This window comes from Lycorma delicatula, chromosome 10, assembly GCF_047948215.1.
Source record: "Lycorma delicatula isolate Av1 chromosome 10, ASM4794821v1, whole genome shotgun sequence".
NCBI lineage: Eukaryota > Metazoa > Arthropoda > Insecta > Hemiptera > Fulgoridae > Lycorma > Lycorma delicatula.
The window spans coordinates 66,113,514-66,235,409 of NC_134464.1; the positions used below are offsets into that span (position 1 = coordinate 66,113,514).

General features: G+C 27.7%; 1 protein-coding gene across 2 annotated transcripts; it reads left to right on the forward strand.

The window, feature by feature from the left end:
• The first annotated feature begins 12,817 nt into the window (after positions 1-12,817).
• On the forward strand, positions 12,818-121,561 carry Fas2 (neural cell adhesion molecule fasciclin 2). 2 transcript variants are annotated; one of them, XM_075377617.1, is made up of 15 exons: positions 12,818-12,995; positions 15,128-15,285; positions 19,115-19,380; positions 22,779-22,965; positions 25,695-25,908; positions 29,962-30,130; positions 31,856-32,083; positions 34,969-35,110; positions 38,541-38,669; positions 45,223-45,491; positions 47,941-48,142; positions 97,065-97,193; positions 100,315-100,381; positions 116,464-116,544; positions 121,425-121,561. In XM_075377617.1, the coding sequence occupies exons 1-15, from the start codon at positions 12,820-12,822 to the stop codon at positions 121,507-121,509; spliced, it is 2,502 nt and encodes an 833-aa protein (XP_075233732.1). In that variant the 5' UTR covers positions 12,818-12,819; the 3' UTR covers positions 121,510-121,561. The 2 variants fall into 2 exon arrangements, with proteins under 2 accessions (XP_075233732.1, XP_075233733.1); XM_075377618.1 differs by lacking the exons at positions 97,065-97,193; positions 100,315-100,381; positions 116,464-116,544; positions 121,425-121,561 and adding an exon at positions 64,288-64,531.
• Positions 121,562-121,896: the final 335 nt, after the last annotated feature.

Genomic DNA, 121,896 nt, shown 5'->3' on the forward strand with positions numbered 1-121,896 from the left:
CAAAATCCATAGATGAAAATCATGTCTGCATATTCGGTATTAGTGAAGAAACGCCGCATTTTTCAAAACAAAACTAAACAGAATTTCACTTTTTTTAACAGACTTGATTTTTATGCGCTGTAAAATGAATACAAAATTACACTTCTTAACAGTTTTCTGAAATTTTTACGATAAGAATTCGACATAATACTGCAAACACAATTGATCAGCGAAAGGTTATTTAACACATTACCACAATTAACTGACAACAATGAGTAGTATTTAAACAAATTGTGATGAAAAAATCAGTGTTGCCAACTTGTTTTCCGTAGTTCTAAAATTATTGTACCTACTAGACACATCTGTTTTCTTTTTTTGTAACATTTTCTTCTAAGGTTTCGTTGGTTTTGTTGTTAATAAGATTCTATCGACATGTTTAAAATTTTATTTGTTTTCTGTTGACATTATTTACATCAATCTTCCTATAATTAAATTCTCTACAATTTATGTTTAAAAAATGTATGATTCATTGCCAATTTAAAACCATTATTGTACGTCAAACGTAAAAAAATGTGTTTTTTGACCCTATTTTTGGCATTTTACATGGGATATCTTAGAAATTAAGAGTGATACAGTTCTGGGACCTATTTTCTTCGATTTCCCAGCTCAAAAACCATAAGAACCAATTGAATTTTCCCCTTAATTGATCTTCGTAGAATTTCAGAAAGCCTTAATTTATTTGGAGGAACTGAAACTCGGGCGAAATCTTTTACCCTGTATAACTCACTAATGAAGCGTTTTCAGGCCTATGTTTATATGAACTTTTTTCTTAATTTTAGCCTCTAGAATGAGTTGTCAAAGTAATGCCCTATCCTCCTGTATCACCCTGTATGTATACGCGCGTGCGCGCATATACTTTAGTCTATATACGACATTAAGTAATTAATTTAGTAGTTACACTAAATTGTAACTACCAAATTAATTACTTATTTACTAACATAACTAGTAGACTGTATATAATTTTTATAATGTGATTGTAAATTATTTATTGGGTATTAATTTGGGGTTAAAATTCACTATGTTATACACAGATCATTAATAATGATTTTTTACTGCATAAATGATCAGTAGATAAACTAATTTGACTACAGATTAACGAATAAAGTCCTATGCTTTTCTGCTAACTGCATTACCAATCTTAAACAAGATGGGTTTTATTTATGTTTGTTACATCTAAACAATTCATATCTTACATTGTTTTGGGGTTATTGACATATGTAAATAACAGTTTTCCTTTAAAAATAAAATTTTAACATCATTTTTTTTTTTTAATGTTCTGGATATACTAGGGGAAAGCCTACTGAATCAGACCTTACAACCAAATCCTTTAGCATTTTGAAATGGAAATTTTCATTTGTACAGAGTACAAATGCAAAAATTTATATATTACATAGTGATCTTTACAATTAAAAAAGAAATTGCTTGAAGAATGGATTAATACCTTCAAAATTTAGAACCAAATTCCTTCAGTAGTCTATTTTCTATTAAACAGCCAGGATATTCACTGATAACAATGTTGAAAATTTATTGATTTATCATGTTCGTTTTAATTAGGCATTATTTGTTTAAATATACATTTGAAAGCATTTTCATGTAGAAATTGATTTAATTCAATATGTTAGCTAATGATTTTTCAACTTTATCAAAAATTTAAGTGATAAATGAAAATAAAGTTACGTAAATGCAGAATTATGCAATGAAGCAAGTGGTGAATTAAAAATACTGCTGTAAATAAAATTAATTATTTTTTTAAATCTAAGAATAGCTAGCCGTCCATATATAAAATCCTTTTTATTTTAGTACAAGTTTCATTACAGAATAGTAAAGAATTTTATTGTTTAGGATTGTACTATTTTTTCATTCCCTCTATGAAGGAATCTTTTTTTGTTAATTATATGGGTTTTATTATAATCATAATGGTTCTTTAAATAGTTGAGTAGTGTAGAGGTTAAACTTCTCATTGCAAAATCAGGTACTATCAATACCAGTGTTATTTGGTGCTTGGGTTTCAATTAACCATACATCTCAGGAGTGGTTGAACTGAGTCTGTTTCAGACTATATGTTTACTGGTACATTTACACTTCATTGCACTACATCTGCAGCTAAGTCAGGCCTTGCAAGCCAGTGATAGTAATTGCATTTGCCTATATACAGACTCAGCAGTAGTTGGATAACTGGCTGGATTAAACAGACAATGGTTTTTTCCTGAAAAGCAACTATTTAAAAAAAAAACTTATTTTCTAGGTTTGTTTATACTTTTATTTATATTAATTTAAGAAATACTACCTATATGAAAAAAAAATAGCAGGTATGAAATTTTGACTTTTGGAAATTACTACATTTAATAAATAGTTTAATTTTATTAAATAATTGAAAAATTTTAATGTTTTTAGTTATTCTGGTGGGATAGTATTGATTGGCAATGCAATAGAAGTTTGACTTTTGGATGGAAAGGTTTAAAAGACTCGGATTGAAAGTAAATAGGATGGAAACAGAATACATGGAATGTTTGAAACTATAGGAATAAAACTTTTGACAAATATTAGGTGATAATATTAATCCATACACAGCTGAAGTTGTGATAACGCAGTGTAATTTGTTTTTTGTTATTGTTACATGAAATTATATTTGTTTACTTTTTTAAGTAGCAATTTTTAATAATCTTGCGTATCATTAAATAATAGCAATAACTTTTTTGTTGATAATAAGTGTTTTATATTATATTATTGTTCGCTAAATTTAATAATTTTTTGTTTCTTCTGAGATGACCTGTAAATAATTTATATAAGAATAAACTCCGATGTGCAATATTATTTTAACTGTTATTACGTGCTCAACAATAGCAATCATTTTTGTATGTAAACTTATCATCAATTATTTATCTCTATATCTAGACAAAAAAAAATTAATGTTGCGTTTTCGCAACTTCAGCAGCAATAAATATTTTTAATGACTCATTGGCAGTCCATATTGATATCGTAAGGAAAGTAATGAGCCACCAGCAGTATAGAGATATGAAAAAAAAATTTGACTTACAATGATAGTTAAATTATAAAAAAAAGTGCACCCTTACACGCTGTTCTCAATAAAAACTTTGGCAGATACGACTGTTTTGTTCTTCGCCTTTCGGTAGATGAACGGATGCTACTATCCTTCGGTTGCTATTCTTGTACAATGTTTTACAACGGAAAACCTGCGCGCTTTGGCTACAAGGTTTGGTGTTTATGTTCTTCATAAGGATACCTTTTCAACTTTCCTCTTTATCAAGAAAAAGGAGCAGAAGTATATTCTAACCTTGGGTTAGGTTTTTCATTTGTTCATAATTTATTGCGCATTGTAGACAATCCTGAAAAGCACAACATTTATTTTGATAAATTTTTTAGTTCTTATAAATTGTAAAGTTTACTGAAGAGGGAAGGCTTTTTCAAAAATGGAATAGTTAATAATAATAGAATTCAAAACTGCCCTTTGGAAGATTCTTGTTGTTTGAGTAAGGAACCTTGTGTGATGTATGATTATCAATTTGATACCACCAATTCAAATTATCAGTCCATTGAACCTTTGAATAATGTCAAAAGGTATTCTTAAAAAATGAGAAAATACATTTTCTTTTCAAAGGTGTATTGAAAAAAATTAAAATTTCAACCCAACTGTTAGATCTCATCAAGAATTACGATTGCTTTATAGGTGGGGTTGATTCACTAGACAATGGTGTCAGCAACTCTTGAATAACAATGAAAGGAAAAAATGGTGGTGGCCTTTATTTGCAGGCTTGATGCAGCTTTAGTAAATTCATGGATGCTTTATCAGAACGTCGACAAAGAACAAGTCGAGTGACTTAAATTTCAATGACTTATAGTTATTGTATTGTTATCATCAAAGGCAAATGGCATGGAAGAAATTGCTATTCCACAAATGCAGAAACTTGGATAACCAACAATGTTTTCATATGCAACATCTCAGCGACACTCAGTTGACAAGCGTCTTCCTGAAAAAAATATAAACAATAGAAGAAACACTGCTGACAATGTAAAAATACAACAGTATTTTCATTGTGATAAGTGTAAAGTTGGACGTCACCCAAAACTTTTTATTGATTACCATAAAAAATAAACTATATATATTCATTTCGTACCGAAATAAAATGTAAACATTTCATTTACATTGTATCCTAATTTCTGTTCTGTCTAGTTTTTATTTAGTTTCATAAAAATATAAAAGAATATTGAGTTAAATCAGTTTGTGTTTATTTAGACACTTTTTCCTGCTGAAGTTGCGCTTTGGCAACATTTCATAAATCGATTAATAAACATACTTGAGGATCAAAACTCATATATATGATTCAGAAACATCTATAAATGTAAGAAATCATTCTACAGTCAGTGCATCAGAGCGTGGCAAAATGTGTGTTAATGAATTTATTGATGAAACAAATATATAAGATATATAAGATTGATTATCTTAGAAGATAAAAAACAAACAATTTTTTTTAACTTATACAGCGTTCTTTTTGTTATTCAGTTTCTTTTAGGAAGTAGGTTTTATGTGTATTTGTATTATATGGAACACAGATTTATGGGATGAATGCTTTCAGCAAGTTGGGGTTGCATGATGGATATTAATCGTTTAATAATGGTAGGTTAGCGTATGTCATTACAGTGTCATTTTAAACTTTTGGTGGAGAAAAGTGTGCTTATAGAAACTTATGGATAGGATGTAAAAATAATTTCTTGGGCTGTACATGTAGTGTAAGTAAAGATGATAAGGCATTTACGCAAAAGATGTTACTTGAGGGTATGAAGTGAGTTGAGCATGTACAGGCAAAAGTAAAAATTGTGTGAAAAGACGAGAAGGGTTTAAGTAAGTTCAGAGAAGGAGGATAATTGCAAGATGACAATGATAATTAAAACACTCGAGGATTTAGAATCCTGCGACTGAATCCAGAGGACATTAGGAACAGCAGAAAATGGAGAGACAACTGTTATGTTGCTTGCCCAAAAATGGAAAACAATGATGTTCTAGTAAATTAAATATTAACTTAATGAAGTAAACAGGAAAATTTTGTAACTTTGTATAATTTAAATTTAATTGTTCAGTGCACTTCATTACAATTAACACATTTATACAGTTTTATTTTATTTTGGACTGATTTTCTTTATGCACTTTGTCATCAAATATTCATATTACTATTGCATTGTAGAGTATTATTTTCAAGTATTATTATTAATTGTAATCAATTCTCAATTGTATTTATGAATTTTATATTGTTTTTATGCGTTTATGATTGTTCTTTGTTCTGTGATTTTCTTTGAGCTTTCCAGGAAAATTCAGATAAATTATTTTTTTTTATTTCACCACTAGTGTAGTATAATACTTATACATTTCTGATGTGTTCTATATAATAATGCAGTTTGTAATGTTGTGAATAAAATATTTATTTATTCATCTTTCTATTCAATAATAACTCCTAATAAATAATTCCTGATATTTGATTTTTTTACTAGGACCTGTTTCTATTTGAGTAACCTGTTCCTCTTTAATTATTACTTCATGAAACAAAATTCAAATGTTTTAAACACTTTAGAAAGATTGTGTATGAATTTCGCTGAAGATTTATTTTCACTATTCATTATTTATATTTGAATATTTTGTTTTTTTTATATCAATGTAATGAGAATTACATTTCCTAAAGTGCCTTTGGGGATACGATTTATTTCTCTAAATGTATGTTGTTCTCTTGTAAAGATTTGTCGGATACCATTTTGTAACAAATTATTTCTAACATCAACAATTAAGAACAGTAAATGAATTGCATGCTCACGTGCATGTAAGTTTGTGTGTGTATTGAATTGTATTTTGTTGAGGTGTAAGATAATACTTGTACATTTCATATAAGGGTCACAACCCCTAACTTCCTTGATAGTGGTTTGTTAGTATTGGTGTGGATGTGAAATTAGTTTGTGTAGGTGGTTATAGGAAGAGGGTGAGTGGTTTAAAACCCCACTCTGGTTATTCAGAGGGCAATTCCTGTAGTGTCCTGGGCAGAGGTCTCCAAGCGTCATAAATCTCTTGCTTTTCTCTCTCTTTCTCACAGTCATTTCTCTCTTTCTCATACAATCCCTCTCCTTTTACTCCCTTCCTTTTCCACTCTCACCACCCGAACGAGGCATAAATACAATTCGCTGGATTTCCTAATAATAATTATTACACTACTGTTATAACTGCCAATTGCCAATTTTGATCATGAATCGTCGTCGTTTTGCTGTAGTTATGTGCTAAAACTATTGGCCTCTAGCCTCTCTTCTACATAATTTGAACAGGAATGGTAGTATTAATATACCAATTGAAATTAGTCTCCTGTGTATTTTGAAGATAAATTTAACTATGTAGTTAAAAACAATTTAACCTGGTTTAGTTTAAATTATTCACTTAATAGTTTTGTATAAATGTGTTACTTAACTGAAACTGTTGGGTGATTAAATATTTTATTATCAAAATTTGATTTATTGTGTTGATTAATTTTTTTTATCTACTCTCCTCAGTAGAAGTGTGTATCAGTTTTTGTTTGTGTTAAAAGTGACTTATTAGTTAATTAATTTACAATAAAGCTCAGTTATGGTTATGATGTGCATATAGCATCTAAGGTATAAAATTCAATGTTGCTTTCCTTTACAGTTATGATGTTCACTGTTTATATTATTTTTATGAACAAAATGTGAAGCTTGTTTGGTATCATGCACATTTCTATATAAACTTGGCTTCCTGGTGTGGAACATTATATTTAGTTTGGTGAAGAATACAATGGGAAACATGACATAGAATGATTAGTTATTTTAGTTATTCTAAATACGACTTGATTATCCTGTTTATAGGAAGTGATTTGTGTCTAATGTTTGACATCTAAAATTGGTTGATTATTTAAAAATATATTTTGCTAAAACTGTATCTGTAATATGTTAATAAAAAAAAAAATAGCTATCTTACACTGATCGAATAAGATCAGAATCGTTGACAAATCTCGGTTTTCTTTTTAACATCATTCTTGATAGTGGTATTGATTAGAGATGATTCAGAAGATATAAACTACTTCAATTATTGGAGATGAAAGAAATTCTTCCAAGATTTTTAAGGAAATTATTAAAAAATAATTTCTCATTGAATTAAATTAAAAAATTATAAACTTATTTCTACTTCATTTATCTTTTCTATATCTTATTCAGTTAGCTTATAGAATTCAAGTAAACAGACTGCGGTTACAAGTGTTCAGGTGGCCGAATCACAAGCATCTCCTGTAAATTCTGAATCATATAAAAGAAACTATGCCATATTATGTTCAGTAACCATGTGGTATTATATTTTAGTTTATTATATATATTTTAAATTTAAGTAAATTAAGACATTTTATTTGAATTTTTTAAGAGTTAAATTTCACTAATATCTTTTGATTAAATTTCTATAATAATAAACAAATAATAAATTCAATTCAGTTTTTGTCATCTGATTGTGAGAAATCGTACTGTCATTTTTAAGAGATACAACTTGAAGCACAATTTTGTTTTCTATTGAACTATCAAATTCCGAATAATTTGTTTCAGTAGTATCCATTAGATATGTAATACAGTTTTTCCATTCTTTCTGACCTGTTTTATCGATGACTTATATGCATAAATTTTTAACATCATGTATTTTCAAAGCAGTATTTTCTGACGCTACATAACTTTCGATTTGTCCCTAAATTAACTCGATGAGTTGAGTGCACAGTGATAGGGAGGTAATTGAAGGATGGTTTTGCCACTAGATCTTGTTAACTCATCAATTTTATGTACGTTAAAATTACTTTTAATACGCGAAACCCTTTGTAATAACCGGACCATAAGTTGATTTCTTCAAAAATCACTCCTTTTGAACTAAGCCACATTTTGATATCATTCTTTTTTTAAGACACTGCTCTATAAGGGGTGTTGTACAAGACAGTTACTGAATTATCTCCCAGAGAAACTATAATTAATTATACGTTGACTAATATGAGTAATGATTGTTGTGTTATATATAGATATGACCGTATTGTGAATATGCACTGATGAATATTGTGAATATGCACAAGGGACATGATTCGGCAGAATCATGATGAAATCACTAACACAAATGCAATGTTTGTTCTTCATTCTAAAGGCTAACTGAATACGGTATATAATTTATAATAAAACTGATTTCGAATTTGGGAGTTCTAATATTCAAATCCTAGTAAAGGCAGTTACTTTTATATATGGAGTTGAATACTAGATCAAGGATATCGATGTTCTTTGGTGGTTGGGTTTCAATTAACCACACATTTCAGGAATGGTCAACCTTAGACTGTAGAAGACTGCACTTTCATTTACATTGATACATATGATCCTCATTCATCCTCTGAAGAATAACCTTACGGGATGGTTCCAGAGGCTAAACAGAAAAAGAAAGAGAGTATATTATTTATAGCTATAATGTTAAATCTTGTAATGAATTGTCTTAGCATAAAAAAAAAAAAAATTTGCAGTTTAGAAGCATTTTTTAAATTTTTCTACAAATTTCTTTCTTTTTTTTTAATTTTCCACAAAAGTCAAAATTTTGTTTATTTAATGGTTATGTGTTCTATATGATTTTCTTGAAGCATGTCCAATGTAGTATGCAAACTTACTTTAGCGGATGAATTGGGTGGTGGTGTGTGATGGGGTAATGGCTTACTGCTTATCGTGATTTTAGGCAGCTGCTTTTGTAATTGTTTGGTTTGTCAAGCCAAGCTGGCTCTTGAGTAGTTACTTTGGATGCATTAAGTGTTTATTTTAGGATAATTGGGTAAACACTACAAACAAGTACTTGCTAAGCTGCCAGAGTCATTCTACAAATGAGAAAATTAAAAATGAGAAATTTAAAATTAAAAATTAAAATTGATGCAAATTTATATATAAGTACAGAGAAAAATATTTAAAAACACAAAAAAAAACTGATTTTATGGTTTAGTTACAGTACATGAAAAGTTTAGTAATGTTAATAATAAACACATTGCATCTGAGCAAATTTTTAGGTATGCTTATTTGTGATTAAACTTTACAATTTTTTATAAATTTATATTAATTAATAGAAAAAAAGCAAGTTAAATCATCTAAATTAATGTTGTTATGAATACTACAAGAAATAATTAGATATTTTTAATTAGTATAGAAGATTGTTATACTTTACTGTTTGGCCACGTATTATTTATAATACAGAGAACTAAAAGATATGCAGCCCTAAATTTTAAAACATAATTGGGAAGGGAAATTCAGTTTTTTGCCCGTGGGAGTTTTTGTTCTAGTAACAGGTGACCTTGTATTAAATGAGTAGCACATGAAAGCCAAGCAATCCCTCTTTGATGACAATTTCATTGTTAAAAAGTTATTTTAAATTGCAGTTACTCTTAAAATGTCAGAAAGACTTAAGAGTATATTTCCTGAAATCATGGATGCCTAATACATAAATGACATTACTTGTCGCTCGGTTTAGAGAAACTGGTAGTGTGGATAAATGTAAACTGCCCAAATGAATGTAAACAGTCTGGCTGACCTATAGATTTAAGTGATGCATCCTTGGAAAGTATCCGCATATCCTTGCTACATAGACCAAGAAAGTCAATACAAAAACTGTCACCAAATCGGAATGTATTAGGGAAGTGTTTGCAGAGCCACAAAGAAGCTGAAATTCCATTCGTATTGTATTCTCATTGTGAATGAGGTTCGAAAACCTGATAGCGGAAAAAGACTGTGTTACTGTTAATGGTTTTTCCACTTTATTAGCAGCAGTGTTTGGGTATTGGATTATGCTTTCTATTCTGATGAAGCATGGTTTCACCTAAGTGGCGCTACGTAAATAGCCAGAACGACAGACACTGGAGTTCAGAAAACCCTCACATTTTCCATTAGACCTCGTTACATTCACAGAAAGTTGTATATCTTTTGGCTCAATGTGTCCTTTATTATATGATATACATAATCAAATTATATTTTAAGAGAAAATTGTTTGCTGTTTAGTAATAATTAGTGAAGTTTAAGTAATGCATTCTACATTATGTAATTTTCCAATAGAAAATATCCATTTTTACTAAAATAAAAAAGCTTTTTATAAATCACACAAACTGAGATGACTGCAGCATCTACATTTTTCACTTAAATTTATTCAAATCAAAATGAAAATTTGGTGCACGATTAATGTAAAATAGGAATTTTGTATCAATTATTTTGTACATTCAAAATGATAGTAAAAACTACTTTTTAAAAAAATATTTTATGATTTTTAGATAACATGTGATGATAGTTTTGTTACATTATTTATTTTTTATTGAACTCAAAATACTGCTTACATTCCCTTAACTACTAAATTTGGTTAGGTCATGAGTACAATATTTACAACATTTTGTATAGTTTTAATTGATGTTTGTCATCTGTATGTTTCATATCAATTTAATTTATTAAAAATGAGTTGTAACGTAATTTTTACTTAATTTAGAGTGGTTTTTTTTGGCTTGTATTTGCATATTTTTGATATAAGAATATCTTAAATAAATCTTAAATTTATTCCAATCATTTTGCAAACAACTATCATGATTGATTTGTAACATATTTGATTTTAAAAATATTTTTAATATTAACTTTATGTTTGAAATTGAGATGAAGTGCAAAATTTAATTACTGAAATTTAATTAATTTAGAATCCTAGTTTAGTATGCATTTTATATTAATTTTGAACAAAAGAGGCAAATGGCAGTGGCATTTTAAATAAAATAAAATGAAACTATCTGATGTTCAAGTAGGCTCCACTGACATTAAATCAACTGTTTTAAAAGCATTTTCATTGATATTAGTTACTTTTGTTTTCTATTCATCCATTTGAAATATTTATTGCAGAAGGGGCTGCATGTAACATGATTTTTATTTTCTAAAGATGAAAAAACAAAGATATCAAATCAAAATTCATCCTTGATCTTTAAAATAATATGGTAAAAAATTGTTTTAGCATTGCACATTTTTATAAGTGGATTGATCAGTTTAAATCAGACAAAATAAATGTCACCAACTTTCATTTTGTTGGAAAATTAGAGGAAGTTTTAACTGATGATTTGCAATATCACATTAATGCTCTTAATCTACAAGAAGTGATGCTAATAGTCAAAATGATTTTGGGAAATTTGTAGTGGGAGTATCGGTCACTGTCCATTCCATTATCCATGATATGTTAAGTTACACAATATGTGTTCAAGGTAAGTTTCAATACAGTTGACTGAAAATCAAAAATAAAACTGAATTCACTTTTGTACAAAACTAAATTATGGTTTTTAGCAAAAGGTAATGCATTTTTAGATCGCTTAATAATGTGTAGTGAAACTTGTTTTGTTTTTTTTTTTGAGCCATACTTGAATGTAAAAGTATGTAATGGAGTTACATACTCCAAGTTTGCCTGCTTTAAAATATTCACAACATTCTTATCAGCCGGAAGAACAGTATTTTGGTCGCATAAAGGACCAATTAATTAATTCAGTTATTTGGAAGAACGATGTACAATCAGCAGGGAGTATTGCGACATGGTAGAAAATAAGATGAAACCTCCAACGAGGAGGAAATTTCCCGATTTCTGAATTATAACACCCACCCCCATACTGGTAAAAAAAAAAAAAACAGAAAATTATTCAAAAGTTGGGTTAGGAGTTGTTGGCACATTTACCTCACAGTTTCAATCTAGGCATCAGCAACCTTTTTTATTTGGCCCTCTTAAAAGAGAATTTGTATAGCAAAAGTACTATAATATTGAACAGATCAAGGATGAAGAACAAGAATATCTTGGATACTGAGGTGAACAATTCTTTACTATTGAAGTAAGAAAGCTCACAAAAAGATGGGAGAAGTACCTAAATGTAGCCTAGGATTATGTTAAAAGTAGCACTAGTTTCATTATCATTGAATGAATAATAATTTTTTTACAGTTCACTCACTCACTCACTCACTCACTGAAGATAAACGTATTAAAACTCTTATTATACATACAAGTTTAAAGAAAATTATAATGCAATTCTTCCTTTATTTTTTAAATGATATAGTATTTTTTTTTGTCTGCTGTATTTCATTTTTGTTGTCAAAAATAGAGTAAAATGTTTTATAAAAATTTTAAAAGCTTTCTTTGTGACTTCAGTTTTTTTTTCTTTTATAAAAATCTGATGCGGATACCACATGACTTCCTTGTACGCCTATTAAATTACATATACACACATGAACATACACACATGCACATATGAACGTACAAACATCACACCGAAACTAGTCAAGATGAATTCAGGGACGGTGAAAAGGGACATTTCCGTTGAAATCTGAAAACTGAAATTATTTGTGATCACAATACTTCTTTTACTACATACAAGTAAAAATGTAATAAATTATATAATTTTTCTTAAAGGGAGTTTTTTCTTATTTTCACTTTTCCCTTGAAAAGTAAATTATATATTAGAATGTATATAATTATTCTAGTATATAATTAATCAATTATTTAATATAATTGATTAAATAAAATTTAAAATTAACAACTTGGCTGTAACTGAATGAGTTTCTATCACAAAATAAGGTATATTTTGTTCATGTAAGTATTATTTATTGCATTTACTATATTTGATTTTGCTTATAGAAATAATATTTATTTAATTTAATTAAATTTATTAAAATATTATAAGTAAAGTTGAACGTGCCTACTAATTTAGTTTGTGTATTTTTCCAGTATGGATGTCTCTGTCAAGTGCAGCAAAATTAAAGATAACGCCAGAAACAGCAATGTCAATTCAGGCAGTTGAAAAAGATTTTTTCTTAATATGTGAATTGGTTGGAGCTGATCCTAGTAGTATTACTGAGCTGCACTGGTTAACACCAGAAAATGAAAGAGTACCGGATGGAGAAGGATTGTAAGTATTATTTATAAATGTTAATTAAAGAAGTTATTTAACTAATATAGAAAACTATATTTATATTAACACAGTAGTGTTATTAAACATACATAATATGTGATATATTTTCTCGGAAGATTGTCAAGATTGCTACTTCTTCCTATATATTTTTATTTGGAAATGATGTATTGGTGAATTCATGTTTTAATAACTGATGCTGGTAAAGAATTGCATAACTTCCCATGGGGTAGTGTAACGGAGAAAAGCGGGGGAATCTGTATATAATGCATTGCACCGCCAATGGCGGGCAGTGTCTTATGAATCTTCCCGGACATAATTATCTCGGCCCTGGAAACCCAATTGATAACGGGCCCCCGGTCGACATCGATGGATCAGATCGCGCTTGAGCACGACAGCAGATACGAGTCGCCCACAGAACATCATCATATACGTGCAGCTGATAGATGGGCGATCGGCGCTTTTGCTGGGGATTTCGCTAGGACTGGCAATTGGCACAGCCTTGTCGGTGCCGCAGGTCTTTCGATCAAGTACAGAGTGGAGTCTGTTACTGGAGTAATATATCCACATACGTCGGGAAGCCGGACAGCAGACGCGGAGATGGCTGATGGACTTCCACCCGCTAAGGTAGCCAGATCAGAAGCAGAGTCGTCGCACAACGCCGGCGCGTCAGGAACGGATTTCATTCACCATCCTGTTCCTAATTTCAAAAAGGGCAAGCTGCTGTTTAACCATCACCGCTTCATGTGGACCTGCAGTTACGAGTTCAAACATATGACCGACAAGGCGCAATGGACAGCGACTATAGCAGCGTCAGGAAAGACTCCGGCGAAGCCAGTGCAGTACAAATCCATCAGATTCATTACCACACCGCTAGCCTACGTTCCAGTGGACATCATCCCATGGTACCTGTCGAAAGCCGAATTCAAGAACCTGCCTATATCGTTGGAAGTGAAATTGGTGAAGTGCAGTGTTACACCTGTGGGGTTTAGATTGCCTTTTGTTACAAACAGTGCTCAGTTAAGTAACGCTAATAGCGAACAGTTTTTATTGTGTAATGTAGGTTACGGGCTGTGCAATAAATACCAAGGCGTAAATTGTAAGTACAGCTGTACGGTGGACAACCCTATGTTGCCCACTGAATTACATTTACATAATCCGTGCGATTAGGTGCCTAACTGGTACGGCAGCACGACTACCAGGTCTAGTATAGACTATTCCAGTATTCCCTGCTCGTTCGGTAATCAGATACCGTTGCAGCAATATTATGTACAACATTATTATAATGAGTCTGAGGAGGACACCTTACCTGAAATTATGAAAGATATACAGATCTATGTGTGGGAAATGGTACAAAAAAAAAAATGACTGATTTATATACAATTAAATGTCATTCAAAAATGATTTTGTAAAATTTTGTACAAAAATGATTAATTGTAAATTAATTTTATCATACTTAGTAAACTATCAATTGAAATAATGTTGCAATAATTACTTTAAGTTGTCATTGACCTTGATAATCCTTAACTTCCCTACCACTCTTCCTCATTTCTTGCTGTAAAATATTGCTTGCTACTTTCGATATAAATTTCAAGAAATATTTTCTGTAACTTCTTCCTTTCATTCAATTTATACCTTGTTTGTCTTCTAAAGTGATGGAGACTTTTTTTTAATGCACTTAAATTTTACCTCTTAATTGCCTTTATTTTTATAAGCCTTTATTATACAACCTGTTACAATTTTAGATTTAACCACTTGGATAATGGAGAGGACTTCTGTATAAATATCTCTGTGGTTTTTTTATATTGGCTCAAAAGTATTAAGCACTTTAGTTTCAAATGTTCAAATTTTTCACATTTGTTGTTTGTAGCTGATCTACTTTACATTAAAATTAGTCGAGTAGTAGTTTTTTATATTTTAACTTTGGAATGTTGAAAAATGAACTTTGAGTTAAAATAATTTTTTAATGGATAAAATCATCTGCAATTCTGTGATTTTTTATTTTCTTTTCTATTCTGTGCTCTTCACCGATTGCAACAACAAATGTTTAAATTTTCCTGTTTCATCCATTGTAAGTTTTCGTATTTTATTATGCAATGGTATTAATTGCTGCTTTTCTTTAATTCATTTAGTTTTAGAATGGGTATGAAATTATCAACCCAGTGGTGGCCTGAAAAGAAATTAGTATTAATGTTACCAGATTTAAAAGAGACCGGTGCTGGAAATTATACATGTACTGGATTGTATGGAACTGAAAGGTTATCGACATCTGTTACTCTTAAAACGTTTGGTAAGAATAAATTATAATTCTCTCTTTTTTAATTAAGTTTAAGTTGTACTTGTATTATTTCATTCCAAAAAAGAATCTTTTTAAATAATCTGGAAGGGTCTAGTTTTACTCTAAAGAAACAAAGCATGTATGTTTAGTCTAATGATGATGACATTAAGTGAGAAGCAGGTTTTAAGAGGAATATGTCACTGTGTTATAAAGAGTGGTGAAAAATTAATATTTTTGAAAAAATCTCATTTTAGAAGAAAATATTCATTCACTCAATTTGTTAAAATATGGCATGAACATTAAGTTTGTCTCAGAATTTTTATAAAATTAAACACAGATAAGGGAAATTTCAAATATATTTTTAACATTCAGAGTTAAAACAAAAATTGTGCTCAAAATTAAAAACAAAAATACCTGAGGAAAGGTGTAGAAAATATATGTAATTTTTGTTTCTATATGTTTTTTTTTTTTACATGATTAATTAGCAAGAAAATGATAAAATACCACTTACTTTTCTTCAGTTGAAGTGAAAATTAAAAAAAAAAGATTGAAAGTTTATTAGTTTCTATGTTTAGTACATCTTACCTTCATTTTTTTTATCACTTGTTTCAGAACCACTCCATTGTCAAAACTTATTGCACTCAATTTTGACAGTGGATTGATTCCGAATCATGTCAATAAGTGATAGAAAATTGAAGCTAAGAAAGGTAAGCAGTAGTAATCAGAAAAAAACTAATAGTGATGTTAGCAGAAAAAATAAGTAATTATGATCCTAACAGTTTTACTGGTCTTAATTTTTATTCTGGTAAACTTTTTGATAGAATGTAAAACAATTGAGAAAATTAATTGTAATGAACTCTTTTATTGAAGGGATACTATGTCCAAGAGTATTTTTTAAATCTATAATCTGTCATTCATTTATATATGTCGTTTTTTTGACGGCGACAGATTTATATTGGTGATTTCTAAGATAACCGACTAAATATATAAAATTGATAGAAAACATGTAATTTTTTTTTGTCAGAGAAATTTATTTGTGACAATGTTGTGGAATACAGATTATAAAATTATCATTAAAGTCTACATTCTCATTCAGACATTTTAATTTTCTTAGTCTAGAAACTACATATTCTCTACTGAGTAGAAGACCGTAGCTATGATGTTTTCCTTTACGACTGTTGTATTTATGGTTACTAAATTACAATAAATGTGCTTTAAATTTTAATAGTAATAATATTATTTTTAAGCCTTTTATTTATAAACCTTGTAGCTGCTATTGGTAGTCAAAAACTTGTTATTGGAAGTACATTAACCAAATATGCAGTTGATATCACATTGTAGTTTAGACTAATTTTTTATTTTCCTATAGTATGTATTCTATTTCTCATTTTAACATTTTTTATTCGATTTTTTTTATACCTGTGTAGATTGAGTTTTTCAAATATATAGATTTAAAAATAAAAATAAACCTGTGGTCAGATCAGTATTTCCATGAATTTGAATACATTTCAAGAGACTTATGTCCCTTTACATTTCCTATATCTTTCTTATTCAATTTAGACTGCCATACATGTGAAAATTGTGTTTTAAAAAGATATTTATGCATATAATAGAGAACAAATTAACAAGATGAAAAAAGGTTTTGTTATGATCTAAAAGAATTGTTAACCAAGATAAAAAAAACGTATGACTACTCTATGAAGTGAAAATGAAAATTAAGTAAAAATATAATTTTATTATCCAGTTAATTATATAGTGTAGTTTTATTTAATAATTTTATTCTTAAAATAATGCCATAACAATTAGTTTATGAATGTATATATTTAAATATTCTTTAACATGGTTTTTGCTGATATATTTTAATAATAAAAAACAATTAAAAGATTTTTTAACCACCTTACTAGCAAAAAAAAGATGTATTTTCCCAAGATCTTTTGGTTTTTTCAAACGATCATCAAAAATACTATACGTCAAAAATTAAAATGAGAAAAAAGTCCTGACTTAAAAGTGTCAAAACAGTATACTCAACAGTTTGAATGGTAACAGTAAATGTCAAAGAGTGTACTGTTGACACTGTTAACAGTCATGACTGTATTCTCATTTTAATTTTTGACTTATAATATTTTAAATCTCCTGATGATGGTTTGAAAACTGAAAGATTTTGAGACAATTCATCTTTTTTGCTCTTAAGGTGGTTAAAAAAATTTGTTATTATAATTTATATATATATTAGCAAAATTTTTTCATATGCGCTGTAATAGTTGAAACTTTTTTAACATAGAACAATTTAAAATAAAATAACAATTTTTAAAAGACTAAAAATTTTTAAAAGACGTAATTCAATGTAACTTATATTCAACTGAAGAGGTGGGATGCTGTGAAAATCGATTTATGGAAATTAATATGGTAAGTTTAACTTGCCTAGTTACTGTGTTTTGTCGGCCTCTGTGGCGTGAGCGGTAGCATCTCGGCCTTTCATCCGGAGGTCCCAGGTTCGAATCCTGGTCAGGCATGGCATTTTCACATGCTACAAAAAAAAATTGTCATTCATCTCATCCTCTGAAGTAATTCCTAACAATGGTCTTGGAGGTAAAAAAAAAAAAAAAAAAAAAAAAATGGTTTGGTGATTTATATTTCATATAATATTAAATATATATATGAATGTATGTATGGGTGAAAAGTTCTCCAGATCTGGATAAGAAAGTAACATTTTACTGGGTACGTTATGATTTATTTTTCAACATAGTCACCATTAAGGTCTATACTCTTAGCCCATTGTTCCATTAGAGCACTTATGCCAGTTCAGTACATCGATTTATCCAACTCCTTAACAAAACCATGTACGATGGCATTAACTTCATTATTGGTTGAAAATCTCTCCCCTTCAAGCCATTTTTTTAGGTTAAGGAACAAGTGATAGTCACTGGTAGTCAGATCAGTCACGTCAACCATCACAAATCGACGTAAAAATTCCTCTGGATTGCATTGAAAGAAATTGTGACAACCACTTGACAGGTTTTTTGACACTGTTTTTGGTTGGGTATGAAGATACATGCCACCCATTTAGCGCGTGGCTTGTTCATGCCCAAATATTCATGTAAAATATTGTGCATGCGTTGCCTTCATACTCTGCTAACATTCATAAATTGACCAAAATGATTTTATGCACTTTTTCTTTCATTTCTGGCTTAGTCATTTGAGAAGAGCATCTACTGCAAGGTCCGTTGCTAGTGCGTTTTCAATCCATTTTAAACTCTAATCCAGCATTTAATTGTATTTGATGGAGAACCTTGTCCCAATGTCGTATCAAACTCTTCTTTAATTTCCCTGCTTTATGCCCTTCAGAAAATAGTATTTAATTGCTACACAAATTTCCAGTTTTCCATTTTCCAAAAAACACTAATTGTCCAATTTGTTACTGTAAATAAATTCTAAGTGACTTAAGTAATGCAGTAACTTGAAACCCTTGTAGTAAACTAATGAAAAATAGAATCATGCAACACCGTCGAGAAATTAAACATACTAATGCTATTTCTCTTTAGCTTAAAACTTTTCATCTCACCTTCGTATATATAATATTAACATATTAATTAATATGTTTAAATTCAGCTTTTTATAGTTGGGACTGACTAAAAAAAAAGTTTATATTTAAAGAATATAAAATATTTACGTAAGGAAATCTTTTATCAATTTTACTTTTTAAAAAGAGTTCTATTTCTCTAGTTTTTATATTATATCTCCTATTAAGCAGTGTTTTTTGGTCTTTTAGTGTATTATATCATTTGTTAGACTAATTTTTAGCTCTTTCAATATGTAATTTTTTAAAAAATCTTTATTTTAGTTCCATTATCATGGCAAGATGCACCTGTAGAACAGTCTCCTACGTTAAATAAAGATTTTAAAGTAAAGTGTAAAGTAGTAGCAAATCCAGCTCCCTTCATTGACTGGCTTAAAAATGATGAAAAAATAGAAACAGATGACCATTATGTGATTGAAGCTGATGGTTTACTAATTAAAAATGCTCAGTTAGAAGATGATGGTACTTATACTTGTAGAGCTTACATTGCTGATATCGGCACCATGAGTAAAAGGAACATCAAAGTCGAGGTTAGTATTTAATTATAAAATTTGGTTTTACACAACGAATAATTTTGATAATTCCTTTCAAGTTTCCTGGACTTTTTTCTTATTAACAAGTGCCTCAGAGAAGTTAAAATCTTGCTTTTTTTTATTGTTTATTAAATATAGAAAAATGGGTTGTTAGATCATTTTTAGCACCCATAATTATGGATTGTGTAGACCTGTATTTAGAAAATGAAATATATTAAATTCTTCTGCTTTTATATTTACAAATGTGCAGTGTTTGCTAAAAAGAATGGTTATTTATTCTTAAAAAAAATAAGAATATCCACCTTTACCTAACTAGATAACAGAACTAATTTTATGTAACTTAACACAGTACTTTGACATAAAAGTAAAGGCATTATTATACTTTTGTTGCCATTTTAAATAGTTTGCTATACATTTTAGAAAATTTTTCCCTCCAATTTTTTTAAAATACAATTTTAACGAGTTTTTTTCACAGAGGCAATATTATTCTGTCAAAAAGTTTTATTAATACTAATTAGAAGTAATAAAAAAAATTTTTATCTCCATTACGTTACATTTACATAACTATGAACTAAAAATAATTTTCAGTAGTGACTTATGAAAAATATGAGTTATTTTTTAGTAATTTTTTGTGGTTAATGGATTTACCTTAATATTATTTCATGTGTTTGTATTTAATTAGTTACTATATGGTCTTTAAAAACAATGTATTTGTTATCTTATAATGTGTATTTATTATTTATCTTATATCTATATGATCAATTTATAATGTATTATTATGTTCTGATGGAATAAAGATTTATTTTTTGTAAGGCGGAACAGATTAAAATTAATCATAGAGCAGAGTTTAAAAATTTGTTTTATGCCAGCTTCTTTTTGTATGTTGGAATGATAGAATTTAAACTATACTTGTCAAACAAATATGTTTTACCATTTTGTTAAAAAATTCTTCTATCTGTAGTGAATTGCAGATAAATTCATATTAGCATCTTTTTCTAGATAAATTGAGTACATATTCCTTTGCCAATGCTGATGGAAATATTACAGTAAAACCTTTCACTAGAATACACTTTATTTTTAATTTTTTATTTTACTCATAATTATCTCTTTTTAAGATAGGTTTTAAAATTAGCAATAACTTATCAATTTAGATAGTTTTACTTTAAATTTTAAAGTTTAATTTAGATAAGTTTGATAACATAAATAACAGATGCTTTGTTATTATAAATATAAAATAAATAATTATTTTATAATATTTTAAATATAATTTATATAATTATGCATGTTATATTTATAAAACATTAATAAATAATAAGTATCTAATCTTGTTAAAATAATCTATAGTTTCTATATATTATATGTTACTTTTTATAAAAAAATAATACCCATTACTTTATATTGTAGTATTTAATGTAGTAAAATAAATACACAAAAAATAAATATACTATTAAAATCTTAAAATCCTCAAGATAAATAATTAGAAAAAAAAGGTGAAACTAAAAAAAATATATACACTTATATTTATTGTTATCGTTATTGTGAAACAAGACTAGGAACTGAGCATTTGTAAAGTAATTAATTACATTGAAAATTACAGAGCACAATCACTAACTGGACGTATGAGGTTAAGGTGTCTTGAAAAAATATACATTTTAATTTCAGTATTTATTTTTATCCTTTAAGTTTACTTATTTTTGTGTTTAGAAATTAAACTTAGTTAAAATTACTATTTATTATATTACAGGATTTGATTACAGTTTGTTAAAAAGTCATACCTTCATAATCACAAACAATAAATTGAAATTTTTTTGTCAAGAAAACACCCATGTAAAATGTAGACACCACTGGAAATTTCCATGGACTCTTGGTTGTTAATATACATCCTTGGTCTTCCTCAAAATCTTCAAACTGTTCATTGTAACTTTATTTACTGATTTACAAGGTAAATCCTAAAAATAATGAACATTATATTGTGAGGGATAAAATTGTATTTCTCACTCTTGTCAGTGGAAGAGTCTTGGCCCGAACCCTTTCTAATCAGTATGTGAGATGACACCGTCCTAAGAGGTACTGCAAAAGGAAGCACAATGATTTTTTAATATAGGGTTATTTTCTGATTTTGGCAAAGACATGATTGCTGAAAATCATGAGCAACGTGCAGCTATCAAGTTGTGCAACTGTCAAGTTTTGTTTCCATTTTTGAAAAAGACACTGTGGACACAATTGAAACGGTTAATAAAGGATACAAATAATCTGTGATGAGCATCTGTGGTGTCCTGCCACTGTTTAACAGACAAATATGTTGAAAAAATTGTGCAGCCATCAGTGAAGATTGTTGCTGAACCAACAGTTTTAACTGGAAGTTCTCAAAAGATTGCTTGTTTTTTGTGGGGAAAAAATCGGGAATTGTGGCATACAGTGACTGAGTTTTTTATAATGAGTGTCTCGCCCATACCATGCTCATTGTGCAGAAGTTTTCGACAAGAATTGGGATGACCTCATTCCCTCATCCTTTGTATTCGCCTGATCTTGCACTTCAGACTTTTATTTCCAAGGATGAAAAGGAACCTCAAGCGGAAGCAATTTGGCGCAATAGAAGAAATGAAACAAAAAACAGCTGATACCTTGAATGGCATAAGAAGAGGAGAATTCAAAAATCGTTATACAAGAATATGTGGATTTGGATAAAATTCTCAATTTTTTTAATTAAAATGATTTTCAACTTGCCCAGAAATTCTTGAACTATTATTTTCATTTGAAAACTGAATTTTTTTATCTTGTTAATGTTGTCATTACATCTAAAATACATTCAATGGATTATGACTTTGGCTGTTAGCAGAAGACTGAATATTTTGTTAAAAGAGATAATAATAAAAAAATGACTAGGTTAAGATAAGTGAATTTTTTCAGATTGAAATGGTGAAGTTTCGGACAATCAATTTTAATATTGGAAGTATGATTGATAAAATTAAGAATAGACTTAAGAATTGTAAATATAGATTATTAAATAGTAATAGCTAGGCTTTACTGGCTGATTATTGCCAGCTAGCCTGGGAATATAGATATGAACTAATCAAAGAATTTAATTACCGGAATGAATTTTGTTTTCATTTTCTATGGTCAGTCACATTTAATTTTTATGTTTTGGTTTCATTTTTATTTTGGACACTTATCAGTACTAGAGGCTTTAGAAAATAGTTTTTAAAGACTATTGTTGCTTAGCTTATAGATTTTGTATTTTTGTTGCAGCTCATCAGATGGTCATATCATTGTGAGAAGTGTGCTGATACATTAAATATTATTTTGTAAGATTTGGAACTTAATAATGAATGCACTTTTTTTATTATTATTACTAATTACATTTCTGTTTTAATAATATTAATTAATATTTTCAGGTGCATGTAACACCCTCATTTAATAAGACTGAAGGGCTTCGTAGTTCAGAAGTTGTTGAAGGTGAAACGGTTGATGTTACATGCCATGCTAATGGTAAACCACCTCCTTCATATACTTGGATTAAATCAAGCAAAAATGCTAATCTTGGAATAGTTGGTGATAGATTTTCTGTTAATGATCAAACTGGTAATTATTATCATAATCTTACGATGCATATTCCACAGTAAAATTTTATATTTTTTACTTGTATTATTATATTTAATGATGTCACCTTTTGCAAAGTATCATTTTTTTAGCAATGTAAGCGATAGAAGAGTAATTTACAATCTCTAAAATAACTTGTTTTATGAATAGAAGTTAAAGTATGATTTAGCACTTTTTTATATGTTCAGTTTTTATTTTATGTTGATTCTAACCTATGGAGTCATGAGGCAAGGGCATTTCAAACATTGGAAAATCGAAGTAAAAGCTGGTGAGATTTAAGAACTGTTTAGGAAAAAACAAAAAGAGATATAAAGACACTTATGTGCAAGAAGATAGAGATGAAAAATAGACTAAAATGATAGAAAATTATATATTGAAATTATTTTCCCATCTATCTGCAATGAGGAACATTACTGTGAGGGTGGCAGTGTTTCAGATAAGAATGTAAACAAAAGTATCATAAGGTAGTGAAAATTAAATAAACTAGTTGAATTTTTAGGAAGAAAGCTTGGAAAAAATTGAATCTAAGTGGTGAAGATATTGTTAATCTTCAATAATACTGATGTATGTATAGGTATAAAAAAGCAAATGATGAAAAAAATATCTACTTTCATAATCCTGTTAATAACACACATTTACTTCACTTACTAAAGTAGTTGTATCAATATTTCCATTTTCAGACCTGTTTTGCACACACAATTACTTGAAAAATTTTTTTGTTTTTGTTGCGGCAAACATTTAAATTTAAGATTACTGTTGAATTTGTTAGAATTATTGTATCACACCTGTCCAAAAAAAAAAATATAGGGTAGGGGAAGAAAGAAAGGAAGAAATGGATACATGGTGGCTTAGATTATGTAATGATGACTACGTCTATGATAATAGGTTTTTTGAATTCTGAAAAACTTATAACTTTTTAAAGGTAGTTAGAAAATAACATCAAATTTAAGTAATTGATTTTGGAGCAAAAACTAATAAAACATAGTTTGTCTTAAATTTGAGGATTTATGCTATATTACAGGAGAAAAAAATAACAGTACTAGCTGCAGAATTCAGATTTTGCTAATCTTTTCATTGTCAGACCTAATAGAGTTAGTTGTACTTAAAAATGTTAATCAATTATTAGCATAAAACAAAACCGTTTGTAAAATCTTCATGATCATATAATTTTTAATATAAAAGTCTGGAAAAAAAAATCAACAATAACCTGCAGAGTTTGATGCGAGAGTTTTCATAATTTATTATTTATAATCAACTGACATATGTAGTTCTTATGTACAGTAGTAACTATGTAATGGAATTGTTCTTACATTAAAAAACAATCTCACTGTTTTCTTTCTTTTTAATTCATCCAGTGTGGGTTAGACTAGGGTAGACTATTCATAAGAGGGATTGCCTCTTTGATATTTCCTGTTCACCCTGATTTGAGGAATTTACTCCCATATTTTGGAGCAACTTCAGCAAGACACTTCCTCAAAAGGTATGTCTTCACCCTTTCCAGTTATTGTTAAGCTGAGGAAAATTCCCTTTCCCAGAAATATATTTGCCCTCTGACCCACATCCCACTATGACTGTTCTTCTTCAGGGTTGCTCTGTGAAGTAGGTAAGCCACATGTAAGCCTCTGTGCTGGAGTTTGATTGTAGAAGCTATGAGGAATCTCTTAACAACTATATTTCTTTATGCTGCAATAGCTGGAGCTGAAACTCCCCCCCCCCCATGACAATTCCCAGGGCCCATTTATACTCTGTAGTTACTAGAAACAGTCGGTTTTCTTAAGTTATACTATTATCCTAAAAAATGTAAAAGAATTTTGTTACATATTTATAAAATTACAGTTTACATTTGTGGTTTGATTTCTGTAAAATTTTGAAATTGTGACTGTAAAAATTGTTCAAAGAAAAACAGAAACTAAATTAAAAACTTACATTCACAAATAAAATAAATCAAAATAACCAAATAAATTATAACTCGTATAATTTATAAAAAGTAGAATGTACTCTATATAATAAGGATTGATTGTATATTAACAAAAAATATGTTTATAAAATATTCAGTTTTTGGTTATTAATATTTTTTTAATAAAATCTGTACTGAAAATGTACAATGAAGTATAAATAAATAAAATTGCATTTCTCTGTTATTTACCAGCTTCATAAGAAATTAATTTACCAATAAACTCAGTACTTATATTTAAAAACAGTTTTAGCATTAGTCAGGTAATGTTAGATCATTATGTTAGTAAAATAATTGATGTGAATCTTTGTCTATATCATTGCCATCAATATTAGAATCAGAACCTCGTTTTATGGCATCAATATTTTTAGAATTCTCAAATTTCCCACGCAAATTACAATCAGCCAATTCAACAACAAAGAAGCTAACAAACATATGTAATCTAAAAGAGTACGTTGCAGTTTTATAATACAATGCTGGCAACAACTTAAAAGAATGCTCAATGGTAAGAGTAAAAAATTATCTAAGACTAACAAATTACTAGTGCAATGAAAAATGTTCTTGCAGCAGACCTGAACTTCAGTCTTAGCAGAAAATCATTTCTGGGTATCATTTGTTAGTGCTGATTGAAATATTCACAAGCATAAGTAGAAAAATTTACCAGTTTTTTTTGTACTCTTATTCTTTTTTAAGTTTTTTCAATTAAATTTTTATTGTATTAATTATTACATAAAAATAATAATTTTTATTTTCACAGGTACTTTAACTATAACAAATGTAAAACGAGAAGATAATGGTGAACTAAAATGCGAGGCAAGAAATGCTGCTGGATTTGATACACAAGCAGTTAATCTAATCGTAATTGTTAAACCAAATATTTTTGATTTGAAAAATATTTCATCTTCAACTGGGGAGACAGCTACATTAATCTGTAGAGCAAGTGGAAATCCATTACCTAGTTTAACATTTAGGTAATTTTGTAGCTGTTACTTTACTAATAATGTTATCATTAATTACTGAAAAAATACAAAAGAAAAGATGTAATACATGGATTTTGAAAGTTTTGTTCCTTTCATTAAACTAGAAATTAAATTCAAAGAAAAGTTTTACTAAATACTGAAACAAATTGGAAACAAGATGTTATTTCAAAATTGTTAATAAAAATAGTACAGAGTCTTCATAAAAGAATGGTGGAGTTTGGAACATGGAAAAAAAGAAAAGAAAAACAATTAATTTATGGTGTTTATTTATCAAATTTGTTATCCTGAACAGTTTTTTACATAACTAATAAATTTTAATGTGTGCACCAGTAGTTGCTCAGCAAATGTCCAATTGATACTCAGTTTCTCCCCATACCTCAATTAAAATATCTTCTGATTCAGTTGTAATTGCTTCATTAATCTTTTCCTTTAAGTGACATAGATTGCATATTTTTTGTGAATAAATAATGTTTTTTTATATACCCCCACAAGAGAAAATTGCAAGTTGTCAGGTCTGGACTCCTTGGAGGCCAGGATATTGGTCCTTGCTGGCCTATCCATCAATATCCAAATTTTCTGTTCAAAGCCTGACTGATGCATTAAAATGCAAGGGTGCACCATCTTGTTAGAAATGAATTCGTTGTTTGTTTTCAAGTTCATCCCGTCGAGGAAAGCAGTAATTGTTTAACATATCGAGATAAAAATTTCCATTAATATTCTTTTCAGTGAAGAAAAAAGGCCCAATTATACGATTTTTCATCTCATCACACCACACCAAACATTAATTTTAGACATGTCGTGTCATTTCTAAAAAGTTACATGATAATTTCTATAAAATTATATGTACAGAACCCCATATTCGTGAATTGTGTTTGTTAACATACCTGTTTATATGGAGAACAGCTTTATTCGTAAAAATGAATTGTTTTCTTTAATTTTATGGAAAATTTCAACCGCGAAATTGAAATGTTTTTCTCCATCATCAGGTTCCAATTCTTCCAGTAGGTGGGTTTTATATGCATGTAATTTCAATCTTGTGTAAAACTGTGTGAATTATTGTTTTTGGAATATCTCGAGGTTTCAACGAGTGAAGGTTCCGATTGCAGATTCTCTAATTCATTCAACAATTTTTCCTGATACTCATGGTTAGCCGGTAGAATTTTCCTTCAGAAGAGATCCAGTTCTTCAACTTGCTTGAACCAATATTGTATATTATTTTCATGTCGTGGCCCTTTTCTACAGTCATGACAAAATACACATTGAACTAAAATTACAGACTTAATTCAGCCAGCCACAAAACACTTCTCTTTTTCTTGAACAGTGAACACAGTAACAAACTGAACACACTTCAGCAGCAGTACAAAAATTAATGTGGTGGGTTGAACTGCTGTTACACAAACTTTTGGGTTGAAGGCTATCAAGCACCAACATAACTTCTCAAAATTTCCCTACTGTCGTGATCTGAATTACAGAAACTCTACTATTCTTTTATGAAGACCCTGTATTAAATTTTAAATGGTATTTCTAATGATTTGCCCCATTAAGGAAAAACTTTTTATTTAATTCAAAAAGTTCTACTTCAAGTTTTTTATTGTGCATAAACAATACTATGGCGAAAATTGCGAAAAAAAATTTTTTAACATCAAAATATTTTTTTCTGTATTGTTTATAATTTTCTTTTATATAAAAATGTTTATTGAGTGTTAAACATGCTCTTTCAGTCTCCATAATTTACAGCTAATTTATTTGTAATTTTTTCCTTACTTTTTTTTAATCATGTTTAAATAGACATGTTTTATTTGGAAAACAATGTTGTCTTGTTTCGATGTAATACCCTGATGTCAGTGAATCTTATATTTTTAAAGTTTGCTGAATGCTGCAACAGTAGCCACAGTTCTTACAATAAATTTATAACACGTAACTTATATAGACAGTTGTGTATATAGACTAATAAATCCTTGCTTCATTTTAAAAATAAAGAGGAAAGATTCAGGGGGCATTGATGAAATTTCTGGCAGTATTTTAAACAAAATTGTAGGTGCTGTTATTATTTCTCTTATAAATTTAATTAATGACAATTCAACAACAAAGTATTTTCCACCGCCTTAAATCTTTCATTCTTATTCTCCCTCTCTAAGAAAGGTTCAGCACTTAATTTACAAAAACAGATCCCAATTTCATTATCTGTATTTTCTAAAATATTTGGAAAGATTATGAAGAATTGAGTGCATTTTTTGAAAAAGATGTATTGAAAAATTTTCAGCATGATTTTAAGAAAAAATTGACCAAAGTTATAGCCATTTCCCATTGTTAGAAAATATTTATTTTAATATAGCTGTGTATTTTTGTAATGCATATAATTTTCTTACATTGTCCTCATCATCAGGTATTTTTGTTTCTCCTGGTGTAGTATAGGACACTCATATCTTTTAAGCTTTGCTTCTTCTAACGATATTTGTCATGTTTGATAAAATTATTTGCTAATTTTGTGTTCAAATGGTGTGGTATCAGTCATCCAGATCCAGTTTGAATTTAATTTTTCTATATCAGAATTTAATCTTCAGAATTACTTAATATGACATAAAAAATGAGGAGGATATGATAAAAATATACCTGCCGCACAGAAGGGAAATTGAGGGGAGAATAGTATACCTCTTTGTAAATGCTTGTAGAGGTCACATAACTGGTATTGCAGCCAGCTTATTAAAATTCCATAGATAGTAGAAAACAATGTTTGGGGTCTGTAAGTATGAATAATGTAAGGTGACGTTTAAAAAATAATAATGTTTGTTTATTCTTATGAATATTCAATCTTTGCTAAAAAAGATAGTCACTTTTTTTTTTTTTTAAATGCCCACCTACTAAATCGGACAACAGAATTTTTTTTCTTGTAACTCAAACAATACTTTGGCTTACAAGAATGGGTCTTAATTGGCCCTTTTCATGTAAACAACTTCCAGTCATTTTTAATATATTATTGTACCATTTAAAAATCTTTTTACCAATTTGTTTAAAATGCTGACAATTTTTTTCAGAAACAGTATTCCTCTTGATGAATTTCTAAATAATATTAATTATAGAGTAAAAAACCATTAACAAGTATTGGAGAAGTTGCTATTTTATCCATAGAGTTGCATATCCACCCATATATGATTTGAACTGTATAGTGTATTATTATGTACCGATCAGAATAAAAAATGCATTATTTGTTTGGTATGTTAAATTTTGTTGCTTATTATGCAAGATACATTACCAAATAGGTTAATAGGTGCTTAATAGGTTTCATTAAAAGCCATTTTTGTCTGTCAAAAGTTACTTTCATCAGTTGTTTTGTAATGTGCAGGAGCATTGTTATAATTACACAATGCAAATGACTGTAATTTCTTATAATGGTTTCATGAATTAAACTGAGATTGCTAAGCAACATTTTTCTAATCACCTGGAAATTATCAGGTGGCAATTTCATGTGATGGACCTTCATGAATGGGCGAGAGATGTTGTGAATGTTACTTGGCAGTCCCACTTAGTAGATCCTGTGTTGAAAACTAAGCTGATATTCCATTTTGTGGAGTCTGTCTCTAGTTATTCCGGTGATTTACATATTCTATATTCAAAAGAATCTTAGTTCATGTTCTGTAGTAATCTCTTTACATGGTTATCTGTCCATTTTTCCCTTCTTTCTTTTTTTTTTACCAACACGTAGGTTTCTTATCTTTTTGTGCAGGTATTGTTTTGTTTTTTTTAGATATATTTGTACATTTTTCTTATAGACAGCATTTTCTGTAAGCTAACCCATATTAAAAAGTAAGAATCAACTGAAAATTTAAGAAGTAATATTTTTCTAATTTTTTTTTAATTCAATGCCAAATTAAAAAACATTATTGGTAATTTGGAATTTTTCACCTTTGTGAAAACAAATGTTTATTTATTTTAAGTAATCTTTATTCAATTAATAATTTTTATGATATTATTTTTATTTATAATTGTATGTAATTCATATATACAATTAATTTATAGTTTTTATATTATTTTTTTCTTTATTAGAAAATTAAGTTCATCAAAGACAATGATCTCAGGAGCACAGCCTCATGACAACCGCATTGTAGTCGAACAACGAGTTGATGAACAAAAGAAAGAGGCTGAAGGTTCTCTTATTATTTCTAATGTTCAGAGATCGGATGACGGTTTATATGCTTGCATTGCCAAAAATAAGGTAAGGGTATACTTCGTGTGTATTTTTTTTTTTTTATCTTGTCAAGAACTTGAATATCATCAGTTTTTTTCTAGAAGCTTGAGGTTTATGGCATCTAGAGGTAGTTTCTGGAATGCGGTCAAGATAATGGATAAAGTAAGTCAGCACCAAGCAGTAAGTGTAGACTTGTCGGTGTAATGATCGGCATATCATTTGTTAAATTTTTAATAAGACTTATTTTAACTGAATAAAGAATACAGTTTATCTCTTTCTGATTTTCATGAAGCACTTACAAGTTCGCCCAGTATTAATATTGTCATCATATTTATTAATAAATCCCATAAATATAAAGTAACTACTTCTCTTTCCAGGTTTCTATATGTCTTTTTGGCTTTTTTTTTCTGATTCAAGAAAGAGGTCCAGTATATTGAAGATTCATTTACTGGTGATTTTATTTTGAAATTAATTGTGTGGAAAATACTGGGGGAAAAGGTGCATGATAGTATTTTTACACTGTAGTCCCATATACATGATTACATTAAAGTGAATAGTAGTCTATTTGTTATGGTTTTGTTGAATTTGATTCATTTGTTTATTTGATTGGCCGCATTCAATTAAATATTTATAATTTATTCCCTCTGAACAATGAATATATTTGTTGAATGCATATAATTGATTGAACTTGAGAAAGATTAAAAGTAAAATTAATTTTTATTTATTTCAGCTGGCGTTTTTAACACCTGTCAATGAATGATAATGAAATTAATTTTTTGTAGCATATGAAAAAATGTTTGTATTTTGAATGTTAAGTAATCTTTTTTTTTTCATATTTTTGTCTTTATGTGCGACAAGTTATAAAAAATAAATTGAAAATGATTGCCTCTCTACATTTGTTACCTAACAAATATGGAAAATCAGTTGATTGTTGATTGTTTAAGAATATTTTACTTAAAAACTAAAAAATCTAATTCCTTCCATTGGGGATACTAGGGTTTTCTGTGTGTTAATTTGTAATTAATGTTGTTTTTTATAAAGAGATTAAAGAATTAACTCTGGTTTAATAATATATTTACTTAATTAAACACTTCACATTATAAAGATTAAATATGGTATAAAACAATGCTTAATATTTAAGATGTATCCATGTTTAAAATGCATAATTATTTTATTTAATAATTTTTATATTTAGAGCAAAATCAAAAACCAAAAATCTTGAGATATCAAAAATATATTAGTTTGGCAGTTTTCTGGTTTAATGAGAATACCAGATTAGAGTGTAAATAATTTAAATATTACAATCGATTAATCCATCAGTCAATATAAATCTCCTATTAAAATTAACTTAGCAAATTCAAAATGTTATAATGAAATGAAGGAAAGTAAGATAAATTTCAAGAATGTAGTAAGTAGATTAAGTTATACGATATATTTATTACCAAATTTAGCCAAACCGTTTGACAAGTGAAGTCTAAAAATAATCTGGTTTCATTGTTAATGTGCATCTTTATTTCCCCTTCTATTTTACCTCTGACATTGCATAAGTGTCGCATGCTTCATCACTCTCAATTTTTAAAGTATTCAATCAAGATTGTTGCTTTGAATTCTTTCTTTCTCAACATTTTCAACTGGATTTTTTGGGTTACAGTTGTAAATTAATGAAAAAATTAAATTGGATGCCTGTTTGTGAATTTAATCATGTCTAGAAAAAAGAATTGAATTAATTTGCTTTGTGTATGTTTTTTTTAGGGTGGAGAAATGATTAAAAATGGTCATCTGACAGTAGAATTCGCACCAACATTTGCTAATACACCGATGAAAGAAGCATGGTCATGGGATAAGCGACCTGTAAATATAACCTGCTTAGCCGAATCTATTCCAAATGCGACTATTACATGGCGACTTAATGAACGAATAATTGATAGTACAAATCCTTATTTTAGAATTTTTGGTATTGGGCCACAGAGTAGTCTTTTGGTAAGATGTCATTCTAATTAAATTATAATGCTTTACAGTAGTCCGTAAATATTCAAGTAAGGATATATGGAAGATATAAATAAAAGGGTCGTTCAATAATTAAAGGTACAGGACTGTAGAAAATTATTCATTATTCAAAATTATTATGATAGTAAAGCTACTTTTCAATATCATCCTCGGCTACATTTAAACACTTGTCCTTTCCTTCTGTGAGCTTTTTTATAACAGTTATAAAGGATTGTTTATCTTAGAGTTCGAGCCATTCTTATATCACAATCCTGACCTGCTCTTTGCTGCCATACAAAAACGTTGAAAGAACCAACCAAACAAAATCTGTTTGTTGTGTGAGATTGGGACTGTCAGTTGGATGTGGCAACCTCCCCCAACCTGACTTTTTAATAGCTTCCTGTGTTTTTTGAGCGATATGGAGGCAGATTTTATACAGAAGAATTATACCTTTTGAGAGAAAAGTAGGACATTTCTTCCTTATTGCAGGTTTCCCTTTATTTTCTAGCTTGTCACAATAGTACTTGCTGTCTATTTTACGTTGTTTTTCTAATAAGTTATCATCCCAAAATACCATTAACATCACTTTATTGGCTGACGTGTAGGTTTTGAATCTTTTCTAAGTTGGAAAATTTGGATGTTTTCCTTAATAAATTTCAAAATTTATAAAACTAACAATTTCAACAAATTATATTATTATTCAGAATTCACAAATTATAAAAACAGTTCATTTTAATGTAATTATAGAATTAAATACCAACTAAAGATGTAGGATCTTGTGAAAATCAAATATTGGAGTTAATATGGTAAACCATTTTTTAACACTTTAGTGCCTATAGTCATAGCATATGTGATGTAGTATAATTATGTATCCCTGTGTGCCAGTAACCTGTACTGCACCAACAATGCACTGGCTGCATATTCCATTCCTTCCATTTTACTGCAGTAAAGCTTTTATTATTTTAACGACTCCGACACTGTGTGAGTTCTGTTTCTTTATTGTTTAGGTATTAGTTTATAGTTTCATGCATTTTTGTTTTGTTTTTCTCAGATCTAAAATTTTTTTTTTCTAATATTTCTTTGTTATATGAAATTTATTTCTTTTAGTTTTTAATTTATTGACTAATTAAAATAATATTACATAAAAAATATAAATATATATGTTGTAATTTTCTTATCAATCTTTTATTAAAAAAAAAAAAAAACCATAATATTAAAGAAATTTAATTGTCTATCCTCATTTTCTTATAAGATACTCTTATAAAATTTATTATGTCTGCTAAAATGTAATTATGTAGTAAAAGAGGATTGTTGAATATTTTCTTATGTTCAGTCAAATTGAAATTTTTTCCAATTTTTTTTCGAAAGCTAGGAAGAAATATGTGCAGATCTCGTGTAACTTAACTTTTTTTTTGGAAAATTTGAGATGTTATTGTACAGTTGTGTGTATATCTATTTTCCATGTTATGATTCAAATAAAAAAATAACTGAAAACATTTAATTTATGACACAATTAGAACAATATGTCTTAAAATAATAAAAATTATGGGGAAAAAATTACTTAGAAAGAAGAATAACATAAAGTAGCTATGTTTACACCATTTTGGCAGTTATGTTGTTCAGAAAAGTGTTTTCATATTAATAATACCATGTATAAAGTACTGCAGAAATTGGTGATCCATAGGAAATATTTTCTTTGTAATGGCAGAAATGAAGTGATTAAGCAGAATTTACATATTTATTCATAATAAATTTGAAACTTTTCAAAAAAGAAAACAAATTTTTAAAAATTAGGAAAATTATAAATAAATATGTTTTAATGTAATTATAGAATTTAATAACAACTGAAGATGTGGGATTCCGTGAAAATTGATTCATGGAATTAATATAAACTTTTTAAAATAAACATACTAAAATAATGAAAATTTCATTTTAATTTACACAGTGCAATATCTATTGCATTTTTTATAAGACTGTCTCCCACAAACACTGGTAGAATTTAGAGGTAGTGTGGACTGTATTTTTTTGATGAGATGGTTTCATGAAATATAACGATTCAAGAAGAACATATTCTTCTTGAATCGTTATTTTTAATTTGTTGTCACCCTTGACATTTTAATTGCATTACAATAGTTACATTAAACTTAAGAATGTATGACACTTTAGTCATAATTGAACTTGAACATTATCAAGAAACTAGTGAGTCCCCTTGGACTGAAATGAAAACACGACTGCACTGTGTGGGATCCTGACGAGAATATAACTAACACTAATTGTCCATTCGGATGAAATGAATAATGCGACCACACTGGGCGGGATTCTAACGTAGAATGTTAGTACGAGCTTCACTTTCTGGTTAGCGATGGCACCCACTAGATTGCAGCACCGGATGGCTCCGCATGGAACGGAACAAATGCTATTTGATAATTTATCAAATTGACATTTTGTTTGTATTTATGTGTATAATATTTTTCTCATATATTGAACATTATAGAGATTATCTTGATCACTATAAAAATTACAAAAATAATAAATTAGGTTTTATCTAATAGGCAGACCATCTAATAAACAATAAAGATTCTGTCTCTTGATTAACAAAAATTTTGAACAATTAGATATTAATAAAGATGAAGTAAAATTAAAAATATATATTTATTTATTAAATATATTTAATAATGTATATATACCGGCCTCTACGGGGCTAGTGGTAGCATCTTGGTCTTTCATTCAGAAATCCCGGTGAGGCGTGGCATTTTCACATACACTATAAATCATTCATCTCATCCTCTGAAGCAGTACCTAATGGTAAACTTGGAAGTTGCAAAATAAAAAAATAAATATATATATATATATATATTTTGTATTGTTTTTTATTTTAGGTTACACCAAGTAATCAAGAATACTATGGAAATTATAAATGTGAAGCAAAAAATATTCATGGTTCAGTTGATCACACCATTAGACTGCATGAAGCCCGTGTTCCTGGAAGAATACTTCAATCTAAATTTGAAGTAGCTACTGGTATGTCAATTACGGTAGTTTTATATGAATGTATGTTGTTAGTTTATATAGTCTGTTTTTAGTTTTACATGGTAATTCTGCTCTTTTATAAATAAAACATTACATAGTAATAATAATTAAAAAATGTATTATGGATTAATTTGTATAAATTATTTTTGTTCTAGATTTTTATTTTTATTTTTATGGAAAGAAAAATCATATTCAAGTACTTTTAAAAGCATAAAGTAAAAAAAACAAAATTATACACTTTAATAGTTTAAATTATGTTGGTATAAGTTTAATAAATCCTCTGTTTTAACACTTACTTATTATTGATGATGATTGTGAATTAGATATTATATTAAATTACAGGGAATGTAAGTGTAATTTTAAAAGTTGATTATGTGAATGTATATATTAAATTAAGTGTAGATATGGTATCACCATTAAACAATTTCTTCATTATCTTGAGCCACTCATTTTATAATCCTTTTTGCAAACAACATAACTTTATTTATACTGAAGATAATTATTTAAAAGTGATTGAACATTACATGATAGCCGATCAAAAAATTATTCATGGATGGATTGTAACCATCAAATTTAAATTTGGATAAAACTTTGCATTGTGCTTCTTAGGTAGACAGACAAATTGTTTATCATATGGATAGAATTCTCATCACATAGATGATAACCATAGTATGAAATGTGTTCAAAAAGAACCGAAGATTTTTCATTATGCGCCAACGAAGATATTTAGTGACATGTGGTAGGCAGCATTATTCCACATAATCTCCACTGTTATCATATGTTCTTGGATTGTTGATATCTCTTAGTTTTTGTGTTATTGTTATTTGAGTGCAACGTGTTTAATTGCTTGTAGTGATTTTTGTAGTGTGCAATTTTCAGGAGCAACATAATATAAAATTTTGTGTGAAACTGTGAAAAACTTTCACAGAAATGTTTCAACTTTTGAAACAAGCTTACAGAGATGATGCTTTGGGTTTTATATAATGTTACAAATGGTTTTCTCAATTTAAAAGTAGTCATCAATCAATTGAAAATGATCCTCTACCAGGAAGATCTTTGATTTCAACTGACACCCGTGTCAAGAAAATCAATGATCTGGTGTGTGCAAATCACCAGTTGGCTGTCAGAGAACGTGCAGAAGAGGTTAGCATATCAATTGGGGTATGCCATGACATTCTGACTGAAAAATGTAACATTCATTATATTGCAGCAAAGTTTGTGTTCCTCATTTGATGAACAAACAGCAGCAAGAACATCGAATGGATGTTTGTTGGCAACTTCATGAACAAGCCAATGATGATGAAATATTCATACAAGAGGATCATAACGGGAGATGAAAGCCGGGTTTACAGCTACGACATTGAGTCAAAAGTTCAGTCATCACAATGGGTTGCCAAAGGACTTCCATGCCCCAAGAAAGCACATCAGTCTTGATCCAATGTCAAAGTGATGCTCTCTGTTTTTCAATTTTAATGGAACTGTGCATTTTGAATTTTTGCTTCAAGGTAAAACAGTGAATCGTGCGCACTATCAAGGCATTTTACAATGATTACATGAAAAAATCTGCAAAAAGAGACCAGAGTTGTGACGAGACAACTCATGAAATGTGCCTGCCCACTCAGCTTTGACAATTCATCAATTTTGTGCCAAAAATCAGATGATTATCCTCCCTCAGCCTCTCTACTTGCCAGACTTGGCTTTTTGCGATTTTTTCTTATTTCTGAAATTAAAAGAATTGATGAAAGGACGTCCTTTTGAGACTATTTATAACATTAAAGCAAATTTGTCAAGGACATTAAATGAAGCTATCCAGGACTGCTTCATGAAGTGGAAACATCACTGGGAAAAGTGTTTGAATACGGATGGGGGGGAGTACTTTGAAAGGATAAAGGACCAGTAATCTGTAAAATTAATAATAAAGTTTAAATAAATAAAGTTAGGTTATTTTCTGAACTGACCTCATATTTCTCTTGGCCCATAAAGTGAAATTTATGGGTGTTTTACTAGATGGCAAGTACTTGGACGATCAAATTGATTCGTTTGTAATAAAATCTAAATAAACCTAAATTTTGTAATAAAATGTACTGTTATACTCTGAAGCGCCTTAATAAAATGCTATGCTTGTTGTGATTATAAATATTTACAGTATTATGTGTACGTATATTCTCATATAAAGTATTATATCATCTCCCTTATCAGAATGAGTTTTTAAGATAAAAAACGGGCTGTTTGATCAATACCTGGTATCACACAATAAGTATGAATTGTATGGACTTATATTTAGAAAATCATAATGTTGACTTTATTCCTGTGTTTATATTTATGAATATGCAATCTTTACCAAAAAGACTGGTCATTTGGTATTAAATATTCCCCTTTATCAACCAGACAATGGAACTGCTTTCAAATAATCCAACACAATGTTTCGGTTTACGAGAAAACCCCTCATTATGCGTCTATTGCAATTTTTAATAAACTGCTGAACCACTTCAAAAATCTTCCAACCAATTTATTTAAAATATAATTATAAAATTTTATTTTATTAAAACAAATGGATTTTTAAATAATACTAATTAAAAAAAAAAAAAACCAATTTATCTGCACCCTGTTCAGTATATATGCACTCAAATTAATTTTCAACAGCTGCTTTGAGTTGTTAATTATTTTTAAAATTTAATCCATTCACTTTAACGTTATTTATTTCATGTGTTTGTATTTAAATAATTAATATGGACTTGTAATCATATTTTTTTTTTACATACAATTTGTTTTTATATATAATTTATATTGCTTGTTTGAATATATTTTTGTACACGTGTATATATATATATATATTTATTTATTTATTTATATGTTTTAAATATTTATATGAATTATTAGGAATTAAATTATATTCAGTTTAAATTATGGTTTCAAATATGAAAGAATGAGATGGTTCTGTGTCCAGCAAGATGATATTAGCTGAAGAAGCCAAACTCACTGTAATATAGTTGATATTTAATCCTGCAAGTGACACCTATATTTTGTTTACCGCAGGACATGACCGTGCAATAAACATTATTGTTGTCTGAAGTGGAAAGCACTCTAGTGGTTATAGCAACAAGTCTCTTATACCTTTATCTCTTCTGTATAATTTTAAATAGGAGAAATAAAGGTAGTCAATCATAAATTGTTTTGTTCCTTAGATTATTCCAATATCTATAAATTATATTTTTCTTGTAAGTCTTATTTGTTTTTTTTGTTTTTTCACTTATAACTATTGGAAAATTTAAGTGTTAATACCTTTTCAGTCTTGTTCCCTTATTTTTTAGTTACAGTACTTGTTTCTTGCCACAATACAAACTAATGCTTGTTTTTTTTTTTGTTAAATTTCAGTATTTTTTTTAATGTAATTTTATATTTAAATTTTTTCTTGTTCTAGCTACCACAATCACTTTCAAAATTTATGGACCAAGTGAGTCTGGTGGACGACCTATTAAAGCATATGTTGCTCAATACAAACAAGAAAGACAATCATGGTCAGAAGCAAAAAACAGAACATGGTCAATTGGTGAGTTTTCTTTAAGAAAAACTATGAATAAAATTGCTTCTTATTTTTCTTATGTATATGCATATACAGCTATGTTGTATATAAATAGATAATATGTATGTCATGAATACTTTGTTGTTGCAGTTGAAATTTTTTTGTACAATATGTTTATCTCATTGAAACATTAGTTGAGAAACTTTAGTTTAGAAAAAAATACAGAAAATAAGTTATTAAATAAAAATAAAATTGAATTCCATAATATAATATAATGAGAGTGTAAAGTCTTACATTTTAAAAACATTCCAATAATTATTAAGAAGAAGAAGCAGAAATAGATAAAGTAAATAGATTTAAGTTTCCAAGATTCATTTCACTTTTCTGGATAGTATTGATTGCAATTATGACCAGTTTATAGACTTATCAGTTAGGTAAAAATCTTCTTATATAGGGCTACATACTTCAAAGAGTTATTAAAGGGATTTTCAAACATTTTTACTGTCTTGAGATCAGGAAAATTGAACCTGTCATATTTCTAAATGTTCATGGCTGTCTAGTTTTATTTTCAAAAAATATATTCATATCCTAGATTTTATATGACAGACTCAGCCAGCAAGTCTGGAGAGTAATTGATGCAACAGTTGCTTCAATCCTGTGTCTCAAGTCTGGTAGGTCAGCTGGTAATGGTGGCTCATAATCTTGATCTTTTATAAATACCCAAAGAAAAGTCTCAGGGGTCAGCTTGGACAGAAATGGAGGCCATGGCAAATGGCTTTCTTGTCATCTGGTCCTGGTGACCAATCCAGCCATCAGAGAAAATTTTATTCAACCATTCATTTATGCCATTGAGGAGGTGGACGATCTTGTTGCCAAATAAAGTTGTGTGGTTCGTATTGCAGTTGAGGAAAGAGTTTCTAGGACTACACACAACAGACTCTTACAGATTCAGCATTGTCTTCAGACACACTCGGTTGTCCTGTATCTCCCCTTTACAAATACACCCAGTGGTTTCCACCCAATTGTTTATACCATCTACAAGTGTTATTGTCAATCGGGGGGTCACAACAGAACTCAAACAGAATGCACATTGAATGTTAATTACAGATTCACACTTTGCAAACTGCAAAACACAAAACGCTTTCTATTGGTGGTCGTCATCTTCGTTACGAGTGATTTCAAGCAGAAGGGGTACAGGAACAGTTACGAGCTTGTACGTAGCTAAAACTGGTTCAGTTACTCTTTTATTCCACATATAATTAATTAATAAACTTTAAAAATATTACATAACTCTAATACTTCTATATTCATTTTTAAACATCCTTATATTTCTAGTTTGGATAGCAGTATTGTCTTGGAAGTGATTTGGCTACAGTTATCAGATTAGAAGAACTAATTACCAAAATGAGGTCATGTTTATTTAAAGCCTATTATATGTTATTGTAATCTCCATCTAAAAATGTAAGAGTTGAATTAGCAGTCATGAGTAAGCAGATTACTTAAAAAATTATCCTGTTTATAATCAGTTTAACTTAAGCTATGAAACTCAAAGTGGATGTATCTTCATTTTGATTGTTTTTTTTTGATATGTAACACTTTTTTCTTTTTAGTATTAGATTAAAAAAAACAAACATTATAAAGATTGTTAAGAATAGTATAAAGAAGATGTTTTTGGCAAATTGAATTAAGTGTGGATTCATGTCTATAAAAGGAATAAACATCGGTTTAGAAATTTCTTGTATCGTATGACTCCTATCCAATTTTTTTTTTATGTGGATTTCTAGATTAGATCAGTATGTTATTTCTGCTCTTAAGTTAATTAAGCTATTTATGTTTACAGCACTTCTTATAGTATTAAAAGGAGGGAGATAGGGCTCAGCTGATGTATAATTTTTTTTTAATTATATCAACAGATGTGAAATATTCACTTATATGCTTATCATGAAGAAGTAGCTCATAAAATACTATAAGATGTTGCTGTAGTACCGGTTATATATATATATCATGTATGAGCATTTTTGTTGAGGCTCCTATTCTACCCTCAATTTCCCTTCTGAGCATTACAGCTCCTAGAAAGCTTACCATCACTTTACTATATGTCTGTGATACCAGACATATAGGATAAGTATGGTTGGATCCTAAACAAGGTAGACATTTGTACTATTCATAACACTGTTAAGTAACACAAATAGTTCTCTTAATGACTGATAGATGCCACTAGAAGAAACAAAACTTTACATGATTCAGGTATCCTTTAATTTACCAGTGGAAACACAAATACTGGAAAATGAGGATTTGTAAAGCACGAAAATTGCATTCATTAAAATTAATACAGCCAACCTGATAAAAAAAAATTTACAGTGATGATAGCTGAATAAAATAAAAATCACTATATACTTGAATTTTAATAACCTTAAGCAATTAATTCATGAGCTTTCCAAAACATGGTAAATCTTTTTACTTCATTTTTCTTTATAAGAATAAAGAGTGCTATTAAATATATTTTTTTTAGTGGTTAAAAAATTCCCATTTAGTAAACTTACTATTGTAGATTTTTAAATAGGCATTTTACATGAATTAAAAATAACTAATTTTTAATTTACACAAGTAAAATAATTATAAAATTAAAAAAAACATTAGTTTTCCAGAACTTTATTGCTTTCAACCTGGTTTATTTTACTATCAACAAAAAATAACTTCAATTACTGCTGTATAAAAATCATTTTACATTGTTGTGATAAATGCAAATAAAATAAAGCATTTGTAGAGTTGGAATTGATATAAATAGAGAGAAAAAGTATTGAGTATACATTTTATTTTCTTATGCATTTAATATTGAAACCTATAGCTAAATTTTTGAAACTATATAAATGGGATATTTTTATGTTTTTCATCTGAATTTAGAATTGATCCGCATAACAACGTAAGTAAATATAATTTTTCTTAGGTTTACATTTACACAATATTATTTTAAAACGCTTAAGTTTTGCTTATTTATTTTAGCTTAGCTCAATCTTAATAATTTAAGTTTTTATCTTTTTTTTCCTATAAACCATCAATATAAACATTCATAGTAAACTAAAACTTGTAATAAACCAAAGTAATTTTTCTATGTTAAGCACCATAACCATAATAGTGAACTGAAGTGAAATGAGTTTCAAATCAACCTTGAAGACTACAGCCGTCTTCAAAAATAACGAGCATCCTATGCCAGGCTTACTGGCAAATCATCTGCATAATATTAATTCTTTATTCTGTAGATAAAAATTCAGAACCCTATGTCATGACCTCTTGATCTAAACTTAAAAATTATTTATTTAAATTCAATTGAATAGATACCGCTTCATATAATATAATAATACAGATATAATAAAAAGTTAAAAATGTAGCATTTCAATAATATTCATCAAGCTTGCACTCAAAAGTAAATAATTGAGCCAAGAGCAAGAATAATGATAAACATAGAGCAATCAAACAAAAATCTTATCAAAATCATAACTTGCACGTAAAACAATATTACTTAAATACACTCAAAGTAGAAAGAAAATAATTTGTAGGAAACCAAAATATACTATAAATAAAATATAAATACAATGTAACTTTTCATATATAACATTTATATCATAAAATAAACAATACAATAAAATATCTTTTATAAAAACATCAATAAGAGGAATAAAAATACTCAAATTAAATTTACGCTGTTAAAATCGTAGTCATCATTTACAGAAAAATCATTAAATTATTTTTCTCATGATTTTTTTTCACCCTTTAAGGAGTGAATAGAAACAAAATTACCCAAATCATTAACAAGCATTAACAATAATAATTGACTAGCTGCAATATATTAAACTCTCCTAAAGAGAACGCTGTTGGCATGAGTATATAAATATTACACATCAAAGAATGTCTAGTTATATAGGAATGATTGTAATAGAATTTACATTAATGTTGTTTTTTATAAATAAATAACACATTTTTAATATATGAATTTTTAACATTATCACCATTAAACAAAGAATAAAGCAAATTACTAGTAAAATTATACAGTTTAATCAGACAGATTTATAATAAAGAGTTTAATAGTAACTAATAGCAGCTGAAGTACATAGTCAAATGAATCCCCCTAACCAAAACGCCATACTTGAGTAATGCCTGAACAAATGTACAATAAACCCGTCTTAGTTGGGTATAAGACAAAAAATGCCTCAGAATCTTAAACTTCTTAATGCCTTCTAATCTTCTTAATCAAATTATTTATATGGATGTTAAACTTCAGATTACAATCAAAATCTATCCCAAGACACTTAATGGAATTAACAAAAGTTAGTACAGTGCAATTACAAGTATTTATATTAAGCTGACTCCATTCAAATTTATGTAGAACCATTTTATTATTAAAAATTAACAAAAAGAACTTATGCAAAAAAATAAATAATTTGCCTCAGTATTACTTCAAATGTTTCAAGAACCTTAAGCCAAGCAGCAGTCTCAAAGCTTCCAATTGTAAATATAATGAAACAAATGATCCAAAACTAAAATTTTGAAGGCCCAGTTCTTCCAACACGTTATAGAGACTTAGTTTTTACAGAAGAATATAAAATATCATGCAATGGAGAGATGTCTTGGTTCTGGACCTGAGGATAATCATATTCTAATTTTAAATACAAAAAGAAATCAATATTATGGTGAAGTGAATGTTATGTCAGTGGCACTTTCAAAACAGTTTCCTTACTTTTTTACAAGCTATAAACGAAACATGGATTCAAGGAAAAATATTGTTTTCATTAGTTTATACGTTATTGCCTATTAAGTCTGAGGAATTGAATATTTCTCTTTTGCTACAACTGAAAGTATTGGAACCGGCTATGTTCCTGCAATCAATAACTATAAATTTTGAGATGGTGATAATGAATGCTTGAAGAAGTTTTTTTCTTGACACTTCATAATGGGATTATATTTTTAATTTTTCACAATTTATTTTTCATTACATTCAATAATGGATAGAAACAACATTATGAAACTGATGATAATTTTACTTTAAATAAGTGAATTTTGGCAGCCCACAGACAGTTGTTTTTGAACATTTGTTTGAAAATGGTTTTTCCTCCAGAATTTCAAGAATTTTTTGATTATTTTGAGAATACATGGATTGGTGGAACCAACCAGATAAAATTTTCATTGATCACAAGGTGGAGTGTGGATGAAGTGTGTGCATGAAGTGTGGATGTAGATCATTGTTCTTAAAGGAGGATTACCAAGAACGAATAATTCTGTTGTAGGATGGCATAGAGGATTTTAAGAACAAGTCAGTTGCTACTTATCCCAACATTTTGAAATTTATTGACTGCATTAAAAAAAAATAAAGTTTTAATGAAACGTGCATTGAGCAATATTTATGTGTAAGTCATTTGGGCAACCAAAAAAAAGGAAGTATCGCGATTGTGATGAATGAATTTAAAAAAATCTGATGTGGACACCACATGATTTCCTTGCATGCCTATTAAATTACATTTACACATGTTTTTAAAGTGAAAAGTACATAAAATTTTATTTCATTAATAACTTCTGATATTTCTTCAAATATTTTTTAATTTTTATTGTTAATGAATTATTATTTATTGTAAATTTTTTTTACAATCGGAGGTTAATAATTATTAATAAATCAATTCATTTAAATTAAAAAAAAAGGATATGAAGTCTAATTTGAATGGATGTGCTTTCCCCTTGTAAGATCCAAATATTTCATTAATTAAAATGTTATTTGGTTATAACTCTGGAACAATGAAAATAAGTACCACTTATATGATATATCATTGAAAAGCTCTCACTGAGGGCTTATTACTGCAGTTAAGAAAAAGTTCAAAATCAAAGTTTTTTTGATTTTGAGCTTTTTTTGTACATTTTTGTTCCAGTCGATTGGAATCAAAAGAAGAGGTGCTCAACTAGATGTTACAACAGTACTAAATCCAAAATTTTAACATCCTACAGCTAATTGTTTTTGAGTTGCGAGATACATACGTATGTACATACAGACATCAGGCTGAAACTAGTCAAAATGGATATTTTCGATGAAATCTGGAAACCAAAAATTTTGCTCAGTACTTCCTTTACTTCGTACAAGGAAGTACAAATGGTATGACTCTCATGCTTCGACATGAGAAGCATGAGAGTTATTCACCTGATTTAGCTCCGTGTGATTTATTTTGTTCCTGTGAATGAAGAGGAGAGACCTAAAAAGAAAGCATTTTGCCAATCGGGGTGAGGTGAAGAAAAATATGAGGAGGTGTTATTGGGTATCATTGTAGATGAATTTAAAAATGTTTTGAAAAATAGAATAAAATATTGGACAAATATTGGCTGTGATGAGAGTGTTTTGAAGGGTATTTGAAGGTTTATTGTAAAATAAAAATAAATACATACATTAAAAAACTAGAATTCTGTTTATTTCTGGGTACACCTACATATGTAGTACAGAATAAAAGAACTTTTGTATAGTTTTTAAAAGTATTCTTAAAAAATTATTTAAAACTTGAAAAAATATTTTTATTCATTATTGTTTTTGTTATTTTTTTTATAGATTCACCATATACTTTAGAAGGATTAGAACCTCAAACCACTTACAATTTCCGATTTGCTGCTGCAAATGAAGTCGGTATAGGTGAATACGGAGGTGAAATAAAGCATAATATGCCAAAAAGATCATTTCCAGAAGAACCTACTATCTTAACTAGTAATTCACCAGAAGGCTATACAGTCTCTCCATATGTTGATAGGTTTGACTTTCAATGGAAGATACCTGCTGATAATGGTGAACCGATAGATTATTACACAGTTAAATGTTGTCCTGTAAGTATAGTATTTATTATTCTTATTAATTAATAGTTACAGTTTTATTAATAATTTTTATTATGAAGTGTTGAGTTACTAATTTATTTCAATTGGAATCCTCTGTTATTAGTTCAAAGGCTGGTTAGAATCTCTAATATTTTTTGTTAGCTGTTATCAAAAGACTAAGCAGTATTGATAAGTAACTAGTATTTGAATAATTGTATATAACGGATGGTTTTTTCTACTGAAGTTTGAGATTTGGTAAACACCATATTAATTTATAATGAGAAACTGAACTAAATATGATTTACACTAATGATTTTTTAAAATATGTTTTGTATGAAAATTGAAGTTACTGATATTTTCATTTTTATTTAAGGAATAGTTTATTCAACTCAAATTATGTGGTGGTGTAGGTGGGTGTGTGCATGTGCATGTGTAAGTGTGAATCATTTGCAGTTGTTATATTCAATTGTTTTGAAGCTACTTTATAATACTGAATTCTTTATATATGTTTTTATGAGACACGTATGTTAAGTAGAGTTTAGATTGCACCTTCAAAAGCTAAGAGTTGTGAAATTATGTAGTTAGTTAAAAGTGTTGTAAAAAAAGGTGTGACTTCATTGTGAGATGTATGGTTAATTGAAATCCAACCACCAAAGAACACGGTATTCAAGCCATAAGGGACCTGCTGTGCCAACCAAAACACCAGATGATGATGATATTGTTGATTTATGATTTTTAGTTTTTGTTATGTTCAATAGTGAAAAGAGGGTTAACTATTTTAAATTTATTTTATTTCAGTTAATTAGACCTGTGAGATTACTTTGTTAAACAATTGGTTAGTAATTGGAAATGTTCTCTGAATATCACTTAAAAATTTTTCTTCTTAAGTTATCCTAGCAAAAATTATTAACCCTTTGTGGGCTAACTTTTTAAAGTAACTTAAAACATGCATTCATGCATAAAAACAGTATATACATTGTGTTTTTGCTGAATTCTGTCACCAATTTGGTTAAGGAACAATGTTTAATTACCTCATGAGTAAAAGCTTATGCAATAATGGCACAAGTTTCACTTAGCATACTAGAATCTGCAAACTATAGGTGATAATTTTGGTTATGTTTTACACTGAGTTCTTTTGATGTAAAAAACACTGAATAATAATAGTAACTCTGATGGTAATATAAAAACAGATATTTTGAAGAAGTAGTGCACCTAGGCAAGGAATAGTGTAGTATGGTTTTATTATAATTATAATAATATATAAATATTTTTTTCATTTCCTTCTGAATTTTTTTCTTGAAAATTTTGTTTGAATTCAAATGAAGCAAGCCGAAATTGAAGTTGTTTTGGAAGGAACAGTTCGTAAACAAATGACTTAAAAATTAATGAAAAACATGAAAAAATAATGCAAGCGTCTTATTACATACGCATGCTCATTGAATTCACCTGATAACTGAGGTAAAATGGTTCCCAATCACATTGTATCAGGATATCAGGAATTTCCATCTCAAAATGATTGAAAGAACATCTTCTGCTATCTCTTTTAATTTATATGTAACTACATGAAGCTGGTCACATTCAGAGACCTATATATGGTTTTCTGTCCACGAAGGGTTAAAGTTCTGTGTGTTTTGCTTTGACTTTCTCTCATTGTTAATAGTAAAGTTACTTTTTTAACAGTTACGGTTGAACAGAACTGTAAATTTAACTGTTTAAAATCAAAATGGAGAGATATTGCTTAAGATTGTTGTATTGATGTAGATAAATGTTGATAAAATATTAAAGTAAATCACATGATGCCAATTTTTCATTTGAGAAGAAAAAGTCAACTAAACATATATAGTGTTTGTTATAATCAAACCACTTTTGAAAATCAGAATTAACTCGACTATCAATTGTGAAATCGATGTAAAATCTGGTCAATTAAGATATCCATTCATAGATTCAGTAAAATGTTCTTGGAATTATAATAAAAAGTATGTAGGACAATATGTCATGGCACTACTTACTCATCAAGCTGATTGATGTAAAGTAGCTGAATGAGCAGTAAATTTCAGTGATTGGAAAGTGGATAAATGTATTTTTTTTAGATGAAAGCCATTTTGAAATCTACAACTTCTAATAAAGTCAGTGTATGTAAATTCTGCTGAACAGAATCTCTCATTTATATTTTACAAACCTTAAAACATTTTTTTTTTAGAAATCTTTTGGATATGTGTAATCTTTGGTAGTCCAAGATTTCTAGGTAATGGTTGATTTAATTAATTTCTGTAATTTTTTCGTTAATTTCCTATCATCCCATTGACACTCAATAAGGAATAATTACAGATAATTAGGGAGTTTACTGCAGGATAATTTTTAATTTATTATTTTTCTAAAGAAAATTAAGTTAAATTAACTTAAAATAAATATTGTTTTCTTTTTAATATGTTTATTCACTTCATATATTTATTATTGACAGGTTCAGAAATCAGAAGTCAATAAAAACGAATGGACACCAACTTCAGATGATGAATGTATATCATTAGAACATAGAACAAATGAAATTTCTACTTTTGAATTAATGGGTTTAAGACCAGATGCGTATTACAAAATTGAATTAAGAGCTCATAATGTTATTGGGTTCAGCACACCTGCACAGGCCATTGTTAAAACTGCTCGCGGTGAGTAATCATTTTATTTATTGTTATTATTTGCATGTCCGTATTGTCGAGTGAATGTATTATTATTCTTATTATTATTTATTTATTTTAATTTTAATATTAATATTACTATTACTAATATAATATTAGTACTGTTGTGTATATTAATAAATACATGAAGATTTCTTCTTTTTTTCTAATAAGAAACATAATTTAATAATATTATTAGGTAAAATAAGTTCCAAGATATAAGTTATTTAATTTAAGGATAAATAAAATAATTTATTATTTTTTAGTTGTTTATACATAATTTTTTGAAATAAAATCCATATACATTGCATTTATGTTTATTTACAAATGCATTAACACATACACACATACACTTAAGCTGTTAGCACACATTCAGTTTTATAGATCTTATAATTCAGCTTTTTTCATGGCTATTATATTTAATAACATCTAGATTTCGCGTATTCTAGATTTTACTAGGTATAATACTTGGTCTATATATACACACACACACACACACACACATTGATATATAGATACAGAGATCTATACAGATTGATATCTAGATACAGAGGGAGAGGTTAGCAAAGATACAGACAACTTTTTTGTTGATTATTAATAATGGTTAGTTAAATGAAACTCATTAATTCAAATTCATGTAGTAGACTTTTTAAGACAAATTTTCATCAGCAGCTATTTGGTCCTAAGAGAAACCCATTAGTTGCTGAAAATTTCAGAATCTACCTTGCTAAAAAATATTCTTTTTTTAATTACTTCACAAAAGGTAGGTACAGTGAAGTGTGGACAGTTACTTACTCTGTTATTGTTTTTGATTGATTTATTTTCATAATGGATTTAGGTTGGGTGCGTAATGGGTATTAATAGATATATAGAGAACACTATGTACCTGTACATATTAATTATGTACACAGTACATTCTGTCCCCTATACTTAATCTTGGGAAAGGAAACGTATGAAAAATATGCTGAACTTATCCTAATGCCTAAACAATTACCTGTTTTAACTGTTATGGATTTGAATAATTAATAACTTTAAAAGAATTATATTATTTAGAGCAAAATTTATGTTGAAAGTGAAATGAAACTTAGTTTTGTTGTTGTATTCGTACAAAAAGTGAAATGAAACTTAGTTTTGTTGTTGTATTCGTACAATTTGTATGAATACAAATTGTATTTCATCTACCAGCTCCAGTGATTGGTATGAATAATTTATTTAATCTTAACACATTCACTGCTAACCAGTCATTAGTGTATGTAAATTATTTTTTAATTGTAGTAATCTTATGTTTGGATTACTGTAATTAGATATAAAGAAGTTTTGACTACTTCGTTTTTTGTTAAAAGTAGAAAGTAAAAAGAAGATAATTTTAAGTAAATCTTGTTTTTTTAGAATACACAGCGTTCCTTATAACTGCTTTTTTGAATTTCTTTTAAAAAAAGAACTTACGATTCCCTAAAAGTAATTTTAAGAAAAATCATCAGAATGGATGAAGTCAAGGCAAGATTATTACACTGACAGATTCTGAAGATAGAAAAGTAGGTAAACAGCTTCTAATCAAATGACCTAATAAGATTTCCTCAACATAAAAAAGACTGTTATTGAAAAACTAACTAATCTTAACCCTTTAACTAATGAGAGTGTTAAGAATATTAAGTGTACCTGGTGTTGTAAACTATTTTTTAACTGAAGAATTTCATTTTGTCATTATAACTATTAGAATTCAGTATCATATCCCTAATAACAAGATTTTCATCATTACTACATTCATCTTCTAAATTCATACATTTCTTCCATATCATCAAAATTAAATTAGTTATTAAATTTAAGTTTATTTCATCGATACAAAGATTCTGAAATTATTTCATACTAAAATAGTAACTGTTATCCAAATGCAGGAAACTTGAGTACTGAATGCAGATATAAACAATCACTAGATGGTTGCCATTGGTTAGCTTCAATGTTATGCTGTTTATTACTGGTAGCTGTAAAGTAGTTATATCTGTTGACAAAAAAATCATAGCACTAATGTATACAGATTATTTTGGGTTAAACAAATATTTGAGACCATATTTTATGAACATACTGATTTAATATTAATACAGCACGAAAAAAAATGATGATTTAATATTAATACAGCACGAAAAAAAATGATTGTAGTGAATGAAAAGTGTTGTGTTGGTTTTTAAAATAAATAAAGATAGGCAGAAGTATTTATTTATATTATATGCATCAAAGTACCCTGAATTTAATTTTAACACTTATATGTTATTATTTAAATCTAATGTAAATATGTGAGTTGTTGAGTCAGATGACTAGAAAAATTATTATTTATTCTGCAACAATGAAACTAATGAAACATTTCCACATAATCCCTGGATACATTTAGGCATTTGTTTGTTTTCTGTGAACTTTCTTATTCTAGTAGTAAAGAATTATTCACCTCGAGTGTCTGAGCCGTTCTTGTATCGCATTCTTAACCTGCTCTTCTTGTTGTTGAATTCGTAGCCATGTAAAAATGTTTTAAGTGATCACTTCTCCTAATATTTAAATTTTTTGATTCTAGATAGTTTGAGTTTAATGAATTCAGGTTTTTTTTTATATTTGTCATAAATTGAATTTTTTTATGGGAATTTGTGATCTGGATTTTTCTGTAATTTTTCTTTCAGTGGTTGGGTTAGAAGTACCAACTCCAATATGAAACACATTATTTATTTATGGTTAGTTTTAGTTCTCTATGTAAACTAAAAAACATTAAAAATCCTATCATTTTAAAAAGAAACACTACAATTTGAGAGTATTACATAATATTTAACTTTTTATAAAATTTATTCTGAAGAATCAGAAATCTCTACATAATTACTTAATGAGATTAATTTAAAAAGTAATCCGTAAAAACAATTTTAATAAAGTAGAAATAATATATATGTATTGTGGTAAAACCTGTTATCACAAAATCAGCTGATTTTTGAAGTTGAGAGTTCTAAGGTTCAAGTCCTTGTAAAGGTAATTGCTTTTATACGGTTCTCTGGTGGTTGGGTTTCAATTAACCACAAGTCTAAGGAGTGATTGACCTAAGTCTGTTCCAGACTACATATTTATTGGTATTTACATTTACATTGCAGCTACTTCAGGCACGGCAAGCTGGCAGCAAATGAATTTAATTTGTCTACACACGTGTGTGCGCGCGCACACACACACACAACCCAACAGTAGCTGGAAAACTGGCTGGAGAAATATATATATATTGATAAAGACTCTTAACTTAGCAATTATGTTTTTATATTAGAGAATGTTTTTAAGTGTTGATTAATACATTCTGTACATAGTCAGTATTATAACTTGTATATTATTCTCAGTGACAAAAAAAAAAACAAAAAAACAAAGCTTACCTTGTTTTAGAACAATATATATCAAATTTGTGAAAGTGTTATATGCTGGATAAAACACTGATGGAGGTTGCCAATTCTACTTAACATATCTGTGTGTTTTTGACATTAGTTGGCTGTAATTAGTAATCTTATACTTAGGGTATTTGGATTACCTGTCAGTGGTATCACATATATGTTTTTACTGTATGTTTTCTGTTTTTATATATGTTTTTACCGTATAACGTGTTGTAGATTCTGATCGAAATTTATAAATAGAAATTTTGTTATAGAATTCCTTGAGTAAAATTTTATATTGTGAAGTCCTCTCCTTTAAGCTAGTTCTAACTGTTTAAAATGTGATCTTAATTTAATTTTTTATACAAGTCATCCAGAAAGTAAAGAACATTTGACCTTGGCACTTGTCTCCAGTCCCACTAGCCATTATAGGCATGCCATTGAACCCCAAACACTACAAGCTCAGTGTGAACTAAACTGTGATGCTAAATGATCGATTACATTTTTTACAACTTTCAAAATGTATGACAAAATAAAAAATCCCACCAAATGTGAAGTATGTAATGTAATCAGGTTTTGGAATGAAAAAAAGTTTTGACCCATTGAAATCTACAGGCAAATAAAAGAAGTTTGTAGTGATAGTGTGATGAATGAAGCATTGGTTAAGAAATGGTGGATTATATTCAACGAGGGATGAACAAATGTTCACGATGTTCTGGTCGAAAATCCCAAATTTCATTATGAAAAGTATTTGAATTTGTGTGGTGACATGTTGAAACGTAGTTTAAGGGTTTCTGCAAATATAAGATGAAAATTTTTTTATTAATTCTTATCTTGATTTTTCTATATCAAAATGTTCTTCACTTTCTGGACAATCCTCCTACATTAATAGAGTATTGATCTCATTTAATTTTATAATATTCTAAAAAGATTTATTTATATTATCTTCTGTTTGCGGACTGATCTAGTGTGATTCTTCAGTCTTAATTTTCAGACTGATCTTTCAAATTCTATTTTTATTGTCTTTCCTTGTACTATTTTTTCTTAATTGATGGGGTTTGTCTGTGGTTGCAGAACATTCTTTAATTTTCTGGATTATAATTTTTTAATGTTTTTAAGCTAATTTTATTTTATCGTGCTACGTGTATCCTAACTGATTACATTTAATTGTAATTTTTAAAAATTTTTTTTTTTTTTTTAATTTCATTACATTAGTTTTCTTGTTTAATTTGTTTATTAATAATAATTAGTACAGTCTTTGTTCAGTTAAACAAGAAGAAACATTTCTTGATAATTTTTTTTTACATTCTAAGTTTCTATTTTACTTAGCTCTTGTTTTAACTTTTTATTATAGTAATAATACATTTTTAATATCAAAATCTTTTTTGTCTTTAAAAACATTTTATTTTTTTGTATTTATTCATGTGTACACGTGTGAATTCACACAATTGCAACTGTGTATTGTATTATTTTGTTTAATGAATAGAATGTGTGGTTTAATTGGTTTTTATCTTCTTAAAAGTTATCTGTAAATATTATAGTGCCTTCTTTAAATGAAGAATACATGCACTTATTAACCCCTTGTTCAGTTTGGGTATTCATTTTATATGCTCGGTATCAAAACCGTTTGTGATGTTGGCCTAATTTATATTTTATTATTTTCGTTAGTTCAGTATAACATTTCTGTTTGCTAGTAACATTACCCTTCAAAAGAATTTTCATTTGTTTTCAATTTTTTTATTTTTATTTAATAATATTTCTTTATTCCATCAAAGATGCTTTCTTTGAAAAGTACTTTAACAATTTTTTACTTAGTATATATTCTTATTTATAGTTTATTTGTTTATTGGTGCAAAGATTCAATTCTTACCTTTCGTTGTGGGGGAGGTAGACAGTTCAAGGTTGTCCTAGAACAGTTACAATTTACGTCTGAAAATTCCTTGAAAACTGTCTCCTGTCAACCATTTTTCATGTTATTAACAGATGTTTTCTTGTCATTCTTCACATTTTAATTAATACGTCTTGGGCCTTTTGATCCAGGTATATAAACTACAATTGCACTTAATGAGACGTATGAATAAACAAGTGTTGCAGCTTTTCACTGACAAAAAAACTAAGAAAGCTACTGTAGTACAGATTTTTAGTTTCAGTTGTTTGAAGTTTTGGTTTCATATGTTTTTTTTTTTTATTTCTTAAAGAAATTAGTTACAATTATTCTCAGCCTTTGTACTGGATGATGGGTAATTAGAAATTATATCTTAACTTTTTGATTCCATTTAAGAAATTAAGAACAATTTACAGACATTTGGATGCATTTCAGTGAAGAAAAGTTTTCAATTTTGATCATTGTGTAACCTAATTCTTTTTTTTTTTTAATCTTACTATTGAAAGACATGCTGAAACTTCATAAATTTATTGAACAAGGATTAAAGCAGACAGTGGTTCTCAAAAATATTGTGACTTATACTTTCTTTTGAAATCTTTAATAGCAATATGCTAAAGTATAGAAAAAACCTAACAGTTAATTTCAATTCTACAATTAAAAATAAAAATTGAAATCATTAGTTGTATTCTTCAATTAATAGTGAATACAGCGTATTGAAAATTTTTTTATAGGAATATTTTCTAACTAAATGAATTATCTTTAGTTGGAAAATTGTACATTGTTGTGATACTGCTAAGTAATATTTAATTATTATATAATAAAACTTAAGCTCATCAGTTATGGTCTCTGTTAATCATGTTTATACTTTCATGATTTTTTTTCTATCTGAACATTTCTTTTAATTACTTGGTTCTGTTTTTACATCTTCAGCCATAAAACTTGTGGGTTTTTTTATAACAAAATGAAAAAAAAAACTATTTATGTTATACGCAAGTGTTGCATATTAGAACCAGATAAAATCATAAAAATCCTATGGGTTAATTATTATCCTCTTTTTTATTTCTCTTTTCTTCATTTCTACCAGGCTAATATATGAAACTAGTGAAACAATTTTTTTCCTAATTGAAAATTATTAGTGGCAGTTCAGTAATTTTCTGATACTTTCCTGAGACAATTTCCTCTCTAGAGGTTGTATAATAAGTTGGTCCAGAAGTTTGGTAAAATCTGGTTTTCCTATCCCTACTACAATCTAAAAATCTAGAATCTAAATAGCATATAGTGTATGTAAAATTAACAAAAATATTTTAGCTTATTTTTGTTGTTTATATAGTATTTTATGATGAACATAAAAAATATAAATTAAATTTTGATGATGAGAGTAGTATTATTCATTTACAAACAGGATTGTAAGCATTTTAAAATGTAGATTTTATGTTAGAATTCATTCTGTATAAAATACATTTTGAACTTGCAATCAGTGTTAAACAGTTGTAAAAATGTATGTAACTATACAAATCCAATTTCATAACATATAAATAATATTTGATAATCTTACTTTGAGTTTGAAGAAAAATGCAATTAGAATAACAAATTATTTATATTAAATATACTCATAAAAAACCATGTTACTATTAAAATAACTTTAAAAGAAAGCTTAGAATCTGGTCTTCAAAAAGATTTGTTATGAATTAACTTGGCTGATAAGTCATACTACAGAATTTGTCATAAAAATCTTACAGGTTTTGAACAAACAACAGATTATTATACAACACACTAAAATTTATTTTTACGATAATCCAGAAATTATTTTAAAAACTTATATTCCCAAGTGTGGTATGCATGTCATTTCTCAATTACACGATACGAGAAAACAAATTTAAGTTATAAAAATGACATCCATTTTTTATTATAAGCACTCAAGGGGGGACTCTTCAAGCCTTTCACCACAACTCTTAAAAATTCTATGTAACATCACTTTGTTTATTGCAGGAATTTGCTGGCTTATAGCCCCTTTAATTTCATCTAAATTATGAGGTTTATTCACATACATTTCAGATTTAAGAAACCCCCGCTGGAAAATGCTGAAGTCTATAGCATGAGTAGGTCATGTCTTCAAGTGAGAAATTAGCGTGCAGGAAATTTCTGTTCAAGAAATCCATTGCAATGGTAGCTATGTAAGCAGCTGCTCCATCTTGTTAGTGCCAAACTCAATTGCGAGCAATGTATCTCCTTTAAAGTTCAAAGATCAGGAATTTTAGAAGTGTGGTAAGCTGGTTTCCCTGCTTACCTAATGTTCTTGACGTTTTCTGTTGTCTTGGCATTTACCTTTTGTATGTGCATACTTTTTAAAGCTGAATATATAGTTCTGAAGTTCTACATCTATAACAAAATGGTGTTACAAAATAGAACACATATAGGTCTTTGACCTATATTGAAGTGTTGGCAAAACTAGCCCTGGGTAGTAGTAACAAAAGACTCAACATTTTTGAAAAATGACTACGACAAACCCGTGATCTCACTTGACCATATCTCCATTGTTAATAAAATTGTTCCATATGGGCAGTCAGCCCCAATCCTTTTCCCCTCCATTCACCATCTGTGCACTAATGAAAACCCCATCAATTTTTTTATGCCACAGCCTGTATAAATGTAAATCATTTATGATCTAGGTTATGTGCAACTTAAAGTTAACAGCTTCCAGTTCTAAAAAAATAATTATTTCCTTTTATCTGTAATCTACTGAGGATTGTATTTATTATAGATTCCTGTTTTGTTTTTTTTATTAATCTTCTAGAATTTTTCTCTTTTATATTTTTAACCAACTGTTATATCACAAAACATGATTTTTTAATAATTGGATCCTTATCATTTTCAAAAAAAAAATACATGAAACTCATCAGTTCATGCTCATCATTATTTCGTGACATACATACAAGTAATTTTCATTTTAACAATAGTTTTATAAGAATCAATTTCTCAAACATGGTTACCACTGATTTTATTTAATAAATTATTAAAAAATTAAAGTCCACCTTACCAGCAAATTAAGTGTGACTCAAGATCTTCGACAGTATTAAAAACAATAACCAGAAAATTCCAATATTGCTAAACATACTCTTATAATATTAGATAATGGTCATGCATACGATCCTAATACTCTTATGAATACATATTTCATACATATTCATAAGACCTGTCAACAAATTTTATCAAAGTGCAGAATTTTTTCACCTAACATGTATTGTTATGATATTTTTAATGCCGGATTACTGGACATGCCGGACTACTGATACTCCACTGTACTTGCTTTATATTACACTATTTTTTCTTTTATTATTATGAATTGTACTGTGCAGTAGTGGACATAGTAGTGCAATACTATTTCATTAGACAGGCTAGTTAGTGTATTATTTATAAAAAAATATTAAATAAAATCTTCAAGTCTGTTCTTAAAGTTATTTAAAAATTTTTTTTTTTTTTTCAATTTTTAATACATAGTGCATTGACCACATTTGACTCAGTAATAGTGGATTAAAAAATCATTCTGTTAATAAAAGTTAGATGCAAAAAGTAACTTATTTTAATTTTTATTAACTTAGTAGGATAGTTTTATTAACTTGCTAGGATACATATGATAAAATATTTGCCAATCTTGAACTGATTGTAAAGGTAGGTATTATCCTTGTTATTCATTTTTTAATAATGTAAAGAAAATGAAAAAAAAATTTGATAAAAACCAATATGAAACTAAGAGTGGAGAAAAACAAATCCTGCAGACTGATAAATGTAAAAATTCAAGTCTTCCTTTAAATAAATAATTGTATTCTCTGTTTATTTTATAATGATTGACTTTTTTCTGGTTTATGGTATATAATTCAAAAATATATTTTTCTTCATAGATCTTTACTGCTTTCATAGTTTTTTTTCTATAATAGTTATATTTTTGGTGTTTTAATATAAGAAATTTGAATAATAAAAAAGTTGAATAATTTTTAATTATTTTATTTATTTTTAAAAAGAAATTATTTTCTTCTATTTTAATTGTTGTAAATAAAGAAGAAACATTTCCTTCTTTTAGTTAAAATTTTTTATAATTTTTAATTGTTTTAATTTCTGTTGTAATTTTACCTTATTGTTTGTTTATTATCTTTTTATTCAATCTCTGAATGTATAATGTTGTTCTTTGTATAACTTCTGAACTGTGTTAGATGTGAGACTGGATATAATACTACTGGAATATTTGCGATAATTCAGCTTATAGATATTTAAATAAAGTGATTATTAATTCATTGAATTCAGAAATATCTATGTCACATTCCTATGTCCATTCATATGAAGCCTTTTGTTATGGTTAGAAATTAATACTCTTGTATTTTTTCTGTACTTTTCAGTTCTTTCTAGGTTTTTTTTTTTTAAGAAGGTATTATTTTTCATTCAGCATGTAATAAAAAATAGATTTACAATGTTTTGGGCAATTATAATTCTAGATAAATAAACTAATTAGTTTCAGAACTTAAGTTAAGCTACAATGGAACTGTGAACAATCACTTATATACTATGACATACTGTGTCTTATTTAGATGAGTAATTTATATAATTTAATACAAGATTCAACACTGACTTAAAATGATAAAGAATTAAATTTTATTCCAGTTAGTGTTGACCTAATAATTGTGAAATTTTCTACTAAATAAAACACATTAAGATGCAATTTAAAAAATGAAAAAAAAAAGCATATGTGGTTATACTGGTTTTACAAAATCAGGTTGTACACTTGGCAAATTTTTTCCTCCTTCGTTCAACATTAGTTTCATGTTGAACACAAGTCTCGTGTTTTGGCTACAAATTATATAAAAGTGTTTCTTTAGAAAATAAAGTTTGCTAGTTGTATTATTAATTATTCAGTTTCTTCATTTACACAATATATAAAAATGCACACGCACACACACACACACACACATGCATTTATACACAAGGTCTGTTAAAAAATTCATCCATTGGTCATGAAAACTTTATTATGTTTTGTTTTACAAAAGTGTTTGTAATAACAAACCAAAATGTAATAGTATGATGATTCTAATTTAATTAGCACAATCCATCCGAGAAAAAACTCTTCTTTTTACTTTTAAAATAAATATAACTTGTAATACAAAAATTAGTAAATTTATATTTTTCTTAAAAATAAAAATTTTAAGAAATTATGTGTTACCACTATATTAAATTTTCATCAAGTAAAACAGAAAAAAAAATTTGTTTCCTCAGTATATTTTTCCAAAACGTGATAAGCTGCTGGCTGTTGAACTATTTTCATAATTTTCAAATTTATCATATCTTCAATAATCTTTTCATACAAACTGCTGTCTGCTTCCCATGCTTTTTTCTTTAATTAATTTCATGTTGAATACAATTTTTCCAGGCATTTACATCTATTCTAAACACCTTCTGTCAATAGATTTTTTACATCACTTAAATGTTGTGTTATTACTCCCAGTGCACCTTTTACTTGTGTCCGTATCAGTTCTATTAGGTTAAAATTGCAATGGTGTGGAGGAAGATACAACATGGCACAGTTTTTTAATTTTGTTACTTCATCTACTTTATTATGAATATAATTTTTAACTGATTTTACTAACCGTATAAGTGTTTTACATTTAACATGTCTTCTGTGTATGTAATTTTCTTTTAACCATTCGGCAATTTCTGATTCTGATTTTTGGGTGAAGTGTTTGGAATTTTTCTTTTTTCAGGCAATAGTATGGTGCATTATCTATTACTATGACGGATCCTTCAGCAACAATTTCGAAAATTTTTTTAAACCACTGGATAAAATTACCACCATTTATTTCATCGTGGTACTCTTGGGAAGATCTGGAATACGCATAAAACTGCCATTCAAAAACCCATTTTCATTTCCAGCATGTGTTACTATTAATCGTTTATCTTTTCCAGCTAGGGTTTTAACCCCAGTTTACGAACCTTTCATAAAAGCGTCTTTTGCTCTCTTTATTTCTTTATTCACCCATATATTTTCCCATGCATGTCCATTATTTACAAAGTTTCATCTAGATTATAAATTGCCTTATCCTCGTCAAGAAATCTTTCTTCAAGAAATTTTTCTTAAATATTCCCTAGCTGTGAAATAATATCTTCACATTCAATCAATGAAGAATTATTTTCTGGATTTGAAAGAAATTTCATTGGTTTTAAAACACGATGTAATGTACTTGTATAAAAATTTGGCAGTTCAGAATCGTATTTATGGCATTTAATATTTGTTCAAGTTAGGAACCATTATTGAAATAAAATGAATGAACCTTTTTTTATGATAGCAGTGCTCCGGAACCTCCGATACATTCAGACATGCTGTTCGTCTGCGAGGTGTGAGGCGGGATCTGGTTCCCAGATCCGGACAAGTATCCAGTACGCGATCATGCGGTAGTGGGGTGGTGAGCTGTGTGCGGTATATAAGACCGCACTTGTGGACCGTCGACCAGTCTGTTGTATGAATTTCCCCGGTCATAATTACCTCGGCCCTGGCAACCCAATCGATAACGGGCCCCCGGTGGACATCGATGATCAGATCGCGCTTGAGCACGATCGTAGATACGAATCGGCCACAGAACATCATCATATACGTGCAGCTGATAGATCTGCGATCGGGGATTTTGCTGGCGATTTCGCTAGGACTGGGAATTGGCACAGCCTTGTGGGCGCCGCTGGTCTTTCAATCAAATACGGATAGTAGAATCATCTGACTTTTTCAACACGTCAGATAGTAGAATCATCTGACTTTTCAATCATTTTCACACGCTTTCAAATCTTTTTAGGGCTAATATGTTTACCATTAATTTTATGTTTCTTTATTATATTAAAAATTGTACTTTTGCTAACACCTGTTGCATTACTTATGTTCTGGGCAATGCTTCTAACTGAAATTTCAGGGTTATCTTGTTTTAAGAATACAAATACGTTGATTTTTTTTTCAGAGCTACTTTCATTTTCCTGGTTTATGTTTCATGACAGAATCACAAACTGTTGTGCCCAATAGGCACAAAAACACAGGGTTAATTCAAATTAATGAAAATAACACCGAATGAAGCTGTTAAAAAAGTGGACTATAAAACTGTATCTAACCGATCAAAGTAACATGATAACACAGACTGAGATACCTTCTTTCATGGAACTAAATAATGGTGTGAGACATTACAAACATATTATCATTATTAAACATCGGTAACAAAGACTCAACGTAATATTTAATTGCTTGTCATCAGCATGCCAAGGCGCCTGACAAGTGACAGCTTATAAGTACATTATTATACACACAAAACAATAATTGTACTTGCACATGGGAGTGACAATGATTCAACCTAAACTATAGAGATATGCTGGCCTCTGTGATGCAAGTGATAGCATCTCAGCCTTTCATTCGGAGGTTCCGGGTTCCAAGTCCTGGTGAGGCATGGCATTTTCACACGCTATAAAACATTCAGCTCATCCTCTGCATCAATACCTAACGATGGTCCTGGAGGTAAAAAAAACTTAAGATATAACTCATACATGCAGATTTCATATTTATATCTGCTACGCAGTTTCATGATACAAGGATTAGTAGTAATCAATCCAAGTTTCCTATGAAAAATTACCTTTCTGACTACAAGCTCTTAACTTAGCAGTTCTTGATAAACATTTTTCATAGTCCTTTAGGAATGTGTAGTAGCGCACAGGTGCTAGCTGTTCGACAATGATGAATTTGGAAATGTCCTGCCTTAATGCCCTCCTGGCTGTCAAATCAGAATCTTTTCAGCAATATCTTCATTTTTCTGAATAGCCAGAAATCACAAGAACCATGTCCGGTAAGTAAGGAGTATGGTTAACTTGAGGAATTACATATTGATCAAGAAATTCTGGATTAAACACGAATGACATGACAAACATGAAACAAATGAATGACATGGATTAAACATGAATGGGTGACATATGTTGTCATTAGATACCACTGTGTGATTCTCACAATTGCATGACAAGGAAAATTCAGAATCTCCAGGTAGGATTGTTTTGACTTTCTAATTTATACTCAAGCTGGTTCACATTTCTCCTCGCTTGTCTTGCTTTCTTCAGCCTTGGGGTTGATTGTGACTTTCATTGTGATGACTGAGCTTTGGTTTACAGGTCATATCGACACACCTAACTTTTATCAGTATTTATCACACAATCTTTAGAAAGTTAAAATCGCTGTTTGTGCATTCCAGCATGTCTATGCAACATCAAAATGAATCACTTTGTTCAAGTGAAAACAACTTTGGCATAAATTTCATGGAAATTATGTGGTTGCCCAGATTATTAATTAAAATCAAGTATACCGAACCAAAACTAATCCCAGTGTTATTTCCTATTTTGCAGTTATTTTTCTCTTATTAAACTCTAGATATTGTTAATAGTGACATTTGAATTTTGGTTGATGACATACTATACTTTAATTGCTCTCAGCTAAACTCTAGCAATTTTGATAACCACTTTAATGTGTTACCGAATTACTTTCAATAAACTTTGTTTCTGAAAGCCTGTGTAGTTTTACAAATTGTTTTGCCTTAGATATCAGCAACTTCTGTTGAATTTGCTTTTAGAATGATCAGTGTACATTTACATCATTAGGCACAAAATAAAATAGTGACAGCTTCTGTTACACTTTTACATACAATGACAACTGACAATAATTGATTGCAAAAAACATGCATGCATATAAAGTACTAATGCTGGACTCTACAAAATTTTACTGTTTGAATTCAAATATGTTATAGAGAAAAAATATAGGCAGATATTTTTTGAACAGATCTGGTCTGTATTTAAATCTATAGTCTTCTAAATATAGTAAATGATTATTTTATGATATTTTGCATGTTTTTTGTTTGTTTTTTTTTTTTTTACAGAAAGTTATGTTATTTTAATCCATCCACCTCTTCGTAATAATCTAATCATTCTTATAGCAATCATCTTCTATTAAAAACAAAGATATTCAGTGAAGGATTTTTATTCTTTGAAAAAATTTTGATGTTTAGCTATGTTTTTTAATAAGTTTTGTCATTAGTTTCTTCAGATGGAGCTTTCCCACATTGATTACTTTCAGTTTATGTACATATAAATATAAATTCAGTTTGTGTCTGTTTTTGTCATTGTCGATGATAGAGTACTGATGAAGATATTATGTTTAATTTATATTCTTTCAATAAAAGCATTTGTTATTATTATCATTACTATTTACTTTAGCCTATATTTTTAACTCATTCAGAGTTGGTTTTGTTTTATTTTTTTGACAATTTTTTTAATTGTTAGAAAAATAGTAATTACGTTCATATGAATTACTATGTTTTTTCTTAACCCTTCATAGGGTGTTCCAATTAGAACACCAGTGTTAATCAGACAAATAAATTGTTTCATTTTCATGAAATTGCATATACTTTTACTTCATTACCAAGAATACGTGTTGCGATTTAATAGGTTAGGTTACCTGCTATATTTAAAACAATTATACCTGAACTACACTGTTACAAATAGTTTTTCCCCAATTCTTTTTCTTTTTCAGTCTTTACATCTTCTACAGAAAATTCTTTTCTATCTTTTTTCTGTGTAAATCATTAAAAAATGAGACAAATTTGGGCCTCAGCATTTCAGTGATTGAGATACAAATTGGTCCCTCAAAAAAAGATGTATTCAGTTAATGAAACAAAAATGAGGGTGTTGACAGTTTGCAATGTACTTTTTTGTTTACAAGGATGAAATAATGAAATCCAAGATTGTAGGTTTGTGTGGTTCATAAAGCATATAGAAAAGACAATTTGTTAAGTTATGATAAACAATATCTAGCATATCATCCACAACTTGGTTTACATTTAGTCACTCTATCAGTGAAACTTGTGATAATTTTTCATGTCCTCAATTTAGCTAGTAACAGGTCAGATTTTCTCCTTGGATGTGTAGCAAGGTTTGTAGTTTGTTTTCATAAACCTGCAATTTCACTAAACCACAAAGAAAATAGCCACATGGTGCCAGACTGGTAACATGAGTTATATTGGTGATTTATATGGTCACATCAGTTGCCTTTGTGTGAGAGAACTCTGCCCAGAAATTTCTTGTGCACAAAGGCAGTCTTGTCAACACTAAATACCATTCAGCAGGATCATACCTGTTCAATATACATAAATAAGGCAAGTAAAAGTTGTAATGTTGCGGTAATGTTTTCCATTTCCTGTCATGGTATTTACATTTATATCTTGAGAAAAGAAAGGTTTGATCACACTACCAGTTCAAAGTTTACACCAAACAGTGACTCCCATGTACATTGTTTTGTTGTGGTTTTGCTTGTTAACAAAGCTACCCAAGTGAAAATGTACACTTCATCACTACAAATGATTTTCTTTGAAAAATGATTGTCTGCATATTGGTTCTCTAAGAACCATTCAACAAGTTGGCTCTGGTGCAAATAATCAGTTTCATTTGTCGAGTTAACTGAATTTTCTACTCATGGGTATGGAAGTCTTTCACAAGAATTCATTGCATGGAGCTTCTTGTAATGCCCAGTTGTTAATGACAATGAGTAGATGTCTGATTAACATGGTCCTTTCCAAACAATCATTATTCTTAGGATTAGCTAACTAGGATCAACGGTTGTATATTTTATCCAAGAATCAAATTATTATTGTTTTAATTGGTTAGACTTGATCAAACAAATAAGTTTTAAGGCCTAAAAATAATATGAGGTGGATGGAAAAAATAATATACAAGGATATGGGTATTGGATATGTTTTTAGAACTAACAAAAAAAAATTAGTAAGTTATTTTGGCATTTTTTTTTTTTTGTCTAAATGTAGATCCTAGGAGTAATAATCCAGATGACACATCGTCTGCAAATCACACTTCATCATCGGTGCAACTATTCCTTACATCTATTATTACATTACATATATTTTTCCAATGTCTTAAATAACTGAAAAAGTATTATAGTTTTATATTTAAAAAATTGTTATCATCGAGTGTTTTATACTTAAGTGTATTTGGATAATCGATTGTTATGATTGTAAGAAGGGAAATCAATTTACATTAAAAAGAAGTATAAATATATATATATATATATATATATATATATATATATACATAATATTGAAAAAGATAAATAAAAACTGTGTGAATGTTGTATAAATGATAAAAAACTTAACATTAAGTAATGTATTATTAATTATAATAATTAAGTGAGTGTAAATTTTTTCTACTACATATCATTCCATGTTTATTGGAATTTGTTCATATGTAATTTATTATTATATATGTAAATACACAGTATTAATGTTATTATATTAATAATGTTTAATCTTCATTGAATTACAGAAAGTTACAAATTATTTGTTTCTTATTTCTATATCTAATAGAAATGTTTAATTTCATATTCATATATTATTACTATAAAGTTATTTTATTTATTTTTAATGCAATTTTCATCAGTTATTTACTTTTATAGAAATAATAAAACCGATAGCAGATGATATAATGTAAAGTCAAAATTTTGTTTTCAGTAATTTTCTGAAGAATCTTTTTAAAAAAAAAATTTTAAAAAATTATGTTCTTATAAAATAATAATAACAATACTATATTAGTGTTTTCCTTCTAAAATTATTGTAAAATCTTCTTTATCCAGACCATACAGACAGTGAAATAATATGGATAATCCAAATTTTATTTTTCAATTGTAAAAAAGTTATTTTATTACATTTGTTTTTTAGTTTTTATCGATTGCTTTTGCTCAGTATTACCTGTATTAACATTTGTTATTTTTTCAAATGCCTATATTGTTATTTTTTACCTATATTTTTGTCATTGTTTGATGAGCATGTTTTTCTGGCAACTGGTATCTTTACAGTTTTGTTTAGTAATTTCTTTCATTACCATTTTCTTACTTTCATCATTTACTATCAGACTTCATTTATTTTTTTGGAAAATGCGCTATCCTGGATATCACGAATCGCAATTATCCCTATTTTTAAAACCAATATTGTTTGAATCATCACAACATTATCTTTTGTAGATCTTAAATTTGTTATAAAAATAATCAAATCATCTTTTCTAATAGATACGTGGTAATGATACCTTTTTTATTATTAAATTCAGTATGATGCAAGCATAATAAAAAAAAATTAATTGTATTTAAGATATATGAAATACTGAATTAACAGTAGATAAATAACAAAAAAAAATTAGGTATTACTTTGATAAATAATTAACCTTCTTTTGTTTTGTTTAGATATCTATAATTTTCAGATTTCTCAGTACAATGAGAATCTGAAAATTGTTATTTGTATTTAAAGAATTGTGTACTATTTATTATTTATAAGTATTAACTGGCAGATAATGTCACATCTTTTCTTAATGAAATCAAACAGTTCTGCTTAAATTAAGAGTAAATGAGGTCTTAACATCAACAAAAATGGTCAGAGAATTCATTTTTTAAATCAATGTTTAGTTTTGGTGCAGTGTTCTCGGTTTTTCATTATTTTTTGTTTATTTTCTTAATGTTTAGGTCCTAAGATTTCTTTTGTTTTTGTTATTCATAGATGTATTTTTCAATCAATTTTCATAAATTTAATTCTGTAATTAGAATTAAATTATATTTAATTTTATTCTACAGTATCAAACTGTCAGACACTTTTTATTAAAAATTTGCTAACTTAATAGTATATCACTTCATTCTGCCACGGAGCTTTGAATAACTATATTTAGGTAAAGTCTGTTCTTTAAAGCAAGTATTATAATTAATGGTTTGTTCTGGTGTTAGATTTTCTTTTTTAGGTAGTTATTTCCTACTGTAGAAGCAAGTTGTATAATTTTGTTCTTTATTAAGTATTTCATGGTCGAACAAAATTGTCTTCAGTTAACTATATGTGGACATCATCTTCATTTTGTATAAGTGCATCTTGTTTTTGTGTTACTTCTGCCGCAAATTGATTTATATTTGTTATACTAACTATGTTTAATCATATGTTAATAAAATTTTCTCTCAAGGTTTTTTGTTTAGTATAATTTTTTGGATATTACAAATATATATTAGTTATATTTTTTAAGAATAGAGTTATAATTTTAAAATTTCTCTTTCATTCACATATTTTAGTTTTTGTTATTAAAGTTAAAAAATAAATTAGCATCCCAGTTGAGGAGGCGTTTATTGTATTTTTTCTTTACCTTTCACAATATTTTTATTTTAACATATATGAGCTAACCTCCTTTAATGAATTTTGTTTACTTTTTCTTTTTTGTTCTTTAATTTAAAAAAAAAAAAAATGTATATTTTTGGTTAACCTTGAGAACATGTAATTGTTTTTCATTCAAATGGTATTATGTAGTAGTGAGAAATGATCTTAAAAATTCTTTTTAGTTTTTGAATTCTTCTGAATACTTTAACCACAATGTGAATGTCTACTTGTAGGAATTGTTCTATTTCCTTATTCTTTAGATCTTTATATCTGATTTTTTTTCCATTAATAAAGATAATAAAAATGCTCCCTTTATTATGATGTTAAATAAAACTTTTAATTTATAACAAACCAAAATTTTAAATTATTTTGAAACTTAATTTCTGGATTATCCCAATTTTTCTAGATAATGCAATGTAGATTTCTGGATCTTGATTACAGGGGTTTGTATGGATGGTATTATTTTAATCGTCATAATTTGTAATAGAATTTTACTTATGTAGACAGTTTTATTGCGTTCTAGGGTTTTTTATTTATCGGTTCAGAACTTGTGATTTGTAATAAAATTCAAAAAATTATTTTCTTATTTCATAATTTCTTTTCATTGCAGTCAATACAATTATATGCTTCATTATTTTTGAGACATTCTCCTGTAATTAGGCAGTATATTTAATTAAAAGTAAATGTTAAAAGCAATTTTAATTATTTAATTTTTATAAGTGATAACCGAATTTATTTCAGTAAACCTTTTCAGTCTCATCCTCAAAGAGTACTCAACATGCACATCCAATAATATCTTCTTTTATTGTCAAAAATCCATCCTGCTGTAAACTCATATAATTGTACTCTGTATAGTTATTAAAATTTTTTATACAGTTGAGTAACAGCTGTTCTGAATAATGAAATAGCATCAATAATATTTGTATACATAATCCTATTACTGCTCTTGATAATTTTTCCCTTTTGTAAAAAACAATATTAAATAGTATATGTCAGTTTATATAATTTATCCAGAAATTAATTAACTGTTAAGTGAAGATTATTTTAACAATGATGATTATATCGATGACACCAATTGCATTGTAAATGAAGTACACCTGTTTATTTGTAATGAAAGAATAACCGAATTAATAAATGTACCAATAATATCATTAAAAAAAAGTTTTTAATGATTTCTACTAGAATAGTATTATTTATAAAAACTGTTTGGTGGCATGGACAGTGTATGCTCATCTACTGTATTGAAAGTCTGGATTCAATTTACATATAGGATCTAGATAATTAATGAGTTGGTTCCCAATGTTCCAGATTTATAGAAATAATTTATGACTATTAGCTAATGACAGTAGTTGCAGGAAAAAATATGTATATATTTACACATTCAGTTACACATATCTAAGTAAACTGAACCAGGAGTAGAATGATGATTTGTATCTTCATAAAAAAAAGACTGTAAAGGTTTAATTGAGTTTTTTTTTGTTTAGAGTGAAAGACTAGGTATAATATTTTATTTTAATTTTAGAATTTTTATTGCAGTTTTCTAGTCTCATTTTTGTTTTTATATTATCATTAAAATGTGAAAGATCAAAGATAATCTTCTTGCAATAAAATATATAAGTTTAAAAAATAAGTATACATTTTGGTAATTTTATCATATGGTTTAAAATTAATGAATTTATAATACTTGATTGATTCAGTTAAGCAGTTGATTTTAAATTAAAATTATGTCCATTAATACTGATAATTAATAAAATATTTTTTTATTTATTTAAAAAAATATTTTAAAGATTGTTTTTTTTTTTGTGTGTAATGTATGTTTATATATAATAATTACTTTTCTTTATTAAGATTTACTTTTCTTTTAATTATTTTACTTTTCCAAGGTACTTAAATGTAAACAAAAGTTATTCCTCCTGCAAAACATTTATAAATAACTCTTTTTACTTTTAGTTCATAAAATGACTAGGTATTGTTTGTATAATTTTCCTTCAAATTTTGGGTCTTCTTTTTTTATCTTTTAGTAATACAAATAGCTATTTCAGCTTTATTCTGTTAAAACGTTTAAAATATGTATAATCTGTGCAGTCTGGTTAGTCTCCCCCCAGATCTTAGTTGTATAAAAAATCAAATTAAATAAAATAATAAATAAAAATGCATATATTTGACAAAGTAGTATAATTTTATAAAGTAAAATCAGGATTAAATAACTTTATTCAAATTAGAATACTTTTGTGGTAAACTCTTGCTATTCGCAAGGGGCTACGCACTTTGAAAATTCTGTGACTGGTGAAACTATAAAAAAATAAAAAAAGGTTCTTAAAAACATAAAATTGTACTTATTAGCCATAGTTTTTTATTATGTTAGCAAATTATAATGCTTGCACGCTTAAAAGATGCCACACAAAAAAGATTAAATATTTACTTTAACCCCTATCATAAAAATTAGTTTTTATTTATTCTTTTGAATTCACAATTGTGTATATTTTGAAAAAAATTAATAAAGACATCTTGACGGTTTTTCACTTCTCATAAGTAGCTTTTAATTTAACAGTTTTTCAAGTTGTTTGAATCTCATTGTTTTACCTGAATCTCAATCTCAATTGCCTGTTTTGAAGTTAATTCTTCATTTGGTGGATGGTTTCAACTCCAGAATTTAGTTTTGTTTTAATTTTTTTTTACTAAATTCTTGTTCATAATTCTCATGTTATTAATATGTCTAATTTGTTATCTGCAGTTTTGTCCATTAGTATACAATAGTAGATGCAATTAATCTAAGTATTTGTGATTGTTATGTTTTTTAAGTGAATAATCTATTTTTGACTTAATGTGTAATAAAAATATGACATTGTATTAATTTTTTTATATAGTAAATTTTCAAACATTAATGAATAAATTTTGGTATTTTCTATTATACTAAACATCCAATTTTTTGATACAGAGATTTTGAAAATAGCACTATTCTTTTGACTGCTGGATGCAACAGAAATGTTGTCTTTAGCAGATGAAATAAAAGGTTTAAAAAATGTTGAAATTTATTATTTTTTATAATTTAGCAAGCTCTATTTTGAAAAAAAATTGTGAAATCTCTGTTTGATCAGATCATTTTATCATAAACGCAGCAATGATGTGGTATTAAATTTAAGGAAACTCATGACTATTAAATTTTTTAATTCCTTTGTATGCAGAATGCATTTTCTTAATTTTTTTTTGTAACATTTTGTATCTTTCAAGGATTTGACTGAAGTTCCCAATTATTTTCTGAACATTAGTGAACATATGTTGTTTTAATTTTTTTTAATTTTAGTTAACATTCTCAGTTCTATGATTGAAATAATGTTCCAAAAAGAACTGAAAGTTTAACAATCATTCTTGATTAATTTAAAATAAAACTATTCAACCATCAAACTGTACATCACATTTTGTAATTTTTTTAAAATTTTAGTATACCTAAATTCTTATCAGATATCTTTTGCTCACTGTTGGTCTCATTTAAATAGTCAGCCCATTTATATATATATTTCCTTTTCATTTTATTAGCATGTGTTAACTGATTAAAAATGTATCATTGTAGTCATGTTTCTTCTAAAACGAATTTTTGTTTTTATTCTCTCATCTTGTCATAAATGTTTTTTTTTCTTATTGCATGGTTAATTCATGGAAATAAATATTTAGAAAGTAATGAATATTTTCTAATTAATTCTTTTGCATATTTACGAATTTTTTCTTTATTTATTTGTATAATATATTTTTTTCCCTTATTTTTTCTCCAATTTGTAGATTTTTTTAGTATTAGGTTAATTATGATGAAGTAATTAATTTTATGAAAAATTTAATTTTTCAAGTTAAAATTAATTGCTCAATATAATAATTACTTTTTTCTGTATACTACATTCTAGTGAAAAGTATGTATTTAATGAAGAATAATTAAGCAAAAAATATATATATATATTTGCATGCATAGTGATATTTGTTATATATTAAAGAATTAGGTTTGGGAACAAGTATATTATTAATCTTTGAATTTTTTTTTTTTTTTTGTTAATGTAGAATTAATTTAACCCATTTGCAAAAAAAAAAAAATAAATAAATAAATAAAAATCATTCATTTTTAAAAAAATTAATGAGTTTGTTTTTTTTTTATTGTATTTTTATTATATTGCAAAAAGTAAAAAATCAAATCAACATTAAAGTTTAACTCTCTTGTAGTAATTGATTGAACAGCTTCACAAAACATGAAAACATTTAGAAATTATTAAATGTTAATTGATGGCTTGTGTTCAGAATAATTGAACATTTTCTTTCAATAGACATTTTGGAGCTAATTAGCAGCGCCTTCTTCAGTGGAGTTACCATTAGTGGGCACTGTTAGAAGCGCCCATCTTAAAAGAAAGGTTAGGAGAAATGACTTTATGACAGAAAAATATACAGTGTTTGATCGATCTATGTTGTTTTTATTTAATATCTTATTTTTGTCAAATTTTTTTGTATTTGTAAATTTCATATTTTTCAAGAATGTTGTTATCATGATTACTTGTTACACAGCAATTAAAACCAAAATCTGAACATATTTCAAGAAATATAGAATTTACATACACACAAAATTTGACAATAAACAACATATTTAGAGTAGGTTCGTAAGGAAAAGTTCTGCATTCTGAAAGCTGGTTGTTTAATATTTATTAATAATCATGTTTAATTTTCAAGTTGTAATGTCTTTGGATGATTTTTTTTGTATTTTACATATTTATTTATTATAAATGTTTTGTACATATATTTAATTATTTAATTCCAGGTGCTTAAAAAATAATAAACCTTAGTTTATATCTGGTGGGTTGTAAGTAATAGTAGACCATACCTTTATCAAATTTATGTCATTCTTATTTATCCTTTAATAACTACCCAAAGGTTATGAATTTATCTTCGCTTAAAGAAGAGCAACAGTTTTATCCATTATCCATTTGCAATCTCTGTTTACAAACAAATATTTTATTTGTGAAATATAAGTTTCATTTGTTATTTATATATTTACCCAAATTTAAGTATGTAAACATGAAACACCAAGTTTGAGACTAGTGAATTTTAATTTAGAAATAAACATGAAAGAATTTCTAACACTATGTCTCTTTTATTATCAATCGAATATGTTCTGTATATTTTCTATACGTATGTAAAATGTACATTAATGTAACTTTCAAATCTTTCTCTGTTTAGATACTAATGTAGTTAAAAAACAACATTTTTTATCTGTTTATATTTAATGATTTTTATCAGTTGGATTATTATTAATTTGGTACAGCATTTTTCCTAACTGATAGTAATAATGAGGTGGTCTTTTTCATTACATTGATAAAAATATGTCTGTTCCTTGAAGAATTTATTATCAATCATAATTATCTAGTCTTGATTGTAAAGGCACTGTGCTTATAATATTTGCTTCATTTGTACTCTTAATGCATAATTTTTAAATCATTTTCACACATGGTCATTTAATTTTAGAGTTCTGAAACCTATCTGATATTATATGACATAATAAATAATGTATTTTGATCATCCAAGTGCTTCATAAAAATAAAATATTTGCTATAGATAAACTAAAACATTATAAACTCAATGTAGTTATGCTGTTGATTTGATGTATGTTTTTCAGTGTTAGATTATTATAATTATTTTTATACATATATGTTAGAGCAAATGGGTTAAATACATTTGTATTTACTTTTAAGGCCTGCCAAACAATCCTTCATTAGCATTAACCTTTATCCTGGTATAAGTAAAGAAAAAAAAAAGTGGAATGTATGTTAAAAAGAATTGGTATTCCTTTTCATAAGTTTTCTGTTTTATTTTATATATATATTTAAAAAGGGAATAAAAAGGACAATAAAATTAGCATCTAAGGAGGAGTGGTGGAGTAGTAGTATAAGCTTCTGAATACTAATAAATCCTTTTTATCAATCATTACCAGAAGGTCGATCACTGGTAGTGACCAGAAGATAAGCGTTATTTAGATTTATTTCTTTCTTCCCTTATTACTAATAAAATATCACTGATCATTTTTGGTCTAATCTCTTACTCCCAGAATGGAATCTTAAACTGTTTCATAATCGTCTTAATCTATACTCTTGAATCACGTTATCTGCTTTCCTTTGTATAATATCACATGTCACCTATAGTTTTTTTTAATTTATCTTTTCTTTTACAGCTCATATTTGTCATATATTTTTATGTTCAATAGTTAAAATGAAATTTTTTTTTTGTGGGTTTGTGTGACTTCTAAATTTAAAATTTTTACTGCTATATATTCTTCAGAGTTATTCTTTTCTTTATAGTTGCAGAACAAATTATTTAAAATTGAATTATTTCAGGATAATTTGAATCACATTTTTTTAAAAGCCAAGTGAAGGATTGTTTAAGACACTTCACTTATTGACATGTACGTAATATTATTTCTACAAATAAATTACTTTGCTTTTAACATATATTTAATATTATTAATTAATTTATGCTAAAAATTCTTATTTCTATTATTTTTTATTGTAGTTTTATTATTTTTTTCATATAATTTTCAGCATGTTTGTGTAACTTAGCTGTAATGTAATGTTATTTATTATTATGTAGTTATTTTAAATGAAATTAGTTAAAACAATGTGCTACCGCACATCTGTTTATTTTTTGTAAGATTACTTCATTTCATTTATTTGTGTGTATATGTGTGAGTGTACTTTTATTCGTATGAATGTTCTAGTTTAAATATATACTTTTTTTTTTTTTTTTTGTTATGTAGATTTAATTTATTAATATTAAACAAATATGTATATTAATATCCATATGGTATTTTTGATCTTTGAGTAATAACATTTAATTTTTTCCATTTTATTATTAATAGTATTATATTTGTTTTGTGCATTATTTTTTGGGGTTATTTTGTAATATTTTTTTGCATGTAAAATTTTTATTGTAGTTTAAGTGCTCTACTTTTCCTTTTTCTTAGTATTTCGTTAGTTTTATTATCGTTAAATTTTGTTTTTATTAATTCTCTATAAATATTCTATTTAAAGAGAGTTATTTATTCTATCTTAGTTGTGTAGCATTTATGTGTGTCTTTTATTTTAAGTCAAGTATGCATTTCTTTTTTTTATTATTCATCACAAGCCTTAGATTTTGGTTATATATGTAATTTTTTTTTAATCTCATTTTCCTTTCATTTAGCAAATTATTTCTTCAGATGGATTTTTTTTTAATAGAAATATTTGTAAATATCTACTTTAATTAATAGTTGGGACACAAAAATAAAATTACCGTTAGTATATAAGTGATTAAGTTAGGCCATTTTAATATAGAAAAACAATTATATAAAAAATGTATTATTTGAGGTAGCCATCATATACATATATATGTAATATATAATTATGTAATTTTTTATTTATAAATATTTAACTTTTTCGCTGCCTTCCTGATTTCTACAAATTGTACTCTTAAATTTGTATTTTTAATTTAGTAGTCCACTGGATAAAATAAAATCCATTAAGGGAACTTTAATTTTGTAAGAGTTTTTAATTTTCATAAGATAGAAAGAAATTTTTTTCTGGGATATTCTCTTGAATGAGATATCTATTACATATAACTTTGATGATTTATTTAATAGCATTGTGTAGAGTCAAACTGAAGCTCCTACTTTCGATTCCTATTATAAGATTGAATTTTTAAAAAAGATAAAACCTCCCTTCAAGGACTTCTGAATATAAAAATCTTATTTATTTTTTTTATAAAAGTAGATGACTTCATATTTTTCTGTAATAGATTTAATTTTTTATTTTTATTTGTGGTACATGTATTTATGTACTTTCCAGCCCGTCCCATTTTGTTTCAAGTCTTTTCAGTTAAGGATTTCTAAGAATATTTATATATTTTGTAGTTTTTTTTCAATAGGTATAAATTTTTTGGTTCCCATTTTCTATTTATAATAATAAAGTTTTATAATACATTAACCCTTTCTGTTTCAGTATTTCTTGTTTTCCTCTTTCATTTTTACATTGAAGTACTATAAACAAAATAAAATGGTTTACTTTTCCTTTTATTTGAAATGTGTTTAATCACGATTTCTTAAGTATATTTCTTAAAAATTATTTTATTCTCCAAAAATTTGGAGTTTCTGGATGTAGTATTTTTTCCTACATTACTTCTTCATCACTTTGTACATTATTTTTTAAATAATTTTTTGGGAGTTCATCTCTTAACTTAATCAGTATTTCACTCTTGTGTCTAAATTTGACTAAAATCCCACATGCTGTTTATATTACTTAATGATTCTCACTCATTTAAAAAAAAATTACTTGCCAGAATTGTTTTTTCATTGAATAGAATTAAAATTAGGCTTATCACATATTATTGTGAATAAACTAAGAATCTAAAAATTTAGATCTGTGAAAATGTGTCTCATATTCGTATAAATTTATGAAAAAGAATTACTGATAATTACATTAAGAATAAAATGTAAAAAGTACATAATATTGCAATGGATTAAAATGCAATTGATAATGGTTTAGGTTTCATGATAGAAAGAAAGCTAGTTCTACAATATAAAGGACTAAAATTAAGTGTAACTTTTAGAATTGAAAATATACAGAAAGGAAAGCTGATCAGATTGGTTTATGGGAATTTTATTTTCAAAATTGACTCGACTAATAATTTTTTTTTTTTGACAGTGAAAGAGTAGTTAAATTTTTCTTTTTATATTTTTTGTTAAAAAGTTAAGTATTCCATTTTCTTTGTTAATGTAAAACAATTTTTATATCTTTAATCTTTTAAGGAAATACATTTATCATATGAAAGTTATATAAATGAAATTGACAGTTATGCGATCAAAATTAAAAAGAAGAAAAAAATCCTTTGCATACTTTACTGCCTTATATAGTTAAAATATATTTTTCTTCTGATTTTTTTTTTAAGAAAGAATTATTTACATATCCCATTACAGATTCTTTCAGTTTTTAATTTAATATTATATCAATAGAATATTTATATTTTTAGAATGTGAATTTATTATATGTATTTTATTTTGATGATGTAGAGTTTAATGTTAATTAAGAATAAATAAATGGTTATTAAGTTTTTTTTTATTAAAATAATGTGTACTATAATAACAATAATAATAGTGATAAAACGTTATTACCAAAATTTAAATTTATAACGTTAAGTATAATAAAGATGTTATGTGTTCTGTAGAACGTTAATCAGAAGATAAATTTAAAAGAGAAATATTGTTACTAGTGATTAATATTAAAAAAATAAATAAAATTTATTTATTGTTCATTATATTGAAAAAGTTTATGTTAAAAAAGGATAAATATGTTATGTAAATTAGCTATTGTAATAATAATAATTATGGGAAAATACAGTGTTCTTATTTACAATGTCGTCTTTTTTTTTTTGTTATTGATTTTCTGTTTGTTCCTGTAAAGAAATAGTTAATTTTATTATAAATTAATTAAAAATAAATATATTTTAATTTCTTTGTGCCCAAAAGAAATAGATTTTATAAAATACTCTTGTAATAATAGTATTCTAATATTTATTATAGAAATATTGAAAGTTAAAATTAAAAACAAGAGGTGCTTGTTTTAAACAGAAATACTTCAATGGCAGGTTGTAAATTACTTAAACCCATTCAAAGAGATGAATTTATTGATAAACAGTTTCCTGTTTCGGTTTTAATAAATGTGTCACAGTGAGAACCCAGCTTCATGCAAATGTGTGGTTGCAAAGGAAAGTAGCATTTTATTGAATTTTTTTGTGGGCCAGTTTGTTCAGGGACCAGTAGCATTATACTGTGGACTGGCACCGGCCCTGCAGACTGGTGGTTAAGAAACACTGTTGTACACCATTTTTGTTCTAACTTTAATTATTCCTCCTAGCATTTCTAACGCGTAACCCCTTTGTTTGACATGAATTTATTACAAAAATAATAATGTTAATAAAATACTTATACAACAATGTTCAAATTACCGTTAATAACTTTACAATAGAGTTTAAAATGATTTCTTGTGATCCTGATGCAGGTTCCTATTTCACATTTCATAACATTTGCAGCTACTTTTTGTAATGTTTGTTCAGTAATGTTTGAAATCCACTTTTGAAATTTCTGAAATTTTCCGAAACTCGTTTCACTCATTTGTAAGATAAGATTTATATGCGCAATAAGTCTCAATAATAAACACACGTTCATCTGTGGAAAACGACATATTTAACACAGTAGAGAAGAATTTATACTGGTATAGCACTAGTGCATAAGAAGGACATTTCAAGTGTGTTACAAAGCTGCTAACCTGGAGTTCAGTGTTGCCAAGTGACTTGTAGAGAGAAATAAAATTTACGTATGTGTTACTTCTTCCTTATTAATCTTTGCTTCCTTTTTGAAACACCCATTTTTAGCTGAAAAATCCATTATGTCTGGGTAGTTTATTTTTTCCATATCTTTCTCATATCAAATGTTTAAATTGATTTTTATCTTTCTCTTTTAATCTTGCTTCGATTTGAAGACTCCTGATTTTTGTGATGAAGAGATAGTAGCCTGCCTTATTAATCAACATTAGATTTATATGGTCGACATCATGTTTTTTATGATTTTTTTTACCTCCAACTGTTCTTTCCAAAGCTTTTCTAAGCTGAAAAATTACTCTTTAACCTATCTAGTCTGCTTAAATTATTTTCTCTGTTATGAATTGATTACAAAGGTGAATAATTATTTTGAAATTATTTGACCTGAAAATGTGTTAGTTAAATTTTAAATTGGTTTCAATATTTTTTCATGATTACCATGAAAGATTAAACACTTTATATTTTTTTTAGATTGGATGTATTTCATATCCATTTTATTTTTTCCTATAAAAATTATAACTTATTGCAGAACTGTACAAAATTCTAAATCTTCTATCTTTTATTGTGCTGATAGTTACAGCGCAGTCAGATAAGATTCATAATTATAATTTTTAAATTTGTAGGAAAGTGTTTCAGTAAAAATTTTGAAACTATTTATGGATTGATTTTCCTTTGGATTGAAGCAACTCTAGTATCACCTCTATTAAACATTTTAATTTTGCCAAATTTTTTTGTGTTCTGATAAACATATAACCATTTAAAGTGTTGATATTGGTAAAATTTGTGCATGTGTTTTGAAGATAATATTGAAATTATAGAGATAATTATTATAACTGTAACTAAAATAGATTAATTATATTTTTTTGCATAAAATATTTGTTCAGAATCACTTAACTGATTATCACCTACTTATATTTTATTTTTATTATCTGTTTAAGCACTAATTAAAAGATTTTTTCTTTTAGTATTAAATCTTAAAAGTTTTTTTATTATTGTTTGAGAAAAAGAAATATCCATCTTATAAATAAACATACAAGTATTACTTATTTGGAAATATCAGTAAATTATTTACACTTATGAATTAAGATTTTATTGCTAAATTGTAATTATTTTATCTATATTATTGTGAATATTTAAAGAAGTTTTACTGGTGGGGAAGATGGAGGAGGTCCTTTTGAAAGTAAAGTAATAAATACTACATTTTTCTATTCAATTCAGTTTACAAAAAAACCATTAAACTAAACCTATTTGATCTGAAAACAAATTAAATGTAATTTACTTATTTAATAAAAAAGGTTTCTCAAAATGTTTACTGTTGTTTCCAGTGCATTTAAGACTTCTGTCAACTTTGGATACATATTGTATCAAAATTTAAGCAGTAAATACCTCAATATGGGCAGAAGTATGGAACCTGAGTTCTATAAATTCTCTCAAACTATACAAGAATCACATCTTTTGGATTACCTTGGGTTACCAATAAACAAAATTGTGCTGTTAACATGTACATTTAGCTTAAAACATTTTGTGTGAAAAAATGTTAATATGATTCATGAGCTACCTTTTATTGATTATATATGCATATATATATATATATATATATCATTATCTAGAGAGAGAGAGTATATCTTCTATAGATTAAGATGCCTGCATGAATCATCTTCGTGTAGGGCGTGAAGTAGCATATCTGATTGAATAATCTCATTCTGAAACATTTTTAACATTTCTTCTATCTAGAAATTTATTGTTAGCCAATTTGACTTTACCACTAGTTACAAATCTGTTGTTGAAGTTACTAAATTTGTCTGGAGTATTAGCCATTGCAAATTTCTACCCAAATTTCTTATTGAATTCCTTGTTCAGTTAATTGTTGGTTGTATATAGATAAAGACAATTTTTTAAACAACATTTACATATAAGGAACATTGTTGAAATTGTAATTTTCTGTTTGTAATTGTTTAAATGTTTCTTTAATAATAGTTTAAAAAATAATAGTAGTAATAATAAATAAGGTACTTTAGTACAGAATGTGAGCCAATCTGAGTAAAAATGAATAAATCTTATAGTGTGATGGAGTTGGCAAATAACCATCATTACAGTAAAATTCACAACAGTAAACTGACATATGTTATTCAATATTACTTTGAAAAAGATTTAAATACTTAAATTATTGTAGTTCTATTATAAATTTATTGTAAGTTTTGTATTTATTGATTAACAAAAAGTAAATGTATAAAGCTTTTTTAAAATGCAAAAAAATTCTATTTCTAAATACTTAGAATTTGCACAAAAGATCTTGAAATGATCTAGATACTTTATTAGTAGTGCGACAGATGTTGCTGTTAAGAATAATATTTAGGAAACTTGTTTCAAGTTTGTTAACAAGCCAGTTTTAAACATAACATTCTAAAAATTTACTTTAATCTTGTGAAATCTTTAGTGACTATTCTATAATAATAGCCAAACATTTATCCTAATGATAAAATTACAAACTTCAACAAAACAAGACTAGCTGAAAGCCGATACCCAGTCATTGAAGGTGACCATAAAAATAGCAGAAAGCATTGTAATATGAGTTAAAAACATTATTAAATTTGGTTTAGTTTGTTGATTAACAATTAATAATGAACAGTATCAGTTATTTGATCTACATTGAGTGAGTGTGCTGATTTATTGTGTAACTTTTATCAAATCTAATGAGCTTATATATAACCATACTTATAGTCAGGGCCAGCCCTAATGTTTTTTTTTTTACCATAGGCAAACCCAAAAAATGCAGTCCCAAGCTTAAAAAAAAAAAAACTCTAAATTATAAAAGAACCAATGTTTACCAGAAAAATGACATGTAATTGATTTAAGACAATAATACTAATAACAGATTTACAAAAAATTGTTTTATTGAAAAACAAAATTTATATTTTTAACGACCTAACGAGAACAAACTTGCTAACTAAAACTAGTACCTACTATTTTCAGAAATAATTTAAATATAATTTAATAAAAATAAACAAAACTAGTGCAATAATAATATTGCTACTAATGTATTAATATATATATATTATTATTGTACTAATAAATAATATTATTTTCTAGATTCAAATAATCAAAATATATTTTTGTGGATTGTGTTTATTTTTTTTGCACTCTAGTTCAGGCAGTTTTCCCGCCATTCCTAAACCCCCCCCCCCCCCCAAAGGCCAGTCCTGATGTAGTCCAGAAAAGAGTTGAATTCATGACTTTGGCTGGTAAACACTAAATTTGACACCAATGAAGTGTTGAATTATAACAAGCTCAGCATTAATTAAATTTGCTGTTTTACATAAAATAAATGTGTTTCTTAACCATTTCAGCACCATTTATATAATACTTCTTATCATAATACTGACAAAATAGTAGACTGCATTATATTTCTGAAAAGATCTGGAAGAAAAATTCCAACTGTTAGAAGATATAAAAAAAAAAATTATCCTACAATAATTTTTGAAGAATGTGTGTAATTTTAAAATTAGTTATTAATAGAAACCCTTTTAAGCTCTTATTGTACTGTCAGTTTAAAAAACATCAGATCTTATTTATTAGTTAGTTAAATTAATTGTTTCTTATAATTAATGATAAAAATAATAATATTCATTAAGTGATTTAACTTGTCTAGAATTGTTTTAATATAATATGCCATTTACACTCGTATTACTGAATTAAATAATTTTAGTTGTAATTTATTTGTTTGTGTAATCATGCATTTACTACATCATATGATTCTGGTTTTAATGTCACTTTGGGATGTTATTAAACTATAAAAAGTATTATGGTTTTAAATCTTCTCATTTAATCTCCCTCCCCCCAAAAAAAGGAAATTGTATCATATATATATTTAATAAAAAAGAAAGGTATTTTGGGAACAAAATTATATGTTTATTTAAAATTCATTTAATATTAAAAACACAAAATAATAAATTAACTTAATGTTCCCTTAAACAAATTTTGATATAAACAGTTTTTCTTAATTACTTTTTTCATTAAGTAAGCAATCAAAATTTTTTTTATTTTATTATTTTATTTTATTAATGAAACTAACATAATTAAAAGGTCATTCAATAAAATGTGTAATCCAAGCGTTTCAGGTAGCCATCAGGTTAATTATTTTGACGGAGCTAATGAAAATTACAAGTGTGTACACTGTACGTTGTTAAAACTGTTCCCGTTTAACAGCTTGTGAATGGATTGACATTAATGTGTGTGTTAAGAATAACTCAATCAATCAATAATAGGTAATTATTATAAATATAATAAATTGGTTAACATGTTTAGGTGTAGAAATTTTTAATTAATTTATTTTATTTACTTAAAATTCTTGTAGAGCCTCCTCCCCTTCTTACATTATGTTTCTTCTTAAATTCTATCCTTTGTTATTTGCTTTTATTTATTTCCTATTTATCTCTTTTGTTTTGCTTTTTTTGCTTTGGTTTCATTTTATTTATTTTATACATACATTGATTTGCTTGGTAGTTTTATGTATTTATTTTTTTGTAGTTTCTGTAGTGCTTAATAGCATGTATAGTTTATTAGAATTAGGATTAGTATTACTAAAAATGATATTAGTAATTCTAAAAAAAATTGTATGCACAAAATAACAAAATTAATCTTCTTTATATCTATCAGTATGGATGATATACTTTCACTCTAATGTACTGTATTTATTTATTTTAAATGGATATGTTATGGTGGGGAGAAATTAAGTTAATCAGTTTTATTTTTTAGTATATAGAGGATGAGATTTTTGTATGTTTGATAAAAAAATGATGTTTTGTAATTGGAGACTATATCCACCCTCACCATAATTTTCCAGATCTGGCAATTTTTTTTATAATACTAGGAATTGTGAATCATATAAAACTTATCAATTATTTTAAAAAAACTTAACTAGATTTATTAAATATAATATTTTTTTTTTTTTGGTTGACAAATTTACTTACCACACCTTAGATTAGTGGTTCTTAACCTGCGCTTGATAGCTGTTCCAGAAAAAGTAAAATAATAATTGAAGGAAATTAAAGAATAAGAAACCAAAATTAGAATCAAAATGAGAAAACTAGAAATTAACATTCTAAATGGAAATTTGCCAAGTTGAATTTCACACCTTTCTGCTGCCACTAGTTCCAAAATTATTGTAGCTCAAGAAGGACAGATAACGGGGCAGTATGGGGCTCAGGCCTGTCAGACCCCTCCTGGAACTGAATTTCAGAGTTATTTCCTGGAATTGCACATTCAGGAAGTTTCTTGCTCATTCTGGATCCTTTGTTCCTGAAATCCTTTCATAGCTTCTCAAAATCTAGCCCCATATAAATAAGAGGCTGGCTAGATGATTTGGAGTCATTCGTAGAGAATTTTCACAGTAAAAGTATTGTGATATCTTAACTATTCTTCCACATGTTTTCTGTGTGTTTGACCTTAACAAACTTCTAAAAATCATTATTAGATAGGGTAAGCTGAAGGGGCACACAACAGAAATTGATTCTAGAAAGGAGTCAAAAAGTTTGGGAATTGCTGCTACCTTAGGTCATCTGATCTCATATAATCTAATATGCTTTTAATAGTATGATTACAGACTGTAAATTACACCCATTTCAATTGCATGGTCATGTATAACATGTATATAAACCTCTGAAAAATTCCTTGAAAATTCAAAAAGGTTGAATTAAAATTCTATCCTTCAGAATAAACAACCAAACAGTTCAAACCACTGTATAAAAAATATAGTCATGAAACACAGTGATCCTGGAATATATAAAATGACCTTCCCTGGTTTGACAATGTTATGAATAAGACAAACAGAAAGCAACTTCAAACATAGGTACAATAATAAGTGATTACATCAATTAAAAGTACAGTTAAAGTTTATTAACTTTTTTATGAATCCATTTACCTTTATCCGGATTTGAATACTTATGAAACATACTATTACTTAAAAACATACAGTGAGTGATATAGTTCTACCAAGTAAAAAGGCACAATCCAAATTCAACAAAGTTTAAAAAAAAAAATTGAAATGAGAATGAGAAAACAGCAGCACCAGTCATTGAATATGGCTGCAAAAGCAACTGAAAGGCTTTGGTCTGAGTGTAGAAAATGTTGGATTTGAATCATTTTGTCATCTTAACAAAATTGATAATTCTATATGATTTAATATTTATTTTTTTCCTTATTTTATTAAAAAATGGACAGTTTTAGAAAATGGATTATATATAAATATTCTATAGAAGTCTCGCTATACCCTATTTGACTCGAATATTACTCCTACTTTTTTTACATCAGTATAATCTATTTAATATTAGTATAAAAATACATATTTTTTAAATTAATTTGCTTAACTTATTATTTATTTTTATAACATAAGTTTGCTTTTTCTAAGAATTATTATTAATCGAAGAGTAGTAAGCACAGTTTGAACATGGTGGGGATGGATTACTAGACCATGAAAAATAGCCTAATTATGCATAAAAAAAAATTAATTTTCAAGAATGCCTAAACAGTTGCTTCTTCATTCCCTATCATTTTTCTACTTCCTTATACCAATTTATATTAGAAATATAGATTTTCATAATGTGCATCATTTTTAAAGTATAACCTGTTAATTGGCCTGATATATGATTTGATGCTAAAATATCCATTCCTTAATCATTAAACACAATCTGCTTTCTCCACATTAATATGAAAATACTCTACCCCTTAAACATTTGAACACAAAAAGTTGAAAGTTAAAAACTTAGCAGTTTTTCTGTAATTAAAAAAAAAAAAATTAATTATGTACTTTAAAGTGATACTGTAAGTGAATATTTTATATGCAGTGTTGTTTTGCTTTAAAACAATTTTTTTATCTATTGATTCTCAGTGATGTATTTGTCATCAGTTTCGAATGTTGCTATATTTCTGAACCTGTTCATTATTTATCATAAAAAATTGCATGTGCAGCATTCAAAAGAATATTAAACACAGCAATAGCTGAGCTCAAAATCCATGGTAAACCCCAAACTAATTTCTTCCCTGACAAAATTCCATTACTTTCAGTATAGTCTCTTTGGCATACATGCCTAGGCTTTGATTAATAGTTAAAATACCTAATGGTTAAATAACATTTAATCATAGGACGGTCTCCTATCAGGCTTTGTGTGTGCTTGCTGGAGTCCCACCGATTGATTTATTGGCACTTTTAAGAGTTGAAAGAAACCAGAGAGTTGGAATTCACGAATCAAGGCAGCGGCTAATGGCAAAGTGGCAGGACAGGTGGAATGAGAATGGCCCTGGAGGTAGAACAAAGAGACTCATCCCCGATATTAAAGGCTATATAGGAAGCATCAGGAAGTGAATTTTCACCTGTCACAATACTTTACAGGGCATGGCAACTTTAATTTTTACTTGAACAGAATCGGTAGAAGAGTATTGACGGAATGTATTGCGATCCCGAAGATGATGTTGAGCACACATTTACTGACTGCCATAAATGGAGAGAAGAATTAGTAGACATCGATCTATCATCTGATGGTAACGGCAGATTAATTAATCACATGTTGCAGAGTAAAGTTGCCTGGAAGAGGGTTGATTCAGCTATTAAGAAAATATTAACGCAGAAAAATGAGGGCGAGATGAGATTGGGGTTCTGATCTTAGTATAGGGAAGGGCGGATAGCCCCAATGGTGAGGACTGGCATGCTGAGGTGAGCCAGTTTCGATGAGCCACTGGGGACTCCAAGGGTTTTCTTGATAGGAAAGATCAAAGAAAAGCCCAATCGTCACGTCAAGACAATCGTGGTATGGCGTGGCAATATATATATAGATGGGCATATCAATAGACTCAAAAGAACTGACCGGTGGGCCGACCTGCCATGCCGGACATACAGCTGGTAGGTGGGAAGGCCCATTTGAGTACAACAGGCACTCCCCTGGGTGGCGCAATACCAACCAGTCGGACCGGCCCAGGGGAGGAGAGTCAAAAAAAAAAAAAAGGTTCACTATTGCTGGAAATGTAATGATCATACTTGACGGTGTTGCAATGATACAATAAGGACTTATGGAAATTCATGATCTAAGAAATTTAGAAGTATCTAAGAACCCACCAATTGGTCTAGTGGTGAACAACGCGTCTTCCCAAATCAGCTGATTTGGAAGTCGAGAGTTCCAGCGTTCAAGTCCTATTAAAGCCAGCTATTTTTACACGGATTTGAATACTAGATCGTGGATACCGGTGTTCTTTGGTGGTTGGGTTTCAATTAATATCATATTATCCTATTAGGTATCATATCATCCTCATTCATCCTCTGAAGTATTATCTAAACGGTAGTTACCGGAGGCTAAACAGGAAAAAAAAAAGAAATAGTTTGACTAATTGAACTAAAATTTTAACTGTAGCTTCTACTACCCATAGTGTTATTAAATATCTAGGTCACAAATTAATATTAAGAATCAGATTTAGTTGTAGGTCTCACTTTTTAGGAATGGTTTGACCATATGAACTGGAATTCTAATTGTAGCTTTCACTGCCTTTATTTCATTAAAAGTCTTACTCAGATTTGAATGAATATAAATGTTGAAAACATATGTGCAATTATTCACTGTAAAATATTTTGTTCTTTGACTGTTTTATGACATAAGGAAACAATATATTATATTGGCATGTTATAGAGCTAGATATATGCACTCCTGGAAGTCAACATCCGGTCAAATGTAAACAAACAAACATACTTAAAAACAAGTGTGAGCCAGTAACATTTGTTTTGGCATTGCAATCTTCGTAAGCAGATGTACAGAAGATCATAGTGTGATTTTTTTGTTGTTTTAACTGGTTTCGGCATGTTCACAGCCATTCAGTGTTTTCAAGTGAATTAGATGAAATAAGAATAAAATTTCATATTTATTTTTTCTTTTACTTTAATATCTTGACTTCTTTATCTTTAATTTAAAAAAAAAATTAGTAAATAAAAACAGGAAATTAATATGGTGCAAGAAAGATGTTTGCTTAAAAAATTGTCCCTCATCTAAAAACTATAAAAATAAATTAGAGAAAAAATATTTTCCCAAAAAGATGCTCTCTTCTAAAAATGATAGAAATAGAAATGAAATTAAAAAATTGCTCAAAAACAATTTTCTTCTGATTTAATAAATATTAATATTACTAAATTTAGTGATATTGAAACGGTGAGAAATTCTAAAATTGATAAATATTTCACATGGTTTACTGAAACTCAAAGGTTAAATGTCATAAGTAGAATTAGAGAAGTGTAAAGAAATAAATAAGTGTAAAAAAAATTGGAAAATTTTGATTACCTAACTGAAATACCAAGTACATTCTTGGATTATCCAAATTTTCCAGTTTCTTTCCACTTGAACTTATTCTCCTTGACATTACCCTTTGAGTTTAATTAAATCATGTGAAATCTTCATAATTTTTTTCCTAATTAACTCTTCCGTGTTTCAGTATCGTTAATTAGTAATTTTTATTTTTATATTTGTTAGATCAGAAGGAAATTGTGTTTGAGCAAACATTTTTGCTCTTTCCTTTTATATTCAATAAAAATATTTTATGCATCAGTTAGTAAATTCTTGTATTCAGTTAAAAAAAAATCAATAGCAAGTAAATTATAAATGTTAATTTATAAAAAATATTACAAAATCATTTTCATTTAACAATTTGTTTTTTGTTATTTAAATTTATTCAAAATATATAATGTAATAAAAAGAGTAGCAGAATTTACTGTTAAGTTTATAACAGTTTCATTTTTCATATTTATTTTTTCTCAAGACTGAAATATGCATTCATATATGCTGGTGAAATGTAAATCCATATAACATGGCTTGTCCATTCTTTCCTAACATAAGAGTTAGCTCTATTATATAAATTTCTTATTAGTGATTTTGAATGTTTTAATCTTTAATTGAACTCGGGTTAATTATTTTTTATCATGAATTTCAGTAGGTGTTTTAGTTAGTGTTAATGAGTGGCTAGCCAATTTGTTGACAGATTTCATAATTAGCAATCTTTTTTTTTTTTTACATTATGTGTTAGGATAGGATCGTGGTGAAAAATTTACCTTTCTATGCAGTAGGTCAGTAGATCAAAATCTATTTTTACTAGTTTCATCACTAAAGAAAACAGTTCTTTCTGAAGGACCTTTAAACACAGGATGAAAAATATAATGTTCTACATTCTATGAAACTATTCTTTTCTACATTATAAGTTGTAAATTATTAAAAATTATAGAAAATTATCTCTAAAAGGGTTTTTATCTGTTTTACTGCTACTATATTTTCAATGTTCCATAATTTTGTTGAAAGATGTATGAAAAATTAATATTTAAGAAGATGATTTTGTTCATATCATTTAGATATTTTAATTTAAAATTTACTTATGATCAACTGATATAAAGGGACTGTTTGGCACTCTGTAAAGGTAAAACTTTCTTGCACTGAATTATGTGTTTTAACAACACTTAATAATTGTTTCATTCTGTTAAATGAAATATTTGGACTAGTTCTATTTGTATATATGTGTATATTTTTTTCCAACAGATAATTCTGTTTTTTTAATGAGATTCTTATTTATGTTAATGAATATTCTCTTTGCTCTACAAACATCTAAAATATTTAAAGACAATATTTATTTTCTGTTGTCAGTATTCATACCATTTTTATTAGAATTATGGAATATATTCTCTTATAATAATATTATTAATTAAAATATGTGGTTCAGTGCAAAAACATAAATCATATAAACCTTTACTGAAATCTTAAATATAATTTTTTTTAAATGTCTATATATTGAAACAAAGCAATAAAGATTAAAAAAAAAAAAAATATATATATATATATATTTAAATGATAAAGATATTTTTTTAACATACTTAAAACACAAATGTTTTGGTGTCATCCTTTAATGAAATTATGGAACTATGAAATCAATTACCAGGAAAACAAAGTACTTTCATGAGTTTTTTTTATAATGTTTAAGTTTTTTACAGTTTATAACAATAACATAGAAAGGAAACTACTATAACATGATATAGAACTCAAAATAAAATTTAAGTTTTGTTTTTTTTTGTTAGGTTATTATTAAAAACAAACTGCCCTAGTAAACCAGAGTATCATATTATAAATGATGTAACTTCATTTCATGAATAGCAGGTGCTGATACTTTAAAGGTCCTGATCAATAATAAAGCTGCACCAGGTATCCCAAAAGTCTTCAGATCATACAACTCGCTGATTTGTGTATTATATAATTTTGAAATCATATTTAAGTTACAGAATTTTACTAAAATATTTTATATTTTTATCACCTATCTACTGGTTGTTTTAGAATTATATTTACATCATGGTTAGAATTGCTGAAAGTTATTTAACTAATGCTGCTGATGTAAAAGGTTAAATATGTTTGGCAGTCTGTCTTAGTAATTGACTAATTGTTATAAATAAAAGTTACATTAAAAATCATTGTAGTTTTAGGAAAATACACTTACATTTTTGTATACTCTCGTGTTATTAAATTAAATTCGGGTTGCTAATACAATGTGGAAGACAGTGATAGTGATCATGTTAACTATAACATAATTTAGTCTTACGTTTGTTTTACATTATATGATCCTTATTCCTATTTCTTATTGTTTTAACATCATTGCTAATCAATAACATTGTCTTTTTACTTCATATTTACAACTTTTTTCATTATTCTTAATTTAATTTTTTTTTTATAGTGTGCTTAAAGATATTTAATTTTTTTTGTAAGTATTTACATTTTTATGAAATAAAATATGAATGAAATATGCTTTTCATCAATTTCAGTGTGAAATTCTCTGAAAATGATCGTAATACAAAATATTTATTGTTTTCATTCATTCATAGCTTTTTATTATCATCAACCAAGACCATTTAATTAATTTTATTTTTTATATGATTACATAATCCTACATTCTTTGTAAGGATAATTGGTAACAATCAGTTTTTCAAGCAAAACAAATTATAAACTGCATTCTTATGAAATAATTAGAAAATGTAATTACCCAAAGCCAAAGATGTTTAAATTGCTTTTTCTTATAGATGACAAACAATACTGGATATTGTTTCTCTCATAGTTAAATATGTGCTGTTGGTATTTAATAGTCTCTAATGAATGATGTGGTCAATGCCATTATAAATAAGAGAAAAAAACAAAAATTAAAAAAATTTTTTCAATAAAAAATGCCAATCTGTGTGGTAGAGTTGTAATATCTCTGCTTTTAATTTGGAGGATCTCTGATTTTGAAACTTCATCAAGCACGGGATTTTTCACATACTGCAGATTATTGTTATTAAACATCAACCTATTGGCTGTATAAATAAGTGAGTAAATTAATATTGCTGTACATACTCTGCCTCTGCTGACTAATGATAATTTCAATATTATTACGGTATGTCTACTATGTAACAAAAATTGTTATATTTAACTTGTGTTTAAAGAGATATGGATTAGGAGGAATTTAAGATAGAAAAATTGTGATTTATTATTTTAAAATTATTCTTTCTAATTTCTAATGTTTTGAGTTTTAGTTTATTGAAAAAATTTCGATAGGAATTGTGAAAAATTATAATAAAGTATCTTGTTTTCCTACTGGAGCAATTTCAACACTTCAGTAAGAAATTATAAAAAAAAAATTATTGTTTTATTTTATTATAGAAATAAACCAGAAAGAAAGAATTTAGTAGTCACTTAAACATTTATCTCAATACGATAGTAAAGTTAAAAAAAAAATTATATTTAAACTACAACAAAAAGTATTTTTTTTTTTTAATTGACACTTTTATTTTAACAACATTCGTGTAGTAAATTTATAGTTTCATAATTTTAATTAACAAATACTTGTAAAAAAGGATTGTGAACAAAATTATTTTGATCAAAACTCCTGGAAAAGTAGCCCTTTATTTGAAAGGGGGTGTAATACTACAAGACAGAAAAGTAGTTTGCTAGACAAAATTTATAAGGTCAGACAGGCCAAGAGCTCTAATAAAATTTTAATGGAAATTTTCTTTCCTTCTCAACCCTTTTTCCATTCTTTTTTTAATCAAAATTATGAAACTTTTACTTATAAAAATAGTCTTGTTAAAATAGTTGACTTGTCTGTTTTGACTAACTTAAGCAAGAGGTAACATATGATCTTGAATATACTTATACATGAATTTTATACAGACTGATTCCAAATTGCATGGCAATTTCTCGGGAGATGATTCTATAACCAAAAATAAGAAAAAAATTTCATACACACATAGGTCAGAACATGGTTTGTTAGCAAATTTTGGCTCGCGAAATTATCTAGGGGTAAATTTGGTTTTTCTTAAGGTTTTTAATGTAAGAAATTGAATAAAAGTGGTCCCAGATTGCCGCTCCCCATTGAGTCTTGGAAATAAGAAAAAGGACCCATTAGATTATCACTAAGACCAACCTTCTTGATGATAATTGCAAAGTGTGATAATCTCCAAAGTGTGTTGGAAATGGCTTGTAACAGGCTCATGGGGATTTTCTTCTGCCCAATTGTGAGTGTTTCAATAATTTACAATTCCCTTTCTTGTAAAACAAAGGATTCATCATCAGTAATTAGAATATTACTTAAGAAATTGGGACAATGTTCACATTTTCTCATTAACCATCGAGAGAACTTCATCCATTTATCAAAATCAGGTGATAATAACCCTTGTACATGTATTGTATGTGGAATGGGTATAATTGTTGCTCCTGCAATCTTCACCACCTACTTGATTGTGAAACATGAAAGTGATGTGACAACCTTCGGGTGGATGGAAAATACTTGAACCGCATTCAATATTGCTTCTTCAGCATTGGCATTTCTCACAAAACATTCACAACCAGCATGAAATTGTGGTTTCTCACCTCTCCAAAGCCTCAAATGTTTTATGATCCAGTACTCTTCAATCTGGATAGTTTTCGCGGTATTCATGCACAGCAGCCAGTCCATTTGTGCAAGTCCCCAAATAAAAACAAATTTTTGGTATCACTCATTGTGAATGACTGACTGAACAATAACACTGATGCTGCTAAATGAATATTCAAATGCTAGACACTAAATTTAATTGTTGATCAGCTGTTATTGCTAACCTATGAAAAAATAAAAATCTTTAATATGTTTTAGAAGGATGTCTTTCAAATTTATTTTTGGAAATTTGTATGTAAATTGTTCTGTTTAAAATCATATCTCTTTTCTGACCCATTTTTGTCTTTTTTTTTTTTAAATTTAAACTTCTCAAATTTGTGTTAAACTTTAATAGATGTTATTTACATTCATTTTCTCAGAATTAAATAATCTATAAATTTAAGTATAATTTTTTATTTGTTTATTTGTAAATTAATAAAGTTATTTTATTCTTTACCTAAAAAAGTGTATTTTGTGACAAAATTTTTCATGTTTAACCTCGTTTTTCTTAAAACCTAAGTGAGATAGAGGTCTGGGACCTCTTATTCAATTTCTTAGATCAAAAACCATAAGAAAGCACCAAATTTACCACCCCTTGATTTGTACCTTAAGAATTCTAGTACGGTTTAATTTCACAGGAAGCAAAGAGCAGGGTTAAATGTTCCGTGAACCGAAACTCATTTCTGATCTATGAAAATTGTTTTCTGACTTATGTTTATATGAATTTTTTTTCTTATTTTTGGTTGTAGAATCATTTCCCCAGAAATTGCCTTGAAGTTTGGTATCACCTGTATATATGAGATTTTTTAATGTAGTTGTGGAACATTGAAATTAATTACCTGGAAAATGTTTAAAAATATTTACTTTTATTCATAATCTATAATTCTTGCAGGTTTTCTTCAGATAAACTGAATCTCACAACATTTATGTAGTAATGAAAGCTTTAGTCCAATATAAAAGTTATTTTAATTTAAGTGGATTGCAAGATTTAACTGACAAAATAGGCTTTTTCATTCATGTTCATTATATTTACAGGTGTGATCATTGCTGTCACGCCACTTAAAAAAAATTCTACTTGAATGTGGTTTTTTTATTTTTTTACATTCTAATCATCAAAAATTAATTTCTCTAAATAGATTTTTTTATTTAGTTGGATGGTTTTTTTCAATTTGTAATTCTTTTACCTTCAGTATCCTACTCATTATTAAATTTTGATTTGTTATAGAAATATTTGTGTATTATAAATAATTTATTGAAAAGCATGATTACACAAAAGTAAAGATAAATTATTAATGAAATATTATTTCACGTACTGGTTTTGTTAAAGATTTTTTTTTATACAGAAACAACTTAATCAGTTAAATTAATCATTAAAAATTTTATTTATAAAAGTATAAAGAAAAATTTCTTTCTTTCTTCAGTCACAAATTTTTATTTTCTTCAGATCTTTTCAAAGAAAGAATCAAATTTTTCTTTGTATTTTGAAATAAGATTTAACACAAATATTCAGAAAGTTTAAATTAGTTATACAAAAAATTAGAGGATAAAAGAATTAGTTTAGAAAGAATTGGAGGATATGAAAACCTAAAATATTTGTATAACTTCATTTTCTTCTAAGTATATTTGTTGAATTTATGAAAATCATGAATGTTTTTTTGTAGTTTTTTTTTTTAAGTATTTAATTTCAAATAATAATTATTAGTCTTTTTTATATAAAATTAATTTAATATTTACAATCAAATACATTATAAAATTATGTCATTATGTTGAGTTCTTCCATACTGATTAAGGTGTGTGAAAGGAACAAATGCTTATCATGCACAACTGTTTTACTTGGCAGAATACATTAGTTGAGCCTGTATTTTGCTATAGTTTTATTGGCAATGACTTTGAATATAAATTGTTTCCAATGTTTTCAGCAAGATGCATAGTAAGCTACTGCTGCTGTTTTCCCTATCCAACAGACTAAATGATTTAGTCTTACAATTAATTACTACTTAAATTTTCTTTTGCCTAAAATCAGTACTTTATAGAGTAATTAGCATGTTATAAACTTTCTGATTTGTTGTAAATCTTGAATATTTCAAATAAACATTTTCATATAAATTATTTACACTTGTGTGTATGTTCTTTATATTTAATGTAAGATATTAATATGAATTCACAAGTAGTATTTAGTTTTTTGTGTACTTTTATTAACATTCTTGATCAATTTTCTGTAATTTATTTGTTTTAAAATAATGTAACACTTTCTTCTTACTGTTCCATGTGGAAGGTAAATAATTAAATTAACTATACACAGCTGCACGTTATATATTATCATTATATAAATAACAATTACTTACAGGTCTCGGTTAAATAAAGTTGCACTACAGACAAATTTTTTTTTGGTAAAAAAAAAATCCAAAATTCTGAAATAATCCTTTGGAAAAATCATCTTAGCACATGCATCATCATGATTTTTTCCAAACTGATTTAGCTTTGGTACAGTATTTTTAGTTAGCAAAATTACATCATCACCATTGGCCATATTGTTAACAATGTCATTAATATAACTGATTTCTAAATGAAGATCGTGCACATCCTGCCATTGCACACTATTATAATTTTTTGTTGGTTGGATATACCTATTGAAGTAATATAATGAACTAATAATATATACGTACAGAGTTTTTAACTTTCCTAAAGGAAAATCTTTTTCTGAACAGACCAAACATTTCATCTTATACTTCGCTTACACATCCATACTATGTTAATTTCTCTAACTAAACATTAAGTTTTCATTTTATTTACTTAATAAACAGTTCACCTTGGCATGTTATTAACTATTATGTATCATTTAGTTTAAAGTTTATATTAAACAGTTTTCTACTGAAAGCAGAACATTCTGTTGTAATTTATTTTAATTTATATATTTTAGTAAATGTAATTGTTCATCTTTTTAAAAATCACCAATGAAAGAACATGAATTTTTTTAAACAGAATTTTTAATTTAATTTTTGATAAATATGTTGGAAGTCTTATTAGACAATTAAGTAATTACTAAAAATGTGTTCTTGTAATTCAAAAATTATGCTTTGGTAATCGTTCAGTTGTCTAATTTGATAAAAGTGGATATTTTCTTGTTTAGGAGTAAATTAAGTTTTTTTTAAGCGAAGTTACAGCAGATTTATAATTATACAAAATATGAAAAATAAAGTTTTTGATGTATTAAACTGATCTGATATTTGCTGTTGGTAGTAACATCTTTTTAACCTGACTTTGCTGAATGACCACTTTATTGAGCCAAGAGGTACTGCTTAAATAGGGTTTATTGTTACTGCTTTTAATAGTACCATGATTCATGATATATTGATGAAATTTGTTTGATTGTTTATAGTTTATAATTTTGTAGGTTTAAAATCATTTGTTTTGTGAGAAATATGAGTTTAATCTGTTCATATATTTACAAATGTGTTTAACATATTTGAAGGCCTTGTCATATACACACATATTTATATATATATATTTTTTTTTTGTAAATAACACGCCTTGAATGATTTATTTTTTTATTCGTTTTAAAATTCCTATTCGGTAAGCCGAATTCCACATTTTTCTTATATTGAAATATATTTCTTGAATAAATCGGAATGATTGTTAAATTAATTTATTGATAAACAGCATTTTTAATTATGAAGATGTAATTCTTTTGTGTAGGCATTTTATGTGAAATGACAAAATAAGATCATTTTAATTTATCTATGCAAATAAAACAAAGTTACAATAAGAAAATTATTTAGTTATATAGTAATTTTTATTTAGTTTCAACTATATTCAGTTTTACTACCAACAAAGATACATAACCTTAAATATTCTACTGCATAAAATCATTATACATTATCACATGAGCAGTAATGAAATAAAATAAAGGACTTTTGATTCAGCAAGCAACATTTCAACCCTCGTACTGACATTTTTAAATGAAGTATATTTTTAAACCAGTAGAGAAGCAGGTTTTGTTTTTTGCTCAAAATCTTTTGGATAGGTTCATACATAAGTTTACTGCATTTTTTTAAAGGCATATTACTTGTGATGTACATAGAAGAGTAGGAGCATTAGATTCAAAACATGAATGTAGGGACAAACGTTTCCTGTCAGTCAGAGGAGGTGGTAAAGGTTATAATTTTTTGTGGGTTGGATATTAAAGGATTATATATGGAGGTGGAAAAGGAACCTTTTCCACCTCCTCTGACTTGACACGTTATCAATTTGTACTTAAAGTTGAGAGCCTCATTACCATTTTGACATATGTTTATAAACAAAATAAAATTTAAGAACCATGTTTTTTCCGCTATTTTGGCTGTAAGTCATTAAATATTGATTTTACAGAAAAAATCATTCTTTTTCAAAAACATAAGTGGAAAATTCTACGTAAAAAAGTCTATGGATACATTCCAATCAGATGAAAAATAAATGAGCTAGTGCAATAAAAAGTAGTGCTCTGTTCACTGCTTATGCAGAGAGATATGAGGTAGCCAGCAGCACTGTTTCAACATGTGCATATGATAAGAAAATACCTATAATGCTTGATCTACAACAGATAATGCAAAAAATCAAAATGCCATGATAAATGATACCTAAAGGAATAACTTATGGTAAATTTAAACAAATTTCCTACATTTAGGAATAACATACGAGTATAATGTTGTCAGATCGAAGTATTTTCAAATTTGTTTATCAAAGGTTTGCAAATAAGAACCAAAATTAAAAAAACAACTATGGGAAGATATTCTTAAGGTGATTATTTATGAATGTAATAAATTTCGTAACAAAATATATTGTTTTTTAAATAGTCATTTTAAAATCATGATATTTAAAAAAACGTATTTTTGAACTTTCATTTAGTACAAAAAGCCAGTCATAACTTTAGGTTAGGTTAGTTAGGTTAGGTTAAATTTTTAATTAAATATTAAACAATAGCAATAGTTAGGGAAAAATAATTACGTTTAGATGGTTATATCAGTTTTACGTAAATTTAAATTTTTGGCTAAGTTTTGTGGGCGTAATATTTGTAAGATGCATCAGTGCATACCAAATAGTGAAAATAGCAATATAAATAAATGTTTGTTAAAAGTTAACAAAAACAAATTTTTATGTTAACTTTGTAAAGTTATCCAGAAATATGTACTTGATTGAGTATTAATCTTCAATTTCATTATTTTTTAAATTTTAAAAAAGATTAATTATTTAAGAAAAAAATAGTTTTTTTTTGTTTTCGATGTAACAGATCATCATTTATTTATGATATTATGAAAATGTTACTAGAAGTTTTTGTGTAAAATTTTCATTCTACAACTTTTGTTTTATAACATTTTTCAATAAATTCAATATTTTAGCTAGTTACAACCGAAAAATGTGACTATGACACATTTACATTGATGTAGAGTAGGCTATTTTACTAGATCCACCTGGATATCTGAAAATTTCTTGGTAAGCTCTCAACTTTTAGTATGTTAATTGAGACATGCTTAGGTACCTTTTCTCCTCCTGGTCTGATTGACAGGAAAATTTTGCCGCTATATTCATGTTTTGAATCTAATGCTCCTCCTCTATAAGATACATGACAGTAACATATCGTATAATGTATTTATGGTACTAATGTTCTTTTTTATCCTCCCATGAATGAAGTGTATTTATTGGTTAGGAATTTATTAATCTAACTTTACTTTTCTTATTGTATATTTTACTTTAAATCTTAACTAATCTTTCCTTTTACTATAATTTGTATATAATTTTAGTAAATATTTACTTTCATTAAAATTAATTAAGTTTTTTTTTGTAGTCTTGTAATTATGTTAATTTTGTATCTAATTTTATTAAAATATTTTTGCATAATTTTATTTGTCTATCTACAATTTAATATTAAGAATGCATTATACATATTCTATATTGAATTTATATCCCCCAGCAAAAATGGTGATGGGATTTTTTTTCAAATTGTATATATATTTTTAAACTAAAATGTTTATTTTTATTTACGTTGGTTGATTATTAGTTGTATTTTGTCTTGCAGGTTTTTTTTTCATTAAAGTGATTTATCTTTTTTTCAGGTTCTGATGTAACACGTACGCATGATGGTTCAACATTAAGTAGTGCAATATTTATTGCGATAGTTATTGGTGTATTGCTTGTGATATTTGTCATTGTTGACATTTCCTGTTACTATGTCAATGATACAGGTATGATGATTAAGTTAAATGTTTACAATTTATATATTTGTAGATTAATTCTTTCAGTGAATGATTGTTTAATAGGAAATTGTGAAAATAGTATTTTTACTTGAATACCTCCAATATTTTATTTACATACCTTTTTATCATTTATTTGCTCTTTTAGGGTGGTGTGAGAGGAGGTTTTTAGTTTAAATTCAAAGTGACAGTTTCCAACTTGGCTCAATTTGGAGTATACTCCATTTAAAAATTGAGTTTACATTTTTTGAGCGATTCAAGTAGCTTATTTGCATAACTTTAGTCACATCTGCATCACCAGCCAAGTGGCAACTATTCCAGTCTAATAACTGAGGGTACTTGAATTCATGATTCCATGTTTTTTTAACTGTATTTTTTTCTTACATATATACTAGCACAGATGATATAAATTTGTAGTTTTTTTATTTTTATTTCAGAGCTGCCTACTAGGTATCATGTCAATATCATTCACTTTTATTCTTTCTTTCTTTCCACTTTTATTCTTTCTTTCTTTCCATATTTTCTGAGAATGTCCCTATTTTTCTTCTTTTGTCCATTTTATTGTATAGATGATTTTTTATTATATAGTATTTATAATAAAAAAAAAAAAAATAGTGAATAATATAAACTCCTGAAAAACACTTACATTGTGAAGGCATCCTTCAAAAAACAATTGTTTTCCCTGAATCTGAAAAAAAATTTATATACAGAGAGAAACTGAATACTATATTCTACTATTCTTAAACTTATCTAAAACACAATTCTTTGCTTCAAATGCTGAAAAAAAATTTAATAAAGTCGTGCAAAAACTTAAAAAAAAATTATAAAAATTTACTCACCATGGTGCTGTCTTTTTTGCAAAATAATAAACAGCAAAATAATGTTACTCTAAATAGATGTTGCTCTTAATGATTGAGTAGCTTGCTTTAAACAGCATCTTGATGATTGAATTTTTATAATATTTCTGAAGTTTTTGCATGACTATTAAATATTTTTTCTGAGCATTTGAAGCAAAGAATTATGTTTTAGAGAGGTTTGAGAGCAGCAAATAGTATATTCAGTTTCTTTGTATATGATAAGGATTCACTAACACTTTTACAATAAAATTGGTTTTTTGGTATGATATCAGTTAATTTTGTTATATTGCGTAAAAATTTATATTGATTATTTTTCTTCCTCTAAGAAAATTATAATGGCATCTCTTGAATTTCTTGGCCATCTTTCTTTTTGAATGCTTAAATTGCCTATCCAAGTCCAATTCATATTCTATTATATTTATATGTATAATTTATTGAACAGTTTTTTCATAATAACCTTTTGATTACTCTCCAATGTGCTAGTGTTTATTTAGTCTTCTAGAAGAAAAACTACAAATGTGGTAAAAATATGCATAAGATAAACACCATTCACGTAATTTTGGTTATTTAGGTACCAGTTTTACAGTTTTTATGTGAATAAACTGTTTAAAAACCGATCTCAAAAATCAGTATACACGATGGGATCACTGCAAAGGAAAATTACTTCTTCACATCATTAGAACTAATAGAACATTAAAATTTAAACAAAATCTGTATATAAAATAAAAATGTAAGAGAAGGGTATTTCTCAGATTTGATATATTTGTTCATAGAATGATACTGTTTAAATAAAAGTATTGATACATTATTAAAAATCAAGATTTTCTTTCTTTGAATCTGAAATTTCCATGAGGACCAGGTGTGTTTGCAAGAAAGGGGTACCTTTCAAGAAAAAAAAACCATTTCTATATTTCTTTTAAATATATGTTATGTAGCGGTCAGGTATATATTATTTGCAGCAAGAAGTTTATTTGATTAAGGCTGTTGATTAAAATTTTCATTTAACAAAATAATTTTATTTTCCAGCGTGTAGATTTTAATTTTTTTCCCTTGTATAACTCTATGAACACCTTAATTAAAATTTTTTAAACCACAAAAATGTTTTATATAGCGATTGGGGGATTTTGCTCAAGAGATTACAGAAATAATTTATTAATTCTATAATATACATCAGTATATGCATGTTTCCCACAGGCAGGAAAAGTCAGGAAATATAAACTTAGTCAGGAATTGTCAGGAATTTTTAGAAAAAATCTGCAAAAGTCAAGAAAAATTGCAAAAATTTCAGAGAATTGCATTTTCAGAGGTGGCTTTTTCATTAACAAATCTCTTCTTGAGGATAATTTGCATGAAGAGATAATAATCTGTCAATGAAAAGTTTGCTCACTGCAGCGAGAATCTCTAGAAGACGATATGAAGAATGTCTTTTAGAAAAATGAAAAACATTCATACTTATACATACATACTTAAATACTTTTGTTAAGTATAAGGAAATGTTATGAGTCTGATTATAATTATACAATATTGCTAGTGTAGGAAATTAAAAATTTCAAAAATTAAATCAAAACTTGTGTTCCTTAGAAATTGATGCCTCTATAATATAAAAATTATGACATAACTTAAAAAAAAATAATGAAGTTGTTTTTTTCTATTCATTGGTTGATTTGTAAAGAATCAACCGATGAATAAATGGGAACTTTGTCAAATATCCTGGATAAGGATCAGCCATAATTTTGTATTACACTAGGAACTTTTTGATTGTTTCGCCTCGAAACTCGATCAATCTAATTTTTCTCTTACAACAAAATCAAATATTTATAAAAGTAAATTATCAAAATTTTTGATTAAAAATTGCTGGAGAGACATATTTTATCAGTCTCACTAAAATTTATTGAATTACATCTGATAACCTGCATTACATCAGATGGTGCTTTATTATTACACATTACAGTTATGTAAGTGTTAATGAAACTGGTTACCATGATCAAAAAAGACAATAAATACCCTGAATAAAGTTTGTGTTTTAATAGATGTCATTTATTAGCCATTATCCATAATGATAATCAGTTAACGAGTTATTTAGTAAGAAAAAGAAAAAAGTTAATCTATAAAAGGTACTAAAGCAAAAAAAAAAAAGGAGGTAATGGCATCTAATTGATTTAATCTAGCATACTTTAATTTGATAATTTTGGGGAGGAATATAGATTAGCCATATCAGATTTTTTATTATATTTTCTTTAATATTCTCTTTTTAGGACTTCTTTGGTTGCTGTGTGGTAAAAATTCTAGAAAGCCTCGTGAAGATGATACTAAACTTGGCAGGTATGAATTTAAACAGTATATGTATATATTTTAATTTTATTTATAGTTTGAGATAAGTATTTATAAATACGTATAATGTTAATTTATTATTATGAATCCTAATTATTAAAGCAAAAATAAAATTATTACATTTGTATAAGTTTAATATTATAGATATTTTTTTATTGCAAGATTTTTTTTATTGTAATATATAAATAAACATAGTTAATTTGTTACGATTCATTTAGATAGGTTACAAAATAAAGCTATCTTACATATATGGTAGGAATAAGAAATGTGAAATCTTTAAGATAAAAAGAGGTTAAAAAAATACAGTTAACGATTGTCTCTTTGTTTAAAATAAATCAATATTCAGTTGTAAGCATACAAATTTTATTAGAAGTTCAGATAGTTATGATTAATTATATGTCAGAAGAAGTAAACAAAGTGTGTATACTGGAGTTCCTCATAACTGCATTATTTAATTATAAATCATCTTGTGCAAGGACTAAGTTCATTGTGAAATTACAAGGGTGGGGTGAAAATTTCCAGGCCTGGATAAGAAAACAAGATTTTTTGGGTACATTTTGATTTATTTTTCAATATAGTCACCATTATGATCTCTACACTTAGTCCAGCATTTCACAAGATCGTCTGTGCCAGTTCGGTACATTGATTTATCCAACTCCTTAAAAAAAACCTTCTATGGTGGCAATGATTTCATTATTGGTCAAAAATCTCTTCTCTCCATGCCATTTTTTTAGGTTAGGAAATAAGTGATAGTCACTGGGAACTAGATCTGTGTCATCAACCTGTCGCAAATCGATATAAAAATTTCTCTGGATTGCACCGAAGAACTTGAAACAATCGCTTGAAATGTTTTTTTTTCAACACTGTTTTTGGTCAGGTGTGAGCAAACAGGTTGTCATGCAAAATATTGTGCACACATTCTGTTCATAAACCTACAGACTCTGCTTCGTTCATTGTCACTCATTGATCTGCCAAAAGACAAGATACATATCTCCCTACATTTTAGACTAAAACCCATCAGTTTTCATTCTGCAGAAATATATAATTAAGAAATTGTTGGAAATTAATGTTGCACCACCAGTATGGAAATTCATTAAGGAAATGAATGGATAGTATAACTTTAGTTAAAATTTTTCTCTTATTTGTGTATGTAATAATTGATCTCTCATCTCTGAACTTACCATTATTAATTGTTAACATATTCTGTCATGTTTTCTTATGTTTCCATAATTCAATATTACATGGGTTTCCACATGTAGTATTGGATTTGAAAGGCATTAGAAGGCTGGCTCTACTTTATATTTATTCAGCACCTGGAGAATAGTTACTGGATGGAAAACAGAGTTCCCTTATAGGTACATAGGAAGAGTTGGCTCTATCAAATTACATGAATTCTAAAAATCTGATAAATCAAAAAGATCTGTACATTTTTATCATTGACTCCATGGGAATTTCTTAAAAAACCACATTAAACTGCTGCAAAGGAATTGATAAAGTTAAAGAGAAAGGAATGATATTGGTCATCTACTCACAGTTGAATGAGACAGAAGATATCTTCTAAAGAAATACATAAGTCCTTTCCAGGTAGAAGGTACCTGTTTCTCCCAAGACTTTCAAGAAATCAAGACACCTTTATCTAAAGATGAAAGTAACTCATTTTGGGATCAGTGATTTTGCATTGATAAACTTAAATAAATTAACTATAATAAATGTTTTTTCTCAGATTACAAAAGGACAAGGTGGCTGTCATGGCCAAGCTTCTTTAAGTTTTGTAAAAATGAAATAGTAAAACTATAAAAACTTGTATAGCTAAGGATTTTTACCCTACCGCCCTAACTGTGCACAGTTGAATCCTATAAACGATTCTAACAGATCCACATTTCTAAGTTATATTTCCGTAGTATTATTTAATGCCTTAATTTAATGGGCCTTGGTTTTTAGTTTAATGCTTTAGTATATGTCAGTGCTATTATCTTATTTTTATTATTTTTTAAACAGGTAGATTTCTTTTTATAAGATAGTTTTAAATAATTTTTTAATGGAATATCAGTTTAGTATAAAGGAATAAGTTCCTATGCAAGACCTATTCAATAACTGGTGTTATTTAAACGAAATTTTGGTAACTAACCACCAGATAACTAAAATATTAAAATCAGATTCCTAAAATAAAGTTCCACAGAAGTTTGTTTATTAAGAAAAATAGTTTAGTATAAGAAGAAAGGGTTTAGGTAGCTAAGCTGTTTTAACTGTGAAATAGCAGAAATATGACCAAATGCTACAAGTAGAAAAAGGAAGAGAGTATGTATAGAGGGAATTTTGGCTAGATATGACAGAAAACTTTTTACAATCATCACTTTTAAGAAATAACAATTATTTCTAAGTATCAGTTGAAGGTTTAATATTATTAATAGCATGAATCTGATTTTTAATGTGATTTATTATATACTTATTTGGAAATTTTATTTGTATGGTGATAAAAATTAATCCCTACACTTAACAGGACAGTAATAGACATTACTAGAAATACTTTCTTATAGTGGACTGTACATTATTGATTTACAGGCAGGCTAATTTTTTGTGTTCATTTTTATTTACAATAATCACTTGGTTTCTCACCAAGGATATATTTTAGCAATTTACACAAATAGAAAAACTTCATTATTATGAAAAAAGGGGGGTCACATTCCTTAATGATATAGTAGGAATAGATTATTAGTACAGTTTAGGTAAAATAGAATTAAAAAAATGTGCTTTTAATGAGTTTGTTTTTACTTGTACTTATTAGATTTATCTACAAAATGAATAACTCATATTCTAATAGTTGGTAATTTATTTTACGTACTTAATTTTTATTAACATTTTTATTTGTGATACAAGTAACTCTTACATCAATGTTTAATATTAAAAAAAGGAAATTTTTGCTTGTTTTGTGACATTTTCCATTTTTTAAAAATATCTAAGTGGGATTGTTACAGATTAAATTTCTCTAAATTTTAACCATATCATTTCATGAATGAGTCTTACTGAGAAACTGATATCTGCCTCACAAAACATAAAATTTGATTCAGAAAATTTACTGTAAAATTTTATTTATACTCATCACATTTATCTATTTATCTTTCATACTAGAATTCTGCATTACCAACATTTTCAAACCTTTTTCTAACAGTTCCTTATGTTGATATTCATCACACTTTGTAGTATATAGCAATTTAATATCCAAATGTAAACAAAAATATATAAACATACCTAATAATTATTATTTATTTAGATATTTTTGTAGTGATTGAAAATAGGTGAAATATGATAAATGCAATTTGAAGATTGTACATGAATATTTTGTTAATATTTGTTAAATAACCAAATTTTTTTTCAGATTTTTAACTTGATAGGGTTTATCCTTAGCTTAGTTGTTGGTTTTAGCAGACAATAAATAATTTGCTAATCATTGTAGGTAAAGCTTTTTTGTGGCTGATTATTTATTTTCCATTATAATTCTGTTATAACTATTTACAAAACAAAATATTTTGTGTATTTGAAATATTTATTTTGTATGTAATAAAAGGGTGACTCATGGGAGACAGACTGTTTTTAAATAAGCAATTCACTGTTAATTTTAAAATTAACTTGTGTTTATTGACACAAAAATTAAAGCTAAATACATGCCATTTGAATGTAATTATATTCACCATATTTATGAAAAATAATGTCCTCGAGGTGTTGTCCATCAATTTGAATGCAGTTCTCAAGTCTCTTCTTAAAACCCTTCATCTCATGGACCAACATCTCTGAAGAAATGGTAGCAATTACTTCAATTAAGACATTTTTTAACTCGTCCAAATTGTGGAGTTTGTGGTTGTAGATATGGGCGTTTTGAGGTACCCTCACAGAAAATAGTCAGACTGGTAATTTGGGAGATCTTGGAGGCCATAGAATATTACCAAAATGTGAGATGTGTCTGGGAAACATTGCCATTGAATTGTTTGTGGTGTGTGCTGGAACCAAATATCTTTTAAAGTGATTCTTTGTCTTCGCAGTTCTTGCTTTAAGAATGTTTGAAACATGTGAGTGTATTGAGCCGAATTAACAGTGATGTTAATGCCATTTTCCTAAAAAAAAAAATACCATAATGCCGAAAGAGCCATCAGCGCACCAGGCTATCACTTGTTGAGAGTGCAGAGGATGCTTGTGAATGATGTGTGGTTGTTCAGGAGCCTGGTAACACAGGTTTTGCTTATTTACAGTCCTATTCAGATGAAAATAAGCTTCATCACTCATCACTAATCTTACATTTTCCTTCACTCCCAAAATCACTTCCATTCTATAAGCAAAGTCCTTGCATGTAGTAAAATCAGTGACTTTTAACTGCTGCCCAATAAGAATTTTGTATGGGTGGAAACTTAATTCTGTATGTAAAATTCATCTAACAGATTCATAATTGATTGCTAACTCACTATGTCATCTACCTTACTGTCCTGGGCTTCTGACTACTTCTCTTACTCTTGCTGTTTTCCTGTATTGTTACACTGCATCTCAGGCTTTTATGCTTCTTACCTGATATTTCCAGTTGATCTTAAATGTTCAGCCCATCTGAGGATTGTGTTATGACTCAGAACAGCTCCATGCCAACCGAGATTGAATTTAGAGTACTGTGTAGCTCTAAATAGACTCACTACTTCTAACAAAAGTGTCATGCACAAACATCTGATATTGCAAGTTCTACGAGTTCATTGTTACTGAAATGTGAGGAGCAGAACTATCCTTATCACGACAATCTCCCGCCATTGTGGGAGAATGTCCATAAACCATTTGTCTTTCATGTGTTACCTGGTATTACTGGAATTGAACAGTACTTTTTTCTTATTAGGTTTGTGTATAGTAGTATACTTTTTATAATTTCTGTAATCAGATAATTTTATTTTTTTATTTTATGTTCTTGTATTGTGTTTATATTATTGTTTACCTTAATATTTTATTCTGTATTTTTTATTAATTTTGTTCTAGTTGGCAGTAGTTTTTAATTTTTTGGATTGCAAGTTTTTTTAATTGTAATTAAGTTTCCCATCTATAGTTTTACTCTCATGTTAATATGAGGATTTCATGTATTAAAATTCTTTGTATTGATTTTAAATCATAGTAATTCCAAAAGTATTGACAGTATTTACTATTTTTAATGTTCCTTAATTCTTATGTTAAAATATTGGTAAATGGTTTTTATATGTTCAGAAAGTAAAGTAAAACCTTATGTTTATCATAGTAGTAGTTTTTTACTGCAGTATAATTGACTACTATTATCCTTTTAAAGAATATTAAATTTTATATTTTGTATTTGAAAAAATACTTAACCTGAGTAAACTGATTTCTGTTCACAAAGTATAAAAAATTAATATATTTGAAAATTATTATTATTATTATTATACCATGAATCCAATTTAACAGAAACCCAAGTTATTGATTTCAAATTTTAAAGAAATATCTATTTATTCACATTTATAACTACAGAATCACATCTAATACTGACTTTTTTTTGTGAGCAATGAATTTCAAAGAGCATAAATTAACAGCTGGGCAGGATGTGAATCCAGAACTTTTATAATGAAAGATAGCGATTCTGTTACTCTTCACATATTGGCAAATTTCAAGTGTTTAATCTTTTGAAAGAATTATTATTTAATGTTACTGGTAAATGATTGTTGTTTTTGTATGTTTGGTTGCAAGTTTTTTTTTTTATTGTTTTCTCAGTGCTAATGTGTCTTATTAAGCTGCTTATTTTTCTTGTACACTTGTGTTACAATTTTTCTTCAGTAAGCTTTTATAAATTCAAAAAGTTTTATATAGCTCATATTTTTCTTGTTGGTTAAACCTTTTTATTGTTGTTTATTAAGAATTTTTTTGTCAAAATTAGCTTTTTCGTAACTTATATATAAATATTTGTCACCTGGGATTTCAGCCAATTCAACACTCTTTTTCAACTCTTCAGTTTCCTGTAACCATTGAGCATGAGCTATTGTTGAACTCTTCTTTAGCATAAGTCTTCTTCAAATTAAAGAAGACTTTGATGTCACTAGGTGAGAGTTTTTCAGTGACAATTTTGTACAGTGCATTTTGAAATAAAGATTCCATAGCAAGAACACTGATTGTTAAGTGTCATTTCTTTAAATTGTTTTTATTCTTGTCAATCTGCCTAACTATGATTCTTATCTCTATCATGAACATTTGTATAGTGTTCAAATTACTGTTTTCTCTGCCTACCTATATTTTTATTTTTCACTCAACTCATGGTGAATTTTTATCCCTGTTAAAAGGATTTTTATCTTTAAAATCAGGGCATTGATTGAACTTCATGACTATTGGAATGGTTTATTGTTACAGTCATCATTACTCATTCTCATAGAAAATTTAACAACCAGATGTATGAGAAATGGCCACTAGCTGCTATTCATTAAATTAATTGAAGCTACTTAATTCTTATTCAATCTGATACACTTATAATAGTAATCACTTTTATTAGCAACTTGCACTTATTTTTACTATACAGTGACTTATATTTATGTTTCTATTGCCATGATATTAGTGAAGTACATGTTTATAAACTAGTTAATAGTGGAGTTTATTTGTTGGTTAAGGTATTTATTGTAAAAAGAGCAACGTGTGTCCTAATAGCTATCAGCATACTCGACTAGTGTTACCTAGAAATGTTCTGGACTATTGAAGAATCATTCAAACCCAATATCCACACTTTAAAATCATTTAACCCAATATCCATATCTAAATAATATCTGTTGACTGGGAAATTTTGTCTATACGTATTGTAGTTGTAACTGATAAAAGAAAATTTGCTTATAAGGTAACTGTCATTAAGTGTGCAATAAGCAGCAGAGATATCTTTTATACAGTCATCACGTTTTGATCCTTTAAGCTTGTTGAAATTAATAAATATGGATGACATATTCCTTATTAGCCCTAAAAGACTGGTCTTATGTGTTTGTGACAACTGTGGAAGTCTACTATTGCATATACACTTGTTTTAAAACTTTGCCATTAGAGTAATATTGTCATCTTAGCAGAATCAAAATAATTTCTTTGTTTTCATTTGCTGTATGAGTACTATAAAAGAAAAATCTGATGTGGACACTACATAATGTCTTGTACGCCTATTAAATTACATATACATTTTTTTAATGTATAATTAAATGTTTTTATCTAATTTTTTTTATAATCAGAGGTTAATAATTAATAAATCAATATATTTAAATTAAAAAAAGGAGATAAAGTCTGATTCAAACCGATGTGCCTTCTCATTGTAAGATACAAATATTTCATTAATTAAAATTTCATTTGGGTATAACTCTGGAACCAATGAAAATAAGTACCATTTATTATGTATCATTGAAAAGCTCTCAATGAGGGCTTATTACTTGTAGTTAAGTAAAAGAAAATTTTGTGCTTTTTTGAACACTTTTGATCCAGTCTGTTGCAATCAAATTGGGAGGTGTACAACTAGATGTTACAACAGTTCTAAATCCAAAATGTCAACATCCTACGGCTAATTGTTTTTGAGTTATGTGAGATACATATGTACATGCAGATGCCATGCCGAAACTAGCCAAAATTGATTCAGGGATGTTTAAAATGAATATTTCCATTGAAATCTGAAAACCGAAATTTCTTGCGATCATAGTACTTCCTTTACTTTGTACAAGGAAGTAATTATTTGTGCTATGAATATTATAAATTTATTTTCAAGTATGGTGAGGAAAATCATGTCACTTGTATCCTTACCTAGAATGAAACTGGATCCAATTGCAGTTGTGTTCCAATTTTTACTTCTACAAGTTCTGTAGATGTTTCAAATTGTTAAAAATCAAATAACCATGGTGGATCCAACTGCAGTTGTTTTACGTTTTTGCTTCTACAAGCTATGTAGATGATTCAAATAGTTACAAAGAAGTTCTGAAATTATTGGTGGGTACATAAATAATAATTACTGCGATAGATTGGCAAGAAAATGATGTAGACTGTGATTTTAATAATATGATTATATTTTTTATTATTTTTAAACGGTAATGCAATCCAAACTAATCAGAAACTACTGTCATGCTGTTGTAATTATGAAGGGCCAGCTATATTTTTATCAAAGGACATAAAAGTTTTATATATAAAAATAAAATGAAATTTCCAGCAGCTTATACAGTTGGCGTTTCCCTATTCCGTACTGCAGTAATCGTGAAACATCTCCAGGCAATTCTGGAAGCAGCACTGGAAATAGTTCTATGGCTGATGCTGAGAAATTACCGCTTCCACCTGATATGAACTTTGTATTGTAAGGCTTCACTGTCATCTTAAATGCGTTTTGTCGTTTTCGTATTTTATGAAATATTTTGTAATAATAAATACAGCTTCGTAGCATGGCGTATTGTATTTTTTGTATTTCTTTGCTTACTTATTATTATAGTCATTGTTATAATATTTATCAGTATAATTTCATGTATTGTGTATTCTTGTGCGTCTTCACAGTTATCTGTCATCTTTTAACATCAGAGCTGCTTCTACACAAAGTGATGTTATTATAGACTTTTTTCTGTTGTCATTTATTATGTTGCTTATTCTCTTATAATATATAATTAGTTGTTTATGAGTGATAAAAAATCTATTTATTTATGTGTCTTTGTCAAACAGTGTAATTAAAAAATTCTATTATAAAATTACAATTTATATGAATTAATATTATAAATTAATTATTAAAAAGTAATTAGTTTTGTTGGTAAAGTATTACAGCAAATTCTAACATTTTTGTCATTTTCATCAGTGTGTGCTGTAAATTGTTTCTCCATTGTTGAGATCTTCTCTATTGTTAGTTATTTTCTTTTGTAAAAATGGAGATACAGTTTTGAATAATTTTTTTTAGTTTCTCTTTTGTATGAGAATTAATTTAATGAAGCTTTTCTTTCAGAAAATTAAAAAGTATAAAGTTCTCTATTGAAAGGTCTGGTGGAAATAAAGAGAATCTTATTCTATGATGAAAAATTTTCTGATCCCCAAAATAATATAGCAAAATTGTTATACTTGTTTAGTATGTTGGCCATCAGTTGATAAACATACCATTGCTATGAACTTCATAATTATGCTTATAAAAGAATAGAATTTGTAATTATTCTTTAATGAAACATGCCATATCAAACCTCTCATGAGTTATCACTGATGGTTTAATTTGTATGCATCTGGATCAACAGAATTCCAAATATTTTTATTCTGATATTTTTATATAAATGAAACACAATAAAAATTAAATTTTGTGTAAAGTGCTCTGTCAGCAAACTTAAAAATTGTATTTTCTTATAACTACTGACACATCTCAAGAAAGACATGATGAAAGTTAAAGGATGTGTAGTAGTCATTATCAAGCCTGTGTTTGATAAATTTGATTTTGTAAATCACAGAAATCAAATCGGGTTGGGAATTTTATTTTAAATTGTATATGTTTGTATTTTAAACAACTTTTAAAGATTTAAGATAAATTGGACTAGTGTGAAAGATATCTCACCTCATTTGATATTATGGTGTTTATTATATGTATTTAAATTTTTCAAACATAATGAATATAGGTGGTATAGAGGATATATAGGTGATCTGACATAAATCACAAATCACTACTGAAAAGAAGAAAGTGAGAGGTGGAATGGTTTCTTGTATTTTTTTCCTCATTGATCTGAATATATTTTATTTAGTTCTGTACCTACTATGGCTTATGCTAATTTTGACTACACATACCTTTTATTTATAAGTAAGTTTTTGTTGTGTGGGAAAAATGGCAAGCCAGACCAGGATTTGGTTCCATAATCTTCAGGATGAAAAGCAATGACATTACCACTCCAGCACAAAGGTTGGCAGTATTATTAAATTTCAATATAAAACAAATGAAAATGCAGCTGATCTTCAGCTGAAGATTCTTTCCTCTTTTAAGAAAAAAAAAATTAACTCTGTGTCTCTCGTACCTGAGTTTTTTTTACATGCATCACTGCCATTAAAATGACTAAGGCAGGTAGTAATAATTCTAGTACTTTGCCATAAATGTCATATTCGCCGAAAAATTTCCCAATGAGCAAAAATAATTTATAAAGCAACTGTGGTTTTTTAGTGGGGAGGAAGTACAGTGATGTTTTTGTCTTCAGTTAATAAACATCGTTTAATCTTATTCCTTTAATTTATTTTTTTATGCTAGTTATTGATATACCAGTTATTGTAATGCTTCATTGCTGAAATAAGATTTTCTATTATATGAAGTGGGAATAAATTGTTTTAGATATACCAGGTAAAAAGTATTACAGTTCTGAATTTATTGCCGAGTAAATATTCTGAAATGTTTCTCACCACATTCTTCTTTATTAGATCTTGCACAGGAGAAATTCTCCCCTTGGTGTCCTTTGCATTTTTAAAAAAACAAAAAACCTTTTAAGAATTAAATAGTGAGTATTCGCTCTTCACGTTGAAATTTTTTTAAAAATATTCTCTAAATTTTTTATGGTCTTTGAAGCTGTTCTGTTTTATCCATAACAGCGTACTTACTTTACTAGTTATGATTATATAGGCAAGCTTAGTAAGTAAGTTATGTTTATTTACTCATGATACTTATGCATAACTTTTAACTGTTATCTGTAATGGAATTTATTTTTCACAGACATGCTAATCTATACCATAGGTCTAGAAAAATATTATTACCCATGCAGTAGCCTATACACTTAGAGACAGCATGGATCAAAATCTTATCCTCCATACATATTTCATGTATAGCAATGGACATGTTTAAAGACATTTATATATAAAATTATCTCCATTTTTGTTAAGATAGCAGAATGTAATCTAATCTGCCAAATGCAACTAGTGGCAAAATTTTCTTAAAGTAAAAAATGAATGAAAATTAAATTTTTTTTTAGTTTATTCAACCAATTGTGAAATAATTATATATTTATATTTATACCCTTTTTTTTAAATGATTGCAAAATTTATTTTTTAACATGTTATTATTTACTTTTAATATTTACATTAAACCCAAACATGAAATTTGAACTTCTTAAGTGTATGTTATATTTTAATTTAAACAATTAATTCTCCTAAGAATAAATATATCTTATTGTTTATGTATAAATATCTCTTTGGAAATTGTAAGTTTTGAAATTCTGTACTAGAGTGAGCTGTCATAAATAAATATGAAAAAATTGTTAAAAGGTCAAAATAAAATTAAAATTAACCTAATGCCCTATACCAATTGTTTTGTAATGTTGTATGACTCAAGTTTAGATCCAATTAAAATTAGTTACTTTTATATATGACTATTTCTGTTGTAGTTTAGTTTTTGGGATTCAGTTAATGGTTCATTCTAAGGAATAATATCCTAAAAGTAAAAAATTAATTAAGAGTGTAATAACAGGTCATTTATAATCCGAATAATAATAATGATAATTAAAATAAGTAAGAATGACAGATATTTTTCTTTAAGCAGATACTCCAAGCATTGCAGAAATTATAATAAAACATAAATTGTATAAATAGCTCAAAAAATTAAAAAAAATATTAGAGTTATTTAGTAATATAATATCATCTGTATTAGAATACTTAAGCAAAATGATGAGAGATTTTGAAAATATTTTATTTATGTATATACATATAGAATAAACCCCATTTTTACAGTAAGTTTCACCTTTTTTCAATTTTCAGAAATTGTTTTCACAGTTTAATTAATAATCCAGCTCTCAGATAAATAATGTGATTAAATTAAGTAGCCGGTTGTTATATTTTGAAGGACAAATTTCAAGAAGAAATCTGATATAGTTTTTTCGATAGTCACATGTCTAAAATGAAACATTCCTACATTTTATTAATATTACTAATTAATTATTCTAGACCTCATTAGAGGATGCTTATTTAGAACTTAAAACAAAACATTAGATTGCTGGTTATATTAGAACAAAAGAATATTGTATTATGGAAACTGGATAAGAACTGAAATGTTTCAAACTGAAATCTTGTTGTATCACTATCCAACTCTTTAGTACTGCATCCACCAGCACTTAACTACTATACTAGTCACACTGTATTTTGAAGCTTAATATCTTACTTCAGAATAAGAGTAAAAGAATTAACTTACATAATTTCATTTCTTTTTTGAAATTTTTCCTCAAGAAACTGAAAAATTAAAAAGAGTAATCTTATTACTGTAGTTAACTTTACACTCTTATGAAAATGAAAAGAAAAGTAGATGTCTTATTAACTGCATAATACAAGGACTGTTGTTTTTTTTCAACCTCTGATGGGCTATAAAAAAGACACATTGACTTAACAAAATGATTTTATTACGGAAAGTTGATTAATATCTAACTTACTTTTCTACATAACCACCAAAATGATAAGGTATTTTCCATATCATGACATCAGCTTTCCGATGCCCTTTTCAAAGAAGTTTGCCACCAGTGAAGTAAGAAGATACATCTTGACAGCCTCCTGAAGTTCTTCGTTGATGGTGAAGTGTTGTCTGCCCAACTATGTCTTCAATTCTTGAAAGAGGTGAAAAACGCTAGGTGCTAGGTCTGGACTATACAGTGGATGGTCAAAAACTTCCTACTTGAATTGTTTGAGTAGGTCTTGCGTCACAGTGCGGTCATGCGTTGGATTAAATTCACGTCAGACAAGTGTATGCCTCTTCGTTTGTTCTGGATGGACAAGCGAAGAGGCATGTTACGTGGACACCATGTCCACATGCTCAAGAGACCTTTATGGTCCTAAAAAACTGTAGCCATTGTTTTCGTGTTGCTTATTGTCTGTTTGAACTTTTTTGGCTTGTAGGAGAAGTGTTCATCCACTGCTTAGACTGTTCTTTGGTTTCTGGATTGTCATGCTGGATTCAAGTCTCATCACCAGTAATGGAAAAAAAATTCTTCCCTCATTATCGTAACACGTGAGAAACATTAAGGCTGATGCCATTCACTGCCTTTTGTGATTGTTACTTAAAAATTTTTGGGATCCAACGTGCACACAGTTTCCAGTATCGTAGGTCGTCACAATTGTGTACAGAGAAAACAAATTTCTGAGATTTCTGCAGAAAGTTCACTTTTTGTAAACCTCCATTTGTTACTAACAAAATCATCAACACGCTCAACCAGGCATACAGTAGCGACAGACTTGCGTCCTCGCCTACCTTCGTTATGGATGTCATTTGCCCTTCTTTAAATTTCCTACCCAATTCCCATACACTACCATCACTCATAAAGTTTTTACCATACACTAGGCTCATTCTGTAATTGATTTCAGCAGCACTACATCCTTCTGCTTGCACAAAACATATCACACTTACTAGGAGCACTGATCGTAGCGGCCATATTCAGTTGCCCATAGCTCGGCTCAGACTGATGCAATGGAGCCGGCAATGGCAGAGGTTGTAGTGGGGGGCTGTTCAATCACACGATGTGCAGAAATGGTCTTGCCTATCTCTTGTTAACTTAGAATGCCTGATTGGTGGTTGAAAAACAAAACTACCCTTGTAACTAGATTTTCTCATTTGTGCCAAAATTTGTATATTTTCTGGTTAATAATTTCAGAGTTATCTATACCACCTGAAAAGTAAATAATGTTTTTTTTAAATTAAAACAAAAAATACTATTTTGATAAGCCAGCTTAGGAAATGTGTATTTTAATGAAAAACACCATCATTACATTTATGGATGAATATTTATAAGTAAAAATGTGATTAAATAGTTTATGCCACTGTGAGCTATGTTAATAAATCTTAAGAAAATGTTTGTTTCAGCACATTGTTTTAAGAGCAATAATGCACAACAGTAACTTATAGTGAATTTTAGTACACATTAATTATACTAATTGTTCTATATGGTAGTTATTTTAAAACAATCTTTTAACTAACATATCTGTTCTTTTTTTTGTGTTTGGCTGGTTAAAAAGAGAAAAGAAAGTAATTCTGTTTTTCCACATGTATATTACACATACCTATATATACAAAAAAATTATATTTTTATTTATATGATTTATAAATTTTAGTTTTCTAATGTATACTTGTATTAATTTTTTTTAAATTAATTTACATTTCACATATTTATCAGAGGATCATAAATGATCATGTTGCTAAATTAAAGGAACAATAAACAAGATTTAAGTTATTAATAGTTTTTTTTAATCTCAGAATCATTACAGAGAGATGGGATCTTTTCAAAATAGTGGACTTTTGGTATATGCTTTAATGAGGGGGAGAACAAAGGCCATTATATACTAAACCACTTGGGAATTGGTTAGTTTGAGGTGTAACACAGGAAATAATTAAGTTATTCAAACTAGTTGTTGCTAAAACTGATATTTCATTCCCTATCCAACTCCTCAACAATATTATATGAATATTGATATATTCAGATAAAATCTGGATTTTATAAAATGTTAGTATTAATCTCAATTCATTTATGTTTCTGATTTCAGTATTAAAAAAAAAGTAGTTTATCTAATTTCAGAAAATAAGTTTCTAATCTATATTAATGTGGTATTTCATCCTGTTCAAATTATTGTGATGTAAAAATACTAGTAATTTTTACCCTGGAACTGGCAGTTCTTTATTTCTGTGGTAGCTGACTGTTTTAGCGCATTTTACAATGAATTACTTAAAACAGTTGTTTAAAAAAAAGCAATTTTTTTTATTCTGTTTCTGTGCATAAAAATATGTACATATTATATATGTATATATATATATATATATATATATATATGTATACATATATATATATGTGTATATACACATTTGTATAGTCTATTCAAATTGTTCCTGGACTAAGACTGTAAAAACTGAACTATTGGTGCTCTCATGAGCTTGGCATAACTTGTTGAGCGAAGCCTTGTGAACAAGATAACCAAAGCTCATTCTATATGGGTTAGTGGTTTGTGTTGTACATCTGTTTTTGTGAGTATATTTCTTTGTCTATTGTCGGATTTTAAAAAATTGAACAAATGAACATAAAATTTTTGTTTTTTGCTTAGAAAAATGCTATAGAAATATTTGACAAACACATGGCGATGAAGCTATGCTATGTCTTATTAGCATATGTTCATGTGGTTTGCTTGTTTTCATGATAAATGGAGGTCATTAGAAGATGATGAATTATTGCTGTCTACCAAGATGTTCTGAAACATTGTATTTAATTGGATTTATTGCGCGCATAACTTCATTTTCATAAAACTAAGGATTAGTTTCTGCTTCACGAACTTGCCCAGCTCACACAGTGATAACTTTATGGCAGTTTTTGGCCAAATAACTGGTGACAGCATCCAAACTCACCAAATAAAGCCCCTGTAGACTATTTTTTGAAGTTAAGATGCCCATGAAGGGAAAGTGGTGCGAGCTGATGGACACCATAGAAGTAAATCTTACAAGCATCCTAATAAAGGTGTTTTCCAAAAAAAAAATTTTTTGGGCAGTTGACAATTTTTTTAAAACTAATTTAAACCTTGTAATACAGGGAGGCTGTATAGAAGCGAGGCTGTATAGAAGCTTTAATATGTATAAATGTTTTCTGATTTCTTATAGTCGTTCCTGGAACCTTTTGTTTAGTCTTTGTATATGGTCATGATAAATGTTCTTAGCAACTGCTATATTATAGCTCATACTCAAGCAGTTAGTTGATTTGTAGTTGCTATGACAACTTCAAAATTATAACATCAATCATTATTTATATATGAAAGAAAGAATGAGTTTAATTTCTCAATTAGTATTAAACTAAAGACAATTGAATGTAATAAGTTAGCGATCAAAATAAAGATTATTGTGCATGAACACACAGCAGTCATTTTTCTTGCATTGCCATTTAAAAATTGTCAGAAAACCAGTAGCTGCCAGTTCTAGTTTTAAGCATTTGATAATTTTAATTCATCCTTGTGTTTTTTTTTATTTAAAGATAATACTAATTATTTTATTAATTAGTTCAGTAGCGTTTCTAGTACTTGTAAATAAGTGACATGTAGTTCTGTTCTACAATTTTACATTATTTTAATAATTAATTCTGTTGTTTTATTAAATTTTTTAGTGAAGGAAAGGGTCTTTTGAATAGTGGACACAGAGAAGGGAAAATACTGGTAGAGTCTACTACTCCTATGATTGACAACAGGTAACAAAAATGTATTGTTGAAGCTTATTTTTAATTTCTTATACTTTTATTCTGTTTGGTTAATATTTATAAACTACATGCGTGTACCCAAATCGCTGCTATATTCCTATTCTTAATTATAAGAGATAAACTAAGAACCTTGCAGATGAAAAGGTGGCATGAGTTTTAATTTTTCCATTTTCATTAGATATTACATTTTGTAACAAAATATTACTAAAAAAAGTTAAGGAAATTGTTAGATACAAATCTACTATATTGACAAAAATCTTACTAATAGTCAGTAGCCTTAAATCATATTAATGTACTGTACTGACTTAATAACATTTCATTAGTTATTAAATGGCCTAATGAAATGTGTGGGATCTCCAAACACTATAAAATTAAGTAAATTTGATGTCATTAGTAAATCTAGATTAATTATTCTTCTATATGTTTTGTTTATTATTGACATCCTTTGGTAATCTAGATGTCAGTAAGACCATCAATCTGAAAAAAATCTGGCTACAATCCAGCACATCTGTATTTTGTCTTTAATACTATAAGTATTGTAACAAGATCAGTAGAACGGACCAGGGTAATGAATTTCTTTCAATTAAGAAGAAAGAGATATAAAATAAAGAAAGAAAAATCCAGAAGGGACCAACAGGGATTCTTTTCTTAGAATAACAGGTCCCTTTAATAGTTTGTTCTTTGTAATGACAATGGCATCTCTAAAAGCTCTTGTTTGACCAGAAGGGTTACCAGACCGGAATAAGAATTTATTGAAAAATTTAAGGGCGTGGACGATGAAAATTATTACACTTCAACAATTAAAGAGATGAATCAGGAACTGGCTCATGCTCCCTGGCCTGCAGGCCAGGGATCAGCAGATGTATTTGGTAGTCAGTGAGGCTACGTTCAGCACAGTCGTGATAACAATCAATCGATAACAGTCAGTAGTTTGACACAATCAAGTGATAACAGTGTGAGTAGTTCTGAGAGACCATGTTCAGTGCTGTCATGACAACAGCAATATCAGTAAGCGTGTGGTAAGAGCAAGTATTCTAGTATAGACAATTGGTAAATACAGGAAGCTGTTCGGTGAGTTATTGGTAAACAGTAGTGAAAGTGACAATATTATTATATTCATTCATATACTGTAGGATAAATCTTTTATAAAGAGTAACAGTAATATAATACTTGTGGAAAATGAATGGTATGAACTTAAGACTTTTCTATTGTTATCTTGTTAATGCATTATAAGGTTCTAGTTAGTGGTCATTATAACGGTTTTAGTAAATTTGACTGTATTTTAGTATTTATAATTGAATTGTCATTAAATAAATCTTATCTCTTTATTTGAATTACTATTTTGTACATTATATTTATATATATATATATATATTGTTGTTATTATTTATTTTGTTTATATGTCTTTAGGGTAAGAAATTGTATTTTTAAGAAATTTTGTTAGTCTCTCAATATCCTTGCCGAACTGCAAACATACAGTAGTATTAAAGAAAAGATAAGGCACAAGACAAAATATTTTATGTGTAATGTTTTGTCCATGATCAATTAATGATGAAAATTAAACAATACTATTCATTTTAATGGCAAACCAAACCAAATTTGTTAATGTAACATATTTTAATTTTTATTAGCAGGCGGTAAATGTGATTGAAATCATTTTGATATATGTTTTAAAACATGTTAGATTAAATACATTTGGTTTGGTTTGTCATTAAGTATTTATAATTTGTATGATTACAATTCTTATACCACATGATAAAGAGATTTTACAGTTTACAGATTTAACAGAGTAAATTTATGTCAAATAATGATCTTAAAAAAAATTAGTTGAAATTACACATAAAAATAGATTTTTAAAATTAACTAAATTAAGTTTATAATAATACTGTAAACAGTGTTTGAAATAAGGCAGTATGCAAAAAAAATTCAAACTTGGTTATCCTAATAATATAAAGAAAACCTGAAATAAAACCACAACTCCATTTTTACGAATTACCTGGTACGGTGGCTGTTATATTTTCAACCTATTTCAGAGAGAATCATAAAAAAGTAATTATTAGCTGTTATTATTTTAAATAAGGATATAAAGATTACTAAACAAATAAATTGAGTTAATAAATAAGTACATGTAGCCTAAATAATTATTAAAATACTTCCATAATCGCTTCAGTGTTGGCATTGATCTTTGATTATTATTTGCAGGGTAACATAACTATTGGCTTAATAGGTTAACTTAATTAAATTTTGCTTAATAATGATTATTATATATACATAAAATATTTACTTCATCTAATAACCTTTGAGTAATTCTCATCTAATGAATAACTGTAGAGTTTTATCAGCTTCAGCAAACATTTTTCATTTACGGAAACTTAATGTGAGACTATAGATAACTTTTGTTTCAATAATTTTGTGAAGTTCATTGCTCTCATTTTGAAAATATAGATATAACATAGTATCTAATACTTAGATACTTAACATAGTATCTAATACTTAGATACTTAATATAGATTCTTTATTACTTTCTAAATTAGTCATATCTCTAGCAGAACTGGAACATGTCGCTCTTCATTGTAGGTAATAGGTCTTATGCCTAAAGGAAGACTAGAATATGCAAAAGATTTCTTGACTTTATGTATGATGCCTTTGATTTTTGTGATACAAAAATAGTCTGTCGAATGATCCTTAGGCTCTTCTCTCCATTATATAGGAACAGCAAAGGAATACATCGTGGCTTCTCACTTAGCCAGCTGCTTATTTTAAAGTTACATATAATATTACATTAGATATGAGGAGCCCCTACTTTAGACCTAATATAGAGTTCTCATATGATTTTTTTTAATTAAAGGATTAATTTTTTTTTAACCTCGAGGACCACCGTTAGGTATTATTTCAGAGGATGAAATGAATGACAAATTATATAGCATGTGAAAATGCCATGCCTGACAGGGATTTGAACCTGGGACCTCTGTATGAAAGACAAAGACGCTACCATTTGCGCCACGGAAGCCGGCAATACTTCTTCTTTAAAAAAAGTTAACTTACCACCCACACAGCAAAAAATTACTATACTCATTACCATTTATATTGGCTTTTTTCCCTACTGCCTGTCAGTAGCATCTACTTGCCTCATCACTCCCATTATGACCCAACTCTCATATTCCATGTGACTGTACAAAACTTACTGTGAAAACCACTGTTTTCACAAAAAGCACGACACTCCATGCTTTTGCTGTGCAGTGTACGTATATGCTTTGAACTGTACAGATATTACACAGTGAGCAAAACATTGTTTACTCTTGTGTGTGAGAGAGCATATGTGTATGAACTGCATGTGTGTCCTATGGCGGGGACTATATGCTGTACACACACGTCAATATTAATAGTAATGAGTATAACATTACTAACAATACACAAAAAAATGATTTACATCTCTATCAGAAAAAATAAGGGATCAAACAAATGACCAAACTCGCAATGGTATTCAAAATTGGAATCCATTCTGTTTTATACTTAAAACAGAAATAGAAAACGATGGAACACTTCCTTTTTTGGATTTATTAATAATTAGATGTAATGGAAAATTTAAATATAACATTTACAGAAAAAAAGATATGTCACTGGTGACTTGTTTCATATTGCACAACACAAAAATGCTGCATTCAAAACAATGGTCCATCGACTTAACACTACACTGCTTGAACAGGATGCTTATAATAAAGAACTAGAACACATCAATTATATGGCAACAGTCAGTGGGTATAATCCTAACGTAATTCTCAACAAAACATTTTCAGAAAACAGTCAAAAAAGAGTAAAACAGCACTACAAACAACAGCAGACGATCAACAGGGAAAGAAATGGATTAAAATAACACATCATCCACCTTTCAGCAATAGAATCAAAAGTATTCTTAAACATAATTTTAATGTAATAATTAAAACTATTAAAACATTAAAGATAGTCCTTGGAAATGGAAAAGATACAATAAAGAAAGAAGATTTATGAATTTTATGAAATAACGTGTACAGAATGCCTCACAGAGAGGAAATATATAGGACAGACTAAAAAAAAATTAAACATTAGAAAAAACAAACACAAAAGATGCATAAAGTACAGGCAGATAGATAACTCTGCAATAACAGAACATATCTTAGAAATGGGTCAAAGGTTTCAATTAACAAATAAAATTATTGAAAAATGTCCATAAGCCGCAAGAGTTAGATGTGTGGGAATCACATTTGATAGTTTTATGAATTAATTGATTTAACAGCTATCAAGACTTTAGTTTGATTATTGCCATAGATATTACCTTTGTAGACAGACATAAATATAATTGTTTACGTTTTGTATTATCTAAATTTAAACGAATGCAATCACCTCACTTCTTTTTAACTACTTTCACTAATTTATATACAAACCCTCTACCAACACCTATCTTCCAGCAACTTTTCTTCAACCTTGCCCTTGGTAACATGCAGAAGCTACATGTTCTTATGAAATCAGTAAAGGAAATTTCAAAATCTCCTTTATTGATTTTTTAAATTAAGTATTTTAAAAATCAGTATTTTTGAAATACTTAATTATAAGTGTTTCAAAGTACTGGTGGTAGTTTATTTATGTTAAAGTTTTTATTTTGTTTACGTTTTATTAGATTTAGTAGAAGATGATTACATTGGAATTGAAGTAGCTATATAGTGTTTTTATATAAAGTGTCAGTTTTGAACATTTTTACAAGTGTTTTTATTAGTTGTAATAATTGGCAAATCAAATTAAGAAGTTTAAAAAAATAACTCTTGATTTCATTTAATAATGTCTAGTTTTTTAATGATTATATTTAATAACCATTCATTTTTTTTTTTGTATTTCAGTTTGAAAAAAGAAACTGCTGTTCAATATGATGTCAAAAAAGCTGTTTCAAAAACTGGATTTGTTGGAAAAGATTCTGCTGTGTGAAATAATTTCATATAAAATTATTGTTTTTAGTGATGTGTACAGTTAATTACTGACAACCGATTTGTTTTTTCCTAAAAAAAAAAAAAAAACAAGTGAAAACAACAAGAGAATCTTATTTCATTTTTTTTTTGTAATTGTTATTTAAGGTTCTTTGATAAGTAACAGTGTGTAATTAATAATTGTAGGTATATTGGATTTTTTTTTAACAAGTTTTAATAAAATCTTTAATTAATATTTTAAAATTCTGATATAAATTATTTCAATTTAGCCTAGTTAAACACGTTTTTTTGTACATGTGTATTTTTTTTTAGGTATTTTCATTATCATATAACAAATATATGTATAATTTATGAGGATGTTTATTCACATTTTTATAAAAATGTTGAT

Bases quoted from the DNA above. Each gene is read 5' to 3' on its own strand.
- Fas2 (XM_075377617.1), top strand. From the start codon at position 12,820: ATGTCTCTGTCAAGTGCAGCAAAATTAAAGATAACGCCAGAAACAGCA. The intron at 32,084-34,968 runs GTAAGATGTCAT...TTTTTATTTTAG, and splicing joins GGCCACAGAGTAGTCTTTTG to GTTACACCAAGTAATCAAGA. The intron at 35,111-38,540 runs GTATGTCAATTA...TTCTTGTTCTAG, and splicing joins TAAATTTGAAGTAGCTACTG to CTACCACAATCACTTTCAAA.